Here is a 144,179-nt window from a genome sequence, read left to right as displayed (position 1 = left end):
TTTCCAACACCCTCATGATGAAGCCTAGGCTCCATCATGAGGGGCGTCTTTTCCAAAAGAGGGCTATGGGGCTGGCACCCCATGGCAATATTGTAAGGATTTTGAAAAAATTTAAACCCACAAAACCCATTGGGCACGTTGGGTGGCAGCCAAGGGCGCCCCTCGTAAAATTCCAAAGTTGTATGGTTTTTTTTATGATGGCATTTTTGAACGTTTTATAAAACCCTTTTGAAAGACCAACATGCATTGGTTGTTGGGGGCGTGGAGCTCCCAAACCCTCCATCTTGGAGGGATTAAATCCCAACCATCCAACCTTTTTCAAACATCTATAAAAGCTTTATAAAAAAAATGGGCCCCCCTTGTTTGGGCGATTTTTCCTTCTCTCTCTCTCTCTCCAAATTTCCTCTCTTCTCTCAAGCTCCCTCACTCCAGCCGTGGGCTTTTCCTTGGCGTGGAATAGCTGCAGCACTTCAATATCTTCCATCTCCTTCTTCAATACTAGCTAAGGTGAAGACTCACCTTGTTTCGTTTGGGATTTCGGTATGAAAAGGAAACCGGTGGAGCTTTGCATCTTTGCATGCAAGTCCAATGGTGGATTAGCTCTAAAATTTGTAGTTGAAATCTTGAATCATCATGAATTTGCATTATCATTTTGCAGCATGCATTTGCAATTGTTTTTCCTTTTGATTTCCTTTTGATTTCCTTTTGATTTCCTTTCAATGTCATTTCAATTTTAATCATCTTCTATGCTTATTTGCTGTTTACCTTTTCAAAAAAAAATTATTGTTACGTTTTCTTTCCGGTTGTATTCATGGAGTGTTCACAGCTATAGCAACCTCTCTGGGCGTGCTGGACCGAGCTGGGCTCGTTCAGCCTACACCCAATTTGTTGGGCATGCTCATGGAGTGCTGGAACGCCGGTTGGTGCGTTCCAGCCATTAGCATTCTTTTGTTTTCTTCTGGTGTTTTCTTCATGTGGTGTTGGGCTCAAACCAGTCCCAACACGTTGGGACTGGTATTGCAGCCACGACTTTGGGATTGGGTCACGTCGTGACCATCCCTGCTTGAGCGTGGAACCTTGGCCATTCCAGCAACAAGGTAATGGTTGCTTTGTTTTTTTTATATATTTTATTTTCAATCTTCTTGGTTTTTCTTAGGTCGGTTCACCCGGTTGGCGCGCCAGGGCAGCGAGTGGTCTAACCGACCATGTGAGCCCCGTTGTTCGGTGCCAAACCCCTTTTGGGTTGGCTGCTCGACCATCCCTGAGCTCTTGCTCATGCTGCTGGGAAGAGCACCAGACTTGGTCCGTGGACCAGACTTCTCCTTTTAGCCGACCCGCCTTTCTTCGTTTTGAGTTGGCGCCACACAGGTGGTCTGTGCATGCGCTTAGTGTTTAGGCACCCAGCATTCCTTTCTTTTTCGTTATTGTTTTCCTTCGGCTAGTCCCTTCGGTTCAGGTCTGAACCGAGGTTCAGACCTGATGGGTTGATAGCCTGGGTGTGGCACAAGGTGCCAGACCTACCTACCCTTTTTGTGGGAGCCGGATGGAACCTCGTGGTGCCGAGCACCTAGGCCCCTCTTCTTTCGGCCATTTTTGGTTGCATGCAGGTCTGAACCATGGCTCTGACATATGTATGTGTTAGAAACCAGGCTGGCATATGGTGCCAGACATGGTTTTGTTTTAGGACGAGTCGGGTGCCAGCCGCATGGTGTTGGGCACCCGGGTCGTGCGAGTTAACCCCTTGTGGGTCCGGATCTAAACCAAATGGTTCAGACCTATTGTTGGCTGACCGCAGCCCAGTCTTATAGACCAGACCGACTGGGTCCAGCTCCTTGTGCTCAACTCTCAGACTTAGCCATGATTGCTCTTGTCAGTGCTTTGACTCAGCCCCCAACTGAATCTTTATGATAGTCGGACCAGAACCCTTTATGTAGTATGGCAGCGTGGTCTGAAGGACCAGACCTATGTCCTAGTTGGAACCTGTTGGCAGCAAGTGTGCGGATCCCCGTGTGGGTGCCCTTGCAGCCTCGTAATGCCACTCATGTGGCTGTCGACACTTCTCTATAATAATCCAGCCCGCACCTATTTCAAGCCAAATCCTATTAGGTTCAAACTAGATTTTTTGTCTCGCCCCGCACCTTCCGTTAATCGGTTAGGTTTTTGGCATGAGTGCATGCCTTGGGCTGCAATAAGTTCGCTATATATATATATATATATATATATATATATATATATATATATATATATATATATATATATATATATAGGTAGATATATATACATAAATACATACATATATATATATATATATATTTTAATGTCAATATGTATACATTTACGTGTAACATACGTATAAGTAGGTGGAACCTCGAGTATGTTGTAACATGGATGTGTATATATATATATATATATATTATAAACACTTAAGTGATTATTTTGGTGTAACCGAATGGACTCGCGACACTCCGGTGTCCTGTCCAAGTAATTTCTTTAGATGATGTTACACTCCGAACTAGGTAGGAACTCCATAGTGTTTTCCTACATTCGGTTTGGCAAGCGGTTTGTTTTGGGTCCGCGGTCGCGGCACCCCGAACCATGGTAATGCTAATGTAATCCCCATTAGATGGGTTACTTCATAATCACCTTCAACACATATGTGTGTCGTATTGAATAAGGGAAACCCTTATGTTTTGGTTTACGTTCAATGGACCAGAACGGTATGCTTTGGTCCTTTTGGTAAGTTCACAAGCTTAGAGACTTCGTTACTTAACATTACAAGTGTTGTTAAATATCTTCGTTTCGGGTCCGCAGGTGTAGCACCCCACACCATGGAAATAGCTAATGTTATTCCCATAAGACGGAATATCCTGGTTTTTGCTACAAACACATAAGTGTGTTGAACCACATGTAACGATCTTTTGTGTCGCAATTGCATCTTCACTGCAAGAGCGACGATCCACCTTGGAATAGCCAATGTTATTCCCATTAGACAAGATGTTGGTTAAATTTATTTCCGAACCCTTGACAATGCGAATGTAAATCCCATACATATAGAAATATTGTTAAATGCAAATCTTGACACTGAAGAATGCGAAGTAACACTTTTGACTGCGAGAACTATTGTAATTGCCTCTAATGTTTATACTTGTGCAAATTAGAAACATGTAATACCGTTACACTTTACACTTGGCACAATCTGACACTGTTACTGAGTAGTGCGTACCCTGAGGAGGTACATCGCTTGAGGCATTGGTAAGCGCACCATGTGCACTTACTTCAATAAAATGAAAAGATAGAAGATTGAACACCATAGGGTATGAATAAACAAAAATGACTTGTTGTGGGCTCAGTTGGAGTCCTTGGGCAGTGGCCCTTGTGTTGTGTATGGACCCTTGTGTGATATTCCCTAAACAGAAATAAACAATATGGTGTTGTGACTGCTTTCACGAGCAGTGTGCTCCGTTTGCCGCATGAGGCTAAGCACGTGAATGAGCAGGCCAAGTCCTTGTTTTGCGTACCCCGCAGGGACCACGAGGCAAATTCCTCGTTGTGATGTATGAATGAACATGAGCCTAAGAAAGATAAACCTGCTTCGCCCCATTCACAAAACGGTTCACCTTGGGAGAGGGTGGATGGTACAACCCTGAGTGACTTGTCGTTACTATGACACGTGTTTTGACAGGAGCTGTAGCGTCCTTTGGCCTCTAGTCACTTAGAGTCAGGGAGGTCGTGGTTGCCTTTTTAGGGCCTCACTACTGCAATAGTATGGATTGCAATTCTTGCCTATGCGAGTGTTTTCTCCTAGTCGTGTACTGCTCTAATGAGGTTGACTTGGTTTGTAGCTTCCCCGGTTACAACACTATACTTTGAATAACAGACGTCGGGTGCATGTCTCACAGAATGCGAGGTTTCCTTCGCGTACCCGAAGGACTAATCAGAAGAACTTAAGAACTAACCAAACAGTTGACTTACAGTAGATGTTGCTTTACTTGTGCTGTAGTCTTTACTTCAGTTGTTACTTAGTTACTCTACTTGCTGCTCAGTACACTTTACAGTTCAGTTTACTGCTTTAGCTACTTGTTTCCTGTTACTATAGCTTGTTGACTAGTACTTGTCACTTTGCACTTACCTGACACAGGCACTTACACTTGTCAGTTCTGTTACTGCCTGTCCTTTTGATATATGTATATGTTGTGGTTGTTTCTTCACCACCTCGCAAGAGGACTGACTCCATTTTATGGGGATGTAGGTGACGAACAGGTATAGTGTGGATGCAATGATACACAGTGGAGGCTCGAAGGACCCACACACTTGACCTGCAGTTCCTGTACCTGGTGGTTTTTGAGTTTTTGGGTGTTGTTGGGGATGTGTTCCCTGTTTTGTACCTTTTATACTTATATTTTGTAAACTCTTTAAAACTGTTGGGGTGTTTCCCCTTTTTACTTCGTAGTTACACTTTTGTACACACATTTGGTTGCACTGTTTCACTTGTTGCACTTACCTGTGGTGGCCGCCCAGACTCGCGGCTTTGTTGTTTTTCCCACACCTGCTTTCCGCTGGTTATCTACTTAAACCTTTCAAAAAAAAATTCACTGAAAATTTCAAGTTTTTCCAAGGTCGGGGTTTGGGGCGCCACAGTGGTTGGTATCAAAGCAGAGTTTTAAGTGTGTGGTCAGAGCTTCACCATGCATTATCCATCGCACTGTAAGTAAAAGTTAAGTCTCTTTACTTCCTTTGTTTCCTGCCTTTCAGATAGTTGTGTTTGTGGTTCTGTGTATGTGATAGATGTCGACGAATCCGAGCTATGGTAAGATTTTGGAGGCTCTCCAAAACTTGACTCGAGGCGAAGAGGCCCTGAGTGGAGTTGTTCGACATTTGGCACATAACGTGCTTATGTTGGCACCTCCATGTGCAAGGTGTTTAGAAGATCACGTGGGATAGATCTGTCCTCGTGAGTTGGTTGAGTGCCCCTACTGTAGTCTTCATGGGCATGTCGAAGAGGAATGCCAGACGAAGCAGAGGGATGAGCTCTGAAAGGGCAATGCGGAAGACATCGAGGATGTTTCTTCGGTCTCTGGACCATTGGTCGTAGAAGTGGATAGCCAAGACAGAGAAAGGCGTGGAGCGATTGATTCTCCCCAATATTCTCGTGATTCCTATCCATATGTTGTTTCTTCGGAGTACGTGCCACCAATTCTGAGGGAAGTCTAGGAGATCTTTGACACGCCGCTGAGGAATGTTGTTTCTCCTCCACGTGTTAGGCCGAGGCGCTATGGTAGTCGGAAGGACTACAGGGACTTCTACACCAGCAAGTCGTGAAATTGTTATATGATGATTGAAGTTAGAAACACTGAGTCAGTGTTTGGGTTTTTATTTTGTCGTGCTTAAGTTGTTGGTAGTGCTTGTTTAACCCTATCTTGATGAAGGGTACTTCTGTAATATTGTAGCTTCTTATTAATAAAATGGAAATTTTCCTATCTTTGTGTATTTGTCGATTGTTTACGTATAGATTTTTGCGTATTTAGATGGCATGGCGCTCCAGGTGTGATGACCTTATGGAGACTCTAAACAACCTTACAGAGGTTGTAGGACGACAAGCGGAGACCATGAGGAACATGGGCGAGCATATCCAACAGGCCGCCTAGGGACAGGGAGCACCTGCCCAAGTTCTTGTTGCAGCAGTCCCATATAAGCAATTCATGAGCTTGAACCCTCCCTCGTTTGATGGGAAATCTTCGCCTGAAGCAGCTGAAGATTGGATCAGAGAAATAGAACGTATCTTTCGTGTGTTACAAGTTGGTGATGATCAAAAAGTAGATTTTGAGACATATCGTCTCAAGAAGGACGCGGAAAGGTGATGGGCGACCACCTGGGAGATAAAATTTGATAACCAACCAGTGGATTGGGAGCAGTTTGTAGAAGCATTCTACATAGCCTACTTTCCAGCTCACGAGAGGAGCCAGAAAATGCAGGAGTTTCTTGACCTCCAACAGGGTGGTTCTTCTCTCTCTGAATATGTCACACGTTTTTGCAGCTTGGAGAGGTTTTGTTCGAACTTATACACGACAGAAAAGGAGCGAGCACTTAAATTTGCTTGAGGTCTGAAGCCAGTCTTACGGATGAAGGTGTATACACGTACACCTATGACGGTAGATGAGGCTTTAGAGACGGCCTCCTTGCTTGAGTATGACTGGACCGAATCGCAGAAGACTCTTGTACCACATTAGCAGCAGCAGAATCCTGGCCAAAAGAGTTGGCCAAGGAAGAGACATTTCCAGAGGAACCAGGGTGGAAGGAAGTTCCATCCTCAATCAAAAAAACAGCGTAACAATAACAACAACAACAATCGCCAGATTCAGTACCAAAACCGTAGATCTCAGTATCAGCAACGCCAGCAACCGCAGTAGAAGCAGCTTATCGCAGCTAGTTGTCCGAAATGTACTACTGACCATCCAGGGCGACCTTGCCCGCGAGACACAGGTGGATGCTTATATTGTTGAAAGATGGGTCATTATATCCGAGATTGCAGAAAGAAATAGGCGGACGACCAGCGCAGGAACACGTCGAGTACTTCCCAGCCAGCGCAGCAGAGGGAGCCAACGACGCAGCAGTAGCAACCGCAGTCATATCCACCGAAGCCAGCGAACTAGAAAGTCATTGCCGGTCGAGCATACGCGGCAACGGTTGAACAAGTGACCAAGGCGGAGTTGGTCCAAGGTACGATCTCAATAGCCGGACATGAAGCATTTACTTTGTTTGATTATGGTGCTACTCATTCGTTTATAGCATTTAGATTTGCTCGTACTTTACCTTTGGCAGTCGAGTCTTTGAATTTCTCGTTGGAGGTTCGCACTCCAACTGGGGAGCAGTCTTTTTGTGACTCATATATTTCGAACATCGAGGTGTCAGTGGCAAGGCAGAACCTGTCAGCTGACGTTATCTTGTTAGACATGACTGAGTACAATGTTATTTTGGGCATGGATTGGCTTTTTGAGTACCATGCTCAAGTCTTTTGTCGGGAAGGCAAGGTCGTTCTTTTTCGGCCTCATCGTCCTGTTTTAGAGATCAAGCTTCCTCGACCTCTGCGCGATAGCCGCATGATTTCTTCTTTCAAGGCTCAGAAGTACCTGCGGAACGGGGGTACTGCTTTCTTAGTCAATATTGCTCCAGTTGAAACCGAGATGGTGTTGATCGATGACTTGGACGTGGTCCGAGATTTTGCCGATGTATTTTCGGAGGAGCTACCTGGGTTACCTCCGAGGTGAGAGATCGAATTCGGTATCGAGTTGATGCTTGGAACCACACTGATTTCCAAGGCACCATACCGTATGACTCCAGCAGAGCTTGAAGAATTGAAGCGACAGTTGAAAGAACTTCTCGATCAGGGTTTTATTCGACCTAGTGCTTCATCGTGGGGAGCACCAGTGTTGTTCGTACGGAAGAAGGATGGATCCCTGAGGTTGTGCATCGATTATCGGATGCTCAACCAAGCGACAATTAAGAACAAGTATTCGTTACCGATGATCAAAGATCTTTTCGATCAGCTGCAGAAGGCGAAGGTTTTCTCGAAGATTGATCTCAGATCGGGTTACCATCAGCTTCGTATCCGAGAGGATGATATCGCAAAGACGGCTTTCAGGATGAGATATGGGTCATACGAGTTCGTGGTGATGCCTTTTGACCTCACGAATGCTCTAGCAGCATTCATGGATTTAATGAACCGGATCTTTCGTCCATTTGTGGACTCGTTCGTGATAGTGTTTATCGACAATATCTTGGTCTATTTGGAAAATCTAGAGCAGCATCAAGAGCATTTGCGAATTGTTTTGAGTACTTTTCGTGAGCATCAGTTGTTTCCCAAGTTCTCTAAGTGTGAGTTTTGGCTCGAGCGCATCATGTTTCTTGGGCATGTGATATCGAAGGACGAAGTATCCGTCGATCCAACCAAAGTTGAAGCAGTTCTGGGCTGGAAGCAGCCTCAAAATGTGTCTGAGATTCATAGTTTTTTTGGATTGGCCGGTTATTATCGATGCTTTATCCAAGACTTTTCGAGGATCGCATTACCTTTGATGAAGTTGTTACGTAAAAGTGTTAAGTTCGTGTGGAACAGTGACTATGAGGACAGTTTTCAGATCCTGAAGTTAAAGTTGACAACCTCGTCGGTGTTAGCTTTGCCCTCTGGCAGAGATGGCTTTGTGGTGTACACAGACGCCTCTGGTACTGGTTTAGGTTGCGTGCTTATGCAGCATGGCCGAGTGATTGCCTACGCCTCCAGACAGTTGAAGACTCATGAGCAGAATTATCCGACGCACGATTTAGAGTTGGCAGCAGTCATTTTTGTATTAAAATTGTGGCAACATTACCTATATGGGGAATCGTTCGAGGTCTTCTCAGACCACAAGAGCCTCAAGTATTTGTTCTCTCAGAAGGAGCTGAATATGAGGCAGCGACGATGGCTTGAGTTCATCAAGGACTACGATTTCATGTTGTCTTATCATCCTGGTAAGGCGAACGTTGTGGCAGATGCGCTTAGCCGCAAAGCGAGTGGTGTTCTGGCTAGTCTTGTGTGGATCCAGAAGCTTATTGAAGATTTCGTAGCCTGAAAACCTTTTTTTGTTGGTGGTGGTTCGATCAGATTGTCTGGTTTGACCATTCGATCCGAGTTTTTGCCAAAGATCGTAGAGGCTTAGAAGCTTGACGACCAGTATGGCAAGTTTCTAGCATTGGCGGAGCAAGCAGACTCTTCTTTTAGAGTATCTTATGATGGCAGCGTTCGTATAAGCGCTCGCCTTTGGGTACCGAGTAACCCTGAGCTGAAGAGAGAAATTCTTGACAAAGCTCATATGTCAAGATACACGATTCATACTGGAGGAACAAATATGTTCAAGGACTTACAACGAAAGTATTGGTGGAATGGCATAAAGCGTGAGATAGCGGCTTACGTTGCAAGGTGCTTGACTTATCAGCAAGTTAAAGCGGAACACCAGTGTCCCAGTGGTACCTTGCAGAGGATTGAGATTCCTCAATGAAAGTGGGAGAATGTTACGACGGATTTCATGATAGGTTTGCCACTGACTAGGCATAAACACGATGCGATATGGGTAGTCGTGGACAGACTCACCAAGTCTGCCCATTTCTTGTCGATCAGGATCAGTCAGTCTCTTGAGAGTTTAGCTGACTTGTACATTAGAGAGATCGTTCGACTCCATGGTGTGCCGAGATCTATCATTTTTTATCATGATCCCTGGTTCACTTCGCGATTGTGGGGTCAGTTGCAATCTGCTTTAGGGACGAAGTTGAAGTTTAGTACAGTCTTTCATCCTTAGACAGATGGACAGTCCGAGCGAACGATTCAAACGTTAGAAGATATGTTGCGAGCTTGTATGCTTGATTGGAAGGGTGAATGGGATTCACACCTATGTTTGGTAGAGTTCGCATATAACAACAGTTACCAGGCTAGTATTGGGATGGCCCTGTACGAAGTGTTGTATGGGAGACCTTGTCGATCGCCATCTTATTGGGACAACATCAGCGATAGATCGAGCAAATCGTTGATTGTTCTTCAGCACTACACGCAGCAAGTGCAGAAGATTCATGAATGTTTGAAGGCAGCACAAGATAGATAGAAGAGTTACGCTGATAAGAGACGTTGCGAATTGTCTTTTGATGTTGGAGATATGGTTTTTGTCAGAGTTTCGCCGACTAAGAGCGTGTTTCGTTTTGGAAAGAAAGGGAAGTTGAGTCTGAGGTATGTTGGACCATTTGAGATTGTGGCGAAGATTGGTGAAGTGGTTTATCATGTCGAGTTGCCTCCACAATATGCTCACATTCACAATGTTTTCCACGTGTCGATGCTCAGGAAGTACATTCTTGACCCATCGCATGCCATTCGTTATGAAGATGTGGACGTGTAGGAAGATTTGACCTTGTCAGAAAGGCCTATCGAGATTGTTGATCGACGAGATCAAGTTTTGCGTACCAAGACTATCCCGTTAGTTAAGGTACATTGGCAGCACCATGGCATTGAAGAATGCACATGGGAACCAGAAGCGAGCATAAGAGAGACTTATCCGGAACTTTTTGTAACCTCCTAAGGGTGATTTCGCGGATGAAATCCTTTTTAAGGAGGGAAGGATTTAAGGTCCACGATTCTAATTTTTGATGTATATTGTGTAATTATGTGGAAATCGATGAATTTTCATGTTTTGGCAAGTTCTGAAGATTTGTTTATTTTGAGAATCGGGTAAAATCGCGTAATTTTATGTAAAAAGAGTGATTTCGGGAAATCCAGAATGAATCAACCTCCAAAACTTTTAGGGTAAGTTTGGAATAGGGTTGTAGTGATACACCCCGAATTTGAGACCCGGACAACAAAAAAACCTCGTCAATGCATGTGATTTACGAGTTTTGATTTAATATTGGACCCGAATCTTAAAACGCTTAATTCTAGCAAACGGAAGGTGATTTCCTCAAGTGGCATTAACCATTCTATGTTAATTAGGGTTATTAAGAGAACTAAATAATTTGTTGGAATTAAATTATTATTTTAATGCATTAAATAGGCATCATTTTAAGATATATGCAATATGCAGTTTTTGGATTTTGATCCAGAGCATCTAGTGGATCCAAAACCCATGGATGACCCTATAGTGGACGTCCATGTCCTTGGTTGACCATCTGGATGGCAATTTTGAAAATATCTTGCATGGATTTAAAGTAAAGGTCTTCATTGGCCATGCATCTTTCCAACACCCTCATGATGAAGCCTAGGCTCCATCATGAGGGGAGTCTTTTCCAAAAGAGGGCTATGGGGCTGGCGCCCCATAGAATTATTGTAAGGATTTTGAAAAAATTTAAACCCCCAAAACCCATTGAGCACGTTGGGTGGCAGCCAAGGGCGCCCCTTGTAAAATTCCAAAGTTGTATGGTTTTTTTTTATGATGGCATTTTTGAAAGTTTTATAAAACTCTTTTGAAAGACCAACATGCATTGGTTGTTGGGGGACGTGGAGCTCTCCAACCCTCCATCTTGGATGGATTAAATCCCAACCGTCCAACCTTTTTCAAACAACTATAAAAGCTTTACAAAAAAAATGGGCCCCCCTTGTTTGGGCGACTTTTCCTTCTCTCTCTCTCTCCAAACTTCCTCTCTTCTCTCAAGCTCCCTCACTCGAGCCGTGGGCTTCTCCTTGGCGTGGAATAGCTGCAGCACTTCAATATCTTCCATCTCCTTCTTCAATACTAGCTAAGGTGAAGACTCACCTTGTTTCGTTTGGGATTTCGGTATGAAAAGGAAATCGGTGGAGCTTTGCATCTTTGCATGCAAGTCCAACGGTGGATTAGCTCTAAAATTTGTAGTTGAAATCTTAAATCATCATGAATTTGCATTATCATTTTGCAGCATGCATTTGCAATTGTTTTCTCTTTTGATTTCCTTTCAATGTCATTTCAGTTTTAATCATCTTCTATGCTTATTTGTTGTTTACCTTTTCAAAAAAAATTTGTTGTTACGTTTTCTTTTCGGCTGTATTCATGGAGTGTTCACAGCTATAGCAACCTCTCTGGGCGTGTTGGACCGAGCTGGGCTTGTCCAGCCTACACCCAGTTCGTTGGGCATGCTCATGGAGTGCTGGAACGCCGGTTGGTGTGTTCCAGCCATTAGCATTCTTTTGTTTTCTTCTGGTGTTTTCTTCATGTGGTGTTGGGCTCAAACCAGTCCCAACACGTTGGGATTGGTATTGCAGCCACGACCTTGGGCTTGGGTCACGTCGTGACCATCCCTGATTGAGCATGGAACCTTGGTCATTCCAGCAACAAGATAATGGTTGCTTTGTTTTTTTTTTATATTTTATTTTCGACCTTCTTGGTTTTTCTTAGGTCGGTTCACCCGGTTGGCGCGCCAGGGCACCGAGTGGTCTAACCGACCATGTGAGCCCTGTTGTTTGGTGCCAAACCCCTTTTGGGTTGGCTGCTCGACCCTCTCTAAGCTCTTGCTCATGCTGCTGGGAAGAGCACCAGACTTGGTCCGTGGACCAGACTTCCCCTTTTAGCCGACCCGCCTTTCTTCATTTTGAGCTGGCGCCACACGGGTGGCCTGTGCATGCGCTTAGTGTTTAGGCACCCAGCATTCCTTCCTTTTTCGTTATTGTTTTCCTTCGGCTAGTCCCTTCGGTTCAGGTGTGAACTGAGGTTCAGACCTGATGGGTTGACAGCCTGGGCGTGGCACAAGGTGCCAGCTCTACCTACCCTTTTTGTGGGAGCCGGATGGAGCCTCATGGTGCCGAGCACCCAAGCCCCTCTTCTTTCGGCCATTTTCGGTTGCATGCAGGTCTGAACCATGGTTCAGACCTGTGTATGTGTTAGAAACCAGGCTGGCACAAGGCGCCAACCATGGTTTTGTTTTAGGATGAGTCGGGTGCCAGCCGCGTGGTGCTGGGCACCCGGGCCGTGCGAGCTGACCCCTTGTGGGTCCGGGTCTGAACCAAATGGTTCAAACCTATTGTTGGCTAACTGCAGCCCGGTCTTATAGACCAGACCGACTGGGTCCAGCTCCTTGTGCTCAACTCGCAGACTTAGCCACGACTGCTCTTGTCGGTGGCTTGACTCAGCCCCCAACCAAATCTTTATGATAGTCTGGTCCGAACCAAGTGTCAGACCAGAACCCTTTATGTAGTGTGGCAGCGTGGTCTGAAGCACCAGACCTATGTCCTAGTTGAAACCTGTTGGCAGCAAGTGTGCGGATCCCCGTGTGGGCACCCTTGCAGCTCCATAATGCTACTCATGTGGTTGTCGACACTTCTCTATAATAATCCAGCCCGTACCTATTTCAAGTCAAACCCTATTAGGTTCCAACTAGATTTTTGATCTCGCCCCGCACCTTCCGTTAATCGGTTAGGTTTTTGGCATGAGTGCATGACTTGGGCTGCAATAAGTTCGCTATATATATATATATATATATATATATATATATATATATATATATATATATATATATATATATATATATATATATATATATATATATATATATATATATATATATATATATATATATATATATATATACATAGGTAGATAAATATACATAAATACATATATATATATATATATATTAATGCAAATATGTATACATTTACGTGTAACATACGTATAAGTAGGTGGAACCTCGAGTAAGTTGTAACATGGATGTGTGTATATAATATATATATGTATATATATATATATATACATATATATATATTATAAACACTTAAGTGATTATTTTGGTGTAACCGAATGGACTCGCGACACTCCGGTGTCCTGTCCAAGTAATTTCTTTAGATGATCTTACACACCGAACTAGGTAGGAACTCCATAGTGTTGTCCTACATTCAGTTTGGCAAGCAACTTGTTTTGGGTCCGCGGTTGTGGCACCCCGAACCGTGGTAATGCTAATGTAATCCCCATTAGATGGGTTACTTCAGAATCACCTTCAACACATATGTGTGTCGTATTGAATAAGGGAAACCCTTATGTTTTGGTTTACGTTCAACAGACCAAAACGGTATGCTTTGGTCGTATTGGTAAGTTCACAAGCTTAGAGACTTCGTTACTTAACATTACAAGTGTTGTTTAAATATCTTCGTTTCGGGTCCGCAGGCGTGGCACCCCACACCGTGGAAATAGCTAATGTTATTCCCATAAGACGGAATATCCCGGTTTTTGTTATAAACACATAAGTGTGTTGAACCACGTGTAACGATCTTTTGTGTCGCAATTGCATCTTCACTACAAGAGCGACGATCCACCTTGGAACAGCCAATGTTATTCCCATTAGACGAGATATTTGTTAAATTTATTTCTGAACCCTTGACAATGCGAATGTAATTCCCATACATATAGAAATATTGTTAAATGCAAATCTTGACACTGAAGAATGCGAAGTAACACTTTTGACTGTGAGAACTATTGTAATTGCCTCTAATGTTTATGCTTGTGCAAATTAGAAACATGTAATACCCTTGCACTTTGCACTTGGCACATCCTGACACTGTTACTGAGTAGTGTGTACCCTGAGGAGGTACATCGCTTGAGGCATTGGTAAGCACACCGCGTGCACTTACTTCAATAAAATTAAAAGATAGAAGATTGAACACCATAGGGTATGAATAAACAAAAATGACTTGTTGTGGGCTCAGTTGAAGTCCTTGGGCAGTGGCCCTTGTGTTATGTATGGACCCTTGTGTGATATAGCCTAAACAGAAATAAACAATATGGTGTTGTGACTGCTTTCACGAGCAGTGTGCTCCGTTGGCTGCGTGAGGCTGAGCACGTGAATGGGCAGGCCAAGTCCTCATTTTACGTACCCCGCGGAGACCACGAGGCAAATTCCTTGTTGTGAGGTATGAATGAACATGAGCCTAAGAAAGATAAACCTGCTTCGCCCCATTCACAAAATGATTCACCTTGAGAGAGGGTGGATGGTACAACCCTGAGTGACTTGTCATTACTACGACACGTGTTTTGACAGGAGATGTAGCGTCATTTGGCCTCCAGTCACTCAGAGTCAGGGAGGTCGAGGTTGCCTTTTTAGGGCCTCACTACTGCAGTAGTATGGATTGTAATCCTTGCCTATGCGAGTGTTTTCTCCTAGCCGTGTGTTGCTCGCATGAGGTTGACTCGGTCTGTAGCTTCTCCGGTTATGACACTATACTTTGAATAACAGACGTCGGGTGCATGTCTCGCAGAATGCGAGGTTTCCTTCGCGTACCTGAAGGAGTAATTAGAAGAACTTAAGAACTAACCAAACAGTTGACTTACAGTAGATGTTGCTTTACTTGTGTTGTAGTCTTTACTTCAGTTGTTACTTAGTTACTCTACTTGCTGCTCAGTACACTTTACAGTTCAGTTTACTGCTTTAGCTACTTGTTTCCTGTTACTACAGCTTGTTGACTAGTACTTGTCACTTTGCACTTACCTGACACAGGCACTTACACATGTTAGTTCTGTTACTGCCTGTCCTTTTGATATATGTATATGTTGTGGTTGTTTCTTCACCACCTCGCAAGAGGACTGACCTCGTTTTATGGGGATGTAGGTGACGAACAGGTATAGTGCGGATGCGATGATATGCAGTGGAGGCTCGGAGGACCCATACACTTGACCTGCAGTTCCTATACCTGGTGATTTTTTAGTTTTTGGGTGTTGTTGGGGATGTGTTTCATGTTTTGTACCTTTTATACTTATATTTTGTAAACTCTTTAAAACTGTTGGGGTGTTTCCCCTTTTTACTTCGTAGTTACACTTTTGTACACACCTTTGGTTACACTGTTTCACTTGTTGCACTTTCCTGTGGTGGCCGCCTAGACTCGCGGCTTTGTTGTTTTTCCCACACCTACTTTTCGTTGGTTTTTTACTTAAACCTTTCAAAAAAAATCACTGAAAAATTCAAGTTTTTCCAAGGTCGGGGTTTGGGGCGCCACACCTGAAGGGTTGGTAGCCATGCTTCATCAGAAGATCAAACACTTTCTTGGTCTTTGAAAACTAATGGAACAAATGATGATCTTTGAGAGAAGCGCAATTGAGGCGCCCTCCCAGCTTAAAGAAATGAGGTCCCTGCCACTGAACCATTGCTACCACATTCTCTGTAGGTTGGACCTCCTTTAGTTTCAGCATATTCAGACTGTCACTCAGATTGATTTCATCAATTTCCCGAATGCTTGGTATATCTGCTGTGAAAGTAGGACGAGGAATCATGGGTTGTGGGAGTCTTTTTTCCGGATCTTCTTCCAAAACCGTGGTGATCATGCCTCCCTTTGACCACTTTATGCATTGGTTAAGGGTAGAGGGAACAACATTGGCATTATGAATCCAAGTGCGCCCCAAAAGAAGATTATACGTGGGTGGCACATTCACCACGTGGAACAACACAGTGTGCACTGAATAATTGATGAATTTCATGGAAGACCTTCCTCTTGGTTGTCTGCCCATGATTGTCAAAGTCGTAGATTGTTATCGGATCTAGGATATACTCTTCTTCCTTAAGGCCCACAGTCTTGGTTGTCATCTCTGGGCAGATGTTGAGGTTGTTGCCTCCATCTACGAGCACATGTGGGACAGTCATGCCCCTGGTTCGCACCACTATGTAAAAAGCATTATTGTGAAATGTATGAGGTTTTGGCAAATCCTCATCTGAAAAAGTTATTGGTGCATTGGTCATAGCCTGGTTGACTATCTGCATCATATCTTGTGGAGTCGTGCTCGGCTTGACTTTGATCTTTCATAGCAGATCATCTAGCACTTGTTGATGTTCAAAAGAAGCATGGGCTAAATCCAGGATGGAAATGTTTGATAGAGCTGTGATTGGTTTCTGAACTGATTCCGTTGTTTCACCCTTCTTTAAAAGAACCTTGATGAAACGCTTTGGAAACCTGGGAGTCTGCTTGGCAACCTCTGTCGTCGCTTTTGTTGGCTCACTGACTGGTTTCATTTTGCTAAGGACTGAAATGATGTCCACCCTCTTGGTGGAAGACTGTGCTTGGTGTAGCACTAGGACCCGATGTTGATCCTGAATGTCCTGGCTGAAACATGGTTGAATATTGTTCTGAAAGAAAGTTGCTTGTTCTGAAATGACTAAAGTTGAATGTTTTGGGAAAGGCTTGGACAAAATCTCAGGTTGCTCTTCGTCCTCATCCTCGATCAATAGATTTTTGTCGATATAATCCTGGATGATATTCTTAAGGACAAAATAGTGTTATGTGTCATGTCCTACAGTTCGGTGGAATTTACAGAATTTCTCCTTCTACTTACCCATAACAACTGGAGTATCAGCCACCTTAGGGAGTTTAACCATCCCTTTGGAAAACATATATTCGAGGATATCCTCTCGAGATTGTTCTAGAGCAGTGAACTCTCTGTCATAACTCCAACAGTCGTGCTTGGGTTTCATTTAATATTTTTTTTTAGGCTGTGGCACTGGCTGAACAGGCTGCAGCTTGACAAATTTTTCCTTTTGAGCTGCAGAGTTCATTTTTTCAACCTTAGAGCTTCCTGAGCCCTTGTTGCGGTTCTTCTTGTTTTTCTTGCCGCTTGCACTGCTGCTACTGCCTTAAATGTCAGTGGAATAGGTGAAATGTGCTTTCTTCCTCTGCTCAAGGTTACCTCGAACAAAAAGCTAACCTTCATAAAGGTCATTGTCTAATCCTGTTTCGAGTCATTCGGCTCTCTCAATCAACTTGATGAAGGATTGAGGATGATTTGCAAGGCATGCTCCTCTGGAATGGGAACCTTCATCTTGTTATAGGTGCTTCTCTACCTGTAGATGAACTCTCCTGCTCTCTCGTTCTCATTTTGTTTCAGATTATACAAATGGTTGAGAGTGGGCGAGGCTTCAACATTGAACATAAAGCGCTCGATGGATAGGTTCACTACCTTATCGAACCTTCGTAGTTCGATAGGGTTGATGTGGTCTGCATACCACCTTGTTGCAGTTTCCTTCAGACTGCAAGGGAAGCAAATGAACAGGCCCCTATTGTTTTTTCTGAAGTGACTGCACTCTGCATAGAACGTGGCTAGATGGGCTTTAGAATTGCCTGTTCCATCAAACTTGAGGAACTTGCAAGGGAGATTCTCCAGGTTATCATCTTCGTCTAGGTCATCGTAGAAATCTTCGCCTGAATAGGTTTGCTTGCCTTGCTCTTGGCCTGAATGTCCATGACTGCGCGGGTTACTTCCCTCAACTGCTCGTGCATCGATTCCTCTGTCGAGATCTCATACTTGGGCTTGTTCACAGATTCAGGCTCTTCAACAACTATTTTCATGAACTGTCGCAGAGGATTCTGGTTGAACATAAATTGTTCTTCCACTTCTGACTCTTCTTCCGCTGATTCTGTGTCCTCAGAAGTAGTGTTTGGCGGGATCTTCTTTCTGACAAATTTGATTAGCTTTCTCACAACCTTCTTTTTCAGTTTGCTCTTAGGAACTGCCTTTTTCAGACTGGCCTCGACTTGCTCCGACATTATCCTGGCCATCATCTTCTGAAACAGACCATACATAGCGGGATCAATATGATCTCACTTGTTCTGACCCTGTCCTCTAACTGATTTAGGAGAGTTCATTCCTTCCACCTCACTGTCGTTGTGATGAGGAACTGTTTCCTTTCAAGTCCTTGTCTGAACCATTCTGACAATGTTAATGCTTTCTGCAGAATAAGAGAATGGTTAGAGTTAGGAAGAAACTTTTAAAACAAAATTTTGAGAAAAGAATGGAAGATGTGGTAGACAATTAAAAGGATTATCCCATTACCAAGGATTGGGTCGTCACAAGATTTGTGACAATTGCATCATCATTCTCATGACAACTAAAGAATGTGTCTTGTTACCTAGGCGAGGTCGTCAACTATGATAAAAGATACTGAAGAAGAACGAGGAAGATTTTTAAAAGAATGTCCCATTGTCGGGGATAAGGTCGCTGTGATCATCGCAAATTTTTTTCTCTCTTGTTGGTTTCTCTCTCTTCCTTCTCTTTTCCTTTTCTAACCTCTATTTTCCTCTTTTTTGAAAGGAGTAAAATAAAAGAAAGAAAAGAAAGAGAGAAGAGAAAAGAAAGAAAGAAAGAGAGATGGTGAACTCTTTTGCGCGGTCTCACTTGACCTTGATTTGAAAATATTTAGAAAATTACTCGCCTCCGTTTTTGAAAATTTGTGGGAAAATGGAGAGACGGGATTCGCTCGTCGGTACGAGGTTCGACCGTTCCTGGCGCCTTTACCAGAGGTAATCGAACCAAGGATCGAATCTATGCTTTTTTGCTTTGCCTAAATATAATCTAAGAATTTATTCTAACTCTAAATGCACAAGGAATCATGCTTGTGCAATGCAAGGATGTATGCTCTTCTTGAAAGATGTTTTGAAAATTTTCCAAGTTATCTGAGATGAACTTAGTAAGAGGGTGAAGAAATGATTGAATTTAACTCAGAACTTGAGATAGATCAGAGAAGTTCTAAGTCTTTGGAAGAATAAGTCTTAACTTTGAGAAAAAATGATTTGAAGCTTTGAAATGAAGTTCCAAAGTCGGAAATGGACTTTGAATTTTCAACTTGAATTTAGAAAAGAAAATGAATACTTGAGATGGAATTGAATTTAGATTTTGAAGTTTGAAATTTAGAATGGATTTGAGAAATCCAGATGATGTAGAAATTAATTTAAGAAATCCAGATATGATCTGTAAGTGGATTTGGATTTGAAATATGGAAATGAAATAGAATTGAAAGTTGGACTTGAAGATAGAACCTGATTTGAAATCTGGATTTTCAAGATGGAATTCGAATCCAAAGTCTGGATCTTTGAATCTAAAATCTGAATTGGATCCGGTATTTGAAATGGATTTTGGATTTGAGATCTAAGATGAAATTGAATTCTGGATCCTAAAATAGGTTTTGGATCTGAAGTCTGAGATACAAAGTGGAATTGGATTCTGGATCTTAAAATGGATTTGGATCTGAAGTCTGAGATCCAAAGTGGAATCGGATTCTGGACCCTAAAATGGATTTGGATCTGAAGTCTGAGATCCAAGGTGAAGTTGGATTCTGAATCCTAACATGGAATTGGATCTGTATTCTGAGATCCAATGTAGAATTGGGTTCTGGATCCTAGAATGAATTTGGATATGAAGTCTGAGATCTGATATGAATGTTGAATCCTGAATCCTAAAAGGTATTTGGAGTTTGTTAAATTTAGAAGATGAATCAAGAATTTCCAAGTTTTGAATTGAACTTGAAAAATGAGATTTTGAATTTGAATATACAGATGAATTTCAAAGTCGAATTGGACTTTGAATTTGGGGCTTGAATTCGAATTTTAGAGAATGAATCAAGAATCTCAAAGTTAAATTGAACTTTGAGTTGGATTGGAGTTTTGAATGAATTTGGAATTTCAAAGTCAAATTTTGAATTTTGAAATCTGATTTGAATTTGAATATAAAATGAATTTGAAATCTCGAAGTTAAATTGAACTTTGAGATTGAAAAATAGAATTTTGAAGGATGAATCAGATTTGATAAGGATTGAAGATAGATTGAGGGAGATATTTACATCACTTGGATTTTGGAAAAGAAATTGGAAAATATGATGCTATTCTATCTTAAATGATGAATGAATTTGAAGAATTTGAATTTGGATTTTTTAAAAAGCTATTCCATTCTTTAGATGAATTAAAATAAGATTGAAGATATAATACATCCTTGACTATGGTCATTGAATGTATTATATAACAATCTGTATTTAAATTCAAGAGAAGAATGAAATACATTTGGTGCTTTTATAGAATTTAAAATGAAATGAACTCTCAATATACCCTGACTATGGCCATTGGTATATATTTTGAGTTAATTTTAAGTTAAATTTTGATAAAAGAAGAAAATATTTAAGGAAAATATGATGATTTTGAAAAAGGATCCAGTGTGGATCCAGTGTTATTTTATAGAAGATAAAAACACTAAGTCTTGTCTGCATCCTGACTATGGCCATTGATGTGGATCATCAACTTAGGATCAATTACCTCTTACGAAATGGTGCACGTGCCATTCGTGTTTCACCATTGTGAGAATTTAAGAAATAAAGGCAAAAATGCATGAAAATAAGCAATTCCTGACATTTACAATGCTCATTCATTCTATCTAAAATAGGAAATATAAATTCTTATTATAATCTAGCTATTACAATATTGCTTTTAAATTGAAATCCCTAAGCTAAGAAAGGTAAACAAGCTTTTGACATAATTCCTGCAAAACCAATTTAGTAAGATACGAGTATATAAAGAGATGAAAAAAAATGTCATATTACAAATGTAAGCACCTATATAATATCCTTAGACTATTTAGAGAGATGAAAACTAGAATGTGCATGAATTTTCCGTGTAAGAAAGTGATATATAATATCTTGAACAAAATGTGAACCCAGCTGGGCTCATTTAAAATGTCATGCTTCATACAGGAAAAGAGTTGGGCAATGAAGGTAAGCTAGACCTATGGGTTAATGTGATTAATGCGTTATGAAGAAGGGTGTTGTGGAGGGAGGTCATGAAGATGGACAATGAAATGAGTATAAGGAGTACAGGAGAAGCATAAGTGATAGCTTATGCTATGAAGAGGTGAACAGGGGATGATGTTTTGAGAAATGGATGTTAAATGGATGAGTGCAAGGAGGGGCGACTGAAGTGATGGGGATAATGCAGGTGGAAATGCACAGGTGGTGAACAGTGAGTAGGTAGAGGTCCTGGTTAAAAAAAATCACTAGTAAAGGTACTATGTGAGGTAGCAGTGGACTGAGGAAGTAGGTGGATGAGTCTGCCTTTGGCTTGCAACAGTAACAGAAAATGATGTTTGTGTTTAGTAGAGCTGGAAACATGAGGCGGCTAGTGATAATATGCTGTTGTGACTGGTGAAGCCATCGGTGCCACTGTGCGTAAATGGGGACTAAGCTGAATGAAATGGGGTCGGAGATGTGTTGGCAATAATGTTATGAAGAATGGGTTGTGGCTGGAGGTGTGAGTGATACACAGGACAAGGAGCACAGTGGGGTTGTGAAAGATTTTACCAGGTGGATATATGTAAACAAGATATCTGGGAGATGCAACAAGGGATAATAGAGAAAGAAATTGAACAGGGTGTTTGACAGATAAAGCTTAGTGCAAGAGGGTAGCTGATGATGGATACTTCAGCAGAAGATAATTTCCTGTAAGATGGTGACGGCGGCTGGTAGGCATTTCAGTGAGGAATGGCCAGAAGGGTATCGGGAAGCGACTCGAGATGAAAACTTGGATAGCTGCATGTGGAGTATGGCAATAGATAGGGCGTGGATATATTACAAATTAAAAAAATGTGTATATGACGAGATGAATGCAATAGTGAGGTAGTGGCATTTGGGTTGAGGTGTTGTGGTGACAATATGCTAAATGTGAGGAAATGGAAGTGCAGGTAATGGGCCAAACATAGTGAATGGCGTGTTATGTGATGAAATGCAAAAGCATGAAAGTGTGACAACAGTGAAGAAGGTGTAGAGACAATGTGCAGGTGATGATGCTGGATGGTAGTGGGTGTGCAGAGGGGCATCAATCCATCCCTCGTAATTATGCTATCCTCCATCTTTCAATGCTCCAGAGCGTAGCATCATAAAAAAAAAGCTCCAGGAATGTGGCAACTTAGAGTCATGATGTGCACCATACACATTAACTATTAAAATATATGAATTTCACTTGTAAAGAAATATACAGAGGGCGACAGTTATACCCAAGATCAAGGAGTATCTGGACTGCTTTTTTTTTTTTACTTGAAGATCCACTGTTCATTTCTGGAAGCACTCCTGCCACGGTAATCTAGATGAATCCACCTGCTGTGAATCCCTGCTCAGGTGCGAACAACAACAATGTCCGGGACCAAAAAGGTTATTCCAACTAAGGTCATGTAGAATGATAAAGCCATTGATCAGAAGCAAATAGAAAGGATTGGTCATATTCATAGACTGAGAAAGGAGAATAGAATACAGGTACTCAAGATTTTGATCTAGTTTCTGAGAATTCATCGAGTCATTATACAAATTAACAGCAACAAAATATGGCATCCCAACGCCACCATGACAACATGTTTCAGTAAACTCAGGCACCAAACTGGATAATGAATTTCTACTCACATTAAAGCAAGCCATATACTAGTTGGGATCTGTTCATGCAAGTTGTTCGAACTTAGATCAACCAATGAAAGATTCTTACACTTGCTCAATCCACTGAGTATGATTCCATTAATGTAATTAAGACCAAATTGAGGAGTTGGAATTCACGCAAATCCCTCCAGTAGTGAGACAATCCTCCATTGAGATTGGCTCTAAGCCAGTAGTAAGCAACATCAAGTGTGGATCAACACCAGGATGACTACAGTAAGTACAAAGAAATATCGTTGGATTGTGTCTTGACAAGCAAATTGGCAAAAAGGATTCAGACGTCCTGAATGATTCAAAGATAACACAAAATTATAAAGTAAAAGCATATCATCTGGATAAAGGGACGCTTTCTGGCTCCTATAAGGCTTCATGACCCTGTGTGTGTACATAACGTCAAACATCTCATCAACCAACTTCTCCAGATTATCATCAAATGTGTTAATACATTTATTTCTCATCACATGGCTTTGGTGGGTTCAACCCTTCTAAGATAAAAACCAACCCAATTAGTCAATCAGATAGAGATCTGATGGATCTAAAGTGAACAAATACATTGGCTCCAACATGGGGACTCAGATCTAACCATCTTCTACTTTGATTATTGAAGATTTCATGTGGGAGGGAGGCGTCCCAGCAAATGCCACCCTTCTTTCAGCATCACTTTTCCCAACCTGATGTGGATCACTTTGACGTGTGGCATGGACTTCAAGCAACTGGATCATCATTCCATTGGGCAACTCCAGGCCTTATTATTGTTGGACAAACTGAAATCACCATATAAAACATGCCTTTGGGTAAGGCACCAAGAATCAATGATTACCCTATCAAATTCTTCTGATTAGCATGAGAGTTTTGCCAACTTGATCTCCTACGAGCTCTCATCCTTAGCAATGGGTCTGGATACTCAACAATCTTAAGTAGCGGTTCATAATGCAAATTAGCATATGACGTAACTGGGTCTTTTGTAAGGGAGAAGCTTACTCTAGCTAAGAACAACTCTAGATGATGAGGCCCTTACAACAAATTAAACAGGTGAAACTCATAATGAATCAGAGACATCCAAATTCTGTAACCGGATATGATAAACAGGGGATACAACACACGTACGTGATATAGTATCTCTAAATATACTATCCCTGAATTAATGCAGATGAAATGCTACTGCAGGATGAAGAACAGATGATGATGCTCAGGTCTGATAACACGACCAATAATGCCAATGATGATCTTAAATAGAGTACATAAAAATAACATGAACAAAAAATAAATTGAAAAGAATTCAGAAATGAATTACAAAAGAAGAAAGAAAAAGTTGTTGGAATATGAATATTCCATTGATGTTGCACATGTGTAGATCGATTTTGCTATAAGCAAGTCGATACTACAATGGGTGCATTAAGGGGTGATGAACAAGAAAAACCAAAGAAATCAGAAATAATAGAGAGAAAAGGGGGTCTTACCGTAGCTTTGCTAGAGCTCTGGAGGAAGGAGATGAGAAGCACTTCTTCTGAATGTTGCTGCTACAAAATGAAGCTTCTTCGCAGAGTGAAAAAGATAGAGAAAGAAGGAAAGGGGATAACTCTTACCTTGGCTTGTGGAGTCAACCTCTTCTAGACGGTTTGGGAAGAAGAACAGAAGAGAAGAAGAAGCAGAAGAAAACCAAAGAAGAGGGGAAAAGGAGGAAAAAAGATCAAGAGGAGAATGCGTGATCATGCGCGGATGAGGAGGTGAAGGCGGATCAGAGGCAAATGGAGGGGTGAAGAGCGATCAAAGAGAGGGCTATGAAAACCGGCCCTGAGGAGAGACCCCTGCGTGCCTTTTTAAGGAGGGAAAAGAGGTCTTCAGAAGAGAAGGCCGTTAGGCATCGATGGTGGATGCAGGGTCAGGATGATTGAAGGGCGATGGAGGATCGAGAGTGGAAGAGAGAGGATCTGGAAGGTGCACGGGAGGATGGCCGTTGCCATTTTCTCCAATTTGCAAAGAGAGGGCTCCTTTTCAGAACTTTCCTAAAAAATGGTTTTTGTTTTCAAAAAGAGGTTTCAAGAGAGGGGTTTTTTTTAAAAAGTTTAAAAAGGAGGGTAGATTACATAGTTTCTGAAATTTTTGGATTTTTGATTTTCTTATTTTTTTGTTCTTTTCTTAAATATATATTTTTTTGTACTTTTTGAAGACAAAATTCTAGAAACTAAGGATTTTTTACTACTTTTTTACAAAATTTCAAAAAATATTTACAAAAGCAGAGCTTTTCTGAAAAGTCAGGTTTATTTTGGGGAAATTTCTTCAGAAGAATGGGTTTGGACCCAAGTTTTGAGAAAATGTTTGAGTTTTTGAAACTCGAATCGAGAAATACAACGTGATGGATCCAAACGGATATTGGATGGATTATCCGAGCTATTTAAAAACTATTTTTGGTACTTTATGTAATTTTAATTTTAGAATTTGAACAATGAGACTCAGATTTGGATCTGGACAATGGATCCAGATCCGAAATCAATTTAAACATATAAAATGAATTTAATTTCAGTAAAGCTTGAGAAATGAACTAGAATTTAGATTAAAAATGACTCATTTGCTCAAAGATGAATTTAGGGTCAAAGAAGGGAATATTTAAAAGATTTTGAAAAATTTGGGGTGTTCATAGTCGCCACAAGCATCGCAGCTATTTATGCTTATAAAAATAATATTTGGCCCCAAAAAATGCTTTTCAGTAGAACAAAAAGTAAATTTATTGATAATAGATTCAGAGACAAAGAGAGGGTGGACAAACAATTTGCCACCACTCTTGATATTCAATATATACATTGGGTCCAGAAAATACAGAATGAGAAATGAAAGAGTCACAAGTGTATTTGGTTACGTGGTATGCCCCAGACCACTGATCCGACCGCAGTTTAAATTCTGACATGTTACCTGTCGAGAAGCGAATGTTGGCATGAACCTGTCGTTGCGAAAACTGTCTGAGACACCTCTCTGACTAATAATCGACAAAAAAATGGGCAAAGCAATCTGTAGCGCTTACTACGAGCATAAGTGTAGCGAGGAACTAATTCTCGCCTCTCAAAGTAATTCCAAATAATATCCTCCTGATGCAGACTCTCGATCAAAGCTCGACACTGAATGACAGACTTTGGCTTGTTACTGTTGAACCTGAAGGAACTGGCCTTTGATGGCATATGTCGTAGAAACCAAGACTGTAGGGCGTAAGTGCATCCTTCTACCAGAATGGTCTCTCCAAGGGCGAAGTGAGCTAAGCCTCAGTAGAGAAAGGCTAAGACGGCCATGAAAACTGAAAGTTGACGAATCTGTTTGTTTCCCCATCTTTGAAAGAGCTGGACAATTCTGACATTGACAAAGTTCTGACCATCCTGGAAGAACGTTAATCCCACTGTGCATAGGATCATGGCATGCTGAATTTTGTCTTTAGCTGCTTGAGACAAAGTGTCAACCTCCTCGTAAGCTCGATACTTGCGATAGAGTCCAAACAGGTCAATGAATTGATTTCCACTGATCCCGGCGAGAGGCCAAGATCTGCTCCTTGTCGCTCTGGCTAATGCTTCTCGAACATCTACCCCCTTGATGTTGATCAAGAACTATTGCTCGACAAGATCATCTGGCTAACCAGCTGGCTCTGGCAATCCCATGATGTCATTGAATTCGTCCATCAGTAGAGTCATCTCTTCCTATGGAAACCAAAATGTGCAGGTACGCGGATTTCACTGCTCTGTCATAGCCTAAATCAGACTTCTGTTGATGGTCTGCTTGCCCTGCTGATGCCATCTCCAATCCACAATCATCCAAGTGGTCTGGGAACATACGCAAGAAGGTGGCGAACCAAGAATAATACCACCGAGGGAAGAAGGAATGAGTCTGGATAACCCGATGATATGGGGATCCATCCCTTATCTGATAGAAGACATGATCTTTGGGAAAGACAACTTTGAGAGAATTGGACGCCATCAAAATAATACTGGGGCAAAGAAGAGTGAGGAGAATCAGATAGAATGTAGGACTTATGGATAGACTCTTGAAGAAATGAGAATGGATAAAAACCTGGAAATTTTGAAAGATCGAGGGAATTTAGAAAAAAAAGGATTTTCAGTGTTTTAAAGAAAATTTGATTTAAAAAGAGAAAAAAGAATGCAGATAGAGAAAATATACACCTGGGTTTTGAAAATAAAGAGGAAATTTTGAATAATATACCCAGGGTTTTAGAGAATATAAGGTAATATAAGAAACATCACAGAATTATAGTTGTACAAACAAGGATGCACAAACAGCACTCCCTAAAGCTGACTCTAAATGCAATATTTGAAATGGCTTGTAGGACCTTAATCCTAACTTTATGGTTCAGATCATCTAATTTCAATCAAGGTATGCCAATATACTCAAGCCGAAGCTCGAAGTACGTAGCATAGAAAATATCTCTCCGGTTCTAAGGTAATGGCTTCCCAACATCCTTGAGCACCTACCGATATACTTCGGACTATGGCATTTAAGTACCTGGTAGGGGGGCGCTAACCCAAATAAGTGGTACAGTTGTAAGGCTCTCTCCCGAACTATGGTTCAGTGAGACAACCCATCAACATGAAGACCAGGACAATATAGGTAGGGATGTTTTTTAAAACATGTTCAACATGCAGTAAATCATATAGCTCTAATGCAAGTCCTAAAGAGATAAAATTTAAATGAAAAGAAGCATACACTTTCATACATTACTTGCATTCAATCCCTAGAATTGAGGAGAATTGTATTTCAGACCTAAGTCTAAGTGAGCATGCATAAATCTCCTCAATATGGTCCTACCAAACCATACTTAGATCTTATATGCATTATGTCAGCTAGGACAGAGTCTAGGCTCCTAAGGTTTGCATGGAAATGAAGCTAACATTTGTAGAATAAAGATTTAGATAATATTAAAGCAAAGCAAAAGGCAAAAATTCGACCGGACGGAGACGAGTTCCATCACGGTCGCCAATTCCTGTGATCATTGCAAAAATTTTCCTCTTGTATTCTTCTTTTCCTTCTCTTTTCCTTTTTAGCCTCTATTTCCTTTTTGAAGGGAAATAAAAGATAGAAAAGAAAAGAGAATGAAAAAAAGAAAGAAGAGAGAGAGGAACTCTTTTGCAAAGGTCTCACTTGACCTTGATTTTAAAATATTTTGAAATTACTCGCCTTCGTTTTGAAAATTTGCGGGAAAATAGAGAGAAAGGATTCGCTCATCGGTACGAGGTTCGACCATTCCTGGCACCTTTACCAGGGGTAATCGAACCAAGGATCAAACTTATGCCTTTTGTTTTGCCTAAATATTGTCTAAGAATTTATTCTAAGTCTAAAATGCACAAAGAATCATGCTTGTGCAATGCAAATGCATAAATGTATGCTTTTGAGAAAATAGTTTAGAAATTTGGGATTTTCCAAGTGATTCTGAAATAAATTTGATAATGGAGTGAAGAAATGATTTAAAGGTTTGAAATTGGTTTGAAAAAGTTAGATTTTGAATCTAACTCAGAATTTTAAAATAGATCTGGAAGAAGACTTGAAGTTCCAAGCCTTGGAATAATCAGAGTTTAAAAAATGGATTTTTGATTTGAAGAAATGAGGAGAAAAGGAGATTTTTGGAACTTGAGATAGAATTTTGAAAAAAAATGGAGTTTTCAAAGTAAAAAATGGACTTTGAATTTGAATGGATTGATTCTAAAAAAGGACTTCTTAATTTCAGAACCTAAAAGAGGAATTGAATTTGGATTCAGACTTAAGAAATGGATTTGAAAATGGTTTTTGAAAGTAGGAATTGGAAATGGAACTGGATTTGAAATCTAGAATCCTAGATGGAATTTGATTCGAAATCTAGAATCCTAGATGGAGTTGGATTCAAAGTCTGGAATCCAATATGGATCTGAATCCGAAATCTGGAATCCTAAATGGAATTGGATCCGAAGTCTGGAATCCAAGATGGAGTTGAATTTGAAATCTAGAATCCTAAATGGAACCGGATCCAAAGTCTAGAATCCAAGATGGGATTGGATTTGAAAATCTGAATCTAAGGTGGAATTGGTTTCTAAATCTAAAATCCAAGATGGAATTGGATTTTAAAAATCCAAATGGGACTTTGAGGATGGATCTGGATTTTAAAAATCCAGATTTGAATTTAAAAGTAGGCTTTAAACTTAAGAAAAATCAAATTTTGAGATTTAGAATCAATCTCAAAACCTTGATTTTGAATTTGAGACTCAAGACTCAATCTTTAGATGGAACTTTGGAGATTTTGAAAAATAAAGAATAAATTTGATGTTAAACTTGAATTTAAAAATCAGAAGATGAATCTGGGAATTTCAAAGTTAAATTGAACTTTGAAATTTGATCTGAGATGTTAAATTGAATTTGAAATTAAATCCTAAAAATGAATTTGGAATTTTAAAGTCGAATTGAACTTTAAAATTTGATTTGAATTGGAAATTGAATTTTGAAGATAAAAAATGAATTTGAAATTTCAAAGTCAAATTGGACTTTGAAATTGAAGTTTTGAAGTTTTGAAATAAGATAGAATTTGAGAATAGAAAGAAGAATTTGAATTTATAAGAATTGAAGATTGATTTGAGAAGTGAAAAAGATATTTGAAGAATTATCACTTTGGATTTTGAAATAATATGAAAAGAACTTTGAAAATATGATGTAATTCTATCCTAAATGATGAATGAATTAAAAAGAAATTTGAAAAATGAATTTGAAAAGAATATTTCATTCTTTAAATGAATTGAAATAAGATTAAAGATATAATACATTTCTAACTATGGTCATAAAATGTATAATATAATAATCATATTTAAATTCAAATGAAGAATAAAACATATTTTGGTGACTTTATAGAGTTTAAAATGAAATTAACTTTCAATATATCCTGACTATGACCATTGATATATATTTTGAGTTAATTTTAAGTTAAACTTTGATAAAGGAAGAAAATATTTAGAAAAATAAGATAATTTTTTAAAAAGATTCAGTGTGGATCCAGTATTATTCCATAAAAGATGAAATCTTAAGTTTTGTCCACACCTGAACTATGGCCATTGATGCAAATTGTCAACTGAGGGTTTAATCACCTTTTATTAGAATGGTGCATGTGCCATTCATGTTTCCATTTATGAATTTTTGAAATAAAAGAGAGAATTGACATGAAACAAATATTTCTAAAAGATATGCATGCTCATACATTCTAATCTAATGCTTAAAATGTAAATTTCTCATTAATACCTAGCTATTATATTATTGAAACTGAATTTGAGAATATCAAAGTCTCTTAAGAAAAGAAATCTGGATTTTTCATTCATTTTGTATTTTGTAGACGGCCTGGAAGAGGAGGGGGGGAGAAGCCTTCCCATCGCTCTGTGGTGGGGATTTTGTTTTTTACAGGATATTGCAACTGTTCTTCTAATATCCTTAGCACCCTGTGATTCTGCCGAGATTTCAAAGGGATGGGTTTCCTTCAGGCCAACGTAGAGGAAGCCCTTGCAGAGAGGGATTTTTCTTCAGTTCTTACAGGAGGAGCCTCAGAGAGAAGAAGGTGGATTCATGAAAGGGGAAGGTGATGAAAATAATGGATGATCTTTCCCTTCTTTGTTGCTTTGTTTATATAGAGAGGGAAGAAGAATCGAGAAAGGGGAGGTTAGGGAAAGGTTGTTAGGAATCGACGGGGGGAGGGGGGGGGATGAGAGAAGCTGACCGAAGGGTGAGAAAGGGAGAAGATGATCGAAAGGTGGAACCATCGCCTCCATCGCCCCTCTTGCGATTTTTCTCGCAACGGATGGCTGTTGGGGTCTTTCAAGGGAGGTCCAACTTTTTCAGAAATTTTCAAAACAACGGTTCGCTTTCTTAAATTTTTCCAAAAACGTGGTTTTAGCTAAAGAAATGCTTTCAAAATGGAGGGTTTATGAACTATTTTTTATGTTTTTTGATGTATTTTTTTTCTTTTCTTAGTAGTTTCTATATTTTTTTGTATTTTTTTTGAAATAAAATTTTAAAACTATGGGAAGATAAAGGATTTAAACCTATTTTTTGTATTTTTGAGAAATATTTGCAAAAAGAGGGGTTTTCTGAGGATTCAGGGTGAAATTTGGAAAATTTCTACAGAAAATAGTTTTTTAAAGAAATATTCGAGTTTTGTAGCTCGAATTGAGAAATACAGAGCAGTGGATCCAAATGGATACCAAATGGACTGTTTGAGCCTTTTAAGAATTTATTTTTAATATTTTTGGTATTTTTGTAATTTTAATTTGAAAATTGGATAATATGGCTCAGAATTGGATTTTGATAATGGATTCGGATCCAAAATCGAGTCAGATATATAAAATGGATTTAATTCCAGTAAAATCTGAGGAATAAACTGGAATTCAGATTGAAACTAACTCAATTTATTTAGAAAATGGGGCCAAGGGCAAAAAGGAAATATTTATAAAATTTTTAAAAAAATTGGGGTATTCACATTATGCTATATATTTTAATTTTTTTGAATAGCTATTCAGTCGTATCCCCCAAGAGCAGAGTCAGAGGCTGTGAAAAGTAACAACATTCTCTAAGAGAAATCTACATGGGGGCATGGAATCTATCACAACGATGATCATGATCACTCACTTCTGTAGAAATAATTTATGAACATGCTTGCCTAGGATATAAGAAGCAATTCTGGTCTCCCCTAAAGTCTTTGGGTTGGGGGACCGTCGAGGCATTTCCCCTCAGCATAAAAAGAATTAGGCTCACAGAGTTTATATCGCCTACCCTCTCTAAGGTAGACCAAACCAGTCTTTCTGGTTCAGCATACCGTGATAAAGGCATGCCCAAAAATATATCACATGGTTATCTTTATTAATTAGGTCATAGGTAAATACAATTACCATTTAGGCTAGTGCATTGCCATCTCACTGTTCTCTTTCTGGAACCATAATTTATTATTTTATCAAGCACTCCAAGTATCCATATAGCCCTGTGGGATTTATATCATCCTGCATGCATTTCATAAATATTGTATCTCAAAACATAACATGCATTCTCATAACAAAGAATCATATGAACATGCTTATCAATTTATTCATGCAGTATCATATAATGTCAATATTCAGAATAAACATGCATCAATTTCACAATTATAAATCAAATTGAGAACCACAATTCTAACATCACTGTCAATTTTGTTAAGTCTTGTGGCTAGAGTAACCCAAACCTGCATAACTGAAATATGTTGCTAATACACAATAAAATCAACATGCCCTTTCACATACTTTGCACTTACAAACATGCTCATAATCAGTTTATCACGAAAACAAACATAATTAAACTGTCATAAATGAATTTATTCATAAATCTTAATTTTCATTCGTGTAGGAGTCTTTTTCTCAAAAACAAGGCATCCATACACCATAATCATATCAATCAAACTCACCTTTATCTCTATCATAAATATTTATATCAGATCTAATATGATGCAAAACTGAATTTATGAAAAGTTTAGGAAAAACATCATAACATAATTAAAGCCATAAACCTGACTTTCCGGATAAGAGCTCCTATAAACCCTCATCGAGAAAATCAACCTGACTCCAATTAATATCTTGACTTTTCAGAACTCAAATCATATAAGACCTAATTAAAATATCCATAATAACTTATAAATAACAGAACCCACTACAAATAACCCATAACAAAAAATACACAAGTTGTTTACCCTGATTCAAGCCCGCATAAGCCCAAACTGGAAAGGCTTACAGATTTTTAATCACATTCAAGTGTAACAATGCTTAAACAAGGTGAATACACATAACTTAATTCAATTTATGTTGTACAAAACCTGTAAACCTCATATCTCAACAATATATGAATTTGGAAGAATCGAAATCCAAGAGAAAACTCAAAACCTTAAATTGATTTCTAAGAAATCTGGATCGTGATTCTCTCAACCACAACTCGTTAAATCATTATTAAGTCAATCATAAATTTAGATATTAAACTAACCAAACATGATGAACTTGATCATATAAACAAAGGTACTCACTTTTGAAAACAAACAAAATAGTCGATTTATAAGATAATCCAGATTTAGTCATATCTTTTAATTGTAACTTGCATAAATTACTATTCAAATCATTTCAAAATGTTTAGCTCTTTATTTATGATTCAATAGGGTTTATAAATATTTATAATATGGAATATAAATCAAAAAAATATTAAAACCACAAGATCCAAACATGTTACTGTTTAATCACAATCATAAGTCATTAAGGAAAATCCGGATCCCTAATGACCCATTTTTATATAATTTGTCAGGAATAACATATCACATATAAAATCATGATATTTTTACCATGGCTGCTTGTTCTGTCAAAAACACAACCCAATAAACTGGTCTAAAAAATAATAAATACAGAAATAATTAAAAAACTTTTCCAAAACCCTGTTCTGATAGAGTTTCAATCTTAAATCTGCAAAATGCAATATTTTCATAAGATTAATATATTTCTTGGAATTTATATAAAATATTTTTGACCAAACCCTTTTTACACGATTTGTTATTATATGTTATCTTCATCAAAATTTTTTATAAAATATTTGGAGTCATTTTTCTTGGGTGTTTATGTTTTTTATCAGAAATAAGTTGAAACAATCCTCTAATCAGAGCAAAAAACTGGAGCTCTATTAAAACGAATGTTTCTTCCTCAATATGAATCCAAAACAAGTAAAACAAGATTCTAAATTCAAGATCAATATGCATGAATCATCCTAGTGATTTTATTTTAATTTTTCTAATTATTATTAAAAGAGATATCAATTTATTTTCAAAACTGGTCGAGAATAACATATCAGTCATCATAGATTTAGGTTTCTCAAAAAATATTTTTGTAAAGACTCTTCTTGAGACCATAAAACCTTTGAAATCTCGTTATTTTAGATTTAATCAAATCTAATATAGATTAACTCATGAATAACACCATCAATAATCAAGTTATGATTGAATCTAATACGAACCAATGAAGAAACACTATTTAGGCATGTTTCTCAAAATCATTTTTATAAAAAACTCATGATTCATCTTCTTCGAATCTAAATAATGATTTCTTAAAAAAAAACATGTATAATAAATCCAAACATGTAACTATGCTGCTGAAAAATAAAATAACTCACATATGCATGCTTAATGTATGTAAAAAGCATTTACTACATAAATCTTACATGAAAATCGATAGATCTCTAAGGCAAAAAAGAGAAATCAAGCAATCCGATCTCTACACCACCACAACCACCGAAGTATGTGTAGGTTTAATGGTTGTACAAACTACTTCAGATCTCTTAGACATTTTAGGAGAAGATAGAAAGCAAAAAGAGAAAAAAAAGAGAGCGAGAGAGAGATTTTTGTGAAAAAAGTGAGAGGGGCATGTGAGAGGGGGTATATATATCTCTTCTCCACAGACCAAACCTGACTAAGGAAGGACTCTCCCTCTCCAAAATCATGTGGAGGGGGAGAGGAGTCCTTTCTAGAAAAAAATCTAACTTGTAGACTCTCATCTCTTTAATTATTTGAATTTTTAATTTTTTTATTTAAGTATGATTATTAGGTTTGACTATTCAACAACAAACTCTTAAAATTCTAACTAATATAGGCTCTTCTAGAGGTGTGGGATGTTCCATCCTCTTAAAACTCTTAATTATTATTTTAAATACATTTTATAATTAAAAATCTTAATTATCACCTTTGTATCTTTATTTAATTTATTGGTCTGAATTTAAAACTAGATGATATTTTATTTCATATGGACTCTTGGATCCAAATAGGGGTCTATATAGGATGTCACCTATGAGGGTCCAATCCATAACCACTAGATCCAATTAATATTTTAAATTGAATCCAATCCAAACAATACCATAGATCCACATCGGATCCAAATAGGGATTTTAGTTCCAGAATTGAAGTTTAAGGTCCAAAATCACCCAAACTCAAATAGTCTTCACACCTTAGTCTTTTTCGCTTATTCTTAAAATATTATTGATAATTTGAGACAGAGGTTCATAATTAATCAAAATTAAAAAAATCAAGAACTAACAATTATAGACATAAATGCATTAATAACTCATCATTATTTATTTTAATTATAAAAAAAATCTCAGGTTTTACAATAAATCCAAGACTTCTCCCATTCTAACAATCACAATCACCTCTCAAGCTCATACACATACACTCTCACGAGTTCTCTTCCCTTGATCTCTCTATCTCTCTCAAGCTCCTTAGAAGCCCTTGAGCTCTTGCTTGCTCACTCTCTCTATCTAATAAATTTAGGCATTGACTTAGTCAAGAGTCTGCATTAGTTAAGTTTAGAATTTAGCTGGTTCAAGTGAAACATTTATTCAATGTGGTCACTGTCAAGTTGTTGGTCTTACCAAGTGTACTACGCAAGCCAACCTTCGTGAGTAGGTGAAAACTCGGTTGTATCGTGAGAGTGAAATTTCACGAATACCCATTACAATAAGTACAATTGCTTGAAAGATAACACGTCCAATGCATACCTCTGCCCCTACCTAGGTCAAGCTCAATTGCCATACCCACTAAGTAAATTTTGTGACAGTGTTTATCTTGAAAAATAAATATACAGGGAGAATTTTATCTTCAACAATCAAACACGTGTAGGAAGGAAAATGAATTGGATATGAATTAGGTTGTGCTTGACTAAATGTTACTAGAAACACTATACAACGATGGAAATTGTTTTTTTTTTTTTGTGAAATGGCATTTGAAAGCAGAAAATGCTCATTTTTGAATCATTTTGAAAATGCCTAAAATTTTATAAAAGAAATGATTCCAATTTTATGGGAAACTCTCATATTTGAAAACAAGTTCTCATTTTCGAAAAACATGTTTTTCTTTTATGGGATACAAATCTCATTAAGTTTTTTTTTCTGTTTAAACATTTTCCATGCATTTATCAATTGTTTCCTGGTTCATTTTTCAATTTTGTTTCTTGGTCATTTCTCGTTTCTAGTTTTGCTAGGGTTGCAAATGGGTCAAATTCAGGAAGCCAATTTTGCAAAATTTGGCTGTCCTGGATCCGAACTGATCTAACTTCCCTAAGTATTTAAGATCCGAAATCCGATAAGTTTGCATCCCTAAGTTTTACTTGCAGCTAAAAAGCCTTGTATCTATCTTCGTTTTTCAAGATGTTTCTCATTTCTGTTTGCCTTCTGGGCAACCGTGGCTTGACCTAATTCAATATCTTATTTGGAAGTGATTGTGGGTATGGATAGTATCTAGATCTCACGTAAAATTACATATTTGGATCTCATGAATCTTCATGGTACTGGAGAATTGAATCCGTTGGTAATATCATTTGACGTGTAAAAATGATATGATAGGCCAAATTAATCTTCCTCCTCGACCCAAATTTATTTATTTATTTATTTTTATAGTCCAAAAAAAAACTGCTCCATCACCGATCACACATTGGCTGGCCTCTGTTTAGTAAAACCCTTGAGGTTTATAACCCAGGAGAGTACACCCAACTTTGATCCTGTGGCAAGGGACGCCACCCATCAGTTTTGAACATGTGACGTCTCTTAAACTTGACATTCACAACTCACCCCTAACATATGATCAGAGCCCTTGTGGGCGTTGCCTGTTTCCAACCCAGGTCAGATTAGAACCCTACCGTATTCGATTGAAGTTGACCCAAGCTTAGGTGTATGCAACCCATATCTAGGGCTGCAAAAGGATCTATATTCGAATGTCCTATTCAACAATTTTTTCTGGATACGGATTCTTTAAGTAAAATAGGAATGCGGATTCAGATATATTCAATCAAATCACTTTTGGATTTAGGTTGGATTCAGATCGTCATTTTAATTTGGATCTAAACGAGATTCAAACCAAAATTCGACCAGGATGTAGTTTTTACATGTAAAAATAGCATGTTTTATTCTATTTTTTCCGTATCCAGTAATACCACATGTATTTCTAATTTGGATTCAACATAACCTCTTAGGATCGGTCAGGATTCACCCCTAACCCGACCCGTTTTCACCCTACCGGTCCAATTCTATGAGTCGGATCAGTTCATACTAGGGTTCAAACTCCGACCCATTTATATATATATATATATATATATATATATATATATATATAGAGAGAGAGAGAGAGAGAGAGAGAGAGAGGAAATGGGGGAGGTGTGGTGGGGAGAAAGCCTGAACATCTACAAGGCGAGCAGGAGCATCAAGAGGAGTGACAACTCCCTCTACAACGCCCTCCGCTCCATCTACGAGGACTCCCTCTTCGTCCGCGAGATCTCCGGGCTGTGGGCCGATCTCCCCCTCCTCGCCAACCTCCGCTGCGGCCTCTGGTACGCCCCCAACTTTCACTCCACCTGCTACTTCAAATCCACCGACGGCCACAACAACAATTGGTCCTTCAGCACAGCCCGCCTCAATCTTCACGTCGCCCGCCTCGCCGGTCAGATTCTTCTTTCACCCTTCTCCATTCTCCTTTCCTATCTGATCTGCATATTTGGTTTCTTTTATTAACATTATTTATTCAGCTACTTCTCTTGGGAATTTAGTGTAAATTTGGGGATTCATTGGAGTTTCTTTTGGCATTGGGAGAGAGAGAAGTTGTAGAGAGAGTTTTTTCTAGTGCATTATGGTGGAATTTTTTGGTTTTTGTGAGAGTTTGGTATGATGGTTTTGATGGAGTTGGATTTTTAGCTTCTTCCAATTGATGTTCAAGTGAATTTATGTACATATGGACATAGAAAGGCTTGTTAGTAGGAGCATTGGTATTGAGACACATCAGAAGATTTGAAATAGGCATGCTTCTGAGTTTGGGGAATGGTTGGGGATCATGATTCTGAGTGATAAATAGTTATTTTGGCATATGAGACCGTGGGCTTATACTTGCCCAACAATGTGTTGGTTGCTGGTGGACCCCAGTGTCTCTGAGCGAGCTCACTGGTGACTAGAGTGCATATAATCGTTAAGTTTGTTGATTTTGGCTGTTTGTTCTGAATTGCTTTGCCTGATAGTTAGTACTGTTGAATTCAAGACCTACTTGAATCTAGGTTTGCAAAAGGTTCAGATATATGATGGTGATTTTGCGAATTTTGGCTGTCCCCAATCCGAACCAAACCGACTCCCTAGTGTATTTTCTAATCCAAAATCCATGCCGTTTGCAACCCTACTTGAAATGCGCATTGATACCACAATTGAGGTATGATAATCTAAGACCTTATAAGGTTTGGATCTGATTGAAATGTAAGTAAAAAATATTGAGAGTAATGAATGAAATCAAACACACAAAGATACATAAGGTTTACATAGTTCGACAAGTAATATACATTCATGTGAAGAAATATAGATGATTTTATTATAAGAGAAGGCAAGATAAAAGATTTTACATTAGAAGAATGGATCCAACACTTAGTGGCAACACCTCCTTCTAAGCACTTAGAGATTAACATTTAAAGACGTAATTTTTTTAAGATTGAACACCACTTACTCCTTAAGCAATTAAAGAGATCCTATACATCATATATGCAAATGTTACCCAAGCAAACTCCTGAATGAGGTCACACTCTCAAATACACACAACCGAAGTAATAAACTCAAAGGTCTCATTGATAAAGTATTTATATTCTCATTCTCCCTTTATTAGGCTACCATTAGTGGGTGGGTGAAGGGTGACTACCAACGTCTTAGTGGACTGATGAAAGTTAATTATCAATTGAATAGTGAGTTAGTAAAGATTGCATGCTAAATATGTGATCCTCGAGCCAAAAAATTGTGACATTCAAGTTACTACAAACAATTAGTGAAAAATTGAAAAGGATCTTAGTAATAGCTCAATTACTGTGTTGGCTCTTTATGTTGACGTCATGTTGATCAATGCCAAAGATACTTCTAAAATTATTTCTTGTTAAGTTTTGAATTCGAAATGAAGGATCTTGGTGTTGCAAAGATGATCCTTGAAATGAAAATCAAAAGGGATGCAAAACTGGGCGAGTTATGACTCTCACAAAGTAAGCACATAAATAAAGTACTTGAGAGATTCAACATGAGCGGTGGAAAAACGAGAAGCACATCTCTTGAGCAACATATGAAGTTAAGCAAACATCAATGTCCTAAGGATGCTGAAGAAAGGGAATGCATGGAGAAAATTCCCAATGATAGTGTAGGTTGCTTAATGTATGCGATAATATGCACAATGCCCAAATATTGCACATGCAATACATGTTATAAGTAGATATATGGAAAATCCTAGAAAGGCTCTGAGACGTAATTAAATGGATCATGCATTATTTGAGAGGTATTTCTAACAAAGGATTGTTGTTTCAAAAGAATGAGGGTGGAGATGGATTAATAGTTATATAGATTCCGATTTTGTTGGTGATTTCTGACAGGTTATTTATTCACACTTGGAAGTGGACTTATAAGTTGAAAACACATACTACAAGATGTTATTCCTTTATCCACCACCAAGACAAAATATATGGCAACAATTGAAGCCACAAAAGTAGTCTAGTTGAAGGGTTTGGTGAGTGAATTCTGTGTTTTCTCAAGAAAAGGTGATGGTATATTGTGACAACAAGAGTGCTATTGAATTTAACACATAACCAGGTCTATCATCCAAAATCCAAGTACAAGTTCATTGAGGAAGGACAAACTGAGTTGGTGAAAATTCCTTCCAAAGACAACTGTGTAGATATGATGATGGTCAATTGCTACTGAAAAGTTTTGTCACTGCCAGAACTTTATTAATCTCACAAGTTAGATATTTGTTGACCCTCAAAAGAGGGGACAAATTTGTTCAATAATTGTAGACATTCAAACCAAGGTAAAAATTGTTCATTAGTAGCTTAAATATCACAAATTTTGGCTTAAGATTATATGTTTAACATGCAATTTTTACCAACTCACTATTGGGTTGGTAACCAACTTTCACCAACCCACTATGGGGTTGGTAGTCACCATTCACTCATCCATCCAGGACGTGTTGGTGAAGGGAGAATGAGTTTATGAATACCTCATTGAGGAAACCTTGATATTATCACTATCAATTGTGTGTATTTGAGGGAGTAAACTCATTTGAAAGTTTACTTGGGTAACCTTTGCACATATGAGATGTAAGATCTTATTAGTTGCTTAAGGGATGAGTGTGTGAGAAAAGTTTAATATTAAAGGGGTTACATCTTTTAAGTGCTTGGAGGGTGGTGTCGCCGCCAAGTGTTGGGTCTATTCTTCTAATGTAAGATATTGTATCTTATCTGCTCTCACAATTAAATCATCTCTGGTTTTTCCCATGAACATATGTTATTTGCCAAATACCATAAACCTTGTGTATCTTATTGTGCAAATAATTTTATCTATTGCTTTTAAAATTCTTTACTTGACATCTCGATTGAATCCAAACTTTATAAGGTCTTGGATTGTGGACTTGTCATAACACAAATAATGTTATTAGTGTGCGCTTCAAGCAGGTCTCGTTTCAACAAGTAATTCATTGCGGTTTATTGCTGGTAACTCAAGTAGTTACAGGTTGAACCACTTGATTTGAACGTGATAGGGTACCAAAGTTTACGTTCTTATTCTACCACACACATTCATGGACACACACATACACACACATGGCACACACACACTCCCAGATGCAGACACATGTGCACATATGTGTTAAAATGTAAATTGTATGTAATTTGTAACATATATATAATAATATTATTATTATACATATTTTTTCTTTATTATTTTTAGATTCTTTTTAGTATCTAGTTCAATAGGAACTAGATTATTTTTTCAGTCAAATTCTCAGTTGGAACTTGACTGAGTTGTAGCCGTTGGACTCTAGTCCAACTGCTATAATAAGAGTCCAACGACTCTTTTTGGGAGAGCTCAAAATGAGCTCTCCTCTCTTCCTCTTCTTTGTATAAATAGGGGTGAACCCCTTTAATGGATGTATCAATGCTTCTTAAGTATTTTGGTTATAAATAAAGATTTATTATTTGATTTTGTGTTCTTTTATTTATACCCTTTTATGAGTTTTGTTTGATGTGTCTTTAATATATACTATTTTGGTAGATTCAAGTGCTTTTGTGGAAGACCACCATTTCATTACATGGTATCAGAGCCGTGGAGATCTTAGATCTTGAAGAACTTCTGCCTCGCTTTCTGTGCCTTGCAAAAGGTGTTTTATTACCTTGTTCGTGGCTCAAGAAGACTCTTTTGAAGAAAGGAGACAATTGAAGAAATTTTTGCTAAAAAAATTTATATTATTTCTTATTCATCCTCTCTCTTATACTCTTTTCTCTTCTTTTCTCTTTCTCTTCTCTCATCTATTCTTTTCTCACCCTTGTAAAGATGGATGGCAATGATAAGATCACCATCATACCCATGAAACTAAATGATACTAATTATGTAATGTGGGCTTCGATTATGAAGCACCACATTTGGGAAAAAGGGTTATAGGGTATAGTGGATGGTTTCGATTCATAACCTAAACTATCTCTCACTAAAATAGAGGATGATAAAGAAGTTCCTCTAACGGAAGGGGAGAAGAGCAAGGCTTTAGACACTTATGAAAAGAAATGAAAAGAGTGGATGATAGGGCATGTAAAAATTATGTCATGACTAATTAATAACGTAAACATTAAGAAATACTCTAGTCTTGCTAAGTTTGAGCATGCCAATAAGGCTTGGGAATACCTTAAAAATATGTATTTCCTTAAAGATATTGCACATGTGTGCAATTTACAAGACAAAGTTCGAACAATGACTCAAAAAGATAAAACCATTCTGGAATATTACAATGAGTTGTCCGAACTTTGGGAAGAGTTTGCTCTTCTTGAGCCCAAATGGCATTGTGCCGAAGATATCGAGCTTCGCCAAAAGCAACTCGATATGAAACATTTCTATCAATTTGTGAATGGTTTGAGGCCGGAGTTTGAATCCACCAAGTTGGCCCTTTTACATCGTGAAAAAGTTTCTTCTATTGTCGAAACTATCGAAAAACTCATTATTGGAGGAAAATAGACTTAGAAAAAACAATTCAAAAGTTGATGATGACTCAATTCTAGCTGTGTCTAGATCGAAAAATCATACACGCACTTACAAACCGGCTCATTTTGGTAGACAGAATGGTGACTTTGACAAAAGAAAAGTCATTTGTCATTATTGTCATGAACCGGGGCACTATATGTAAAATCTCGTGTTTTCAGACCTTAGTCGCTTCATGAAAACTGTGAAATTTGGCTAAGTCTGGTTAGAAAATCGTTTGAGGCTCGAGTTTAGACCAAGGTCTTAGAGTTTGGGTTTGACCAAAGTCTCATCATCAGGGTCTAGGCAAGCCAATCGAAGTGTGGTAAAGAGTTTTAAATTCAACCTTTAAATTCAAGCGAAATTCAAGCGAAGTTCGGGTTATTTTCGGGCGAAATTCGGAATTTGATATTCATGAAATATATCGTTGGATGCGTCTTAAAATTCTGAGTGCAATGATATTTTACTTCTTCAAATCCGAGTCCTGGTTGGCCCAGAATTCACGTTTTTCTAAAATTTTAGCAGTTTGTTGGAACGGATCCGAAATTGGATCGGATTGAATCCAAGGTATAGGATCCAAATTTTTATGGATTTGGGTCCTAGTTAGGTCCTCCAAAAATCTAGAATGAATATAAGTCTTAATCCAAATCTTGTATGAGTATAGGTTTGGATCTTGGATCTTGGATCCGGATCCGATCCAAAATCCAAGCTTAACATTTTTATGACTTTAAATTCAGCTGGGAGCTTTAAATTGGGGTTATTATTATATAAAAAGTCTCCAGGGTCAACATGACCAATTTTGGGAACTTTTGAATACCTATTAATAAGTAAATTCAAAAAAATATATTTATTAAATTAATGATTTTTATTAATTCCGGGAATAGAGTTAAGAGGGTTTAGGGTTAGCCCTCTTCCCTAATTAAAAAGGGTATTGAGGATTCCATACCTTTTAGGATTAGGAGGTCAAATAGTCAACCAAATGTTAATTAGTGAAGGAGTCTAGAATTTGGAAACTCCCTAATGTGGGAGACCAATATCTGGAAACTCACTAAAGAGTTTCCAGCTTTATATAGGAGAAGGAAGGGGGGGGGGGGGGCGGCAGCCCTTTCCCTTTCTTTTGGCTGGAGAAAAAAAAACAGGAAGAAGAGAGAGAGAGAGAGAGAGAGAGAGAGAGAGAGAGAGAGAGAGAGAAGGAGGTAGAAGAGGAGGTTGGAAACAACGGAGCTCAGCCACACGCCCTCCACAACCTCTATTCTCCTTTGTTTTCCAAAAAGGTACGGGTACTTCTTGAAACGAATGAGAAATAGGGTAAAGATTGGATTTTCCATGCTTCTTTTGATGGAAATCCATAGGGGAACAATGGACCCTCGATTTCCACCGTTATCCCGTCTCGTATAGGCTGTATTTTTGTTGTTTCAGAAAATATATATATATATATATATATATATATATATATATATATATATATATATATATATATGATATACTAGGGTGCAGATGTTGCAAAATAGGTGTTTTGCTGTTTGTTTTTGACAGCATGCACATGTCCAATCTGGACTTGTGTACATGTATTGGACCCAGCCGACAGGGTCGGTTGGGCTGGGTATCTTTTAAAAAAAAAAAGAAAATTTCAGTTTCTTCCAAATAAGTGGGGCTGCTGTTGTTGACAGCATACACAGGTCCAAACTGGACCTCTGTACATGCTGTTGGACTCAGCCGACAGGGTCGGATGGGGCAGGTGTGTGTTCTAAAAAAAAAAAAATCCAGTTTTTGTGGGGTGGATTTTGCTGTCACCTTTGACAGCCTACACAGGTCCAAACTGGACCTGTGTGTATGCTTTTGGACCCAGCCGACAGGGTCGGCTGGGCTGGGTGTTCTTCCCCTTTTCAAAAAAAAAAAACACATGATATTTTTAACAGGAAGTTGTGCGTAAATAAATTTTTTTTTATGCTGTTGATTGTTGACAGCATACACAGGCCCACACTGGGCCTGTGTATATGCTGTTAAGCCCAGCCAACAAGGTCGGCTGGGCTGGGCAGGGTTGTAACAAAAACATTTATAAAAAAAAAAAATCAGTTTTCTTGTAACAGGTATGCTGTTCTTTTTGACAGCATACACAGGCCTAAACTGGGCCTGTGCACATGCTGGTGGGCCCAGCCGACAGGGTCGGCTGGGCTGGGCTGGGAATTGCCCTTTCAAAAAATAAATAAATATAATAAATAAATAAAACAACTAAAACTTTGAAATCTGTTTTTAGTGAAGTATCGGCTGTTGGTTTGGCTGGCTGGCAGCCAGCCGAGTGGCTCTCGGCTGACTGTCAGCTGCTGGCCGACCCGACAGGCCCAGCCAAGTGCTTGGCTGGGTGTGTGATTGGCTGTGGCAGGGCTAGGGCAGGCCTAGTCGACCCCGTCAGTAGGTGCTGGCCTGGTCTTGGCCTTGAGAAAATTCTTTTGTTATACTTTATACAGAAATTTTTTCTGTATAGGAGGGGCTTCCTGGCAGCATACACAGGCCCAAAATGGGCCTGTGAATACCCTGTCAGACCCAGCCGACCGGGTCGGCTGGGCTGCGCTGTTAGATACATAATTTTTCTCATGTGGGTATTGTAGCATGCTAGTGACATAAGTGTGTTAAATTATGAAAACATGGCTGGTTGCGATTAGTAAAGTTAGGATTTTTAAATCTCTTACTGCATGTTAAACCTTGGGAATAAGTCATGTACCTGAAATTTTAATTTCCACATATGTTAGGCGTTGATGTGGTGCATATGTGTGTTGGAGCATGTTTACACATTACTCCATGACAAAGTTGTTTGAGTGCTTACTTATTTATGGACTTGACATGTGTGGTTGCATATACATAAACACATGAATGCTCTTTTGTTCATCTCATTACAATTCATGATTAGAACCATATGTGGTGATAATTGCATAAAGATGCATGCATGCGCATACCATGCATATGCACAGAAAAATGGGGTATAACATGGGTTGTGTAATTTGCATATGGGAATGTCATATTTCATGTTTATTGTCAATGAGTTAATTTGGTACGTATATGACTATCCCTTGCAGGCATGTTAATACCACTGCATACATATGATTATGATTCTTGCATCAGTGCTTCGGTGATCATGATGAATCATCGAGGGTTTGGTAAACCCGAGTTGTGGAATTGTTTTCCCTCATTCATTTCAATGCATTGCAAAGATCATGCTTTATTAATATTTCAGCTTTATTGCACTGTTCTATATGTTTCCACAGGCCGGAGTCCTGTGATAGCTCTCGCGAGGTAGATGCGAGCTTTTATCTTTCTTTTTGCATATGATGTTGCAAAACTTAAGAAATTAATTAAAAAGTAATAACAAAGCACAGTGTAATATACCTTCTGGGATCACCCATCTGGAGAATGAGGATCTTAGAAATCCGGTCCTGGGGAGACTGTGAGGATACAAAACTCCGTGTGCGTAATTTTGGTCCCCTGAACCCGATATTGAGGTTCCTTCTCCTGACCACGGTTTTAGGGAGAGTCCGCCACTTTACCCGGGAGTGGTGTGTTTGACACAACTGTTGTTTTTTGGTACCAAGGAAGTGGCACTTGTGGGCGTGGGGTGTCCCTTGTGTCCCCGACATTAGATGTGGAGGTCTAATGTTCCGAAGGTGATTCGGTCGAGGGCTAAGTTGGAACCCAGTAATAAAATATAAATTGTGTGCTAAGCTATCCTGGGAACCTAACTTAACCTCGGGGTTTGTACCCGTTTGGTGTATCCGCGGGCAACGGTAATTAAAAAGAGAAACTTAAAGTTGTATGCATTTAATAGGCATGCATAAGGAAACAAAAGACTTAAATGGAAGATAATAAAATGATTCATGCATTGCATAAAAGACATGCATTTTTTCTGTTATGCATTAGATCATGCATACTTTACTGGTTTCCTTACTCAGTACATGAGGGTAAGTGTTGAATGTTTAATTCTTGTTGCATGCTGAAATTTTAGTAGATGCTACTGCTTTACTGTCCTTGCATGCTTAGCATTTATGATTGTTGCATGAATAAATTCTCAAATGCTATAAACTGTCCTGTATGTATTTCCCTTAATTGTTGCATGATATCTCATCTTGACTCTTTATCTCACTTGTTTCATTAAGAAGTAGTTGTGCTCAGGATTTCGATTCTGACACCCTACTTCATTGGTTTTTCGCAGGAACAGGTGATCAGTGAAGTCGACAACTACTGCGAGGGCGCGAGAATCACAACGAGTTTTGACAGTCTTCTTTGTGGACAGAGTGGCTCTTTATTTTGGTTTTTCAGTCTAGTGTTCTTGTTATTTGCTTATTGTCATCAGTGGTTACTTGAGACATACACTTTATTTTTGAGATTAGTTTTTAATTCATGAATAAAGGTAATTGTTAGTTTATGGATGTCAATTGCAAGTTCTTTTGTGGTTTATGGCTATCTAGTTGGAATTGGAACTGTGAGGACCCCGGGTCTCTGGGAAGTTTTCCGCACTATTTAGAAAAAAAAAAAAAAATTTTCCGCATTTTCAAAGGGGATGAGTTGGGGTCGTTACACTATAGGCCTCAATGTCCAAAGTTAAAAAGAAGAGAAGAAAAAAGAGTTGCATCCATTGAATTGTAATCAAAAGATTAAGATGCACCTGTATCTATAGCTCTATTGATGAAAATCCTTCAACCTCTTCTCAAAGGGGCATCCTCCTCAACTGGAGCGACTGTTGCATCTTTCTTTGATTCAGGTAACTTCCCTTGGCTTAGTGCTTCTTTTCACATGACCTCAAATGTCAATAATCTATCCGAATGTCTTAAAAATAACTCAAGTGTGTCAAAGGTTTTTACAGATGATGGTACATCTCTTGAAATAAAATGAGTAGAATGCTTTGAAAATTCTCAAAAATTCAATAATTTTTTTTATCACAGAAGTTAGATATATCCTATGTCACATGGGTGCGGGTGCGACACGAGTGCGTCACAATTTTAAAATTTTTGGACACGGGGACTCGGCAAAAAAAAAAAAAAAAAATATATATATATATATATAATTTATTTTATTTTTAAAATGCCACAGCTGACAGTACAGTCTGTTTGTCTGTGCACAGACTTTGACTGTGCACAGTCACAGACTGTGCACAGACTGTGACTGTGCACACTGCACAGACTGTGCACAGTCACAGTCACGCAGCACAGTCACAGTTTGTGCTGTGCCTTTTTTTATATATATATATATATTTTAAATAAAAAATATAAAAAATTGGTTTTTTAGGGACATTTTTGGACTCGGTCAAAGTTGACCGAGTCCAAAATGTGGACGGACTCGGCCTGGACTCGTTGACCGAGTCCGACTCGGCGTTGACCGAGTCCGAAGCCGCACCCGAGTCCGCACCCGTGTCGGGGCGTGTCGACTCGGGTGCGGCACCTCCTTAACCGAGTCCGTGTGACATAGGATATATCCCTAAACTAAATTCGAATATTTTATTTGTTTATCAAATATCTGACTATGGGTGTTATATCTTTTTCTCTTCTCATGGTTGTTGGGTACATGATCGCCATTTAGGGAAGCTGATTGGGTGAAGGCCATAGAGAAGGAGGAGTATAATATGGAATTTTTGGAATTGCTCAAGAATGCATTTTGCTATAATGTTCAGAAATTAGAATTAGATTTATGGCACAAAAGACTTGGCCATCCTCACATGTCTAAAATTCAACATTTTCCAAGGTTGGGAAAATTTTGTAATTCTAAAAGTTTTTCTTATAAAGACTGCATTCTTGGCAAAATGAAAAGATTACCGTTTCATAGTAGAACTTTTGTCTCTTCTAGACTACTGAGTTAATACATTCGGATGTTTGGGGACCTGCACCAGTTATTTCTAAAGGTGGTTATACATATTATGTCATTTTTGTTGATGACTTTTCTAGACATACTTGGATTTATTTTCTTAAACATAAATTTAAAGTTTTTGCTCACTTTCAAATATTTCATAAAATGATTAAAAATAAATTTCAAAATGATATTTTCATCTTTCGCACTGATTCAAGGGGAGAATTTATATCCAAAGAATTCAAACACTATCTTAATTTACACGGCATTACACATCACATATTGTGTCCGCACACTTCACAACAGAATGGCCTAGCCGAACGAAAACATCGGCACATTATGAAAACTACTAGGATCTTGCTAATTGCAAATCAAGTTCCAAAAGGATTTTGGACTGAGGTTGCCCTAACTGCTACCTATCTCCTTAATCGAATGCCATCTTCCTCATTAAAGAATATAACTCAAATTAAAAAACTTGTCAATTTGTCTCCTGACTATCATAGACTAAGAGTCTTTGGATGCAAATGTTTATTGTTCACCAACAAAAATGACAAACTCTCTTTTCGTGGAATCGCATGTGTCTTTTTAGGATATGCCGATAATAAAAAAGGCTATAGGTGTTTTGATTTGGCGGACAAATAAGATGCCTAATGAGTGGAGGAAGAGTACTTTGGTGCCTCTATATAAGAATAAGGATAAGATTGCACAAACTATCATGGTATAAAACTCATGAGTCATACTATGAAACTTTGGAAGATGGTGATTGAGTCTAGCTTGAGGAAGGTTGTCATGATATCGGAGAATCAATTTGGTTTTATGCTTGGAAGATCAACTACGAAAGCTATACATCTTCTTAGACAACTTATTGAGAGAAATGGAGAGAGGAACAAAGATTTGCATATGGTTTTTATTGATTTGGAGAAGGCATACGATAGAGTACCTAGGGACGTTCTCTGGTGGACAATGATGAAGAAAGGTGTTTCTCTCAAGTACATTAGTATAATTAAAGATATGTATGGAGTAGTAACCAATGTCCGCACTTGTGGAGGGGTGACAACCAATTTTCCTATAACGGTTGGGTTACATCAAGGATCTGCTTTAAGCCCTTTCCTATTTGCTATAGTGATGGATGAGCTTATGAGATCAATTCAAGAAAATGTGTCGTGGTGTATGTTGTTTGCTGATGATATTGTTTTGATTGATGAGTCTAGAGCTGGGGTTAATGCTAAGTTAGAATTATGGAGACAGACATTGGAAGCAAGATGTTTTAAGTTGAGTAAGAGTAAGACAAATTATATGGAATGTCGGTTTAGTAAGCAACAAAGTAGTGATGGGAGTGTAGTGAAGCTTGGTGAGCAAGAAATACCGGTGGATGATTGTCTCAAATATTTGGGATCTATCATTCAAAAGTATGGAGAAATTGATGGAGATGTAAATCATAGGATAAAGGTTGGGTGGATGAAATGGAAAAGTGCAACTGGAGTGTTGTGCGATCGTAGAATGCCATTGCGGTTGAAGGAAAAGTTTTATAGGACGACTATTAGGCCCACTTTACTATATGGTACAGAATGTTGGGCTGCCAAGAGACATCATATTAAAAAAATGAGTGTAGCTGAGATGCGTATGCTTAGATGGATGTGTGAAAATACAATAAAAGATATGATTCAGAATGAGGAGATACGTAAGAAGGTAGGCGTTGCACCCATTGAAAATAAGATGAGAGAGAATCGTTTACGGTGGTTTGGACATATTCGGCGAAGGCCTAATGATGCTCCAATTAGAAGGATGGAGAAATGGGAAAATATATTAGTTAAAAGAGGTCGGGGTAGGCCTAGGAAGACATGGATGGAGATGATAGGAAAGGATATGAATGCTTTGAAACTCACCGAGGACATGGCATTGGATAGAAATGATTGGAGGAGAAGGATTCATGTGGAAGACCTAGAATGATTTTCTTTTTTGGTTCATATTGCCGACCCCAATTGTTTTGTGATGAAGGCGTAGTTGTTTGTATAGGTGTTTTGATTTTCAAAATAGACAATTGTATGTGTCAAAAAATGCATCTTTTCTAGAAAAAGAAAGCTTCTTTGAATTTAAAAAACCAAAGAATGTCATTGGATATTCCTTTTTAATTGATCTAACTTCAAAATCTAATGAATAGGATTGTGAATATGACTTTGACAATGATTAAAGTCCTATAGATATTGAACATAATGTTGATAATGGAGCGCAAACCCATAGGGATGTTAGTCTACAATATTCAAGACGTAGAGAACAAAATCTTCCATGTGCCTTAGAAAAATATTCCGAAGTTCCACCAAGAAGGACGTCTAGAATTTCTAGACCTCTTGATAAATTTGTGTCTTACGAATCTTTTTCATCCACATATAAGGCAACAATTGCATTGATTCAATCATATGTTGAACCATCGTTCTATTCTCATGTAGAATAGATAGATGCTATGAGAACAGAACTAGATGCATTAGAAAAGGCTAACACTTGGACCATTCTGTGAAATTGTCTATGAAGAGACAATACGCATACAAGCATAAACACTTTATAAAAGAAGTGCACGAAAGCACTCTCACAACACTTGAACAAAATACGCAAAAAGCGTAAAAATAATAAACATGCAACAATGCATGTATTTTATAAAAGAAGCAAATGCTTGAGACTCTCAAGCTTGTTTTACAACAAGGGGGAACACCCCTATTTATACAAGAGCAAAGGGGTGCACAAGGGGGCTCCCCAAAGGAGTCGTTGGGGAGTCCCCAACGGTCACAATTGTGACCGTTGGGGGCCCCCCAACGACTCTATTGGGGGGACCCCCAATGCACCCTTTTAAAAGGTAAAAAAATAAAAATAAAAATTAAATAAAGAATTACAAAAAATAAAAGAAGAAATACAACATATTCCAAATGGAATATGCGCAAAATGTAAAATGACAGAAATACCCTTTTTGGGTGAAAGAGAAAAAGGATAAAATATATAAATATATATACTTATATATAGAGATACGTATATATATGATATATGTATACGTATCTCTATATATATAAGTATATATATTTATACTTACAATAATGTTTTTGAGTATACATTTTAACACCCCCCCTCAAACTTACGGTGTGATAACCGCAAGTTTGTCAAGAAAGAAATGAAATCTGGGCGAACAAAGAGCTTTCGTGAAGAAGTCCGCAAATTGATACTCCGACGTCACGTATGGTAAATCAATGACCTTCTGCAAGTATTCTTCCCTGACATAATGGCAGTCCATCTCTATATGCTTTGTTTGCTCGTGAAAGGTGTGATTTTTGACAATATAGATTGCACTTTTATTGTCACAGCACAACTTTGTTGGTTCTCTGATAAACACTCCCATATCTTCCAAAAGGCGTCGAATCCATACAATTTCCATGGTAGTGGATGCCATGGCTCTATATTCGGCTTCGGTGGATGACAGAGAGACCTTCTGTTGCTTTTTACATCGCCATGAGATCAAGGACTCACCTAAGAAAACACAAAAGCCAGTGGTGGAGTGACGGTTACTAGGGTCACCTCCCCAATCTGAGTCAGTATAAGCAAGTAATTTTAATTCAGAGGAAGAGGATATAAATACTCCCTTGTTTATTGTTCCCTTCAGATATCTGATGATACGAAGGACAACACTCATATGAACGGTTGTAGGAGCGTGCTGAAACTGGCTCAGTATGTGTATAGCATGAGACAAATCAGGTCGAGTAATGCTAAGGTACATTAAAGGCCCTACCAGCTGCCTATAAGGAGTAGGATCAGTTAGAGGAACTCCGTCGTCAATCTTCATTTTTGATTCCACGACTTCAGGAGTCTCGCATACTTTGTCATCAGAAATCTCTGATCTGTCAATAATCTCACAAGCAAGTTTAGACTGAGATAGAAAATAACCACGTTGGGAATAGGCAACCTCAATTCCAAGAAAATATGTCAGAAAACCCAAGTCTGACATCTCAAATTTTGAAGTCAAGACGGACTTAATGCCCTTGACTCCTTGAACATCATCACCTGTAATTAGCATGTCATCAACATAGAGTAATAAAATCACAATTCCTGCGTTAGATTTTCTAGTAAATAGAGCAGTATCAGTATAACATGAGAAAAAACCATTTTCCATCATTACACTTGTAAACTTGTCATACCAAGCTTTGGGGGCCTGTTTTAAGCCATAGAGGGCCTTGCAAAGGCGAAGGACTTTGTCTTGAGGAATCTTCATGCCTGGTGGGGCATCCATGTATACTTCTTCGTTAAGATCACCATTTAAAAAAACATTTTTCACATCCATTTGAAAAATGTTTCAATTTTTAATAGATGCAATAGTAATAAGACATCTAACTGTAACCATTCGAGCTACGGGAGCAAAGGTTTCTTCATAATCAATTCCATATTCTTGTCCATATCCTTTTGCGACTAAGCGAGCTTTGCACCTTTCCAAAGATCCGTCGCTCTTAGTCTTGACCTTAAAGACCCATCGACAACCTATAATTTTCTTTTCTATGGGTAGAGTTTGGAAATCCCAAGTTTCAGCCTTTTTAAGAGCATTAAGTTCATTTTGCATAGCTTCTTGCCATTCTATACATTTTTTAGCTTCTTCAAAATTTCTTGGTTCAAAATAAGAATGAATGGCATTAAGACAAGCCCTATATCGGGGTGAAAAGGAATCAAAAGAGACAAAACAAGTTGGAGGTCTCCTATTCCTCTCAGATCTTCGGTGATCGAGAGCAGGAACAAGTTCACTATATTGATCAATAACACTTCTAAAGGTGTCTTGGTTTCTACGTGAGTAGGTTATTGGATCACTTGAAATTCTGTTTTCTTGTTCATTGAGTGAGTTATGTTATTCAACATCACCATTAATTTCTTCATCATGGTTTGATGATACATCATCATCACTAGATATATCATCATTACTAGACAATAAGTCAAAAAGGAAGGAGTAATCAAAATTTTCTTGTTGAGAAACATTTTTTTCAAATCTACTTTCATTTTCCAAAAAAGTTACATTTCTAGAGACATATAACTTATCATCTCGAAGATCATAACAACGAAACCCTTTTTGAGTTTCGGAATATCCAAGAAAGGCGCAGGGGATAGCTTTGGGAGAGAGCTTGTCATTTTTATCTGTAAGTATAAAACACTTACACCAAAAAACTCGTAACCTATTATAATCAGGTTCAAGCTTATATAAAATCTCAAAAGGGGATATTTTCCCTAATATCCTAGATGGTAAGCGATTTATCAGATAAACAAAAGCAAAAGCTGCTTCAACCCAAAAATTTTTAGGAATGTTTTGCGAAATAAGAAGGGTTCTAGTGGTTTCAATGATGTGCCTATGTTTTCTTTCCGCCAACCCATTCTGTTGAGGGGTTTTAGGACAAGATCTTTGGTGAATAATTCCGTGATCCTCAAGATATACTTTAAATTGGTTGGAGAGATATTCTCCTCCAGAATCACTTCTAAAAATCTTTATATTACTGTTGAATTGATTCTTGATCATTGAATGAAAGGTTTTAAAACATATAAAAACTTCATGTTTGAACTTAAGAAAATAGATCCATGAATATCTGGAGAAATCATCCACAAAAATGACATAATAAGAAAAGCCTCCTTTTGAGACAACAGGTGAGGGTCCTCAAACATCGAAATGAACAATTTCGAAGGTTTTAGATGAGAACATAGTTCTTTGCTCAAAAGGTAAACTTTGCATTTTTTCGAGAATACAATCATTACAAGAAAATGAACTTTTACATAGGTCCTTTGCAAAATGTAAATAAGATAACTTGGTGATATTAAGATGACCAAGTCTTTTGTGCCACATATTTATATCGTTGTTTCGGGCAACATTACAAAAAGATTTTGGAACTTGAAGAGATTTCATATAGTATAAGTCTCCTTTTCTAAAGCCTTCCCCAATCAATTTCCCGGACCGGCGATCCTGTATTAAACATTTATCACAAAAAAATTTAATATCGCAACCATGGTCCGAGAGTTGAGAAACAAAGAAGAGGTTTAAGTTTAGTTTAGGTATGAATCTAATTTTTGAAATGCAAAAATCTTGAGTTTTAAAATTACCTATTCCTTTAATTTCAAGGGAGGTTCCATCCGCAGTGGAAACAAATGATGAAGAAACATTTTTTGAATAGTCGGAAAGCGAAAACATGTTTGGGGACATATGAAAAGATGCACCTGAATCCAAAAGCCAAGTGACCTTACCTGGAAAGGAAGAAGTAGATACAGTGTCACCGGAGGTAGCTCCCTTGAGGAGAGGTTGAAGGGCTTCCACTATTTGATTTAAAGAGAGCGACCCACTTGATGATGCCTCTTCTTTTTGTGGTACACCGGTGGTAGCCATGGCGAGAAGCTTCTTCCATTTGGGACATATGGGCTTGATATGCCCCGGTTCTTTACAAAAATGACAAATAATCTTGCTATAGTCTCTCTTTCCTCTTTGTCCACCATCACCTCCTTGATTTTGTGATTTGAAATAAGGAGGACGATAGGTCTTTACATTATTTCCGGGTCTTGATACGACATTGACCTCATTGCTTTCTTCATAATTACAAGGAACCACAAGAACATTTGATCCTTGTTTACATAAACTCATATGAGTCTCCTCACCACTTAATTTGGTGAGAACATCTTCAAATTCCGGTCTTAACCCATTCAAAAAATTGAAGAACCGATCTTCTTCAAGTTGCTTGTGACGGAGTTCAATTGCCTCTCCACTCCATTTTGGTTCAAGCATGGAAAGCTCATCCCAAATGGAGGAAAGATCGGCAAAATATTCCCTAATAGACATTTCACCTTGAGTAAGGGAGAGGGCCTTCTTTTGAAGGTAATACTTATGGGATAGATCTCTTGATGTATACATTTTCTCGAGATAATGCCAAGCTTCCGATGCTCTTTTGAATTTGACAATGTTGGCATTAATCTTTGTTTCTACGAATGCGAAGATCCAAGAAAGAATCTTGAAGTTCTTCATTTCCCATTCGTCGTGCTTCTTGGAGTATTCTTCAAGAGCTTTGATCCTTTCCTCTCCCTCAAGAATCTTGATTTCACTTCCGTCTATTACGGTTATTTTGGGTTCCGGTTTTGGAATTGTGCCTTGCACATAACCCCACAATCCTTTACCTTTTATGTGAGCCTCCATGTTCCCGGCCCAAATATGATAGTTGAACCCATTTAACTTGAAGCCAAGGGCGAAGTGAGACTCTTTTTCACCCATTAAGGAGTAAAGAAAAGGAGAAAAAGGGCGTACCAACACAATGCTTCAACTTCTAGCTTGCACAAGATCCTTCTAAAGTATTTGAGAAGCAAGATCCACCACTTCAACTTCTAAGGATCCGAAGGCACGGTTTTCGAGGCACTCGAAAAAAAGAGAATCCCACGATTCTTAATCACCAACCGAGCTCTGATACCATGTGAAATTGTCTATGAAGAGACAATACGCATACAAGCATAAACACTTTATAAAAGAAGTGCACGAAAGCACTCTCACAACACGTGAACAAAATACGCAAAAAACGTAAAAATAATAAACATGCAACAATGCATGTATTTTATAAAAGAAACAAAGGCTTGAGACTCTCAAGCTTGTTTTACAAGGGGGAACACTCCTATTTATACAAGAGCAAAGGGGTGCACAAGGGGGCTCCCCAAAGGAGTCGTTGGGGAGCCCCCAACGGTCACAATTGTGACCGTTGGGGGCCCCCCAACGACTCTATTAGGGGGACCCCCAATGCACCCTTTTAAAAGATAAAAAAAGAAAAATTAAAATTAAATAAAAAATTACAAAAAATAAAAGAAGAAATACAACATATTCCAAATGGAATATGCGCAAAATGTAAAATGACAGAAATACCCTTTTTGGGTGAAAGAGAAAAAGGATAAAATATATAAATATATGTACTTATATATAGAGATACGTATACATATAATGTATGTATACATATCTCTATGTATATAAGTATATATATTTATACTTACAATAATGTTTTTGAGTATACATTTTAACACATTCAAGATGTTCCACTAGGTAAAAAACCTATAGGATGTTGATGGGTTTACAAAGTCAAAACCAAAAGTGATAAAACTCTGGAAGGGCATAAGGCACGTCTTGTGGCAAATGGGTATGCCCAAGAGTATGGTATCAATTATGAGGAAACCTTTGCTCCTGTGGCTCGTATGACTACTGTCAGAACTTTAATAGCTTTGACCTCCATTAGAAAATGACCTATATTTCAAATGGATGTCAAAAATGTTTTTCTAAATGGGAACCTTACTGAAAAAGTATACATGGAAACCCCGACTGCTATTAGTATCTCTAAGGGTAAAGCTTTTCATCTGAAAAAAGCTCTTTATGGTCTTAAACATGCACTAAAAGCCTGGTATGACAGATTTAGTCATGTTATGCTTGATATTGGTTTTTAATCTTGTTTGACTAACACTTTTTTGTTTATTAAGAAATCACATTATTATTCTACTCCTCTATGTGGATGATATGATCATCACTGGAAGCGACAGACAGAGATTTGCAAATATCAAAACTCTTCTTAAAACTCATTTTGAAATGACTGACTTAGGTTTATTAAGATATTTTTTAGGCATTGAAGTTGCTTATTCTCTTCTTGGGTATTTGATATCTCAATCTAAATTTGCTTTTGATATTGTTTCTATGTATGAAATTACAGATGATAAGAAAGTTTATGCTCTAGAAGTTGTCAATGTTAAAATGAGTATCGATGATAGAGAACTTCTTGATGATCCTACTCCTTACAGACAGCTCATCAGAGCACTTTCTTATCTTTTCATTACTAGGCCAGATATAGACATGTTGTTCACACAACTAGTCAGTTTCAGCATGCTCCCACCTCTCTGCATATGTGAGCAGTTTTACGTATTATTAGATATTAAAAGTCCTTTCTTTCGTGAGGATTCTTTTTGTCTGCTTCATCGTCATTAAATTTAATTGCATATATTGATGTTGACTGGGGAGGTGATCCCAATAATAGGCACTCAACCACTGTTTTTTGTGTGTTCTTAGGTGGATCCTTAATTTTGTGGAGATGAAAGACAACAAAAGGTCTCTCTTTCTTCCACCGAAGCTGAATATAGAGCCATGACAACCACCACTATGGAAGTTGTTTGGCTCAAACGATTGCTAGCGGATATGGGAGCTGAAGCGACACAAGCTTAAAAAATGTGCTGTGACAACAAAAGTGTGATCTACATTGTAAACAACCAGACATTCTACGAGCGCACCAAATACATCGAGATGGACTGTCACTATGTCAGAGAGGAATACTTACATAGAACCATTAATCTGCCATATGTTACATAAGAATATCAATTAACAAACTTTTTCATCAAGCCTCTCGCTGCTCCCAGATTTCACTTCCTCTTAGATAAACTTTCGCTCATTTTACCATAAGTTTGAGGGGGAGTGCTAAAATGCAAATTGTATGTAATCTGTAAAAAACACACATACACACATATATATATAATATAATATAATATAATATTATTATTATATATATTTTTTCTTTATTATTTTTAGATTCTTTTTAGTATCTAGTTCAATAAGAACTAGATTATTTTTCCAGTCAAGTTCCTAGTTGAAACTTGACTGAGTTGTAGGGCTATAATAAGAGCCGTTGGACTAGAGTCCAATGACTCTTTTTGGGAGAGCTTAGGGTGAACCCCTTCAATGTATGTATTAATGCTTCTTAAGTATTTTGGTTATAAATAAAGATTTATTATTTTATTTTGTGTTCTTTCATTTATACCCTTTTCTGGGTTTTGTTTGATGTGTCTTTAATAGACACTCTTTTGGTGGATTCTAGTGCTTTTGTGGAAGACCACCATTTCATTACAATATGCATGCATATAAAAAGGGGAATTGTCCAATGAAGGATGGTACAAAAATCTAAAATATACAATCAATATGATTGTCATAGATATTATTTGCTAAATTGGAACTTTCATATGGGCTTAGTTGTCAAAGGCATTGCCTAGGCGACCTAGGCGCAGCCCCACTGCCTGGGCGACTAGGTTTGGGCAGTGGGGCCCCATATTGCCGCCTAGGTTTTTTTTTTTTTAAGTTTTCTTTTAAAGATTTTTTTTGAAGACATCATTTATTTTCTTCTTCGAGGAGGAGAAGAAGAAGAAGAAGAAAGAAAAGACATGTTATTTGTCTATTGCTTGTATTATGTCTATTGTTGAGAAAAATAAGAAGAATAAAAAGAAGATATATTATTTGTCATTTTGTCTATTGTTTGTATTATGTCTATTGTTGAGAAGAAGAATAATACATTATTTGTCTATTGTTTGTATTATGTCTATTGCTATTGTTATTTTTTTTGTATACATGATTTTATTTTTTTGTATTGTTCATTTACATTGTTAGTTGTATGATTTGTTTATTCAATTGTTAATTTATTCTTAACTTGTTTGAGGAGGTTAAGGTTATGTAATATAGTTGTTTTCCAGTGTTCAATGACATTATTTGTCTATTGCTTATTATTGATTGATTTTATGTTTCTTATTATGTTTTTATTTTTATTTTTATTTTGATTACTGCCTAGTCCTTTTTAGGGGCTCACGACCTAGGTTCCGCCTAGTGCCTATAACAACTAAGCATATGGGTTTAACTTTTTTGTTTTTGTTTTTGAGAAACATGTTTGAATCAAGTTGTTTCAATACAAAAACTCTGCATTGTGGGCCATTGATTTTTAATGTTGTAAAGGGAACATTTCTAAATATCAAAATATCCATAATCTAAAACAAATTATTTACTAAATAAATTATATAGATTAAATATGTGGGTTTTGATCTATTAAACACTTAATAGATGGAGAAGGATAGCTGCCAGCTCATCGTTGGTTGTAGACTTTACACCTTCCTTGGTTTGGATGGTCCTCTCTCTCTCTCTCTCTCTCTCTCTCTATATATATATATATATATATATATATATATATATATATATAGTAACCAGTAACAGTGGATGAGCAAATTGTCCACTGTTGGGTCAGGTGCGTGCTTGCTGCTGATGGTCCTTGACCGCCGCTAATTCTTTTTTTTTTTTGCACACAATCAAAGAACGAACATCCTGTCCACTGTTATGGGCAATATATATATAGAAAAGTGGTAGCTGCCTACCATGAGCAGACAGCCTTTTCGAGTTGTTTTTTTCAAATCTTACCCAGCAGATGTGTTCAGCATGGTCGTTTTGCTAGGAAACAACACTTGGATAATGGTTTTCAATAAGAAACATGATTTTTTAAGTGTTAATGTTTATGTAAATCTTAGTCCGTTGGTTTTTAGCCCTTATAAAAACCTAAGAATCCGATAATCCAAGAGTCAATTCCTATAAAATCAAGCATGTCTGTAGGCTAAAAAAGTGGTAGGCAGCTACCACCTACTCTCTCTCTCTCTATATATATATATATGTATCTATTTATGTATATATGGAGAATAACTTCGTGCTTACAGTATCAACTGTAATGGAATTAAAAGAACTCTCACACATCACACAAGAAGCAAAATACAACCCAAGAATGGGTTCAATCACACAAAGCCACTAAGGGCCAAGAGAACACACATAAAAATTAAATTATATTGAGAGAGGAATGCATAAAACATGCATAGCCTCAAGAGGGACAAGATGTCCCTATTTATACACATCAAGAAAGGCATTAAGGGCCCATAGAGCCATAAGAGCCCCAACGACTTTATCGTCACAAAGACCATAATGCCCGTGCTAAAATTAAAAAAATACAAAAAAATAAAAGGAAAAAGACTGTTCTGTCCCTAATCGATAGACCATATTTATTACATGAGTGAAATTACCCAAATACGCCTAGATGGTATTTCCTATTACAATGTAGAAAAGTATGCATATATATAGAGCTGGAAGAGCCCCAACGACTTTATCGTCACAAAGACTATAATGCCCGTGCTAAAAGTAAAAAAAATACAAAAAAATAAAAGGAAAAGGCTGTTCTGTCCCTATTGGACAGACCATATTTATTACATGAGTGAAATTACCAAAATACGCCTAGATGGTATTTCCTATTACAATATATATACCCCCTCAAACTCATAGTGTCACAACCGAGAGTTTGCCAAGAAGGAAGTGAAATTTTGGAGACGAAAACGCTTTGGTGAAGTTCACCAATTGATACTCTCATTGTACATATGACAAAGTAATGGTCTTCCTTAAAAGTTCTTCTCTAACATAGTGATAATCCATTTCAATATGTTTGGTTCACTCATGGAATATGTGATTGCCTCTAATGTAGACTGCGATTTTGTTTTCACAACACAATCTTAAAGGTTCCATTATATGAACACCAAAGTCTTTTAGCAATTGTCTGAAGTACACCAACTCGGAAGTTGTAGTGGCCATGACACAATATTCGGCTTCTATATACAATAGTGATACCTTTTGTTGTTTTTTGCACTTTCATGATATTAAGGAGTCACCTACAAAAACACAAAACTTGGTGGTTGAATGTCTTTCGTTCACATCTCCTTTCTAACCAGAGTATGAATATGCAATAACTTCTAATTTGAAAGAAGATGACAAAATAAACATGATTAATAGTATTTTTAATATATCTAACTATAGTCACATATATCACTGATATTTTGAAAATATCGTGATATTATCGGCAATTTCAAGGTTGCTAATAATATCAGGATATATCGCGATATTTTTAAAATATTGGCAAATAGAAAATATTGCGATAATATCATGATATTTTTGCGATATTTTCTGAGTGTTTTTTATTATTTAAGTTTGCAATTCCTATTTTTTTGTTTCTTTTATATTTTAAAATCTTTAAAACATGTTTATTTATATTTTTGAAAGAAAAATAATATAAAACTTATTATTTTCTTGGGTTTTTTATTGTTATTTATATTTTTTCAATTTTTAAACTCCCAAGATTTTTTGAGATATTTCTGAGATTTATCAACTTTTGAAGATCTTTCCAGAAATACCCTCGCCGACGAATTACCTTTAACAATACAGGTGACTATATCTAACAATACTTATTACAACACTCATGTGTACTGCAGTGGAGGAATGCTGAAATTGACTAGCAAAATAAATAGCATGTGCAATATTGGGATGAGTAATGGAAAGATAGGTTAGAGATCTAATCATTTGTCTGTATGGAGTTGGATCTTTTAGAAGTTCTCTATCATCTTTTTTAATCTTTGCATTGATGACCTCTGGTGTATCAATTTGCTTTTCATTAGTAAGTCTCAATCTTTCTTTTTTCTCGACTGCATATTCTAAGAAAATAACGAAGAAAACCAAGACCTATTATATCAAAGTTTGCCTTGAGGACATCTTTGATATTACTAACTCTCAGTTTATCATCTCGTGATAATCGTGTCATTCACATGGAGAAGTAGAATTACTATACCTGCATAATAAGACTTAACAAACAAGGTAGGGTCTGTGTAGCAAGATTTTAAAACTAGTTGAATTATCACATGTCAAAGTTCGATTCTCCAAGAGACTCGACTATGCAGATCCAAGCATAGAGAATCAGGCAGGGCTCATAAGCGGAAGGCGTGCGTGTGAGAGGCAGCACCCGGGTGGACAGGGCTGCAGGGACAACGACGTGCTGGGTGTGGTGCAATCGCAGCCAAGGTTTGAAAACTCGCTGGGTCAACTCGTTGACTCTGCCCAAATCACCCAGTTATTGGGTCAACCCAGGTGACAGGCTCTTTCTGAGCATAAACTTGCCTTAACTCGTCCAAGACTCAGTTGACTTGGGTGAGTCACGAGTCACTAAAAGCTCGAGTGAGTTGTGCAATGGCCGACTTATAATTCTTTGAAAACAAAAACAACCTTTTTTACAGGATCTTTTTAGTTTTTTGGTTTTAAAATTTGGGAACAGAACACCCGACATTAGGTTTCCTATAACCCTGTTTCTTTCCTTCCCCCTTTGTTTCTTCCCAGAGTCTACACTCGGCAGTCCCACTCCCATCGGTGGCAGCGAGGAGCCGACGACACTCGATAGTTTGCGTCGCGATTTTGGTGCACAACGGTGACTGGTGAGTTGCTCTCTCTCTCTCTGCATTTTGGCTAGCTAGGAGGACCGATGAATGGTTGTGGATAAGGGTTTTGTGGGGCAGATAAAGAGGGAAGGCTATTGAACTCCTAGTCTGATTTCAATGATTACAAAACTCTCCAAAGGACTAATGGTTGAATCTAAAGTGTGCAAGAATTTAAAATTGCTTACAATGCGCTATTAAAGATAATTTTTTAGTTATAGGAATCCCTCAAAAAGTGGTAAAAAATTACTTAATTAAATGAAGACTTTTGGAAGAACATACATGCTAATATTGCAGAAAAATGAATCCTTGAAAAGCTTCAGAATCGATCTGCAAAACATCAATGAAAAGGCATAGAACAATCAACCCTTGGAAAGAAGAGTCGACCACTGAAGAAGATGAATATCAATTACTAAAGCAGAACAGTCGACCCTGAGTAAGAAGCGTTGACTCTTGAAAGAGCTGAACATCATTCACCGAAATAGGATCAGTCGATCCCATGGGAACCTATTTATGTTTAAAATGCTTTAGACAGTCGACCATTATAAAGAAGACTCGACCCTCTGGTAACCAAATGCTCTAAACAGTTGAGTTTCGTAAAGAACAATTGACTCTCAGTCAACCGAATGCATAAACATTGACTGAGCAACTATGAGTCGACCCTTAGAATTTATAGTCGATTGTCGGGGTGAAAATAGTCGACTCCGTCAAAGAAGAGTCAACTCCTTTGGTTTTTCGCAATTAACAAAATTGAAATGTAAAGAAGATGAGTTGACCCTCGGGTAGAAGAGTCGACCCTTGGGGATACCGAATCCACCCTTGGGTGTTCAGAGTCGACTCCTGCATTCAATAAATGGATCCCAACGGTAATAAAGATGTTGGAAGTTGTACTTTCAATACCCATCACCTCCCCAACGGATGTAAATCTTCTCATAGTATAAAATCAAGATGGTGGACCACTATAGAGCAGTTGAAATCAAGCACATCCTCAAGAACATTAAGATTCAAAGCTCTCAAGTGTTCAAAAGCTCTCCAACAACGATTTCATTGATTTCTTTCTCTTGTGTTGGAATCTCTTAGGGCTTTTCTGTTTTGGGTTTCACTCACCCATATTCTCATTGTGTTGAGATTGCAATTTCCGTAGAGTGATTTTTTTAATCACATTTGTATCGGTAGCTCTTGGGTTGAGCTACGGTGAGCCGAGAGAGCTCACATTAGGTTTCACAAGTGGTGTGAACCTTGTGTATTGGTTACTAGCACCGTGAAGCTAGTGGTTTAGTGGAGCAAGGGCACTGCCAAGAGGACGTAGGCCAGAGTTGGGCCATGAAATGAAATGGGGATCTTCGAAACACGAGCTTAGATTCACAAGGGCAAGTGTCAAGAATGACACTAAAGCATAACCCTTAAAAAGGGTATATCTGGAAACAAAATAAAAATAAAAATGCATTCTTTATTGATATGAAAAACCAATTGCTTAAGAAGCATTGAAATTAAAATACAAGAGGGGCTGCACCCCTTTATATACACAGCTGAAAGAGGACTCAATAGAGCTGTTGGGCTGTGTTAGTCCAACAACTGTATTGCTAGTCAAGTTTGGACAGGACTTGACTAGCAACAGTAATTCTAGTTCAAACTGAACTAGATGACATAAAGATAAAAAATAAAAATAAAGGAAAAAAATTACAGAAAAGAAAGAAATGAAAAAAAATATATATAATAAGCGGACTTGATGTATTTGATAATACGCATGACTGCTCCCATATAAACAGAAGTAGGAGCATGTTGAAATTGACTTGCTGTGTGAACAACATGTGCTATATCTGGTCTGATAATGGATAGATAGGAAGTGCCCCGACAAGCTGTCTGTAAGGAGTAGGGTCTGCAAGAAGTTCTCCATCATCAATCTTCATTTTAACATTAACAACTTTTGTAGTGTCAACTTTCTTATCATCAGTAATACCAGACCTGAAAACAATATCAAAAGCAAATTTAGTCTGAGATAATAGATATCTTCTAGGAGAATAAACAACCTCAATACCTAAAAAATATCTCAACAAGCTCAAATCAGTCATTTCAAAATAAGATTTAAGAAGTGTTTTGATTGTTTCAACTCCCTGTTTATCGCTTCTAGTGATGATCATATCATCCACATAGAGAAGAAGCACAATGATCCCTGCATCAGAATTCTTAATAAACAAAGCGGTGTCAGTTAAACAAAATTGAAAACCAATATCAATCATAACACAACTAAACCTATCATACCAAGCTTTTGGTGCTTGTTTAAGTCCATAAAGAGCTTTTTATAAGCGAAAGACTTTACCCTTAGCAATACTTAGACCAGGAGGGGGTTCCATGTATACTTCTTCAACTAGCTTTCCATTTAAAAAACCATTTTTGACATTCATTTGAAAAATAGACCATTTTTTGATAGAAGCTAAGGCAATTAAGGTTCAGACAATTGTCATTACGAGCCACCGGAGCAAAGGTTTCTTCATAATCAATCCCATATTCTTGGGCATAACCTTTGGCTACTAAACGAGCTTTATATCTTTCAAGAGTACCATCACTCTTGGTTTTAATTTTATAAACCCATCGACATCCTATAGTTTTCTTCCCTAGAGGAAGATCTTGAATATTCCATGTAGAAGCCTTTTCAAGTGCATCTAATTCAACTTTCATGACTTCTATCCATTTGATATCATTTTTTGCTTGAAAATATGTGGATGGTTTTTCATATGAGTGAATTAATGCAATAACTGCCCTATATGTGGGTGAGAAAGACTCATATGATACAAACTTTCTTAGAGGCCTCGAGACTCGGGATGATTGTCTAGTTGGAATGTTAAAATATTTTTTAAGTGCACATGGAGGATTAGACTCTTGTCACCTGGAATATTGAATACTAGTATCTCTATGAACTTCTTCATTTTCAACATTAAGATCAATAATTCTTTGATTATCATCAAAATTACAGTCAAGGTCATATTCATCAGATGTTGATGTTAGATCTAGCAAAAAGGAGTACTCAATGACGCCTTTTAATTTTCTAAAATCAAAGAAGCTCTCCTTTTCAAGAAAGGAAACATTTCTAGACACATATAGTCTATTATTTTTGAAGTCAAAACATCTATAACCTTTCTGTTTTTCAGCATATCCTAAAAAGGTACAGGGAATCGCACGAGGGGAAAGTTTATCATTTTTGTCAGTAAATATGAAACATTTGCACCCAAATATTCTTAGTCTAGAGTAGTCTGCAGAAATGTTCATAAGTTTTTCAATGGGAGTGATATTTTGTAACGAAGAAGATGACATCCTATTAATCAGATAGGTGACAATTAAGGCAGCTTCTGCCCAAAAGTCTTTCGGGACTTGATTTGCTATTAATAAAGTCCTAGTGGTTTCTATAATATGGCGATGTTTTCGTTCTGCCAGTCCATTTTGTTGAGGTGTATAAGGACAAGATCTTTGATGTGTGATGCCATGCAATTTAAGATAATTTTGAATGGATAAAAACTCTCCTCCTGAATCTGTGCGAAAAATAGTAATATCATTTTGAAACTTGTTTTTAACCATATTATGAAAAATTTGAAAGTATGAAAATACTTCAGACTTATGTTTGAGAAAGTAAATCCACGTATGTCGGGAGAAATCATCGACAAAAATAATATTGTAAAATAATCCTCTTTTAGAAATTACTGGTGCAGGACCCCAAACATCCGAGTGTATCAATTCAAGTGGTCTTGAAGAGACAAAGGTTCTGTTCTGAAATGGTAATCTTTTTATTTTGCCGAGAATACAATCTTTACAATCAAATGATTCAGAGTTACAAAATTTTCCTAGATTTGAAAAATGTTGGATTTTGGCTATATGTGGGTGACCAAGTCTCTTATGCCACGGTTCTAACTCTATTTTTTGAATATTATAACAAAAAGCTTTCTTTGGCATTTCCAAAAAATCCATGTAATAGAGTCCTCCTTCTCTATGGCCTTCCCCAATCAGCTTTCCTGACTGACGATCCTGTACTCAACAACCATGAGAAGAAAATGAAATATTACACCCATAATCAGAAATTTGAGATACAAATAAAAGATTTAAATTTAATTTGGGAACATGTCTAATTTCTGAAATAGAAAATTTCTTTGTTTTATAAATTTTTTTCAAAATTTCCTATTCCTTCTATTTCAAGAGAAGTCCCATCAGCAGTAAAGACCTTTGACACACTTGTTTTATTTTTAACACATTTCGATAGACTTTGATTATTTGGGGTCATATGAAAAGATGCACCAGAGTCAAGGAGCAAAAAAATTTTACCTGGATCAGAAAAAGATGAGGCTGCTGCGCCGGTTGAAGCTTCAAATGAGGAAGAGGCACCTTTGATGAGAGGCTGAAGAATCTTCATTAGTTGGGCCAGGGAAACTAGTGCATCCTGATCTTTAGGCTCCGATCCAGCAATTGCAGCTCTTTTTTCTCTCAGCTCTTTAAGTTTGGGACATTGTGGCCTGTAGTGTCTCGGTTCATGATAGTGATGACAAATAACTTTCTTCTTATCATAGTCACCATTTTGTCGGTTAAAGTGAGGAGGCGTATATGATTGAACATGATTCCCTGGTCTAGACACGGCTAAAACGGAATCATCTTCAATTTTTGAAGAACCTTTCTGGAGACGATTTTCTTCCATTGTTAACTCTTCAATAGTTTCAATAATAGAACAAATTTTTCCCCAGTGAAGTAGGGCCGATTTAGTGGTTTCAAATTTCGGCTTTAATCCAGTGATAAACTGGTAAAAATGTTCAGCATCGAGTTGTTTCTGACGAAGCTCGATGTCTTCGATATAATGCCACTTTGGTTCTAAAAGGAAAAGTTCTTCCCAAAGTTTGGACAACTTATTGTAATATTCACGAATAATTTTGTCTCCTTGTGTCATCATTCAAATTTTTTCTTGGAGGTTGCACACGTGTGCAATATCTTTAAGGGAATACATATTCTTAAGGTATTTCCATGCCTTATCGGCATGATCAAATTTGGCAAGACTTGAGCATTTTTTAATTTCAACGCTATTGATAAGCCATGACATTATCTTCGCATGAGATATTCTCCATTCTTTCCATTTCTTCTCGTATGAGGCAATAGCTTTGATTTTCTCTTCTTCCGATAGAGGGACCTCTTTATCTCCCTCTTTTTTAGTAAGAGATAGCTTAGGTTCCGAATCAAAACCATCCACAATCCCCCATAGGCCTTTTCCTCATATATGGTGCTTCATGATTGAAGCCCATGTTCGTATCGCTTAGTTTCATAGTCATGATGGTGACTTTATCATTGTCATCCATCGATTACAAGGAGAGAAAGAACAGGGATAAAAGAGAAACAAGAAGGAAAATGAAAAAGAAAGAAGAAAAAACAATACAACAAGATGTGAAATCTTCCCCAATGAAGTGATAAAACACTTCTCTTCAAGTGGCGAACACTTTTGCAAACGAGCATGGAAACCGAGACAACTTTTCCTCACGATTTAGTACTTCCGCGGCTATGATACCATGAAATGAAATGGGGATCTTCAAAACACGAGCTTAGATTCACAAGGGAAAGTGTCAAGAATGACACTAAAGCATAACCCTTAAAAATGGTATAACTGGAAACAAAATAAAAATAAAAATAAAAATAAAAATAAAAATAAAAATGTATTCTTTATTGATATGAAAAACCAATTGCTTAAGAAGCATTAGAATCAAAATACAAGAGGGGCTGCACCCCTTTATATACACAACTGAAAGAGGACTCAATAGAGCTGTTGGACACAGTCCAACAGCTCTATTGCTAGTCAAGTTTGGACAGGACTTGACTAGCAACTGCCATTCTAGTTCAAACTGAACTAGATAACATAAAGACAAAAAATAAAAATAAACGAAAAAAATTACAGAAAAGAAAGAAATGAAATATATATATATATATATATATATATACAGTTTTACATTTTAACAGGCCAAACCTCTATAAATCTTGGATCTTGCTTGCTTATTCTCTTTGCTCTCGCATTGCTTCTTTTGATTTATAGCTTTTTATTTGTGTGAAAACAAAAAGTTTTTAAAATCCAATTCACCCCCTCTTGGGTGTTTCGCCATACCGGGACTCAACAATTGGTATCAGAACCTTGCTTCTAAATTAATAACTTCATCGTTTGAAGAAGATCCATATGGCAAACATTGTAGGAACTCCTCTTGATGAAGGAGCCTCATTCATTCAACGTCCTAGATTCGATGGATCGAACTACAATTATTGAAAAATTAGAATGAGTATTTTCTTTCAATTCATTAATTATGAGGTATGGAAGATTGTGGTGAATGGTTCATACAAACCAACTGAAGTGGATGAATCTAAGTGGATTGAAGCCGATTTCAAGAAGCTAACCCTTAATGCTAAAGCTACAAATTTATTGTTTTGTGCTCTTGATGCTAATGAATTTAATTGTCTGTCAATTTACGGTACCGCTAAGAAGATATGGGACAAGCTTGAGGTAACTCACGAATGTACCTCTCAAGTAAATCAATTCAAAGTAAACATGTTGTTGCATGATTACGAACTCTTCAAGATGAAGCCCGAAAAGTCCGTAACCAAGATGTTCACGAGGTTTACCAATATAATCAACAGATTAAAAGCTCTAGGCAAAGAATACTTAAGCCTGGAGTTGGTGAGCAAGGTACTTTGGTATCTTTCCAAAATGTGGAGCTTGAAAGTTACAACAATCGAGGAAGCCAAGGACGTCAACAAGCTGTCTTTGGATGAGCTCATGGATTCTCTTTTGATACATGAAATCTCATTGAAGAGAGAGGATAAGGAAGTTGAAGTAAAGAAGAAAAAAACACTTGCACTATAGACAAAAACATCAACTGTTTTTTATTCAAGTAGCGATGAAGAGAAAACGAGTGAAGAAAAAGAATTTGCCTTGATGTCAAGGAAGTTTAAAAAATTCATTAGATATCCAAAAAAAGGACAAGGGAATGGTAGGAGATTGTCAAAGAAAACATCTCCTCGTAAAGAACAATCAAAGGATGAAATAATTTGTTTTAAATGTAAGAAACCATGACATTCAAATAGATTGTACTATGTTGAAGAAGAACCATCAAAGCAAGGAGAAAAGAAAGAAAAAAAGGTAATGATGGTTACTTGGAGTGATGAAGACAAGTCTGCATCTAGACATCTGTGTGGGAATTCACATTTCTTTTCAGACCTACAAAATATTACTGTTCATCGAGGAGTCTCATTAACTGATGGGAGTTTCTCACCAGTTGTTGGTCAGGGAAATATTTCTATATCCTCTTCCTTGCAGTTGAAAAATGTTCTTCATGCTCCCTCATTCCCTCAAAGTTTACTCTCTGTTAGTTGTCTTACCAAGGAACTAAACTGTAGAGTGATATTTGACCCGATGGGTTGTCATTTTCAGGATTTGCTGACGGGGAAGAAGATTGGTGGAGGCTATGAAGAAAATGGAGTCTACTACCTACATCATCCAGTGGGCAATGTTTATGCTGCAGTAGAACACTCATCCAGTCCTGTTCAGTGGCATCGTCGTCTTGGTCATCCTTCATTGTCAAAGCTTCGTTATATCTTCCCTAAAATTCCGTCTACTACATCATTTTAGTGTGATGCATGTCAGTTGGGCAAGCATCATCGGAGTTTGTTCCCTTCTAGTCAGAGTCAGTCCAGTCGTAAGGTTTTTGAACTTCTTCATGCAGATGTATGGGGTCCTAGTAAGATTCCTACCAGGACTCAGTGTTGATATTATCTTTTTATTGTTGATGATTTTTCCAAGTTGTCCTGGGTGTTTCTAATAAAAGAAAGATCTGAAGTTCCAAGTATCATCAAATCCTTAATTCTTGAAATAAAAACTCAGTTTGAATCTGTTGTCAAGATTGTTCGCACTGATAATGCTCTTGAGTTCAAAACAAAAGCCTTGTTGCAATTTTATCAAGACCATGACATTCAACCCCAAACTACTTCTGCCTATTCCTCTCAACAAAATGGTGTAGCTGAGCGAAAACATAGGCACCTCCTTGATGTCGCACGTACCCTTATGATTCAATCCAATGTTCCTACGTTATATTGGGGCGATGCGGTTATCACTGCTTGTTATCTGATCAACCGCATGCCTTCATCTTCCGTGGGAGATCAAATTCCGCTACATAACCTAAATCCTAATGCCCCACTCTTCTCTTTTTCACCTAAAATATTTGGGTGCGTTTGTTTTGTGCACAAACTTGGACTTGATTGTGATAAATTAGCTGCTCAAGCTACAAAATTCATGTTTATAGGTTATCCAAAAAATCAAAAGGGGTGTCGATGTTATGATCCAATTTCTCGGCGAGAGTATGTCAGTGCGGATGCATCTTTCTTGGAATCAATTCCATATTATTCTAGTATTGCTTCTCAGATGCAAGTTGATCTAGCTGATTTTTTTCCACTACCTGTACCTCCTTTTCCTTTGGAATATGTGCCCTCATTACCGAACCAAACTTTATCCTCACGGTTTCATAATTCTCCATTGGTATATGTGCGTAGAGCTCCACCTCCTCCAGTGCCTTCATCTTCTTCTTCTCCTGAGGTACGTACTACTGACAACAGTGACCTTCATGATGATGATAACAAGCCAATCACTCTACGGAAGGGGACACGACAATGTACCTTATATCCCATATCTCATTTTGTGTCCGATGCCAGAATTGGAACTCAGATGAAAGTATTTATTTCAGCCTTATCTGCTGAAACTATTCCTCTAAGCTATCAACCGGCAACGCTCGATAACAGGTGGAAGCAGGCTATGCAAGAAGAAATGGATGCCTTATTGTCGCAACATACATGAGATCTAGTTGGTTCTCCTGTGGATGTTGACATTGTTGGATGCAAATGGGTATATACAATAAAGTACAAATTATATGATTCTACTGAAAGATACAAGGCCAGATTAGTAGCTAAAGGGTATACTCAGACTTATGGTATTGATTTCTTTGAAACCTTTTCTCCTGTCGCACGGATGGGTACCATTCGTCTTGTTCTCTCCGTAGTTCACCATGGATGGAGTTTGTGTCAACTAGATGTGAAAAATGCATTTCTATATAGGGATCTGTCTGAGACAGTATACATGCAACAACTTCCTGGTTTCGAGGTTGAGGGGGAGTGTCAGAAGGTGTGTAGATTAAGAAAGGCGATATATGGTTTGAAACAAACTCCGCGTGCATCGTTTCAAAAATTGTTTGAAGTGATGTCAATTTTTGACTTTAATAGGTCGGCGACAGACTATACATTATTTATTAAGAAAACTAACTCATGTATAGTTGTTATGGTGGTATATGTGGATGACATCATTCTTACAGAAGATGATATGAAAGATATTGAAGCTACAAAGGCTCATCTTCAAAAATATTTTGTTACAAAAGATCTTGGTTCACTTAGATATTTTCTGGGTATAGAATTTGCCAGGAGCCGTGAAGGGATGGTTTTGTCTCAACGGAAGTATGTTCTTGACTTATTAAAAGAGACTGGAATGTTGGGAGCTAAACCAACAAATATTCCCATGGACCATAAAGCTCAATTGTTTGAAGAAGGGTCAAAACCTGTTGATAGCAAAAGTTATCGCTCACTGGTAGGGAAGCTACTATATATAACTGTGACCAGACCTGATATTGCTTTAGCAGTAAGCAAGGTTAGCCAATTTATGGACAAACCAGCTGAGGTACACTGGAATGCAACAATAATGATTCTCAGGCACTTAAAATCTTTTCCTGGAAAAGGGTTATTATTTAAGAGAGGTGAAACCCTGGAAATAATGGCTTACTCTGATGCTGACTATGCAGGATTTGTAGTGGATAAAAAATCTATCACAGGATTTTGTGTGTTTATGGGAGATAACCTAATTTCATGGAGAAGTAAGAAGCAAAGTGTGCTTGCTAGGTCGAGTGCAGAATCAGAATATAGGGCTATGGCCCAAACAACTGCTGAATTAATGTGGGTTCGAACCGTACTAAATGATCTTCAGGTGAAGGTTTCATCTCCTATGACAATGATGTGTGATAACAAGGCAGCCACATATATAACGAACAATCCAGTCTTTCATGAGAGGACAAAACATATTGAGGTTGATTGCCACTACGTAAGAGATATGGTTCAAGCTGGTCATATCACTACCAAATATCTAAAGTTGGAGGATCAAGATATGTTTACAAAACCTCTTGCTAGACCAAATTTCTCAAAATGTTGTGACAAGCTAAGCATGATTGATATCTATGCTCCAACTTGAGGGGGAGTGTTAGGATTAATTGTCATATTGAGGTTTTAAGGTTTTCTTAAAAGTAGGTTATTTGATATTTCATAAATAAGGAGGGACTTGTATGTAATTTTTTATATTGGCTTCTCTCTATTTAACTTAGAGGAGATTAGCCCTAATTGAGATTAACGAGTTCTCTCCTTTCTCAGCCGACTTCTCTCTTTTCTCTCTCTCTGCCTCGGTTTTGGTGCACCTTATTTCAGTTTCCACATATATTACACTGTTCTTAATTATTATATCTTATTAAAAGCCAATTATTGAGGTTTGCAATTCAGTATGCAAAAGTAAAGGCAAAAGCTCGCATTCACCCTTGCGAGAACCCTTACAGGACTCCAGCCCGTGAGGACGACAAGAACAATGCAGTAGTGTGCAGGACCAACCAGTGTGGTTTAAGCTTTAAGCGATGCCATTAAATATATATGAAAAGCAACCAAGCCCACGACCCTCCAGGCCGATGATGGTTCGTTTAGGCCATCGATGCATCACATGCCAAAAACCGAAGCAGTAACAAAAGTCTCATATTCCATATGCACATACACACATGCAAAGCATGCAAATAGATCGTAAGCATGCGATTTCTAAATGTATATGCATCTTTGCTGTGTAATCTTGCATCAACATACATGTATTTGTGCCAAAGCATATCCCTTGAATGTGTGTGCACGTGACTATATATAAGCCCATCAATTGCACATGTTTATGTTAAATAAAACATCAATGATTTGGCAGATGCATGACAACGCATTTTACATGTTTAATTGCGTAACCACAACAATGCTCATTACAATAAAAGTCTGCATATATTGAAATTCACATTTTCTCCTGTCAAAACACATAATTCAGCATATATTTGAGCTGCTGGTCGGGTATGTCAACTGCGGATCGGACAACCTGCTGGCCAGCTAGCCCAAACGGTCCAGATTACATGTGCATACATGGTTCTAATACAAAATTTTTAAGTCATGGGCCAGTATTAGACTATATATATATATTCGTCATGCAACTCAGCCTATGCCCAGCCGATCACTCGGCTGGGCTCACCTGGCACCCAGGCTCGGCTGGGTTTGATAGCATATGCACAGGCCCGATCCGGGCCTGTGTATGCTGTCACGACCAAACAACATAGAAAAAAATTATTTATTTTAATTTTTTTTTTGTATTACCTGCAACACAGGCCAGCACCCAGCCGGCTGGGTCGGCTGGGCCTGCCTGGCTTTGCCCACGCTCGGCCAACACCCAGCCGACTGGGTGCTGGACCTGCCGAGTTCTACCAGCTGCTGGCAGTCAGCCGAGTGCCACTCGGCTGGCTGCCAGCCAGCCAGCCAACAGCAGATCACAACATTTTTTTTTAATATATAATACATATTCTTTTGAAAACAAAATCATGCCCAGCCGATCACTTGGTTGGGCCTACAGCCAAGGGCCACAGTCTGACAGGCCAGCCGCCGGCACCTTCATGCCATCGGTTGTCATACATATTTTTTTTTTGAAAAACAATGGAAAACACAAAAAAAATACATCTATCAAATAGTAGAATCATAGATCCACTATTCCGCCATGGATATCCACTATTCCGCCATGGATTTCCATAAAAAACATGCATGAAATCCACCTCCACCCTATTTCTCAATCGGTTCACAAAGAAGTACCCGTACCTTTGATGAAAAGCACGAAGAGAATGGTGGAAGGAGCTTTGGCTGAGCAACAATGGCCTCCAAACCCTCTTCTTCCTCCCTTCTTTTCTCTCTCTCTCTTTTCTCTCTTTTCCTTTCTTTCTCTTTCCTCTTCTTTTTTTTCTCTCTTAATAGACGAGGGAGAGGGGGTGCCTGTAAGAAATGGTAGGTTCCTTAGCACATGCACAAGACCAAGCACAGGAAGATGAGAGGATACGTAAGAGCTGCAGAATCCTTCACTGGAGGCTGCAATATTGACATTCCATTAAGTATAGTGTTACAATTACTAGGGTACGAGAATACCCATTACACAATAATGTAATTTACAATATGCCATTAATATAATAAATGAACATGTGCTTAAATCTGAAATTAGATACACTTGAATTGAGTTTGGATCTGATCCAAACCCAGTACGTTAATAATGTCTTCTTTTCATCCTCCCTCAAGTTGTACATGGTTTTGAACCATGAACAACTTGCCTTTCAACATCCAGAATCTGTCCTTGATAAGCCCTTTGGTAAACAAGTCAGCAACTTGATCAGTAGTTCGAACAAATCTTGGTTCAATTTCCTTCTCTTCGACTTTCTGTCTTACAAAATGTTGATCAATTTCAATATGCTTGACACGACTGTGTTAGATAGGATTGAATGACATGTTGATGACACTTTGATTATCACATACGAGAATACATTTAGATATTGATTCTCCTACTTCTGTCAACATATGTCTGATCCATTTACTTTAGTTGTAGCAACGATCATTGATCTATATTCTGCTTCAGTACTCGATCTCGCAATAGCCCTTTGTTTCTTACTGCACCAAGAGACAAGATTTAAGCCAACGAAAACACAATATCCTGAGACTGTAAACATCCCAAATTTTCATTCACCTCTCCAACATTTCCACCAAGCATCATCATCCAACCTCTGAAATCGCCGAAGGGCAAAATGGTCATTTTCTGAACCCGGACCTCGCAGAAAGTCCAAATTGCATCTACAACTCTCAAAATTTCTCTATTTTAGCTCAGATGTTCAAAATTTTATTCCTGACAGGAGACAAGAATCTCCAAGTCCTGGTTCAAGATTATATTTCATAAGACATGACATTGCATATCATTCCATGAGCATTTCATATCACTGCACTGCACAGCATGTCATTTCGAGGTCCAGAACTCTTGATTTCAAAATTTTCAATCCAGATTAGGATTTCAACTATTTTTAAAATCAATTTCAAAACCCTGGGTCTTCAAAATTATCAATTCTTCCCATTTTACCCCCAAGACTCTGAATTTCAAAATATTTTATCAGGAAAACAATCTGGATAATTTTCAATAAATTTCATCTTAGATTTTGCCCTTTTGTCAAACAATTTCAAATATCTTCCTTTTACAAAATTGCCCTACAGGGGCCAACTCTTTTCAAAAATTCTGTTTTGCCAATTAGTCCAGATTTTATGAAAATTCCAAAAAGCGGTTTTACTGTCTTGTCCCTTATTTTAATAAAGAAGCAATGTGGGGCCCACACTGAGGTAGTGTCACATAGGCTTTTCTTTTGAAAAACCTGAATTTTGAAAAACCCAAAAATATAGGAGCCTTGTCCCTAGAGGTGGCGCCACATGTCATTTTCTATCTCTTTCCATTTCTTTGCCAAGTGTCAGTGTGGGGCCTCTCTAAGATGGCGCCGCCGCATGTCCACCATTTTCACCCTGTTCCATGTGTCATTTCCAAGTCACCATGAGACGCCAAGTGTCATGTGTTGTCCTGTTTAGAAAAAGTAAGGCTTGTCTCCTCTGAGGTGGCACCATTTGAAGTGTGTCTCAAGCAAATGACACATGTCAATCTCTCATTTCCTCAGAAAAAGCAAATGACACATGTCATTCTCTGCTCTTTTCAGAAAAAGCAAATGACACATGTCATCCTCTACTCTTCTCAGAAAAAGCAAGGGACACTTGTCTCTCTCTGCTTTCCTCAGAAAAAGCAAGTGACACATGTCATTTTCTGCCTCCTTCAGAAAAAGCAACAATTCAAATATTCAAGCTCCAGACTGAAGTGGTCCAAATCCTGAAGTCTCCTCCCTAAATTCATTTTTTGAGATGGTGCCATGTGTCCCTTTCCCTCCTTTTCCTCCCTCTTGCCACATGTCACTGTAGGATCTCCCTGAGGTGGCACCACATGGCCACCCTCCATCCTTCCAGAGCCAACCCAATTTAAAATTCAAATGCCTCCTGAGGTGGTGCCATCTAGAGAGCCTCCTCCAGCTCATGACACATGTCAATGTGGAGCCACCCTGAGGTGGTGCCAAATGTCAGTCTCTCCTTTCCTCTAGAAAAAGCAGAAATTTAAATTTCAAAGTCTCTCTGAGGTGGAACCATCTGAATCCTCTGCCTTTCCTTCTGACACATGTCAATGTGGATGCTCTGAGATGGCGCCACATGTCAGTCTCTCCTCCTTCCAGAATAAAGCAGAATTTGAATTTCAAACTCCAAGACAACACCCTCTGAGATGGCGCCACATGGAGGGCTCAGATTAAGCCTCTTTGAATTTCAAAATTTTCCAAAAATTTCAATAAATACAAGGCCCCACACCCAGCTTAGAGAGATCCCTGTTTGAGAACTGAACTTCATAATTCCATTTTTTTTCTTCGTTTCCTCTGGATTCACGCCCCTCTGAAGCCCATTATCAAGGTAGCCGCTCATTTCGGGAGTTCTAAAACTGCAGGAGAACACAAGGTAAGCCCCTATTCCAATCAATTTTATCATGATTTGATTCGTGTTGTCGTTTGAAGAAAGAGCTCATTCGAGGGATGAATCGAGCTATTCTCATAAAATGACATATATATCAAAAACAATTGTTTTTAATGCTTTCTTGATTAGATTTCATGCATTCATCATGTTCAGGCATTAAAAATAGGTTAGATTTATGTTTTATTTTAGTTAAATATCATGTTCCATGAATTTATTTAATATCTCATGCATTCAGCTTCATTTATGTAACTCTATGTTTTTGTCAGTCAGTCCACACGTCATTTCATACATTTATTTTTCTTTAAAAATGCTAAAAAAATCATGGTATGCGCCCTTAGGTGTCCCTAGAAATATGTTAAAAATTCAGAATGATTTGAATTTGTTTACTGTGGTAAACGTTCAAAATAGTAGGTCGAGTTTTGTTACCCGAGATATGTTTTAAAAAGTTATCTCCGACTTGTAAAATCGCGATCTCTCTCATATGAGGTCCGATTTTCGATCAAAAAAATGTCCTGAATGCGGGCTGATGTCTAGTATTTAATATGATTTTATCAGATTTGTCTGAATTTTTTTTATGTCTAAAAAAATTCGAGAGTTTGGGACACGTGTCAGAGCCTGATTTGGGTATCTGAGATTTTGGATCGACTTAAGTCGATGGGTTCTCTTTGGGTATTGCTTTAAATCCGAATCTGTAAAAAGTAAATGTCATGTTCAGGATGTCCTCTGTTTGCATCTGAAATTTTATGATTTTTAGAATAGTATTAGTATCTGTTTCGGATTTTGTTTGTCAGTCTCCGGTTTTGTCATATTCGTCTGCTCTATTGATTTAGGTATGAAAAGTCGTATTTTTGTCTCTGTTTCTGTTGATCAAATGCCAAAATCATAAAAATTAAAGTTGTTTCTATGCGTGTCATTAGTTTCTCAGTTAAATATCAGAAATTTCTATGGTAGGATGCTATTTTTTATGCAATTTTACATCAGATTGGGTTGATTTCGCTCTTGTCAAAACCAAATGCTCGTTACCGAACTCACCGTAGTTCAAATCCCGAGGCTGTAAAAGACAAAATTGCTTATTTTTATGTCATTTAGCAGTATGCAAAATCTCAGAGGTTTCTATGGTGGAATTCTTGTATTACTGCATTAAGTGTTGCATTTGGCTCGGGTCCGTAGGCGAAATCCGCCCTTTTTATGATTTTCTTTAAATGTTAGTATCTAAACCATGTCATTTCGTGAGTTTTAGCATTCTAGGTTGTTTATCAGAATAGGTAGATGCTTCATACCGAATTTGGTGTGATTTAGAATTCATTTGAGGCTCGGTTTAGCCATATCATCAAAACAGGGTCCTGCGGGACCCTGATCCAAGCGAAATTCATTATTTTGGATGAATTGCAAAATGTCAAATTCTGATTTTACTGTCCTAAGGTGTTTAGCAGCATGTCATCATGTCACATCATGCATTTCATCATCATTTGGTCCAATTCAAATTTCAAAATCTCAATTTTACCAAAATTTCCTTCAAAAAACCCTGATTTTAAAGGTATAACTTCAATATTAGGGGTATTTGGGTCATTTTGACCACAATTTCGAATTTCAAACTATTTCTTACTGAATTCCTTGCATTTACGTCATTTTAAATATCAAGAAAGCATGAAAATAGGGTTTATATCCAACTAAGTCCAATAATTTCAGAATATTATTGGAAAATGTTGAAAAAACCCACATATTTGAGCTAACCCCATTTCTAGTTTGGCAACAATTTTCTTTTCTTTCATTTATTTAGTGATGTAATAATGTAAATTTTGGAATAAGAGATTTAATTTTCTGCTTAGACTAGGATGCATATCATATAGTTTGAATTCATGCAATATCCTGTTTAAGTGATTCATGCATTCTATTCCAAAAAGCACTATGGATGTACACGAATGGCACGTGCACCAACTCTTAGGGAGTTAATGAACTCGGTGGAGTTCATATTTACGGCCCTAGTCAGAATATGGACGAGACCCAGATCCATCATCTCTCTACCAGTCACATTGAGCCTACACTCTTAGGCTATCTTAAAATGCACATCATATTTCCAATTTTGCAAAGTATTGTGAATTAAATCAAATAAACTCTGAACATGTTCATGGCCACAGTCAGAATATGTGAAGGATTTATTTTGACTTAATACACATTTTTCCAACAAATTTCTCAGAAAATCTTTTCAAAGTGCATTCATACATTCATATCATTTGCATCATGAAATTATCTGATTTTCCCATGATTTTCTCAAGAAATTTTCATTTCAAGAAAATCGATTTCTCAAGAAACTCTGTGAATTTTTCAAAATCGGTTTTCTCAAGTCAAGTTTTTCCACAATTTTCCATGGAAAATGTTATTTTCTCAAGAATTTCAAAAGAAGTCTCTCACCTTTCTCAAAGATCAAAATCGATTTCCAAGTGTTTCAAGGCTAAGATTCTCAGGATTTCAGTTTCCCGAGTTTCAATTCTCCCTCTTCAAAGAATTTTCCAATGAATCTGAACCATTTTCCAAAAAAAGCTTTCAAAAACTTGAAGCTTTTCCTGACAAGCATTTTCCCTTCAAATGTTTACCCTTTTCTCAAGAATTCTTTCCATTTTCTCAGGATTTTTATCCATTCATGATTTTCCCACACCTTTATGAACTTTTTCGTGATTTTAAAACCCCTTTCATCTGAGTTTCCTGAGAAATTGACTTTCCCTGAGAAATATCTTTCAACTCCAAATGTTTTCTGAGCATACATCATGTTTTTCCAACTTACATTTTCCAAAATCTCATAGCACATGCCTAAATTCTCTATGCATTTAGGATAGAACACGATTTTGATGATTTAATTAAGTCAAGCACAATTTTGGTCCTTGGTTCGATTACCCCTGTTAAAGGCGGCAAGAACGGTCGAACCTCGTACCGATAGGTCGAGTCCCATCCCATGGATTTTCCCGCTATTTTAAAAAACGGAGGCGAGTATTTCAAAAATCCGGTCAAGTTTGAATCGCGAAAAGCAATTTTCCTCTTTCTCTTCCGCAAGGAAAGGGAAGACGGAAAATTTTTGCGACCACAACAGAGACTGATCTACGCTCATCTGGATATCCTGCCCAGTCTGTAACTGTGTATACAAGAAGTTCATGCATGTGGCGTTCCTTCATACTCTTCTTGTACACAAGACCATCCCCAATAGTTCCCTTCAAATATCGAAGAATGCGTTTAACAACTTCCATATGCCCAATGCGCGGTTCATGCATGAACTGAGATACCTGATTAACTGAATAGACAATATCAGGACGAGTAAAGGTGAGATATTGAAGCATCCCTACTATGCTGCGATATTCTGTAGGATTCTCATACAAATCTCCATTTTGGGAACTGAGTTTCTGATGAAGTACACCGAGCGTGCTTAGAGGCTTGCAATCTTTCATACCTGCCTTGCTGAGAACATCAATAGTGTACTTATGTTGAGTAAGTGTCATGCCTTCAACAGTTCTGTCAACTTCTACTCCAAGGAAATATCGCAGTTGACCAAGGTCCTTCATCTTAAACCTGTGATTCAGGAGTTCTTTGACCTGCTCAATATGTTCATTAGAGTTACCTGTAATGATTATGTCATCAACATATATCAATAGCAAGGTAACTGTGTCTTTACATTTGAATATGAAAAGAGAATGATCAAGAAGAGACCCACTAAAACCATATTTCTCTATTTCAAGAGAAAAACTATCAAACCAAGATCGGGAGACTTGCTTTAAACCATATATAGCTCTATTTAATCTACACACATATTCTTTGGAGTTCCCTTCTTCATACCCCGTGGGTTGCTCCATGTACACTTCCTCCTTCAGAGTTCCATGTAGGAATGCATTTTTTACGTCCAGCTGATTGATAATTCACTGGTGCTCAATAGCCAATGATAATATAATTCGAATAGTGCCCATTTCCGCATCAGGACTGAAGGTCTCGTCATAGTCTTGTCCTTGCTTCTGCGTGAATCCCTTGGCAACCAGTCTAGCCTTATATCGTTCAATAGTACCATCCAGCTTATATTTTATTTTATACACCCACTTGGATCCAACCACATTTTGATCATGTGGTCTGGGAACAATCTCCCAAGTGACACATTCATGAAGAGCCTCTATTTCTTCATTCATAGCTTCAATCCATCGCTTAGAATTTGCTGCTTGATAAAATGTTGTGGGCTGATCTTCCTTACCTAAAGAGGTTAAGAAGAGTTGGAAATCTATAGTGAAGTTCTCATAACTTACCCATCTGTCAATAGGATGTCGGGGTCGAGTGGATCTTCTGGGAACAGAGGTAGAAGAATTCATCTCCTGATCAGAATTGGAGATGGTCCCCTTCTCATGTCGAGAGTAAACAATACCTTTATACCTTCTGGGAGGCAAGGATAGATCTGAGAGGACACTTTCCTGAGTCCTTTGGAGAGCATCAGACATGTTTCCCTCATCTCTTTGATTACATTCTGAAGGACAAACATCATTAACACTAGAAAAGAGATCAGAGTGTAACCAGGGGTGATAAACTTCAATTTCAGGAAGAGTGTTAACATTGTGGTCAAAATTCAATTCATCAAATACAACATTCCTGGATACTTTGATACGCTTGCTCACGGGATCATAACATCTGTACCCTTTATAATCATCAACATACCCCACAAATCTGCACTTTAAGGCCTTATCTTGAAACTTGTGTCGCATTGAACTGTCAACATGAACATAACATACACACCCGAATATTCGCAAATCATGATAATTTGGATGAACACCATGTAGAGAAAAGTAGGGTGATTTGTTTATGATATGAACAGTTGAATGAAAAGCCTCTGCCCATAAGGTAATTGGAAGGTTACTATCATGCATTATGCTCATTGCACTCTCGACAATATGGTGATGCTTGCGTTCAACAATCCCATTTTGTTGAGGTGTATGAGGGCAAGACACTTGTCTACGTATTCCATTTGTCTGGAGAAAATTAATAAAGTCATTTGAGGAGAATTCACCCCCTCCATCACATTGAAAACAAAGAATATTATCAGAAAATTGATTTTGAACAAAGAAATGAAAGTTCTGAAATAACTTGAATGTTTCAGATTTACATTTCATAAAGAAAATCCATGTATACCGAGAATAGCTATCAACAAAAATAAGATAATATCTGACGGCAGACATAGAGGGAACCGGACCCCAAACATCCGAACAAATGATTTCAAATGGTCTTGAAGCTCTTTTATTAATAGAATGAAATGGAAGAACATGACTCTTACATTGCAGACAACTTGAACATTTTTTATCATTGACATTTAAACTTAGACTTGACTTGGGAAGAAGACTGCTTGAAACAAGCTTTTGAATGAAACGACTATTACATTGACCCAGACGACCATGCCAAAGATTCGACTTATTACACTCAGAAAGACAAAACATTCTTAGGAAGGGCTGAAGAAGATGATGATGTGAGCTTCAAGGTGGAAGGATTCTCTTGGAACACATACATATTCCCTTGGCAATCCTTCAGCGAACGTTTCCCTCGTGTGAAGGTCCTTGACACAAACAGAAAAGGGAGTAAACTCAACTAGAGCATTGATGTCATCTACAAGCTTAGAGACAGAAACAATATTTTTCTTGATATTCGGAGCATAAATGACATTTGAAAGAGCAAGAGAAGTAAACATAGGAATGACAGAGTTTCCAATGTGAGAAGTATGATGGTGAGACCCATCTCCAGTGACTATACTATTTCTACCAGCATAAGGAACATGAGTTAGGAGCTTACCAGCATCACCAGTGACATGAGTGGCTGCACCAAAATCGACATACCAAGTGCCCTGATCATTTTGTTTTAAATTCAATTCAGCTAGAGCAGATAGTAACAACTCCTTGACTTCACTATTGTTCTTCAATTTATCTGACCCCTTTCTTGTCTCTGGTTGTTTGCCTCTATTTTGAGGATTAAACCAGCAATTAGCTTTGATATGTCCCCTTTTATTGCATAAAAAATAGGTGGGTATAGATCTTTGCCTCTGTCCGTTAGGAGGAATATTGGGTGTAGGTAATATTCTACGACTTCCTTGTTCATTTCTTTCTTGTTTCCCTCTTTCTCGAAAATCATACCTACCACGTCCTCGTTCATAGGCAACTCCTGTGGCAAGGACATCGTGTGCCCCAACTTGATCATGAGTATCTTCAGAAAATCTCTTCAAGGTCATCTCATATTGTAAAAGTTTGGCACGAAGGTCTTCAAATGTAGGTAAATCTGGCAAACACAATAAAGAAGTAACCATCATATGATAATTCGACCCTAGCCCGCTCAAAGTTTGCTGCACCATATCTCTGTCACTAACTGCGCATCCCATGATGGCCAACTGATCTGTAATGGTCTTCATTTTGTTCAAGTATTCCATGATGGTCATGGAGTCCTTCCTCAGCATTTGAAACTCTTTCTTCAAAAATAATACTCTAGCCTGAGAAACTTAAGAATATGTCTGAACCAATCAATGCCATAATTGCATTGCAGAATAATCATCTGGAATTGCCACAAGCACCTCCTGTGACAGGGTGGAAGTGATATAGGCAACCAAAGCTTGATCTCGCTTCATTCAGGATATATATTTTGGATTTCTGACAAAAGTAATGGAAGCGTCACCCTCTCCAGCCTTGCCATCTTGTGATATGAACTCTGGAGGAACAGAAACAGAGCCATCTAGATGTCCAGAAAGATCCTGACTTCTTATAAATGGGATGATTTGTCTTTTCCAGATGAGAAAATTGGAGTTATTTAGTTTTTCAGATACAAGTTGACTAAGAAAGTTGGAAGAGAGGCCAAATTGAGAAGAAGAAAGGGAATCCATAGGTGATTGAAGGCTGAGCAAGACTCAGAAATAAAAGAAGTCAGCAACAATACTGGAGTAGAACCGAAGAAGTCAGAACAAAAAATCAGAACTCGGAACTCGTTTTTTTTTTACGGGTAGCAGACCCAAGACAAAACCAGAGTTATGCAATAAACTGATCTGTAAAGATCAGTCAATGAAATGCAAAGAGATGAATATGATTTTTGGAGGTAACGTTATTCTAAAATGTAAAGAAAAAGAATCTGATATTTTACTCAGATATGATATTTTACTTAGTTCTGAAGAAAATATCAGATTAGGAACAACTTATGAAATCACACAAAGATTTGCTCATGCGTGACCAAAAGAAATCACGTGCGTGACCAAATGAAATCACGTGAAACAGTGTGAGAAGGAGAAAGATTAGATGCAAATAGTTGGGAGATGCAGATTTTTAGAATAAGATCAGTAGATTTCAGAAATAGGGATGCAGATTTCAGAAATACGTTGACTGGAGAGAATCAATAGACTTCAAGAATAAGAAAAGAAATATCTTGGATGAAGACGTTGGAGAGAGGATCAATGACTCTGATACCATGTAAGAAATGGTGGGTTCCTTGGTACATGCACAAGACCAAGCATAGGAAGAGGAGAGGATACGTAAGAGCTGCAGAATCCTTCACTGGAGGTTGCAGTATTGACATTCCATTAAGTATATAGTGTTACAATTACTAGGGTACGAGAATACCCATTACACAACAATGTAATTTACAATATGCCATTAATATAATAAATGAACATGTGCTTAAATCTGAAATTAGATACACTTGAATTGGGTTTGGATCTGATCCAAACCCAGTACATGAATAATGTCTTCTTTTCAGTGCCGCCCTCCTATTTCCAGCAAATACTCTCTAGAGAGAGTTCCCAAATGTGGGACTCTCTCTATGGGAGTTTTCCAACTTTTTCAAAACTCCTCCATGTTGACTTTTTTTGGCTTTTTCATTCTTTTTGGAAACCTCTAACCTTCTTTTTAGTCAAGCAAGAGGCTTAACCCTAATCCTCCTTAACCTCTATCCCGAAATTAATTAAAAATAATAAATTAAATAAAATTTTTTTTTTTAAATTTATTAATTCTTAAGTATTTAAAAGCTTCCAAAATTGGTCATATTGACTAGGAAGACTTTTTATATGAAAATAACTTCAATTTAAAGCCCCTAACTGAATTTAAAGTTATAATTTTGTTGGACATGGATTTGGATTTGGATCCAGATCCAAGATCCAAATCTAACTCCACAAATCCAAATGGATTTCGGATAGAACCAAAACCAGATTAATATGGGTCTAGGTAAGAGTCCAGATCCATATTAATTTGGGTCAAACCCATCGGATCCGATCCGATCCAAATTCAGTTTCGAGATCCAAACTGCTCCTTTTTTTTGTAAAAACACGATTTTTGGGCCAACCGTAACTCAAAACGTGGAAAATAAAGTACCGTTATGCTCAAAATTTCGACACATCTAATGACATACGACAAGCATATAAAATTCTGAATTTCGTTCAAAATTATCTCAAATTTCGCTCGAATTTAAAAGTCGAATTTAAAACTCTTTACTACGTTTTGATTGGCTCACCTCGACCTTGTCGACGAAACCTAGGTCAAGCCCAAACTCAAAGACATTGGTATAAAAATCGAGTCCCAAACGATTTTTCTACCAGGCTTAGCCAAATTTTGAAAATCTCATAAATTGACTAAGGTCCAAAAGTACGCGATCTTACATCCTCTGACATGACGGTGAATTTTATAGAGTTATATCGGTTTGTTTTGATGGTCTACCATACCCATGAACAACATGCAAATTCTGATATTATACATTTCTTGATTTTAGATAGTATCTTGACTTGTGAAAATATGTTTATAAAATTATGTGCTTGATTGTGATATGAGATGTTAATTATGTATATGTTAATGTGGAATTTGTCATGAATATGCTGTATGTATGCATATTAATAGGCATGATGACATATGAGACTGCATATTAAACATGAGAATTAAGCATGATAATTAGACCAAATGGTATGCATGATCATGCAAGTGTTATTCTATGAAATTTATGGTTTATGCTAAATTAAAATGAGTTTCATGCGTCATAGAGTGTGATATGTGGCGTGTGTTATGTTATAAGTCATGTAAAGTATGGATACATGGAGCTCGAATACGAGTCAGGTTCGGTAAAACCCGTGAGGTGCTTGTAGTACCTGGTTTGGCTTTGATAAACATGCTCATATACACACACTCTAACTGGACTCTTGGGTACTCCTTAATGTGAGTACATACCTTGAGATACTCTTGAGTATTCTTTATGTGAGTATGTACCTTGAGATACTCTTGGGTGCTCCTTAAGTTGAGTATGTACCTTGAGTTGGGTTTAAATGAGCTATGTTAGGACACCTCAGTGGCCGTAGAAGGTGTGGGTTCTTGCCTTGTGAGGCCATAGTTTGTGGAGCTGCCGATAGTAGAGCTTGGGGCTGTTGAGCCTGGTGCTGAGTGCACCCAGTGTTGTAATTGAACCCAATATAAATAACACACCTAATAGCTCATTTGTTCCAGTGGCCTACCTTGGAGAGGGTAGAAGGTATATTCGCCGATTGACATGTTTTGAGTGTATTAATACCTCTTGGGCTCTAAGTCGTCGGTGTAGAGGGTTGAGGCTGTCAATTTATCCTAAGTAGACAGTCAGGCTTTGCAGAGTATAAATCGATTCCCTGGACCACTGTAAGTTTCTTTCTCGTTTAAAGACCGCTTCAACGAATGTTTGGCCTGACTCTTTAAATCGATGGGTTAATTAAAATACATAGCATAATAAACCCCCATCCGATTGCTGAGTTAGGATTAGGTCTTTAGTGTGTACCCTTCAAGAAAGAAAGAAAAACAATGTATTATATTAGGTTCACCGGTGGTTAAATAATTCATTGAATATTGGCATAAATTTCTATACATGTCATATGCAATTTCTAGTTTCTGCATATGTTAGCATACATGAATCATTTTGATTATTATATTAATGACTAATGATTATGCAGGTACGTTACTTCATGGTAAAATTGAATTATTATGAAATCTTGCATGGTTAAATTATTATTGTTGTGATCGTTAACTGTGCTTAATTTATATGCTATGACTTACTATCATCTAGTTGCATTGGGAAAGATGTATGTTTTTATGAATTTATATTCTTTTCATGCTTATGTGTAAGGTGTTTTCTTATTGGGGTTATGGCTAACGCTCCTACATCTTAATATTTCAGGTAACAAATAAGCTAGAGGGTGATGACAGGAGGCTCAGGGTGGTGTCAAGAGGGTCACATTCTTTTAGGCTTGTTGGAGAAACTGAATGAATTTATTTACTTTATTATTTTTTTGTCCTATAAACTCTGATATTTGAAAGATTCATATTTGATTTATTGTAATTTAATTAATGATTTGATTCAATTATTCTAGTCTTTCAAGTGTATGTTGGTAATTATAACCCGCCCAAGGTTTGAATTGAATAAAAAAAAAGAGTTTTCGCTGTGTTCTTAAAAATTGTGCAAAGAGATTTTAAAAAAAATTCTCTAAAATTTCCGGTTTCAAAAATTGGGGCTTTACAGGTTCTATATAGACTTTCTAAGATTATCATTAAGAAAATGATTTTTAACATCTATTTGAAAGATAGGCTATTTTCTAATAGATGCTATAGCAATGAGAGTTCTAACCATAGTCATTCTAGCTATTGAGACAAAGGTTTTCTCATAATTTATTTCATGTTCTTGAATATAACCTTTACCCATCAGCCTAACTTTATATCTTTTTAATATTCCATCACTTTTTGTTTTAATTTTGATGACTCATCTACACCTTATGGTTTTCTTTCCTATAGGTAATTGAATTTCTTAAGTTTTTGCCCTTTTTTAGAGCCTCTAGTTCACTATTGATAGCTTTAATCTATTCTTAATGATTCTTAGGCTCATTATAAGAAGATGGTTCTATGCAAGGTTGTAAGTATCGTACCGTTACGTGTGTTGGTCAGGCCCAAAGTGACACCATATCGTAATTTTTTAATAAAATTTTTTTAAAAAATCTCAAAAAATCTAAAAAAATTAGCAAAAATTCTAAAAAAGTCATATCACATAAAATAATGCTGAATTGCACAAAATACAACCATAAAATCATATATGAAGGCAACTACATAATTTAGAATTTAAATTAATAACAAACCATGCAACTAATAACTGACAATGTAAATAAAAGACAACTATATAATTTAAATTTTAAACACAATTAAAGCCTTAACTAACAATATTAAATTCACATCCAAGTCATACTAAAATGACATAAGTCATAACTAAACTACTAAGAGGTCAAGATAACTAAAAATATTACATTTAACCAACGTCTTATATGCCAAACTTCATCTCTAAAGTTCTAAACTATAAAGATTCTAAAACTAAACTATCTTCTAGAGCTTATTTGCCAAACATTAGAACAATATTTTCTTAATGTTGCATCCAACTACTGCCCGATGATCTTTTTATCTTCGGCAATTTTTTTGACCATTGGGTCATTATCATCATCTTCAAAATTTGGAACAATGGTTGGAAGTCCTTCATCTTTGCAATTTTGCAAAATTCTTCTTTGAATTTCTTCTAATTTCGCAATAACATCAACACGAAAAGTAGTAGAAATAGATAAAGAATCACATGGATGTACATTTTGATGTTAACATGCAATATGTTGCTTAAATCTATGCAGTCCACTTCTAATAATAGCATCACAAAACATACATCTCAAATTCATTGGTAACCCTAGTCGTGGTACATCATCAATGCTTCTGCAGTATTGCCATACAAGATCATCTCTATGACATGAATGTGAAAAGTCTGAAGACGACATTGAAGGATCTAAAATAAAACATAACCAATTAAAAAATTGAATAAGAAGCACCAGACAAACCTTTCCCCAAAACACAATAAGAAGCAAAGAATATAAATTTTGTACCTTAACCCACTTCCTTAAGTGAAAAAATGGTAGAAATGCACTCTTGATAAAATCCCAAAAGCCCTCTTTCTTGCGCACGAATCGGCCCCCAAATCGATCTCACGGAACTTAGCGTGCGAGGGTTCCATTTTAACGGACTCTAAACATATAGAGAATTCAACCCTCAAGAGGCCTTTTAAACCCAAAATATAAAAGACAACTTTCGGCCCTTTCTAAATGTGCCGATATTGTATTGTACATACACACTGTATCACACAATACTACACGATACATAGGTGTATCATACGATACACCTGATATAGGTACAATACGCACTCGTATCGTGATACGAGCATATATCGTATCGCAAAATAAAAAAGTAGCGATATGTATCGTACCATATCGTATGATATTGTACGATACATACAACCATAGTTCTACGTATGAATAGATGGTCATAAGACATGCTCTATACTTAGGTTCAAAGGATAAAAATCCACTAGGTGATTTAGAAATCCTCATGGATCTTCTAACACTAGATTGGTCTCTGACTTGATTTTGGGAGTACTTTTCTAAAGCATATGGAGCATCATCTTTGGTACGAGTATAGACTTGTATTTGATTGTGTTGTTCAACTATATCCTCTTGAATATCATTGTTATGCTCATTCACATCATGAGTGTCATCATTGTCACTCTCATGTACATCATGAATATCAATATTAGCATTCTCTTGTATATCACTATCAAGATTATCGCGCTTATTAACTAAATCAAATAGGAAATAGTACTCATAATACTTATTAAACTCAATTTTATCAAATCCATTTTCTTTTTCAAGAAAAGTAACATTTCTTGAAACATAAAGTTTGTCCTTCTCAATCTCATAACTAGGGATGGCAGTGGACCGAGGAAAAATGGGGATCCGTCTGAACTCGCCTCATTTGGGGCAGGAATAGAGGATATGAAAAGGTGAATGTGTAAAAATGTCTTCAAAGAGACAACATACATAAGAACACTAAGTTCTTAATGAGAAACACATGCACAAAGGCACAATAAGAACACTTGGAACAAATGTGCACAAAGGCACAACACATTCAAGAGAACCCAAATGCACAAAGGCATAAAAAATATGAATCTTTATTGAAGAAGTAAGAGAGCTTTGACTCAAAGCTTCAGAATTACAAAGGGGGAAGACACCTATTTATAAAGCCAAAAAGGAGACCTTAGAGGGGCTCCATATTGTAGAAAGAAGCACCGAACCCTAGGTAGAGAGAGAGGGAGAGAGAGAGAGAAGAGAGAGAGAGAGAGAGGGAGAGACTGTTAAAATGTAAAACTGTACATATATGTATATATAATAATATTATATTATTATATATATATATATAAATACATTTTTAATTTCTTTCTTTTCTGTATTTTTTTTCCTTTATTTTTATTTTTTGTCTTTATGTCATCTAGTTCAGTTTGAACTAGAATGACTGTTGCTAGTCAAGTCCTGTCCAGACTTGACTAGCAATAGAGCTGTTGGACTGACACAGTCCAACAGCTCTTAATAGAGCTGTTGGACTGACACATTCCAACAGCTCTAAATAGAGCTGTTGGACTGTGCCCAACAGCTCTATTGAGTCCTCTTTCAGCTGTGTATATAAAGGGGTGCAGCCCCTCTTGTATTTTTCTCCAATGCTTCTTAAGCAATTGGTTTTTCATATCAATAAAGAATACATTTTTATTTTTATTTTGTTTCCAGTTATACCCTTTTTAAGGGTTATGCTTTAGTGTCATTCTTGACACTTGCTCTTGTTAATCAAAGCTCGTGTTTCGAAGATCCCCATTTCATTTCAGAGACAGCTACACAGAATAAAACACGTTAACTCTTTTTGTTAGGGCTTCTCTCTATATTAAATAGAGAGAGGCTAAAAAGGAATAATTACATCTAAGCCCATTATGAAAACAAAATTTCAAATAGCCTCTAATATAAAAAGACTTAACTTAAAACCACCTATTCTCAACACTCCCCCTCAAGCTGGAGCATAGATATCAATCATGCTCAGCTTGTCACAACATTTTGAGAAATTTGGTCTAGCAAGAGGTTTTGTAAACGTATCTGCAACTTGGTCTTCAGACTTTAGATATTTGGTAGTGATATGACCAGCTTGAACCATATCTCTTACATAGTGGCAATCAACCTCAATGTGCTTTGTTCTCTCATGAAATACATGATTGTTCGCTATATATGTTGTCGCTTTGTTATCGCACATCATGGTCATGGGAGAGGAAAACTTCACCTGAAGATCATTAAGAACAGTACGAACCCACATCAATTCAACAGCTATTTGGGCCATAGCCCGATATTCTGATTCTGCAATTGACCTAGAAACCACATTTTGTTTCTTACTTCTCCAAGAAATCAAGTTGTCTCCCAGAAACACACAGAATCTTGTGGTAGATTTTCTATCCACTACAAATCCTGCATAGTCAGCATCAGAATAGGCCACTATCTCCAGAGTTCCACTTTTCTTGAACAATAACCCCTTTCCAGGAGAAGATTTTATATATTTGAGAATCATAATAGCTGCATTACAGTGTACCTCAGTTGGTTTGTCCATAAACCGGCTAACTTTGCTTATTGCTAAAGCAATATTCGGCCTGGTCACAGTTACATACAGTAGCTTCCCTACTAGGGAGCGATAGCTCTTGCTATCAACTGGTTTTGACCCTTCTTCAACCAACTGAACTTTATGGTCCATGGGAATATTTGCTGGTTTAGCTCCCAACATTCCCGTTTCCTTTAATAAGTCAAGAACATACTTCCGTTGAGACAAAACCATCCCTTCACGGCTCCTGGCAACTTCTATACCCAGAAAATACCTAAGTGAACCAAGGTCTTTTGTAACAAAGTGTTTTTGAAGATGAGCCTTTGTGGCTTCAATAGCTTTCACATCATCTCCTGTAAGAATGATGTCATCCACGTATACCACCATAACAACTATGCCAGAGCTAGTTTTCTTTATAAATAGTGTTTGATCTGCTGCTGACCTATTAAAGCCAAAGCATGACATCACTTCAAAAACTTTTGAAACCATGCGCGAGGACTCTGCTTCAAGCCATAAATCGCCTTTTTCAATCTACACACCTTCTAACACTCCCCCTCAACCTCGAAACCAGGAGGTTGGTGCATGTAAACGGTCTCAGATAGATCCCCATATAAAAAGGCATTTTTCACATCTAACTGACACAAGCTCCAACCATGCTGAACAACTACTGAGAGAACAAGACGAATGGTACCCATCCATGCAACAAGAGAAAAAGTTTCAAAGAACTCAATACCATATGTCTGAGTATACCCTTTCGCTACTAATCTGGCCTTGTACCTTTCAATATAACCATCAGATTTGTACTTTATTGTATATACCCATTTACATCCAACAATGTCAGCATCTGCTGGGGAATCAACTAGATCCCATGTATGCTGAGATACTAAAGCATCCATTTCTTCTTGCATAGCCAGCTTCCAGCGATTATCAAGCTCTGTCTGTTGATAGTTCAGAGGAATAGTTTCAGCAGATAAGGCTGAAATAAAAGACTTCATCTGATTTCCAATTCTAGCGTCGGAGACAAAATGAGATATGTGATATAAGGTACATTGTCGTGTCCCCTTTCGTAGAGCAATAGGCCTGTTATCATCATCATGAAGATCACTATTGTCAGTAAAACTTACTTCAGGAGAAGAAGAAGATGAAGGCTCTTGCGGAGGTGGAGCTCTACGCACATATACCAATGGAGGATTATTAAATCTGGAAGGGGATGAAGTTTGGTTCGGTAATGAGGGCACAAATTTCAAAGGAAAAGGAGGTATAGGTAATGGAAAAGACTCAGCTGGATCAATCTGCAGCGGGGAACCGATACTGGAGTAATATGGAGTGGATTCCAAGAAAGATACATCCGCACTAACATACTCTCGGCGAGAAATAGGATCATAACATCGATATCCCTTTTGATTTTTGGGATAACCTATAAATATGCATTTTGTAGCTTGAGCAACTAATTTATCACGGTCAGGGCCATGTTTGTGTACAAAATAAACACATCCAAATATTTTTGGCGAGAAAGAGAAGAGTGGGGCATTAGGTTTCAGGATATGTAATGGAATTTGATCACCCATGGAAGATGAAGGCATGCAGTTGATCAGATAACAAGCAGTGGTAATCGCATCACCCCAGTATAACGCAAGAACATTAGATTGAATCATAATGGTCCGGGCAACATCAAGCAGGTGCCAATGTTTTCGTTCAGTCACCCCATTTTGTTGAGATGAATAGGCACAAGAAGTTTGAGGTTGAATGCCATGATCTTGGTAAAATTGTAACAGAGCTTTTGATTTAAACTCAAGAGCATTATCAGTGCGAACAATCTTGACAATAGATTCAAACTGAGTTTTTATTTCAAGAATTAAGGATTTGATAATACTTGAAACTTCAGATCGTTTCTTTATTAAAAACACTCATGACAACTTAGAGAAATCATCAACAATAACAAGATAGTAACGACACTGAGTCCTAGTAGGAACTAGGACCCCATACATCTGCATGAAGAAGTTCAAATACTTTATTACTAGACTGACTCTGACTCGAAGGGAACGAACTTCGATGATGCTTTCCCAACTGGCATGCTTCACACTGAAATGATGTGGTGAAAGGAATTTGAGGAAAGACCGAACAAAGCTTTGACAATGAAGGATGACCAAGACGACAATGCCACTGAACAAGACTGAAAGAGTGTTCCACTGCAGCATGAACATTACCCATTGGATGATGTAGGTAGTAAACTCCATTTTCTTCATAGCCTCCACCAATCTTCTTCCCCGTCAGCAAATCTTGAAAATGACAACCCATCGGATCAAATATTACTCTACAATTTTGTTCTCTTATAAGGCAACTAACATAGAGTAAACTTTGAGGAAAGTTTGGAGCATGAAGAACATTTTGCAACTGTAATGAGTTGGATATAGAAATATTTCTCTGACCAACAACCGGGGAGGAACTCCCATCGGCTAATGAGACTCCTCGATGAGCATTAATATCCTTTATATATGAAAAAACAAGTGAATTTCCACACAAATGCACCAGAGTCAATAATCCACTTACTGTCAGTCGGATGAAGATGATTTCCAGTTGAATAGGCAACACCAGCTACAGGAGGGGTGAAACTCAAAGGACGAAGAGCTATCAACTCATCATATTCAGCACGACTGAGGGTGATACTACTGTCACTTGCAGAGATATTATCCTGTACACTTGTTGCCTCGATAATAGTAACATTTGCTTTAGGAGCATATGACTTTGATGAAGAAGAGGTTGGCCGACCATGCTTATCCCAGCAACGATCTTCTAAATGTCCAGATTTTCCACAGAATGTACATTGAAGCTTTCCTCTGCCTTCCATACCACGTCCACGACCTCGTCCTCTGATATTCTGAATATTTCCACGCCAATAACCAGATGAGACAATAAGAGCAGATGACTGAGTCACAGGCTGAGATTGTGGAAGAGAGATCGCAAGTCTACTCAGACGATTGTATGCATTAGCAAGAGTAGGAACATCTGATCCAGTCAACATTTGAACTTTTGCAACAGAAAATTCTGAAGAGAGACCTGTAAGAAAGCGAGCAATCATGGTTTGTTCTTGATGATCCTTCTGCTTCGAGCAACAAAGAGGCCTGTGAGCATTAAGTCTTTCAAACACAACTTTGACAGAGGCATAGTATTGGGCTAAGGTCTGATCTCCCTGCTGCAAATTATATATCTCCTGTTCGACTTGCAGGATACGACTCACATTCGTTTCTTGTGAGTATGTATCACGAAGATTGTCCCACATCAGTTTGGCTGTATTATAGTAGATCATTCCATCTGCAATATGGGGTTCGACACTATTCATTATCTTCATCCCAAGTAACATATTTTCTCATTTTTTCAGTGGGTTCATCTTCCAACAAAATATGTTTTCGATGATGTCCAGATACCGACATCATAAACGTTCTGGACCACCTGACATAGTTGGTTTCATTCAACCTTACAGAAGAGCCGTACGAAAAAGGATTGGCAAATGCTTTATATTCTCTAATATGTTCCAATTTGGAATCACATTTCGAATTTTCAGCAATACTGAAGATATATTTCTGTTTCAGCAAAGATAAAAATCTGGACAAACTTCAATCAACACAGGAAATAGCGTGTGTTATACTCACACATCAACCGATACGACAACCAGCAGCTGTTCACAAAAAAAAAAAACCACGACAGTAGGGAACAACAGGCCACAAGAAGAATATTTTCCCAGCACAACAGGGAATCAAGCCTGCAATTTCCATGACAGTAGTGGACATCAGCCCACACACATGAATACTAGTTTTTTAAAATTATTTTTTTCAGCACAACAGGGAATCACGACCAACATAAATCTGCATACGCAAAAACTGAATCATAACAGAGGCTGCTCCCACAACAACAATCTTTTGCTTCACGAAGTCACTTAGTGGCTTGCCCTGTGCTCTCACAACTCCCAGCAAACCAGCTAATGCAACACCAATAGTCAGTCATATCTCAGTCAAGAGCAACAGCACAACCAGTGCAATTTCTGTTTCTCCCAAATAACAGGAAGTCACGAAAACAGAAGATACCAAAAACCACAACAAGGAGAGTGGCCCAAAACATTAGGATATCACGACAATAAAAAAACTCGACAACAAAACAGTGCAGGAAATCACGGCAGAGATAAAACTCGGCACGAATCACGACAAGGAATCACAACAGGGAATCACGACATCACAACAGGAAATCAGGGCAGGAAATCACGGCAGGGATAAAACTCGGCAACAGGGAATCACGAAAAAAAAAGTTGAGGAGCTACCAGACCAGCAGCACGCATCCTGCTTCCTTAGATCTGATGACAGATCTCCAGATCTGTCATCAGATCTTACACAAAAAACTAACCAGCTGACCTTATTAGCAAAAGCTTTTCGTTCACGCTCCCATGATAGTTTGATCACGTTCCCACGATCGATGGCTCTGATACCATGTAGAAAGAAGCACCGAACCCTAGGTAAAGAGAGAGAGAGAGAGAGAGAGAGAGAGACGACTGCACAGAATAAAACACGTTAACTCTTTTTGTTAGGGCTTCTCTCTATATTAAATAGAGAGAGGCTAAAAAAGAATAATTACATCTAAGCCCATTATGAAAACAAAATTTCAAATAGCCTCTAATATAAAAAGACTTAACTTAAAACCACCTATTCTCAACACATATATTGGAGATTTGGGCCCCCCAAGGCTAGAAAAAGGAAAAATAAAAAATAAAAAAGAAAAAAAGAAAAGAAAAAAGAAAAAAGAAAAAAGAAAAAAGAAAAAAGAAAAAAGAAAAAAGAAAAAAGAAAAAAGAAAAAAGAAAAGAAAAGAAAGAATAGAAATAAATAAATAAAGAAAAATACAATCATATTCCAAGGGGAATATGCATAGAATGTAAAGATGACAGTTTTACCCTTAAAGGGTATTTCAAATATTATATATATATTGGAATGCATTTTAACATCCCCCCTCAAACTTACTTTGTGATGGCCAAAAGTTTGCTGAGAAGAAAATTGAATCTAGGAGGACAAAGCGCCTTAGTTAAGTCCGTCAGTTGGTATTCTGATGTCACATAAGGTAGATCAATGACATTGTTTAGATATTCTTCTCTAATATAGTGGTAGTCCATCTCGATATACTTCGTGCACTCATGAAAAATGTGATTCTTTACAATATATATTGCACTTTTGTTGTCACAATATAGCTTGGTGGACCCTTGAACACGAACTCCCATATCTTTTAATAATTGCCGAATCCAAACAATTTTCATGGTTGTAGTTGCTATGGCTCGATACTCAGCCTCCATAGAAGATAGAGATACCTTCTGTTGTTTCTTACATCTCTATGAAACCAAAGATTCACCTAAAAAAATACAAAAACCAGTAGTGCAGTGACGGTTATTTGGGTCATCTCCCCAATCAGAGTCAATATAGGCAATTAAATTTAACTCAAAAGAGGAAGATAAAAATATTCCCTTATTTATGGACCCTTTCACATATATGATAATTCGAAGAACAACACTCATATGAACTGATGTAGGTGCATGTTGAAATTGGCTTGTAATATGCACTGCATGAGAGATATCTGGTTTGGTGATGCTAAGATACATCAATGAACCATCCAGTTGCCTGTAAGGAGTAGGATTTTCTAAAGGAATCCCATCATCAATCTTCATCTTTGTTCTCACTACTTCAGGAGTTTCACAAGTTTTGTCATCTGAAATACCTGACCTGTCAATGACTTGACTTCACAGGCAAGCTTAGTTTGGGATAAAAACTAACCTCTGTAAGAATAGACAACTTCAATGCTAAAAAAATATGTCAGAAAACCTAAGTCTGACATTTCAAATTTTTCAGTTAGAGTAGACTTAATACTCTTGATTCCTACTGCATCATTTCCTGTAATCAACATATCATCAACATATAATAATAAAATTACAATACCTGTTTAAGAGTTCTTGACAAATAAAGCAGTGTCAGTGTAGCAAGAGACAAAATCATTTTCTACCATTATGTTGGTAAATCGATCATACCAGGCGTTGGGAGCTTGTTTCAAGCCATAAAGAGCTTTTCGTAGGTGAAACACTTTATCTTTAGGAATCTCCATACCTGAAGGAACATCCATATATACTTTTTCGTTAAGGTCACCATTCAGAAAAATATTTTTGACATCCATTTGATAAATGTTTCATTTTTTAATTGAAGCAATGATATTGAGACATCTAACGGTAACCATACGTGTAACGGGGGCAAATGTCTCATCATAGTCTATTCCATATTCTTAACTATATCCTTTGTCAACTAAGTGTGCTTTGTATCTTTCAAGAGATCCATCACTCTTGATCTTGACTTTGAAAACCTACCTACACCCTATAGTTTTTTTACCCTTAGGAAGATTTTGAAATTCCCATGTCTTAGGTTTCTTAAGAGCTCTAAGTTAACTATCCATAGCTTGTCTCCGTTCACTTATTGCTTTATTCCCTTTTTGTTAATTTTTCAATTTATTTAGAAAACACCTGGTTAGCCTGTTTTTTGTGCCATATACTGTTATACTATGATTGGCCATTTGTTGTATCTTAATTTTGGTCTCTGATTGTGTGACCAACAATTTTCCCTTCAAATAGATTATTTCATCTTTCTTTAGTTTTCTTGTATTCGTCAAGTATGTACATTCTAGAATTAGTATTATTGTGTAGGTAAAATGGCTATGGATGACTGCAGGGGAGAAGGGTGGATGCATCATTATAGATTCTACCCGCAAGGGGAAGAGGTTCCCTGATAGCATGTCAAAGACAATACCTATATGGGCATGTGTCATGAATAGGGCAATTAACAAAACTGTCTTGTCACTCTCCAAGGATGGTCCAAAACATGAACAGGTATGTATAGCCAAAAAAGTTGTAAACCAAGCATTTTACTTGCGATTCTCTTTTATCTAGCTCAAGATGTTTTTTTATCATCTGCACAGTAATTGATACCTACCATCTTGCTTGTAGGAATTGAAATCATGTTCAGTGAGAACCTCTGATATCAGAACAGTCTCACAAGAGTGGGATTGTTCTTTGCATCTTCCTTTATGGGTTTCTGAAACTGAGAAAGCAACCATTGAGAAATACCTGGATGAATGGACCACACAGTTGGAAGCCACTGGTGCGGATCTTACATCTCTTGCATTGTCCTTGAGAAAACCTTTACGGCCACTGTGGATTTCACAGAAGACTATTATATGGTTAAATGAAGTACCAGACCATGATTCGTGGGATTTCACTCCTATCATCCTAGTTTCTGCTTCTAGTTCAAATAACCACAGTCAGCAAAGAACTGCATCTGAGTTCAGTTGGCATTATATATCAGGAGCAGGAGATGATGAAGAAAGCTGGGCAAAGGGTCTTACGCCAAGTCTATTCTGGAAGAATGCTTTTGACCTTATAAGTTCTGGGCCTGCTTTGTGCAATAAAAAAGTGTCAGATATTGTTGAAAAGAATAGAGTCTATCATGCACAAAGGCGAGAGCATGCTGTTCAAATAAAGCTGAAGTCATTCAAAACTTCAGCTAGTAACAATGATTTCTCTGATGAATTCGGTCTATCATCTTCTCCATTGACGAATTATGAACATTCAGATTCCGAAGCACCTAGAAGATATCTTGGTGAAAAATTGAGTATATATTGGATAGGTTCAAGCAATCTTGCAATTGGAACCACACAACATGGTATGTTAATTAGAATTGATTATCATTGTCTAAAGCAGACATTTATATTATGATGAATGTTTTCTTTGTTTCAGTCTCTTCAAGATTGCTTGCAGTTGGATTGACACAGCATGGTATGTTAATTATAAGTGATTAACGTTTATATATATATATATATATATATATATATCTATATATCTATATCTCTCTCTCTCTCTCTATATATATATATATATTGATGTAATAGGCATTGCTCAACAGGGCTGTTCACTAGGGAAAGTTTAGTCTTTTTCCTGTATTTATTTTTTGTTTCTTTGTTTTTGTCATTTATATTTTATGTAAGGGCACTATGGTCAAAATGACCATAGAGTTGTTGAGATAGCTCCCAACGACTCTTGGGAGCTCCCCAAGGCTACCTCCTCTTGTATATATAGGGGTCCCCCCCACCCTCCCCTCTTTGTTTCTATGCTTTTCTAAGCATTTTCATACTCAATAACAAATATATTTTTACTTGTCATTTAGGCTCTTTGTAACCCTTGTACGCACTTGTGTGCTTTTTAGCCTTTGGCATTTGTATTGTACCTTGGAGGACTTGTATTTGTGTGTGTGCACATTGTTTTTGCTTACTTTATTACAGTATCATGGTCTCTAAGGACGGATGTTTTCTTTGTTTCAGCCTCTTCTAATGTGGTTGGCATTAGTGTGGTTCATATGCATAATTCTAGTGACGGATGAACCTTCCTTTGCATGGACATTTCATAGTTAATTGTTTCAACCAAGGTTGTATCGTATCGTTACCCGTATCGGTCGGGCCTAAAGTAACTGATGTGGACTCGATGAACACCGATCCATGATCCAAACAGATCTTAACACGTGCAGAATCTTTTCATGAAGATGAGTCCGAACAGGACTCGGAGAAATAGATTTGTTTTGGACCTGTGCGCTATGTTTCGACAGAGGCGGTCCAAAGGGAAGTTGTGCGCGGCTCACACGCCTTTCCAATGAATTCGAAATCACTGGATTTGGATCAGAGGTATCCGTTCCACGGACTCGGGACTGGGATGGACAAACAAGTCTATGACAGACTTCCGGACTCCGCGGGCAGTCTGTTTGAAGGGGTTTTCGACCCTTCAGACAGTGGAGTTTGCAGAAGCCACCAACAGAGAAAACGTAGGTCAGATCCAGATCTTTTCAACGAGCTAAAATTTGGATTTTTTTGATTTTTTTACAAGTCTCTACGAATTTTTGAACTCTCGAAACAGTAGGTGATGTTTGATGTAAAATATAATCTATGATTAGTAGCATGCATTCACGTCAACACGACTTTCAGGATTATAAACGTACGAATAAGATGAAACTCAGAATAGAAACTAGGTTTAATAGTATGTCAACTATCTAATTCAAGTCTCAGATTCATAAATCATGTAGGGAATATCATGAAATCTGGAAAGCTTAAAATCGAAATCAAGCGATTAATACATGCCTTAAATTAATAACTTTCAAGAGTAGCAGAAAAAAAAATGGGATTTTTTTTTGAGACACCTAAATGAGGATTTAGTCACAACTTTGATCACGAAAGGTTTAGAGCTATGTTTTAGCTTTCCACATAATCAAACAAATCGATTTTTCATGGAGGGAATCTCAAAATAACTGAAAAACATGAAACACCACCAGGTGTGTTCTGTAACAGACAGGGAACAGTTGAATCCTGTATGTCCGAAACCTTCTCAGTATTTTTCAAGGGTACAGTAGGCTGATTCACACAGTGGCCTCAACTACAAAGTTGTAGATTATTGTCTTAGCTTTCCGGGAAGCTAAAGAACGTCAGAAACCGACCAGTATCGAGGCCGATACGATCGTTTCTTCAGAGTCATCCCTGACAATTCAGAACATGCTATCTTGTTTCTTAATAGAGAACGAGTTACGAACTTTCACAATAATTTGAGAAATACTTTGAGCAGCACAGTCAATCCATAACATAAAATGTGTTTAGTCATTCAATAGAAAAACAACTTCAGCTTGTGCAATTATTTGAGACCATGACTTTGGTTTATCATTAATTAAAGTTCACAACAAGTTTCCTAAAGACTGATTAACAACTTCAGTTTGACCGTCGGTCTGAGGATGATGCACAATGCTAAACTGTAGATTGGTTCCTAACTTCTTCCATAATTGTCACAAAAAATGTCCTACAAATTTAACGTCTTTATCCGAAGTGATAGTTTTCGGAATGCCATGCAATTTGTAAATTTCCTTGAAAAACAAATCCACAATATGAGATGCATCCATGATTTTTCTACACAGAATAAATCAGGTCATTTTTATGTATCGATCAACGACCACAAAGATAGAATCAAGACCATGAGAGATCTTAGGTAACCCTAAAACGAAATCCATGGTTATATCTTGCCACAGTTTCTCAGGAATAGGCAAAGACAAATATAATCCCGCATTTGTGACATTTCCTTTCGCAATACGACACATGTGACATTTTTCCATGAATCTATTCACATCCTTTCGCATGTGAGGCCAGAAATATGTTGAAGACACCAAATGCATTGTCTTGTCTCAACCAAAATGTCCCTCATTATGTATCTCAGAAATCAAACACTGTCTGAGGGAACAGTCTGGGATACAAAGCAAATTGCCTTTAAATAAAAATCCATCAACCAAGGAGAAATCGTCATGAGGATGACTATTCACTTCATTAATAATTTTCGAGAAATAACTATCCGACTCATATAATGATGTGAATTCCTCAAAACCCCAAACGGATAATTTCATGGTAGACAGAAGAATGTTTTTTCTGCTTAAAGCATCATCAACCACATTATCCTTTTCAGCCTTGTGTTTCAGAACGAATGTGAACTCTTGCAGATATTCTACCCATTTGGCTCTACGAACGTTTAATTTATGCTGGCCATTGATGTATTTGAGAGCCTCATAGTTGAAAAAGGTGTTTTAGGTGTATGGGTCCAAACCCGACCCACAACTACCTCCTGTATATACGTTTTGTTTTGCTATTTTTTGATTCGGGTCTGGATATTACAATGGATCCAGACCCATACTGTACATTCAAGTATTAATATACGTTTTAGGTCACGATTTCTGAAGAACAGAATTCATGACAGCCGCAACTCTCTTAGCTCTTCTTCATCTCTATCTCTCTCTCTCTTTTCTCAATACAGGTATTCTAACATGGTATCAGAGCAGAGATCCATCTGAGGGCTGAAGAAGGTTTTCGACAGGTGCGACGATCGAAGATTTGAGGTTTTTCGTTCCTCCCCTTCTACTTTTCTTCCTTTCTCCTTCTTTCCATTTTTATTTCTGTTCTCTCTCTGAAATTTTCTGTGCACCCGACCCATATCTCACATGGGCTTGAGATTCACGTGGCTCATTTCTTCCTTCTTCTTGAAATTTTTTGTACACCTGACCCACATCTCACGTGGGCTTGATCTCTTCGTGGTAATCTGAGATTCACGTAAACCCTATTTACGTGAATTCAGACCCTGCAAAAAGGGCAGATTCTTTTTCATGTGAATCGCTGAAATCGATTCACGTGAAACACCAAATCGATACCTATTTCAGATCCGCCTTTGTTTGGTATCACTTGATTTGTTTTCTTTGTCTGATTTTCTCTTTTGTATCTGTTTTGCATATCCAGATATACCAGTTTTTGTTGTACGTTCTTCTTCCCTGACTCTCATTTTCTACATTTACCTGAAAACGTATCTAACGTGTGAAATTTTCTTTTCATCACGTCAATCTAAAATTTTTCAAGAGTGTAAAGAAAAGTTCAATGTTCAACCTCAATATTTTCTGAATCTGACAGCCTGCGGTCTCCTGTTTATTTAAAAAAAAAAGGAGACTGAGCACTTCATGAACACTCTTGTTGAATTTTATTTCTCTTGTTGAATTTTATTTCTCAATGGATCCTTATTCTTCTCAATTGAATCTTTCTTCAAGCTTTCTCAATCAACTCATTTATGAAAAGTTGAATACCTCAAATTTCTTGATTTGGAAGAGACAAATCATTCCTTTTATAAGGAGCCAAGGTCTCTTAGGTCACCTGGATGGAACCACTCCAGTCCCACCAGAATTTGACCCGAGAGAAGAAAAAGATGATAAAGGGGCGAGTTCGATCGTGTATGTCAAAAATTCAGAATTTCTCAACTAAGAAAAGAAAGATCAATCAGTTGTTGCATACATCACATCTACCCTATCTCAAGAGGTCCTTGTTGCCATCCCTGACAATTGTACAACATTGCAACTCTGGGAGCGACTGGTTCAGACGTATTCACAGGTTTCACAAGCGATGATGGTTTTTCTTAAAAGAGAATTTTAGTTGCTAAGAAAAGATTCCATGACCATCATGGAATACTTGAACAAGATAAAGATTATCACAGACCAACTTACAGTTATAGGATGTGCGGTAAGTGACAGTGACATGGTGTAACAAACTCTGAGTGGATTGGGATCCGACTACAATATGATAGTTACTTCACTATTGTGTCTCCCTGTCCTTCCTACTTTTAATGAACTACGAGCTAAATTGATTCAATATAAAATGACTTTGAAGGGTTTCTCTGAAGAAACTCACATTCACACAAATTCTCAAGAAGTTTTTGCCACATGAGTGACTTATGGTAGAGGACGAGGAGGACAAGGGCAAAGTGGACACGGAGGACGTGGTCTGCTTCTCACTCCCAATATGTTAACTCATGCGCAAGGACAAAGATCCATCACCACTTGCTTCTTTTGTAACAAAAGGGGGCATATCAAGGCGAATTGTTGGCATAATCCAGAAAATAAAGGAAAGGGTTCACAGACAGAAACCAAAAGAAAGTTGACAAATATCAGAGACAGTGGAGAGATTAAAGATCTGCTGATATCTGCTTTGTCAGAGTTAAAATTGAAGCAGAGTGATGAAGGCACTTGGTTTGTCGACTCAGGGGCAACAACTCATGTGACAGGCGATGCAGATTAACTTTCTAACCCTATTCCTTATTTTGGAAAAAGTAAGATTGTCACTGGAGATAGATCCCACCATCCTGTTTCTCATGTTGGAAAAACTGTTATTCCCATGCCATATTCCACTTTTAAACTTTTTGTTGTTCTTCACGCTCCCGACATCAAGAAAAATATTGTCTCTGTTTCCAAACTTATTGATGATAATAATGCTTCAGTTGAATTCACTCTTCTCTATGCAGGTCAAGGACCTATGCACGAGGAAAACATTCGCTGAAGGAAAGAGACGAGGCAATATGTATGCTTTTGAAAAAGCTCCATGTCATTTCGTCTGCCCTGTTCATCTAGATTCGAAGTCTTCATTAGAGTCATGTTCATCCCCTTCTGCCAATGTTTTTAGTATTTCTGAATGTAATAAGCCTTTCTTATGACATAGTCGATTATGACATTGTGGGAGTCATTTTATTGAGAAACTTGTCTCTAATAATCTCATTCCAAAAGAAAGTCTCAATGGGGATGAGAGAAGGCAGAAGTGTCCTAGTTGTCTTTCATGCAAAAGTCATGTATTGCCTTTTCATTCCATTAATAAGAGAGCTTCAAAACCTTTTGAGATAATTTGTTCCGATGTATGTGGACCTGCCCCAATTGTTTCTGAATCTGGAAGCAGATACTACTTAATCTATGTTGATAGCTATTCTCGATACACTTGGATATATTTCATAAAAAATAAGTCGGAAGTCTTTTTTTTGTTTCAAAATTTTCTTTCCTTGGTTAAAAAACAATTTTCTGAGTCCATTCAATTTTTTCAATGTGATGGAGGTGGGAGTTCTCATCTCGTGACTTTATTTCTTTTCTTCAAAATAACGGAATAGGAAGAAGGGTGTCCTGTCCACACACGCCACAACAAAATGGGATTGCTGAGCGAAAACATAGGCATATCGTTGAAAGTGCCATGAGTATGTTTTATGACAGTAACCTTCCCATCAACCTATGGACAGAAGCCTTTCATTCTGCCGTTCATGTGATACATAGACTGCGTGTCTTCGGATGTGTTTGTTATGTGCACATTGATAAGTCCTTGAGAAACAAGTTTCAGGACAAGGCTCAGAAGTGTAGGTTTGTGGGATACGCAGATGACTACAAAGTATATAGGTGTTATGATCCAACCAACAAGCGCATCAGAATCTCAAGGAACATTGTCTTTGATGAAAAAAAATTTTGATCATGGTACCAACACAACGAATTGTTCCCCAACACAACTGAAGTCTACTATCCTTAGCTGAGTTCAGAACTTTTTGCTAGTTCCAATGAAGCATGTTCTTCATATTGTGTACAACAAGAAGATGAGATATTTGAGAACACTGTTACATCGGGGTCACAGAATGAGGAGGAAGCACTACCATTCGTACCGGGCAGATACAAAGGCATTTCTTATTCTATACAGAGACCGAGAGTATCAAATCATCCAGATCATGTTTCAGTCACCGATCCTATTCCCTCTCATACTCTTGAAGTCAGAAAATTAAATCGCATACGACATCCCATTGACAGGTGGGTCAGCTATAACAACTTTTCCTTCGATTTTCAGCTCTTTTTAACTGCACTCAATAAGGAAGATGAGCCCATTATGTACTATCAGGCAACCACTTCTACCAAGTGGATAGAAGCCATGAATGATGAAAAGCAGGCATTGCATGAATGTGAAACCTGGGAAGTTGTTCCCAGACCACCAGACAAAAATGTTGTCGGATGCAAATGGGTCTACAAAATAAAGTTTAAGCCAAATAGAACCATTGAACGATACAAGGCAAGACTTGTGGCAAAAGGATTCACCCAAGAAGCAGGGCAAGACTATGATGAGACCTTCAGTCCCATGGTGAGAATGAGAACAATTCGAATTACTCTTTCCCTGGCTGTTGAACATGGATGGAAGCTGAGTCAGCTTGACGTGAAAAATGCATTCTTACATGGGGATTTGAAGGAGAAAGTCTATATGGAACAACCCCCTGGATATCAAGAACAAAATTGCAAAACACATGTGTGCAAGCTAAAGAGAGCTATTTATGGTCTAAAGCAAGCATCTCGCTCTTGTGATTCAAAAACATGGATTTGCTCGTTTCGTATTGGACCACTCACTATTTATTTTTAGAAGTCAGAATGTGACCACTCTACTATTAATTTATGTTGATGATATTGTCATCACAGGGAACTCTGAAGCTCACATCCAAGAAGTAAAAGATTTACTAGGTCAGAGGTTCAAGATGAAAGACCTTGGTGCCCTGCGCTATTTTCTTGGTGTAGAAGTTGATAACCAGGCTCATGGCTTGACGCTCACTCAACACAAGTATACCGTGGATGTTCTCAGCAAGGCAGGCATGAAAGACTGCAAGCCTCTAGGAACTCCAAGTGTGCTTCACTAAAAACTCAGTGCTCATGATGAAGATCTGTGTGACGACCCCACCAGGTATCGCAGCCTAATAGGAATGTTGCAGTATCTCACATTCACTCGACCTGATATTGTTTATTCAGTCAATCAAGTGTCTCAGTTTATGCATGCACCACGTACTGGATATATGGAAGCGGTTAAGAGGATACTTAGATATATGAAAGGAACCGTTTGGAACAGATTGATATATTCACCACAGTCGTTAGGCAAGAATGAGCACGAACTTACTGTATACTGTGATGCAGACTGGGCAGGGGATCCCGATGAATGAAGATCTACATCAGGATATTGTGTTTTTATTGGAAGAAATTTAGTCTCTTGGAGCAGTAGAAAACAAAAGGTTGTTGCTAGATCAAGCATTGAAGCTGAGTATAGATCCATGGCTTCAGCTACTGCCGAAGTCACATGGGTCAGACATCTCCTAACTGAAGTAGGAGAAATGATTGCTCGCTCTACCTTGCTGTGTGACAATCAAAGTGCTCTCAACATGTCATTCAATCCAGTTCACCACAGTCGTGCTAAGCATATTGAGATTAACCAACATTTTATAAGACAAAAAGTTGAAGAAAAAGAGATTGAGCCTGAGTTTGTCAACACTGAAAGACAAGTTGCAGACATATTTACAAAGGGCTTGACAAAAGATCGTTTTTGGATGCTTAAAGACAAGTTGTTCATGGTTCAAAACCATGATCAACTTGAGGGGGGGATGAAAAAGGTGTTTTAGGTGTATGGGTCCAAACCCAACCCACAACCACCTCCTGTATGTACGTTTTGTTTTGTTATTTTTTGATTCGGGTCTGGATATTACAATGAATCCAGACCCATGCTATACATTCAAGTATTAATATACGTTTTAGGTCACAATTTCTGAAGAACAAAAATCGTGACAGCCGCAACTCTCTTAGCTCTTCTTCATCTCTCTCTCTCTCTCTCTCTCTCTTCTCAATACAGGTATTCTAACAATGGTCAGTATGGAGAATAAATTCTCGATGCACCAAATAATGCCTCCAGTGCATTAATGCTCTTACGATAGCATAGAATTCCTTATCGTAGGTGCTATATTCCAATTTGGCTTCATTTAGCTTCTCACTAAAGTAAGCAATAGACTTACCTTCCTGACTCAACACAACACCTATACCTACTCCAGATGCGTCACACGACAATTCAAAAGCAAGTTCGAAATTGGGTAAGACTAACACAGACGCTGAACAAAGATAGGATTTCAAACACTGAAATGATTGTTGAGCTTCTGGATTCCATTGAAAGGTCTTTCCTTTGATACAATAGGTCAACATAGCAACTATACTACTAAAATGCGGAATGAACCTCCTATAGAAGGAAACTAACCCATGAAAACTACGAACGACAGTAATAGAGTTTGGCACAGGCCAATCTTGAATTGATTCGACCTTTGAAAGGTCAACAAATACCATATAACTGAGGAACAAAACTTCAGTGGCCCAGAAGACACACTTATCTATAGATGCATAAAATTGCTCCCTTTTGAGGATCTCAAATACTAAACGTAAGTGTTCTATATGCTTAGGTTCGGCTCGACTATATATGAGAATGTCATCAAAATAAACGATCAGGAATTTGTCGATGTAAGGTCAGAAAATTTGATTCATGATTCTCATGAAGGTAGATGGAGCATTGGATAGGCCAAATGGCATTACAAGCCATTCATAGAGACCATCACGAGTTTTGAATGCAGTTTTCCATTCATCGCCAGGCCTAACTCGTACTTGATGATATCCGCTACGCAGATCTAACTTGGAGAATATTTTTGAACCAGTTAGCTGGTCCAACAAGCCATCCAATCTAGGAATAGGGAACCTATACTTATGGTTATTTTATTGATAGCTCGGCTATCAATGCACATCCGCCACGTTCCATTCTTCTTAGGCACAAGAAGAGCAAGAACCGCACATGGACTAAGACTTTAACGAATGTGACCCTTAGTCAATAATTCTTCAACCTGTCTATAAAGTTCTTCATACTCTATAAGACTCATGCGATAATGCGGGGCATAGGGCAATACCGCTCCAGGATGTAAATCAATATGATGTTGGACTTCCCGGAGAGGGGTAATCCATTTGGTAATTCATCGGGAAAGACTTCACGAAACTCCTCTAATAGGGGTGTGATTGTAGGATCCATGGTGTCAGACTTTGACTCAACAACAACAAACAACAGCAACTACGCCTTCATCCCAAAACAATTGGGGTCAGCGATATGAACCAAAAAAGAAATTCATTTTGGGTCTTCCACATGAATCCTTTTCCTCCAATCATTTCTATCCAATGCCATGTCCTCGGTGAGGTTCAAAGCATTCATATCCTTTCCTATCATCTCCATCCAAGTCTTCCTAGGCCTACCCCGACCTCTTTTAACTAATATATTTTCCCATTTCTCCAACCTTCTAACTGGAGCATCATTAGGCCTTCGCCGAATATGTCCAAACCATCGTAAACGATTCTCTCGCATCTTATTTTCAATGGGTGCAACACCTACCTTCTTACGTATCTCCTTGTTCCGAATCTTATCTTTTATTGTATTTCCACACATCCATCTAAGCATCCGCATGTCAGCTACACTCATTTTTTGAATATGATGTCTCTTGGCAGCCCAACATTCCGTACCATATAGTAAAGCGGGTCTAATAGTCGTCCTATAAAACTTTCCCTTCAACCGCAATGGCATTCTATGATCGCACAACACTCTAGTTGCACTTTTCCATTTCATCCACCCAACCTTTATCCTATGATTTACATCTCCATCAATTTCTCTATACTTTTGAATGATGGATCCCAAATATTTGAAATAATCATTCACCGGTATTTCTTGCTCACCAAGCTTCACTACACTCCCATCACTACTTCGTTGCTTACTAAACCGACATTCCATATATTCAGTCTTACTCTTACTCAACTTAAAACCTCTAGCTTCCAATGTCTGTCTCCATAATTCTAACTTAGCATTAACCCCAACTCTAGACTCATCAATCAAAACAATATCATCAGCAAACAACATACACCATGATACATTTTCTTGAATTGATCTCGTAAGCTCATCCATCACTATCGCAAATAGGAAAGGGCTTAAAGCAGATCCTTGATGTAACCCAATCGTTATCGGAAAATTGGTTGTCACCCCTCCACAAGTGCGGACATTGGTTACTACTCCTTTATACATATCTTTAATTATACTAATGTACTTGAGAGAAACATCTTTCTTCATCATTGTCCACCAGAGAACGTCCCTAGGTACTCTATCGTATGCCTTCTCTAAATCAATAAAAACCATATGCAAATCTTTGTTCCTCTCTTTATATCTTTCCATAAGTTGTCTAAGAAGATGTATAGCTTCCATAATTGATCTTCCAGGCATAAAACCAAATTGATTCTCCGATATCATGACAACCTTCCTCAACCTAGACTCAATCACCCTCTCCCAAAGTTTCATAGTATGACTCATGAGTTTTATACCACGATAGTTTGTGCAATCTTGTATATCACCCTTATTCTTATATAAAGGCACCAAAGTACTCTTCCTCCACTCATTAGGCATCTTATTTGTTCGCCAAATCAAGTTAAAAAGATTTGTCAACCATTCTAAACCTTTCTCTCCCAAGCATTTCCAAGCCTCGATAGGTATACCATCTGGGCCAACTGCCCTTCTTGATTTCATTTTCTTCAAAGCCTCTGCAATTTCTTTTTTTTTAATCTTACGCATGAAGTCACGATTTATCTCATGAAACAGAATGGAGAAGTCTCCAAGATCTTGAGCATGACTATCATCAAATAGCTTATCAAAATAATCTTTCCATCTCTCCTTAATCTCCTCATCTTTGACTAAAACCCTTTGCGTTTCATCTTTGATACATCTAACCATATCCAAATCCCTCGATTTCCTATCTTTCATCTTTGCAAGCCTATAAATATCCTTCTCGCCTTCTTTGGTATCCAACTTGTCATAAACCTCCTTATATACCTTAGCCCTCGCGTTTCAAACTACTTTTTTAGCTTCCTTCTTTGCTATCATATACTTCTTTAAATTCTCATTATCACGACTCTTACTTAGATTTCTATAAACTCTCTTTTAACCTTAATAGCTAATTTGACATCCTCGTTCCACCATGATGTATCCTTACCTAGTGGTGCACCGCCTTTAGACTCACCCAATACCTCCTTAGCCACTTTTCTCATGCCACCCGCTATCTTATTCCACATTGATTCTAAATCCTCCTCGAAACACCAATCAGCTTCCTTAACTACCTGCTCTACAAACATTCCTTGTTTAGCTCCTTTCAGTGCCCAACACTTAATTCTAGGATCTATCCTATGTCTATCCCTTTTGCGGTATTGTCTAATTCTAAGATCTAAAATTAAGACTCTATGTTGTGTAGCTACACTTTCTCCCGGTATAACCTTACAATCGATGCAACAACTCCTATCTCTCTTTCTAAGTAGGAAAAAATCTATCTGATTCGTATTAACCCCACTTTTAAATGTTACTAGGTGAGACTCCCTCTTCCTAAACCAAGTGTTTGCTAAGATCATATCATAGGACAAACAAAAATCTAAAATCCTTTCTTCACTTTCATTTCTTTCTCCTATACCATAGCCTCCATGGATACTCTAAAATCCATCCCTACTAATGCCTACATGTCCATTAAGGTCACCGCCGATGAAAAGCTTTTCTCCATAAGATATCCGTTGTACTACTCCATCTAAATCAGAGTTACCGGAAGCGCCTAGGCAAAAGGGGAAGCGCGCTTCCCCGAAGCGCTCTTCGAAAGCACGAAACGTCGCGCTTCCGAAGCGTGAGGGGAAGCGTCCCCCTTTTTTGGGAAGTGCGCTTCCCTTTTATGGGAAGCGCGTCCCCCTTTTATGGGAAACACGCTTCCCATAAATGGGAAGCGCGCTTCCCCCACGTTTCCCCCACGCTTCCCCATTTTTTTTTGCTTCCCCTCGCTTCCGGTTCGCTTCCTAGGTCGTTTCCGAGACGGTTCAGAATTTTCTTCTAAGTGGTCCCACGCTTCCCCGCTTCCTAAATTTTTGAAAGTGCCTCGCTTCCCGCTCCCGCTTCCCGTATCGCTTCCCGCTCCCGCTTCCTCGACTGGTAACTCTGATCTAAATCTTCCCAAAATTGATGCTTAATGGAATCATCTAAACCTACATGAGGTGCATAAACACTAATAATATTAATAATATCCGTACCTAATACTAATTTAATAAGTAAAATCCTATCACCCTTCCTACGGACCTCAATTACATTATCTATAAACTCACGACTCATAACAATCCCTATTCCATTCATATTTCTATTTATTCTTTATACCAAATCTTATATCCCCAAGGTTCTATCACTTTTGCCTTCTCACCTCCTACCCATTTGGTCTCTTGTAGACATAAAATATCAATCTTTCTCCTACACATAACATCTACTTACTCTACCAACTTACCAATTAAAGACCCTATGCTCTAAGTGGATAACCTAATTTTATGGTCATGGACTAACTTTTTTACCCCTACCCATCCAACAAAGTGAGGGAACCCTTGCCTATTTGACACCACACTTGGGCGCCGGTGTGACACGTCGCTTCCGGGCGACGACCTAGCAACCCTTGCCCATTTATCACTGCCTCCGGGCCTAGAGAGTACAACGCGTCGCTCAATAGGGAACAACAACAACAACTACGCCTTCATCCCAAAACAATTGGGGTCAGCGATATGAACAAAAAAAGAAATTCATTTTGGGTCTTCCACATGAATCCTTTTCCTCCAATCATTTCTATCCAACGCCATGTCCTCGGTGAGGTTCAAAGCATTCATATCCTTTCCTATCATCTCCATCCAAGTCTTCCTAGGCCTACCCCGACCTCTTTTAACTAATATATTTTCCCATTTCTCCAACCTTCTAACTGGAGCATCATTAGGCCTTCGCCGAATATGTCCAAACCACCGTAAACGATTCTCTCGCATCTTATTTTCAATGGGTGCAACACCTACCTTCTTACGTATCTCTTCGTTCCGAATCTTATCTTTTATTGTATTTCCACACATCCATCTAAGCATCCGCATCTCAGCTACACTCATTTTTTGAATATGATGTCTCTTGGCAGCCCAACATTCCGTACCATATAGTAAAGCGGGTCTAATAGTTGTCCTATAAAACTTTCCCTACAACCGCAATGGCATTCTACGATCGCACAGCACTCCAGTAGCACTTTTCCATTTCATCCACCCAACCTTTATCCTATGATTTACATCTCCATCAATAGGGAACGCCCAACGAAATTCTCATATTGGTTCATTTTCATAGGGTATGACTAAGTTTTTATGCTGGCTGTCACAGGCCTACCACAACCCTCCTCCTTTATCCGGGCTTGGGACCAGCAGTGTATAACTAAACAGTTATACACAGGCGGAGTTAGACTCACCACGCGATAAATTAGAATCAGTTGAGAACATGAAATAACACATGCTAGATTGACTCAATGCCTCTTGGAGCTTATGTCTAGCAATAAAAGTACTCAAAAGCTTAACTTTCGAAGGAGCAGGTTTAAATGAAGTGGGGTGAGAAATTTGGGTGGTAGGAGTACGAGATGATGAAGCAGATGAAGATGACGAAGACAAAGGTGGTAAATCTCTGGATGGCTTCAAATGAATCTTCTGTCCTTTGAATGTGAATGAGTATAAGTTAGATCGATTATTATGGATAACAGAACGATCATACTGCCACGACCTTCCGAGAATGATATGACTCGCATCCATGGAGAACATCACACCAGACTTGATCGAAATAAATGTTTCAAATGAAGAATTTGACCAAGCATTGCCGGTCGACACGGACGTCAACGCTCTTTTGGAGCCAAGACATCTGATAGGGACGGGGATGAGTCTTACAACTCAAACCTAACTTGGTCATGGTTTCGACCGTAATCACGTTCTCACAGCAACCAGAGTCTATGATGAATCAACATACTTTCCCATTGATGATATAAGCAGAATCAAAGATGTGAGTTCTTAGGCATCGATCATTCGTTTCTTCTCGCGGGGCTAAACAAATCCGCCTAGTGATGAGTGTTTCGCCTCTATCAGGCAGCAACACTTCCTCATCCACAAATTCCTCTTTTGGTTCTTCTTCAAAAGATTCAATTTTCGGATCATAAATATGATCGAACTCGGGATCGAATTGAGCATCCTCTTCCTCACGAGTTCCATCAACGAATAAGGCTTTGCCAAAACATTCTGTGGACTTATGACCGAGTTTTCCACAAGTATAGCACTTGATGGGGGTACTCGATGTAAAACCCGCAAAAGAAAAAAAAAAAATTTATCGGACTCGGGCCGGGTCGGGTCTAGACCCGACCCGGGCCCGTCATCTTTAGGGTTTCATAACCCGACGCAGGAGAGGTTTTGTTTAAAACAAAACCCCCCTGTGCGCCGCACCCCCCCCCACCGCGCATTCGACCCGATAAGGGAAACCCATCGGGGTTTCCCCTTTTGTCGCCCCTCCTCGAGCTCTTTAAGAGCGTTGCGGGAGGGGAGGATCGATGCCCCACCCCCCTTCTCGTTCCCTGCAGGCGACAACCTCGCCGGAAACCCCGATCGACGCCCCCTCCTTCCCTGTGCACGCCGCCGACTGCCAGCCACCTCGCCTCCTCTCCTTCCAGGTACGCCACTCCACCTTCTCCTTCTCCCCCTCCCATCTCCCTCTCTGTCACCTCGCCAGGACGCCGGCAGGCGGCGCACGGCCCCTGCCGCGCCCTCCCACCTTCCTCCTTGCCCATTGGAGACCCGACAGGGGGCCTACAGGGCCCCTGCCGTCCCCTTCTCTCTTTTGGGGTGCGCCGGAGTGTCGGCAGCGGCCAATGGCCCCTGCGACACCCCCTCGCCCCGATCTCTCACCTCTCTGTCTCTCTCATCTCGCCGGAAGGCACGACAGGAGGCCGGTGGCTCCTGCCGTGCCCTCCCTCTTCACCTCCCTCTTTTTCCCCCTTCTTAGGGGTTCGCAGGGAGGCCGACAGGCTGCGCACGACCCTTGCCGCGCCCTGCGTACCCATCGGAGGCCGACAGGGGGCCTACGGGGCCCCTGTCTACTCCTTCTCTTCCCTGTGAGAGATTGGGCGACCGACAGGAGGTCGGTCGTCCCCCTGTCTCCCGACCCCTCTTCTTTTAAAACCCAGCAGGGGCCGATGGCCCCTGCCATTTCTTTTCAAGCCCGACAGGGGCCTTTGGCCCCTGTCACCCTCCCCTCTGCCATGATCTGCGAAGGGGTCGGCAGGAGGCTGATGGCTCCTGCCGCCCCGATCCCTCTCTCGTGGGCAGGGGCTAGCCCCCTGCCCCTTTGGTGCTGACAGCAGGGGCTGCCTCCCCTGCTATTTTGCTGCCATCGGCAGGGGCTCGACCCCTGTCGATTCGCCACCGTCGACAGGGGCTCAACCCTTGTCGATTCGCTGCCGTCGGCAGGGGCGCGACCCCTGCCGCTTCGTTGCTATCGGCAGGGGCTGCCCCCCCTGTCGATTCGCTGTTGTTGGCAGGGGCTTTTCCCCCTGCCGCTCCGCTGCTGTCGGCAGGGGCTCGCCCCCTGCCGCCTTAGTGCCGTCGGCAAGGCCTCGTCCCCTGTCGCCTAATTCTACCCTTGCCCCGTTGCACCATTAATTATATTAACATAATTGAATATTTTTCACACTCTTGCAGATTTACACAACAGGTCCCGATCGTGCTCCGCAGCTCAACCCTCGTATTATCCTCACGCGTAGGCGTACGCAGCTGCACAACATCCCAAGGTAGGGTAAAGTCGCACAAAGGGCAATTGAGGAACATATTTAAGTTGAAATAATTAAAATGCCCATGCTAGATATGCTTAGATTTATATTGCTTTTGCGTTGCATATTTTCTTGTCTGCATATTTATGAGTCGATGTATGATTTTACTCTTTGAGTATTAATTTGCGTATTTGCTTATGTGGTTGAAGGTGTTTCGTACTTTTTGCAATACTTATGCCCTTAATTGCTTGCCTATATGCTTGCCTGTTCATTCCTATGGGTCGATGTACAATTTCATTCTTCGATCATTATTTTGCATAAGTTGATTATGAGTTGTGGTGTAGTTTCGTATTTCTTGAAATACATATGCCCTTGTTTGCTTGCATCCATTTTTGCCTGCACGTTTCCTTTGAGTGAGGTACGACTTTGTGTCTCGTGTATTACTCATGACCTTATGTGTTTGCCTGTCTAAGTGGTCAAAGTATGGTTTGACACCTCGTGTGTTACTTATATGTTTTTCGCTTGATGTGCGGCATCGCAAGTCGAGAGTTGCTTGTCGTCATGTTATAACTTGCATATGCTCACATTTATGGTAAATATGTACTTACATAAATGAAGTCTTGTGCCTATCCTGATTCAGTTGTTTTCAAAACACTAGAGGTTGTACTTGCGCATTGCAGTTCTTTAAAAGAGAGTTTCCTCCTGCGAACCCAGTGCTCTTCAAATGACACAGCTCTTGCAAAGTTAAGTTTTAATCCTCGCAGGATGTCGAAGTTGCATTTGAGTCCTCCCAAGTCCGCACACTTGGGAGAAATATTTTATAACCCCGATTCGAGTTGCGACCCAATTCGAATAACCCCGATCAAGGGTATAAGCATATGAATGAGTGGGGTTCTGTTGAAGGACCCATTCTGTATTTATCAATCTAGTGTCACATGTCGATACTAAGATAAATTTTGGATGTAAGATTGATAGTGTTGTGCCTTGCGTGAATGACTTAATGTGGCATTATGGCTTTTAAGGATGAATCGTGCCAAATGAGCACTCTTATATTCTTTGGATCGTTATGAAGTTGTGTGTTGGGTGTTCCTTTTGAGAAGCCCACACACCTTCCTTGTTCAGTATAGCGTACTTTTAGACATGCATAACATGTTAAGTACTTTGTTGATCGGACGAGAGATCCGAGATAACCTTGCATCATTGAAATATGAAAAATGTTGTTGAAGTGAATTCAAGACTTATCTTGCCAGGCTGTGTTGTATTAATTCTTTTGCAGATAATATCTGTTGGGGTTTCTTTTGTGAAACCATATCCCTTTCATCGTAGTCGTACTTATGACATGTACGACCGTACTTTTTGACAAGTACGTCTTCTTACGTTGCGATGATTGGATGAGTAGGTTGTGGCAACCTCGATGAGTGCAAATAACAAAATGTTGTGATCACCTAAATAAGTGATGTTTTCGCCTTCATCGGCAAGATACTCGAGTTGGTCGAAAGACCAGAGTATGTAGAATGAGTCTTCAGTTAACTACCCCTGATGTACTCATTCGAATCGCTGACTCCTGTCAGGAGAGAGGACAGGAAGGTACAAAACTTCGATGGACAGGCCATTAATGGCAGTTACGAGCAAAAGACTCGGCTTCCCCAGTCATCGGAGTTAGGGGAATGAAACTACCATAATTATCCTAGGTGGTAGCTCTCTATGTTTGGGATGCATCCATTGTTTATGTTGCTTTCAGGATTTCTCTCTTGGTCACCGACCGTCCCCTTAGGTGCGGACTCAGTCAGCTATCCGGGTTATCATAAAATACATAGCATAATAAACCCCCGGATCAGTCTAGGCTGTTTCTAGAGTCGTGCCTTGTGCGTACCCGCTTGACCAGTTAATATCGAAACATAATTTAAATCCGATCACACAATGTGTTCAATCATGCACGTGTGAAAGTTATAGTGTACAACAGGTTCAATACTTATGGAATTGTGTGTGTGGTTGATGAAACATTGTATTTTGCTAGTTAACTTTCTTGTGCAGTGCTTTGCTTGTAATAGTTAGCCTACTTGTGCCAATAAAATGCTTGTAATAATTTTAGCATTGTGCTCATGATCGTTGCTATGTGAATTTGTTGAAATTAAATTGCTATATAATTGCCTATCTACTTGACATATTAAATTATTCTGCTTAATTATTGTCCTGTCTGTGCACCTACCAGTTTTTAGTGAAACTGACCCATTTTATGGGCAGGTTTTGGATAGGTAATACAGTCTGCGATGACACGATGGCGTGATGAGGTCAAGATAGAGTTCTTTCCCTGACGTTTCGCTCCTGAGGACATGTTGGTAAATTTGGTATAAAGTGTGTTTCAAAATTTCTCTTTTATTAAACCGTGAGTTAATAAAACTGTTTTAGTAAGCTTCTTCTTGGTTTCAACAAATGAATTCTCAATTATTGAAACTCTGTTTCTAAACCATTTGATTTCAATGGTTGTGCGGGATTTGACAAAAGGAAAGTTTACGCTGGAATGTGCTAAAGATCCATTGACTTGTGGTTTTAAAAATATCATTTTCCGCTGAAGTATTATTTAAACTCTGATTATTGTATGATTTCAAATGTTTCTAAACTTTTCTAAAAAAGTTACAAGTCCTGGATTTTTGGGGCGTTACACTCGAGCTAGAGGTTCTCACCTGATTTCCTATCGAGCCATTCTGGTTCGTAACCTTAGGTAGGTTTGACGCATTAGGGTGATGGTAGGGTGGGATAACTTTCGCAGTGGAGACCGCTGGGACCTGCGCTGCTGGTCTAGTCACAGGACCAGGCCTAGCTAAGGTCTTCCTCTGGGTAGACCTTTCCCATTGGCGTGCCTTTTGATGTGCCTCAGACACAGTCCAACACTCTACAAAATTCAATATATCTTGTAATTGGAAGTTCAATCCTCCAATATACTTCGATACGAGCTCTTTGTCACTCTCACGAATATCGTTCTGTGTAACAAGATTATGGAATTCTTCTGTGTATTAGTCCACCGATTTGGTTCCTTATTTCAGACTTTGATATTTTTAATATAGTTCACGATGATAGTTTAATGACAGGAATTGAACACGGAGTTTCTGCTCCATGTGCTCCCAATGCTCAATCGGGGCACGACCCTGATGCCTGCGCGTTTGCTTTAGCTGACGCCACCAGGCTACAACTCGACCCTTCAATTTGAGGGATATTAATCCCACACGACGATCCTTTGGGACTTCCTTAAATTTAAGGATTTCTCGAACTTCGCTAATCTAATCTAAGAATTCTTCGGGAGTTTCAGTCCCCTTGAATTCTGGGATATCAAATCGTAAGTCGGAATCCCAATGGGATCTTCTCGGCTGTAGGTTATCTCTTCTCTCCGGACTTCGTCGGTGTGACTCAAAGTCATCATCAGAATCATACGATTGAGTCTCACAAGCTCCTTGAGAACTGCGTGGACTTCGCTCAGTTCGTCGATCTTGAACTTTAGCATTTTCAGCCATCTGGCGAGTTAATTCTTCAACTCGGCGATTAGCCTCGACGAGTTGTCTTTGTAAATCTCGCACCTCATATCGATGATCACGATCATCGTTTTCTCTATTAAAGTTATTTTGACCTCGACCGCCCATTCGACCCACCATGGTGAATGGTACCTAACAAAAATTCTGACCTCCCACAACACTGGGAATCATGTCGAATTAAGAAATCTGGCAAACTTGCTTTGATACCAAAATGATGAGGACTCGGTGAACATCGATCCAAGATCCAAACAAATCTTAACATGCGCGGAAGCTTTTCACGAAGATGAGTTCGAACAGGACTCGAGAAAATAGATTTGTTTTGGACTTGTGCGCTATGTTTCGACAGAGGTGGTCCAAAGGGAAGTTGTGCGCGACTCACACGCCTTTCCAACGAATCCGAAATCACTGGATTCAGATCAGAGGTGTCCATTCCACGAACTCGGGACTGGGATGGACAGACAAGTCTATGACAGACTTCCGGACTCCGCGCGCAGTCTGTTTGAAGGGGTTTTCGATCCTTCAGACAGTGGAGTTTGCAGAAGCCACCAACAAAGAAAACGTAGGTCAGATTCAGATCTTTTCAACGAGCTAAAATTTGGATTTTTCTAAGTTTTCTACAAGTCTACGAATTTTTTAACTCTCGAAACAGTAGGTGATGTTTGATGTAAAATATAATCTATGATTAGTAGCATGCATTCACGTCAACACGACTTTTAGGATTATAAACGTACGAATCAGGTGAAACTCAGAATAGAAACTAGGTTTAATGGTATGTCAACAATCTAATTCAAGTCTCAGATTCATAAATCATGTAGGAAATATCATGAAATCTGGAAAGCTTAAAATCGAAATCAAGCGATTAATACATGCATTAAATTAATAACTTTCAAGAGTAGCATAAAAAAATTGGGATTTTTTTTTGAGACACCTAAATGAGGATTCAGCCACAACTTTGAACACGAAAGTTTTAGAGCTATGTTATTCCAGAAAATCAAACAAATTGATTTTTCATGGAGGGAATCTCAAAATAACCAAAAAACACAGAACACCACCAGGTGTGTTATGTAACAGATAGGGAACAATTGAATCCTGTCTGTCTGGAATCTTATCAGTATTTTTCAAGGGTACAGTAGGCTGATTCACACAATGGCCTCAACTACAAAGTTGTAGATTATCGTCTTAGCTTTCTGGGAAGCTAAAGAACGCCAGAAACCGACCAGTATCGAGGTCGATACGATCGTTTCTTCGGAGTCGTCTCAGACAACTCAGAACAGGCTATCTCGTTTCTTAATAGAAAACGACTTTCACAATAATTTGGGAAATACTTTGAGCAGCACAATCAATTCGTAACATAAAATACGTCTACTCATTCAATAGAAAAACAACAAATAGCCTACTGCAACTTACAAGCAATATTGTATGAGAGAAACAAAACACATATGAGGAAATAACAAAAATGCAAGAACAAGTGAACTAGCGAATGTGATATCCGGATGAAGATAGCAATGGATGTCGCTGGGAAGCAGCCAACATCAAATGAAGATTCTCAACAGCAGATTGAACAACCACTTTGAGGGCCAGCAACCTCGAATCTCAAACTTTCACAACGTCAAGGTTGATCTTCTCAAGATCACCTTCCACACCAAAGTGAACTTCAAATCTTCTCTCAATCAAAGATGTTTTTCTCCCTAGAATCAGCCAAACCAGCAAATAATTTTCAAATGGAGAAGCAGCCCCCCTCCACCTTGGTCGACCTCCACACTTAAGGAGCTTGGAGCTTGGGGAAGAGCCACCATAAAGATGGTATGGCCTTCTCAAGCCTTGCTCCAAAAAAACGAGTTTTGAATGGCTATTTTTGGCCAAGGGCCATTAAGGGACCAACAACCATATTGACTTGGACCGGTCAAGGCTGAGATTTGAATTAGGTCCAAAATGGTCCACTCCAAATGGCACCAACTATGGCTCCATTGAAATGGATCGAGATCCGGATCCAGATCGTGCAACGAATTGGATCTTGCACAAAAATGCATTAGAAAAATGCAATTGCGAAAAATAAAAACTATCCGTGTTCCCCATACACCCTCTAGTGCCACAAAAGAATCCTACAGGGCACCAGAACTATCCGGATCTTAAAAATAAATAAAAAAAGATTACATGAAATAAAGACTGTAAGCAAAATATCCATAAAATGTGATTTCATGAAGATGCAATGGAATCGAAGCAACAAGCGAAGGAGCATGGCGAGCATCGACTAAACTGCAGATCCACTAGGACAAGGGATGTCCTGCACGCTTGTGGATTGCCTCGGGTAGCGATGCCCGGATCGGGTTTGGAGAGTTGGATTGGGATCCAACTTCGCTTCTGAACTCTGAATCTCTGGATGCTCTGCATCAATAACATTGTATCGTATTGTAAACATATCATAAATTTTTAATAAAAAATCAAGAAAATTTAAAAAAAACAACAAAAATGCTAAAAAATTATATTACATGAAACAATGATGAATTGTACAAAATACCACCATAAAATCATATATGAAGCATTTATGTCTCTATGAGCCACATAAGACATCATCAAACATGAACTAATATAGATTCATAGATAATATTGCATGCATATCTCACAAGAACAATGCAAAGTATTAAATATCTTGCAATTAAGAACAAGCCATAAAACTCATACTTTCATATTACATAAGCAAAAATATTATGGCAATAGTTGCACTTGATTTTTAATTGGTTTCCATTCATTACTTGAGTACACCATTGTCATGCCGGATCATTTTACACCATCTTTGTTGGAGGAGTGTGGAGCCTGATTTCTACCTTGATACGGTACGATATAGCACGATACAGGGGTGTGTCGTATGATACACCCGATACGGTACGATACACACTCATCTCGCGATACGAGTGCGTATCGTATCACAAAACCCAAAAGTAACAATACGTACTGTATCCTATGATACAATACGATATTTATAACACTAGTTTCAATAGTTTAAATGTATAAAAGAATTAGATGACCATGAAGCAATATGTCTCAATCTATGTCACCTGAGTATGGTTACATGTACGGAGGGTACGACAAGACAATTTAAAAAAATGAGGGTAGGGGGACACAACTATATATATATATATATATATATATATATATATATATATATATATAAGGTTTGGGTCTTGGTCATATATGGATCCATATTAAGGTATATATTAAAAATTAAAAAAAGGTTTGTATGTGTAATTTTTTAAAAAAAGAGGGGGAAATGAAAATGTAAAAAACAAAGCCTATCTGTGTAATTTTCAAAAAGGGGAGGAGGGGGAATGAAATGCAATTTTATATAAAAGGAAAGGGGTACCTCGTAACCCCTTTCCCATCATCTCTCTTTCTTTCTCTCCAACTTGGAGAAGAAGATGATGAATATGAAGAAGAAGGTGGAGCTCTCTCTCTGGGTACGAAGAAGGAGAGGATTGTTTAGTATCTGGTGATAGGAGCTCTAGCGATGAGTGAAGGTACGTCTCTCTCTCTCTCTCAAAAACCTAAAAAAGATTTTTTTTTCTTTTTTTTGGGTCAGTTGATGTTGGCACTTGGCTAAAATGAGCTCTCTCTCTCCTCCTTCTGCCAAGGGTGGGAAGGGGGAGGTAAAAAAAGCAAAAAAAAGCAAAAAATGAGTGGGGGTTTTGGGTTGGGTCTTAGTTGGACCCCACCCAACCCACAGGGCCACATACCCATGCCGCACCCAGTACCCGTACACGTGTCGGGCCATGTCGACAAGGGTACGTGGCCTGTTTTGCCATGTCACGATAACATAGGTCTCAATACAAGCTCGGCCTGCCCCTGATTGCCAGATCTGCTAGTTTGGAGACTAACTTGGACACAAATTGTTAAAGCCTATTTTGGGCTATGATAAAGCTCAAAAGCATTGGAGGGTTCTAGTTTAAAATAAACCAGAGAACACATAAAATAGTCCTAAAAATCTATGTTCATCATTATTCGTTTGCTTGCTCTTGGGGCTACATTTTAAGGTCTTAAATGTTTTAGTTATGAAAAAACAAATAAAAAGAACCCATATATATATATATATATATATTTGCTACAATCGATTGTAGGTGCAATCGATCTAGCAAATGGGGCAGAACCCTCTTGTTTGTTTTTTCTTCTCATATCTAACACCATAGATGTGATCTACATGTTTTGTTTAGTGGAAACAGACTCTTGGATCGCCAGGATTTTTTGGCCATCAAAAAATCAATTACTATTAAGGCATCAATTTTTTTTCAACTCATAAAAACATATTTTTCCGTCAAAAAAACATGATCCAATAGTCGATTCCTACTAAATAGAGCATGTTGAACACATCTGTGAGGTTAGATTATGTCAAAACAATTCGCATCGTGGGATTCAAACTAGATCGTAGGTACAATCGATTGTACCAAATATAAATCTATATATATGGAAGGGGACTGTCCAACCAAAGGAAGGTCCAAACGACCGATGACGATCAGACGACTCCCCTCCTCCAATGTTTGAGTGTTTCATCAACCCAACCTTATGTACTTGTTTTTTATAATGTATTTAGTAAGAAATATGCTTTATATAAAGACTTTGACATCTAAGCATGTTTTTCAAAATGTAAAAAATCAAGGACTCATAATACATTTAAAACTTTATAATACAAAGTATTGTGGGCCGTTGACTTTTAGCATTTTCAAAAACACATCTAAATATCGAAAATTCATAATCAGACATGTCACTTACTAAATAAACGATAACAATCCAATATGTAAAGTCCGATCGATGAAAACTCGATCGTTAGAGAAGGAACACCATCGATCATCATCGGTCATAGATTTTGGACCTTCCTTTGGTTGGACAATCCCCCTTCTCTCTCTATATATGTGTGTGTGTGTGTATCTTTCAGACCATTTATCTATCAGACCATCCCATACTCTTTTAAAAACATACTTTCATGTGTTTTTTGTTTAATAAACCCATAAATGTGATCTCTATGCTTTAATTAGTAGAAAACACTTATAGGTTTAAATGTTTTTCATGTTTAGATGTGTTTTTAGCTCAACAAAAAACTTGATTAACTAAAGCCATGTTTGGATCTAGTTTTATTTATTGTTTACAATTATAAATTTAAGTACATTTTATAAAGAAGAATCTTTCCTTTACTTTTATTTAAGTGAATATTTGGATCATCACTATTTAAATTATAAATAAAGAAGAAAAGAAGATTAGTGAATAGGGGTGATGATGGTGACAGTAGACGGTGATGGCAATTGTAATGGTAGTGGTGGTGTTGGTGATAATGATGGTGGTGGTGGTGATGGTGTTAACGTTGGTAATGATAAAGGTGGCGGTTGTGGTGATGGATGGTGGTGGTGGTAATAGTGATGGTGGTGGTGGTAATGGTGGAGAAGTGGTGGTAGTGATGATGGTGGAGACATGGTGATAGTGGTGATGGGGATGATCAAAGTGTCATGGAAGAAAATAAGTACTAAAAAAAACAGGCCTCCCCTACTTTTGAAAAAGGGGTGAAATTTATAAAAAGTCATTAAAAAAAGTAAAAAGAATTCACACACCAAAACTTGTTCTATAAAATAAGCATAAATGGCAAGGAGCAATTTATAAAGTGATCCAAACATGGGGTAAAAATGAAGAATTCTTTCTAAATTAATTCGATCCAAAGCATGTTTTTTGGTGATTAAGTAATGCTAAACACATCTATCAGTTAGGATTAAGCAAAAAAAGCATTGAAGTACATTTTTTTAAAGCGGTCTGGGAGAGAAATGATCTGGAAGATACAGATTACTCTCTCTCTCTCTCTCTCTCTCTATATATATATATATATATATATATATATATATATATATATCAAGGCGAAGTGATCTCTGAAGTGAGATATGGAGAACCTACTAGATTATGGGCTATGTCACAGGGATTCGGCTAGCAGGGTGCCGCACCCGCGTCGACGCGACTCGACACGGATGCGGCACCGGGTGTGGTCAACCCGATCCTGGGTGCGTTGACCGCACCCAGGATCATTTTGGTCCATTTTTTTTTTAATTTTATTTTTTTCAAAAAATTTGCCCTGTGAAATGGGCTGCGGAATTTAAAAAAAAAAATTCTGCTGACAGCTGCTTGCTCCTGCTGCTCTTGTTTTATAAAGGGGCACTTTTAAAACCATCCGGATCCTTCTTTTTCGTAAAGGATTTTCTCTCTCCATAATAAATGATAATGATGGTGGTAGCCTTGCTGGCTATTAGTATTCACTGTTCTCCTGACGAGATGTAGCCTTGTGTAGAATAAAAACTATTAGTATCTCGGTGCTCCAGCTGTAGCCTTGTGTAGACCTCTCTTTTTCACATGTCAAATCCAATAAATTTCTTTTAGCTGTCATCTCTGTGCAGCTGTTTCTGTATATAAAACGAAATTTGAAAAATCCTATGGCGTGGCAGTGGAGTCGTAGGCCTCATGAAGACTCTCTCTCCAACAATCCTTGCTCTTATATTTTTTTTCGTGAAGACCAGGGAGTTTCAGACATGATTGAATCATGACAATCAACAGAACGCAACAGGCTGGGATTGCCAATCCTTTCGTTTCATCAATTTTGTCCTGTTGCCTCAAAGTACACAACAAGCAGAACGTGGGTAACGAGTCTTCAAACAAACACACACACACCAGCAAAAAAAATTGGACTCCCGACTCGCGCCGGGGGAACCCCGGGACCCCCTTTTATATATATATATATATTTACATTTTTTCCCCTGCCACACCCCCGCACCCGGGTTTTTTGGAAGTGTCGAATCCCCGCACCCGCACCCGCACCCGCACCCATGTGACATAGATTATGGGTAAAGTTATTTTATTGAAAACAAACTGCTTCTCTTTGGGATTCTTCAATTTTGGTTCATTTCCATGTGATGTATCCATGATGTGGGCACTTGAATATACTGTTAATAGAAACCACATATTAGCTTTAATTACATATTTCTAATCTTGTTGTTGTATATGCTCATGCTTTACTTGCATCTCATGTTAGTGGTTGATGCTAGTGTTGACAATGCTAATGTCATCAACTTATGGAACATGTGCTTATGCTTGATTCAATGCATGACAAAATCTCCTTGAAGGTTTAGCTATGCAGGAGAGACAACCCATTATGATTAAAAGATGTACACTTTCTTAGATTTGCTTAATTCACTTTTGGGATGGCTTCCATACTAATTGGATTAATTAGTACTTGCATATTTGCCCATGCAGGTGCAGATGTGGTTGAGGGGATAGATGCTATAGTCAATTGTGATTCAGAAGTATCTGCATCTTCAAGTTCAGATAGTTACTTGCACCTATCTATAGTTGTATGTATGATTGTAGAAATAAAACAGCTTGTTTTATGCATTGGCTAGTATCTCTGTCACATGGACACGCCATTTTGGTGGTGTCCCTGGTGACACGAGTGGGGACACAGTCAGACACATGGACACAGACACTGACATGTACGACCTATATTTTAATAGTATTTTATTAATTTTTAATGTTTTAAGGTTTTGTTTCAAAAAAATAGTTTTTTATTGATTAAAAAATTAAAATATTTTGTGTTTTCGTGTCCTATTTTCCAACTAATATTCTATCTTTCACGTCAAACCCGCGTCACATGTCCTCGTGCCCACGTGTCTTTGTGACATTGGTTAGTATTTCCTGCTTACTGGAATTAGTTGATGTTCTTTTAATGTATGAAGTTGTATATACAGACTTCAAAGTTGGATCGGTTTTCCTTGCTGAAAAATCTTCCATCAGCAGTTCACTTTGCCAGCAGTAAATTGTGTAGAGGGAAGACTGTACTTGTTTGCTGTAGTACTGGTAAGATCTTGTCTGTGTCCATTTTCATATTGGCTTTGGTCAGCTACATTTAAAAACTAACACTACTGCATTCAGGTGAAGATATAAGTGTATGTGTGAGCCTTGCTATACTGACATCCTTATTCGATGACAGAGGTAATTCAATGCTTTGTTAGCAGTTGAATTTTTGCTTTATTCTCATTTCATAGTGGTGCTACAAATATTTCATGTATTCCCGTTAGTGTGATTCGAGTGTTCCACTACTTGTCCTTGACTTGTACTCCTAACTGCATTCTTCTTGTGTGTGACATCCAAGCTGTAATCATTTTATGCTTGTGCAGCACTCATGAAATATCAATTTCCAAGCAAGCTGATCTGGCCCTTTAATAGAATGTCATGAAATTGTCGATGTTTCACTATAAGCATGCACCTTAACAACCCTTTTCAAGTAAAATTAGAATTCAGTAAAAAGGGTGTCTTCCATCTGAACCCAGTATATATTGGACACAATTCTAAAGTACCCAGTATATTATCAACTTAGATTTGAAATAATTCTTAACACACAAAATGCTCAAGCAACATTTAATTGCCATCATCACCATCATCATCATTACCATGTGCTTATTCCCTTGTCTTTGTATAAGTGGCTTTCAATTGAAATACAATCTCTCATTTAGGAATCAACGAAATGATGCCAATTCAAATACTGTAATTTTTGAAATAAGGGAGATATTGAGAGAGGTCAAGAATTCTAGCTACTTATATTCCTGGAACAACTTTGATTCAGTGGTGCCTTTGGGCAAGTATGTTGATTCATAAACACTGTTCTGTCTGCCATGTATTCCATGTAGAATCCAATTACCTATTTTCTGGGGAATTAACACTTGAAAACTAGTGAATTTTTTGCTCTCATCGTGTTCTTAAATGCATTTTTCTGTTGCAAGGTATGTTCCATATTTATATCAGACTTAAAAACACCATGCTTTATCTCCTCTTATGCCTCCTTTGTATTGCTAACAAATGATTCATACTGCTATTTATACGACTGATTGAGTAGTTTATGTAACTCTCTTAGTGCAATTCTTTTCTTTAAATGTTAGGAAACTTTGATGGTGGAAAAACCTTTAGGAATACTTGTATTACGAAATGGGAGCTGCGTCGACGGCTTGTCTTCATCTGCAAATATGCTTTAAATTCTCATCCATCAAGAGGAAATCTGAGGCTGGTGTATAATTTCTTGAGCAGAGAGGAAACACCCTCTCTTACCGATATAGATAGTAATGGTGCTTAGGATTGAACCAAACCCATGATTTATTGTATGTCTCTTTGATTTACTCTGTCATGGAAGTTTGAATGAAGTCAGCTTCTTGGAGCATGTCTTGTAATCAAGAAAGTAAGCTATCAAATAAACCAAGGGGGCCCAAGTGACAGGTCCCATTGTAGCTGCAAATGCATTCTAAGGAAAGAATCATACTTTATGGAGAGAATCACTATAGAAACTAAAGATAGTGAAAAGGTTAAAGAAACCAGTTCTACAGAAATGATGGGAGGTACTGCTCACTTTTCAGTAGTTTGAATTTTGAAATATTCATAGTTGAAAATTGGAGTTACAGCAAGTAAATTTAGATATCCATTTAATCCATCTATTGAGCTTCAAAATTGGCTGGATTTCTTGATTTAACAGCTTACTGTTTTCTTTAATCCATGTTATGATTGATGGTTTACATTATTATTTATAAAATTGCCAATCATTGAATGGATCATGATGTCAGTCATTATCATGACATATGTTCAATGATATAGTTCATTTGATACTTTCTGATGGGATGCTTCATTATCTGAAGACTGCATCTTTTGTACTGTTTCCAAATGACAAAAACAAACCCATGTTTTCAACATTGACGTTTTAAGACCTATCTTTTGAAGTAATAAACAAATAGGGGCCGGCCCGATGGGCCTGAGTTATTTATTATTTTTTTAATAATATATATTTTTTTAAATTAACTATTACATAGTATCTTGGATAACTATTACTATTTACCTAATTAGTTGCATGAGAACTTTCTATTTGTTAATTATTATTATTTACCTAATTATTGCACTAATTAAGAATTAGGCTTTTGTGTCGTATCATAGAAATAAAGGAAAATAAATGGGTTTGGGCCGGGCTAGGCCGGACCGGACTTGGCCCACTTGGCCCATTGGGCGAATGAGCCGGGACATGGGCTTTATATATGTTAGTACTGGTAAACGGCCTGGTCGGCCCAGTCCATTAGCGAGCTGGGCAGGGCCCGATACCCACCTCTATAGGTGGGTTTGTGATGAGCCCTATTTGGCAAATTTGCAATTTTAAGCATCGTAGAAAGGCAAAGAGAGTATTGGATTTCATATAATTTAGACAATCACTTTATGTTCAGCACTGCTGCATGTTGGGCATGTAGCAATGCTGCATGTTCACCACCTTGCTAGCTAGGTCACACGGATATGGATACGACACCACACTCACATGAGTTCAAGATGCCAATTCGTAACATTTTCTGAAATAAGATGCGAGGATGTGGATTTTTGTAATAACTTCATGATGTTTTAAAACATATATAAAATTCATTTCTATTGAAATATATTAAAATTTATTAAAAACTACTAAAAAAATAAGATAATATCCTTACATGTCTGATCATGTCATGCCGATGGCATCCCCCTGTACATGGGACCTAAACGGCATGTCCCTACACATAGTTTTGAAGTTCTACTGATAACCATGAAACATTCTAGCTTCAAGTTGGTGTTTACTTGGCTCATTAAAAATTTCAAATATGCTTTTAGCTTTTTCCAAAAAAGAACTTAATGTTTTTATTTTTATAAAAATTTATCTGAGAGTTGCTGTATAATAATCAGATGCACTTCAAGTTTGTTTTCATCAATTTTGCTGTTAACTGTCAACAGAATAACAGTTTGACACTTTGCAGAATTTTCATCGCTCTCCTTTTTGCGAGAATACTTGTCTGAACGAGGTTATAAAATAAGCTAGGACTCAACCTAGCCTACTACCGTTGAAAGCTCCTCTTGAAACCTTGATTGCAACGTCTTTAAATTTTTGGTCATTGCAAAGATAAGCTCACCATGAAAGTGATGATCATAGTTACATAAAGTTTCTTTTTTTAAAAGGCAAGTTACATAAAGCTTCTTGGAACATTGGAATCTTGCTTCCGGAGAAACTCGCTTCAAAAGCATGAAATCACATGCTTATCCATGCATTCCAAAAATTTATGATTGATTTGCCTTTAAAAAATGGAAAGCTTGCTTCGCCCAATATGAATATCAATTTATAAATGCCTTTTCCATGTCAAAAGAATGCATTTTCTTTCTTGAAATTTATGGCTTCTATAATAAATATACTTGTAATAAAAATGCTTAAAATATGTTTTAAGCTGATGCAGATCGGGTTGATGCCACCCAGGAGAAGGATGACACCATGATGTCATTCCCAGCTCTCTCTCTCTCTCTCTTTTCCTTGAGTCATCCAACGTGAAGATGCTAGAGGAATCTAGAAGACCTAGAAGTTGATAATGCTAATAAAGACTTAGTTTAATTTTTGTAGCTCTAAAAGTAGAAAATGCTAAGGTCTAGTTTAATTTTGGGAGGGTTGCTTATAGGTCTTGAAAGATAAAGGGGTTGTTGTAGGTCATCAATATGGGTGTAATATAAAAGCATGTAATCCCCCCTATTTGGGGTATATAATTGAAGTGAATCAAGTTTCTTCATCTAAGCTCTCTCTCTCTCTTTCTTATATATATATATATATATATATATATCGTGCTCCCTCTCTCTGTTTCTCTCACTCCTATATTTTCTAGGATCTCTATAGTCTTAGAGCACCTACTAGATATCCATACATATTGGTCCTAAGCCTAGAAAACACCTAGCACCAAGTCTAGTTAGGAATTACCCAAACCTGGCAAAGTTTTGTTGTTAACAACAAAATTTTGTCAAGACTTGCACAATCTGTATCTTCCAATCCATGTGGAATCTAGAGCTGAAATTTAAACCAGTAGACTCTTCCACGTGTCTTCTATCTACTCCTAAAATCTCATGATTTTCTGATCACCCAATAAGGAGGAACTAATTTTCTATTCAACCATGTCAGAGTTAAATCACATATCAGAACTAGTAAACCCTTTAAACCTGACGTCACTTCTAGAGCTTATATCTCTCCAACCCCACAGAGTTTAGAACTGAATTTTGATCAGGATCTAGTCCCACGTGTCTAGAATCTACTTTTAAAATTTCATATTTTTCTTTGGAGTTTGGAAAAACTAGATTTTCTTTTTTTATATGTTAGAATCCAACAAAATCTGTCTTTACCAGACCTACCTACCCAAGTCCATTAAGCCTAAGCCACCTAACCCGAGCCTGAGCGTATCAATTGGTATTAGATCAAACCTTATGCCACCCAAGAAACCTCAAAACCAAACCCAATATTCCCCACCACTCACACCTGAAATGGATTAGAACTTTAAATGGTTCATTGCAGACTCCAACACCAAGTTCTGTGCCATTGAAGAACACACGATGGTACTCGAAGCGTCAACTAAATCACCAAAATTTTGCATCATATCTAGAGAAGCTTACAAAACTTTCGGTAGTAGTTTGATGTGGTCCCAATTTTTGCAGACTTATCTCCCGATCCAAACGATGCAGACCAAGTGTCAGGTGAGCCTGATCTAGCTCCTAGGATCCAAAAATTGCAAATGGATCCCATGTTGGCCGAATCAGATATGCTATCCATGCTCCAGTTGATGTAAGACGCCTCAACCAAGTGGAACCCTTGCTAAGTGTCGCTATATTATTCAACCACCTCAGTCATGCGCTACCTCAACAATCACCTCATCCAAGTGGGACCCCCCTCATCAAAGCCAAGTGGGACCCACATGGGGCATCCCCTCTAGAAGCCTCTTTTGGCTAAGTGGGTCCCACCTAAATGGTGTCACCTAAGAGGCCTTCATGGCCCTTTAAAATAGTGTGACCTGACATCCTTTATAGCCTTAGAGCCCAAGATTCTCTTAGAATTAGTGACTCACATTTGTGATTTATTTAAGTACATAGAGTAGTGAAAATTTTATTTTAATTGCTTTTAATTTTTGTAATTATGTAGGAGCTCTCCTGTAAAATGGGCTCACCTAGTGTAGATGAGATATAAAAGAAATGAAATATAATTCCTTTTTTTTTTCTCTCTCTCTAGGTGTGTCCCACTCTTTCTCCTTCACCTTTCTCTTGGGCCCGAAGCCTTTTTCACCTTTTTCCTTGGCCCTCGTATGCTTAATGCTTCTCTGCCACGAGCCACTCTTGACCTTTTCTAGGTCGACCAACCTTAGACTAGGCTGCAGCCAAGTCCTTAGTACATGTGGTGTATTCAAGCAACCGGTAGACTTGCTCCCTCCTTGGCATGTGTTGATCTATAGTGTTCCAACCTTTGCTCAGATATGTCCTGCATCTAGCCTAACACTAGTGAGTCAGCCCAACCTTGTCTCAAGTTCAGATTCACCTTAGGTCACTTCCCAATTTGTTAAAGCCAACACTTAGCCCAGATTCAACCCTGTTGTAAATTATAGAACTTGACCCGACTTGTAGACCTCATATCTCCCTGCCCTGAACTCATTTAGGGTTGAGATTTGAATTATAGATCACCTAACATGTCCCAAGCCTACCCACAAAATTCCACACTTTTGAAATTCCACTAGAGGGGGGGTGAATAGTGAAATATGATAATGATCGATAAAATAAAAATAATTAAGCAATAAGGCACAATACATAAAACACAGAAGTTATACTGGTTCGGTCAGTATCCAGACCTACATCAAGTCCCCAAGCAAACCACTTGAGATTTCCACTATAACATCCGAGTCACCGGATAAATATTACAACACCCTCTTCCCAAGAGGTCTTCTTCTCTCAACAGAGAAGGGACACACCCTCTTCCCAAGAGGTCTTCTTCTCTCAACAGAGAAGGGCAACACCCTCTTTCACAGAGGTCTACTTCTTTAAACAAAGAAGGAATACAGTGAATAACAGAGTTACAATACTTCCTATAAAACCTTCAGAATGATATGAATGCACGAATGAAGGATTCTCAGAATGATCTGTTTGTCACTCAGAGGATACTCTTTGTCAAAGAGCTGGACTTGACTTTTTCTCTTCTTTCTTTTTCTTTTTCTCTTTCTTTTTCAAGGCTCTCTTTTCAAATCACGAATAGAAATTTTTTTTCTTTGTAAGCTCACACGTCTATTCCATTCCATTGTTTGAATAGTTTATTTGAGTGTGTTTATATAGCTTATAAAAAGTAGTCGTTACATTTTGGAATTGTAACTTTTTGAAATGTGAAATGTTATGTCATTTCAAAAACATCTTTTAGAGAAGTTCGAGAATGCCTTTTTCCATAAAGGTGAAATAGATGGTACACTAGTCGTAATATTTTAGGTAATACATATTTTATGTAAAAAGTCTATTTCTTACAATAGTACATTGAACGTTGGGTTGTAATTTTGTCTTTATTCTAATTAATGATTTGAGGTACATTAGTACTTCTTTACTTTAAATGAGTGTAAGTACTATGAGTGCTTTGAGATATTTATTTGTACATAGTCATGTCAAGTGTTTTCTTTATTTTGTGTTTTTCAAAGTCTCCAGAGAGAATAAGGACCAAAGGAAGGTCGACATTCTTTGAGAAGGATATTAACAAGGATTTGTTACAGAAGGCATTTAATGCTTTGTAGAGAGAATGATGACTTCAAGTAAGTCGACATTCTATGGTTATGAAAAAAGGTAACTAGAGTTCTTTCAAAAACATATTTTATTTGTTTTTCTTATGTGTAGCTGATTTATGTTTTTGTCTTCTTCTTATATTAAGAAACATTTCATTAAAGAAGGTAACTAAAGTCTTTTCAAAAACATATTATATTTGTTTTCTCCATGTAGTCGATGTTATGTTTTTGTCTTTTTCCTACATTCCTTTTTTTCATGTTGTCTTGTATATAGTATAAGGTACAATTATTATATGACAAAATATCTTTTTCATGAAAGGTTGTAAGAAGGTACAATTATTAGTTTTCAAAAAGGATCTTTTTGAAACTATCGTATACTTTTATGATATAGTGTTTATGAATGAGTATGTAATATGCAATATGCAAGTTCCTGAAGGTTCTGTTACATATGACTCTAAAGAAGAAAAAAGTCTTCATCTTGAGGTAGCCGATCTCTTCATTTGAACTTTAGGAAAGCATGGCTCATCAAGCTTTTTCTTCAAGGAGTATGATTGCACCATAGTTGTACTTGAACATGAAGTCTCCATCCTTATTGGGTGAGATATCCTTGCATCAAATACTCGTTAGATTTATGGCAAAACATATTCAGTCATAATATAACATTATTTCAAGAGAACATATTATCATATCATATAAAATCAAATGAGACAGTGTATCATATTATGTGACATCAAAACCGAATTTCTCAACATTCTCCCCCTTTTTGATGATGACAAAATATGCTCCCCCTGTCAAAAAGACATTATGCATAGAAATAATAATATGATAAAAAAGTTTGAAATAATGTTTAAAGAGAATATTTCTCCAATAATGGAGACAGGTTTTCTCCCCCTTTGTCATGGACAAAAAGGAGGGATCAGAGTAAGAAAAAAAATTATTACAGACCGAAAGTATTTAAAAGTTATTACAGATAAAAAATGAGTTTATCTCGAAGGTGGAGAAGGTGAATGTGGTCGGTTGGCACGATTCCGCTTGCGAGTCTGCTGCAACAGGGCTTGATTACGAAGGATTCGATCTTGAGTTTGCTCGATATCCATCATAGCAGAAAAGTAATTGAAGGAGGATATTGGATCTGCTTCATCAGAGCCGGGCATGTGCAGGGACCTTAGATTGAAGGTGGTACCATCGAGGACTTGAGAGGGACGGAGGATGACTTCGTTGTGAAGTGGTACTTGGAAGTATTTGAGAATGGGAGTTATGAAACACCCAAAAAGAAGATGCTCGAATTTCTGATAACGAATAAAGAGGTCAAAAAGAATGGATGACCAATTTATTGGAAGAGAAGAAAAGATTGCGTAGATAAGAAGAGAGATTTTTCGAGGAACTAATCCCTGGCGGAGAAGCTTGGGATAGATGTTGTGGAGAAGAATCTGGGCAAGTAGCTGAGCATGAGGTTGGAGATTCCTCATGTGCCACGGAAGTTGGTAGCAATTGGTGCAGAGAAGTATTTTTCTAAGTACCGATGGTTCGATTGGTACTATGGTGTTGAGGTCGGTACCGGTGCAAGGTAGGTTTAGAATTCTACCTAGGTCGGAAGCATCGAAAATCATCAGCTGTTCTCGAACTTTGCTGGTGATTGAGGTTTGTTCATGATCAGTAGAGAAGTTGGTATAAAACAATCAGACTAGTTCGGGATAATAGGCAGCTGGGGATGAAGATCCTATGAGAGGTTTGAGTTCAGGGAGATAGGTGTCTAAGTCAAAGAGCATGAAGTCGTCAAAGTTGATCAATTTACCTTCATGAATGGGGCGAGAGCAGAGTAAGTTGTAGTTGTGAAACAAATCAGGATACCTTAGATCTGCGGAGGTGATCACATTGGTAGAGGAGGAAGCCATTATCGAATGTCTTGAAAATAAAGCACTAGGAGAGAAAGGAGCTTGAACCAAGAGAAAGTTTGTATAAGGATAGAAAAGTTCGAATGGAATGGTAATAGATGAACCAATTGATTAAATAGAAAGAAGAAAATAATTGTTGATATGAAATGAATGACATTGGAAGTGAGTAATTTTTAGATTTTAGTCAAATAAGGAAATCCGTGAGTAGTAAGTTAAGAGACTTGTGAATGACAAATCAAATCAATGTTTGAGGATAGTGTATTATATTAGATTGAGGAGGACATAGTTATTGAGATATATAGATTTTACTATGGGTGAGTTTATCGACTAGTGAGAGAAGCCATTAATAGAGTATGTGGTGTCATGTTGAACCAAAAAAAGAGTGATTGATCTTGAAAATAATGGCCTAATAAAACAAGCAACTTTTTACTCTATGTGGAGGGATTCTAAATTCGTGAATGGAGAGTTAAGGACATAAAAAGATGATGTGGATATGTAGAGAAGAGAGAAAGGTGATAAAGGACAACATTTACTTGATTTAGATATGACATAAAGTAGAGTTAGAATAAATAAAGGTTTGCTTGGAGACAAGACTTTAATGATTCTCGATTTTAGTGAGATATACAATAAGAGAGAGGCAAGGTCACGGATGAAAAGAAAAGTCATGATTGCTTATTTAATATAGAAATAGTTTTTATGGAAATAGGTCATAGGGTGATCATGTGATGTGTACTTTGAAAGATATGACATTTTAAAGAAAAGAGTGCCTTAAAAAAATGTTTCATGATTAATGTGTTTTCATATTTGTAATTTTTATGAGTATACGTAGATATGAGGACACATTTTGACTTTGACTAGTGGTAAGAGAGATGATGAGACAAAAAGGAGAAAGAGTCAAAAGTATATAAGAATTGATAAATGATAGATTAAAAATAAGAATAGACATGGAGGAGTCAGATTCAAAAATCTATAATAAAAAATGTATTCGAGAGATGAAATGAGGAGACAAAGAAATATTTATGAGTAAAGAGTAATAATTGTGAGTTGTCATAGAGAGAAATGAGATGACATATATGGATTTTTGTGTAGGATAAAGAAGTAATAAAAAAACATGATTGATGAAAACATAATGTTATGATTGATATGAATTATTGTTTATATTCTTAAAGAAGCTCGATTTGAGAAAGTTCATAGTTATTAGAGAATAAGGTTAAGTTTTAAACAAGAATTGACAAGAATGGAGGCTCAATTTGTATATGAGAGAGATGATAATAGATAGTTTGTCGGGCTATGATATAACAAATGATATAGTAAAAACAATTTACGTGAGAATATAGCAACTAGATCTTTTAGAAAAAGGTAAAAGGACCAAAAAGAGTCATTCGATTCTAACTAATGAAAAGTATGAGTTCTCATAAACTAAGTAGAGCGGTGAAACAATTTATCGTAAGAAAAGTTTTCATAAAAGGACAAAAATAATAAAGGAGTTGAGTGATGTGAACATTGTTATGATAGCTTTTAATATAATTAGTCTTTTTATGAGAGAAAGGAGATAGGACAAGGAGTCATAATGGATGTGTACTTGAAAGATGACAAGTTGAAAGACATAAAGAATGTGTCTTATAAGAATATGAAGAGCACGTGAATATGAAAACTTAGTTTGACTAACAAAAATCGATAAGAAGGAAAGCTATTTAAGATTTAAACAAAACTTATAAGAGGTATTATAATAAGTGTGATTAATTTATAAGTCACTTAGTTTGCATATTCCTAGTTCTTTTCTAATTCGTGTGAAGTCTTCATGTTTTAATGGTTTAGTGAATATGTCTGCTAACTGTTGATTAATGGGTATGAATTCTAGTTTAATTATGTTGTTTAAGACTTGTTCTCTTAAGAAGTGGTGTCTTATTTGAATGTGCTTAGTTTGTGAGTGTAAAATAGGATTCTTAGATAGGTTTATAACACTCGTATTATCACAGAAAATAGTTGTATTTTCAAAATTTAAACCAAAATCTTTTAAAGTTTGTTTCATCCAGATGACTTGTGTACAGGCTAGGCTAGCAGCAATGTATTCGGCTTCAGTAGTTGATAAGGATACACAATTTTGTTTCTTACTGAACCATGATACTAGTGAGTGCCCTAGCATGTGACATGTTCCACTTGTGCTTTTTCTGTCAGATTTACTTCCAGCAAAGTCAGCATCGCTGTATGAGATTAGATCAAATGTAGAGGATTTTGAATAGAATAATCCAAAATCAACTGTCTTTTAAATATCTCATTATTCTTTTTACAGCTTTAAGATGTGATTCTTTTGGATTTGACTGAAATCTAGCACACAAGCAAACACTAAACATTATATCTAGACGGCTAGCAGTTAAATAAATAAGTGATCCTATCATACCTCGGTATACCTTTGTATCAACAGACTTACCATCTTCATCTTTGTCCAACACAGTAGTAGTGCTCATAGGAGTAGATTTTGAAGCAGTTGAGTTCATGTTGAACCTCTTCAGAAGTTCACGAGCATACTTAGATTGATTGATGAAAACTCCATCCTTGGTTTGCTTAATATGCAGTCCAAGAAAGTAGGTGAGTTCTCCCATCATACTCATTTCGAATTCCTTCTGCATGGACTTAGAAAAATCTTCACAGAGAGTACTGTTAGAAGATCCAAAGATGATGTCGTCGACATAAATTTGAACAATTAGGGTATGATTATTCACTACTTTGACAAAGTGTAGAATTTGCTTTGCCAACAGAAAAACCAGTTTTTAATAAAAAGGTTTTAAGTCTTTCGTACCAAGCACGAGGTGCTTGTTTTAAACCATATAAAGCACGTTTGAGTTTAAAAACATGATCTGGGTATTGTTCATTTTCAAATCCTGGAGGTTATTTTACATAAACTTCTTCATTTATAAAACCATTTAAGAAAGCACTTTTAACATCCATTTGATATAATTTGAAATCCATATAGCTTGCATATACTAAAAGCATTCTAATAGATTCAAGTCTAGCAACAGGAGCAAATGTTTCATCAAAATCAATACCTTCCTCCTGGTTGTATCCTTGAGCTACTAGTCTGGCCTTGTTTCTTATAACATTACCTGTTTCGTCTAGCTTGTTTCTGAAGATCCATCTTGTCCCAATGATTGGATGATCCTTTAGTCTAGGTACAAGATCCCAAACGTCATTTCTTTGGAATTGATTCAGTTCTTCAGTCATGGCTAGCATCCAGAACTCATCAATGATGGCTTCATCAATCTTCTTTGGTTCAAGTTGAGAAATGAATGCCATGTTTGCAATCCGTTCTAGCTGAGCTCTAGTTTGAACCCCCTTTGTTAGTTCTCCCAAAATCTGCTTTTGAGGATGATCTTTGATATCGACAAAGGTTCTTTGATGATCATCTTCATTAGACTTAGCTGTGTTATCTAAAAATAAATCTGTACTTTCAACATCATCATCATTAGTTTGTATATGAACAGATTGATCAATAGATTCACAAAAACTAACATGCATAGATTCTTCAATAGTATTATGACTCTTATTGAAAACTCTGTATGCTTTACTATGACTTGAATATCCTAAGAATATGCCTTCAACAGATTTAGCATCAAACTTATCCAGGCTATCTTTTGTGTTTAGGATAAAGCATTCACATCCAAAGACTTTGAAATAGTCTATTCTTGGAGTTCTGTCATAGAATAGTTCATAGGGAGTTTTATTTAATAAGGGTCTAATGAGAACTCTATTTGTTATGTAGCATGCAGTATTAACAACTTCTGCCCAAAAAGATTTTGCAAGATTATTGTGTTGGAGCATAGTCCTGACAGATTCCTGAAGGGTTCTATTCTTTCTTTCTACTACACCATTTTGAGGTGCAACTCTAGGAAAGGCAAAGTTATGAGAAATACCATGCAAGTTAAAAAAAATTTCAAAGAGTTCATTTTCAAATTCTCCTCCATGGTCACTACGGATTTTAACAATAGAACAAGATTTTTCGTTTTGTAATTTTTTATATAAGATTTCAAACTGACAAAACATGTCACTTTTGTTTTTCAAAAATATTACCCAAGTAAATCTTGAGTAATCATCTACAATGACAAAAGCATATCTGTTATGATTAAGGCTAGCTACCCTAGAAGGACCAAAAAGGTCCAGGTGGAGAAGCTCTAAAGGTCTTTTACTTGAAATGACATTTTTTGATTTGAAAGAAGATTTTGACAATTTTCCTAATTGACATGCATCACAAAAATAATCCTTTTTAAAAGATATGTTGGGTAACCCACGTACTAACTTATCTTTAGCTAGTTTAGACATGTATTTAGAATTGACATGACCCATTCTCATGTGTCATAGATGTTGAGTGTCATTATTAGCTATGAGGCAATGTTCTGTGATGTTTTCTAGGTATAGTTCATATATATTATTCTTTCTTATACCTTTTAAGATGATGTTTTCATTGGTGTCAGCTATGAGGCATGCATCATGATTAAAGCTAACATTATAACCTGTGTCACACATTTGACTGATACTTAGTAGGTTATGTTTTAAGCCTTTAACAAGGAGAACGTCTTTGATAAGAGGTTTATCTATGTTGCCAATATTTCCAATACCAATTATCAAACCTTTGTTGTTATCTCCAAAGGTGACGGTTCCTCCTTCTTTATGATGAAGAACAACAAAAAGGTCTGGATGTCCTGTCATGTGCTTTGAACATCCACTATCTAGTATCCATCTGTTCTTCTTTTTTGGAGCCTGCAAAACATTAAGTAAATCTCCTTTTTGGTACCCAATCGGGTCCTTTTTTGTTAGACTTTGGAACCCATATCCATTTGGATTTGGGTTTGTCTATATCTTTAGGGGAGTTAGAAAGATTATCATTATAATACTCCTTATTTGGTTCAGATGAACTTTTCACAAACGTGGTCTTTTGATTCATACAAGAAGATTTTTTGAAATGAGAATAGTCAATACCATTCTTGTAAAAAGAGACCTTCTGAGAGGATAAGAGTTTATCCAAGTTCTCTTTACCTTTAGTAAACATGAAAACCGTTTTCATGAGGTTCTCAGTTTTACTTTTTACCTCTGAAATTTCTACTTGCATATTTTTAGTTTTGGAGTTAGTAGAAGAAATTTCAGATGTAAGCATAAGATTTTTCTTTTTCAACTCAGAATTTTCACTGCTGAGTTTTTCATTCTTTTGGGAAAACTTTAAATTTTCAGATTTTAAAACTTTGTTTTTGAAACTCAATTTTCTAGATTCTTCAAATAGTTCTTGAAAAGCATCTAGAAGTTCTTCAAAGGAAAAATCAGAGATTTCACTTACCGAACTTTCGTTTGCCATGAAGCACATATTTGCAGTTTCAGCTTCATCATCACTTGACTCTTCACTAGTGGATGGTTCTGAATCATCCCATTGAGCATGCAGAGCCTTTTTCTTGAAGAACCTCTTCTTTGGTTTCTCAGTTTTGGACTTTCTTTTGAGAAGGGGACAATCACGTTTTAAGTGGCCTGACTTATTACACTGAAAGCACATGGGATCTTCTTTAAGATCTTTTCTTTCCTTGTGCCTGTTTGGAAGCCGGTTCCTTCTCATGAAGCGCTGAAATTTTCTGGTAAGTAGCGCAATTTCTGATTCTTTATCCGAGTCTTCATCCTCAGATAGGGCTGGGAAAGCTAGAGTTTTCTTTACTGGTTGCTCTTCTTCCCTTCTTTCTTTCATGTGGACTTCATAGGCCATAAGATTGCCTATTAAGTCGTCCAATGTAAGCTTAGATAAATCTTGAGCTTCTTCAATAGCAGTAGTCTTTTTCTCCCAATCAGTTGTGAGAGATCTCAAGATTTTCTTCACCTTTTCAGTCTGGGAATATGTTACACCCATAGATTTCAGATCATTGGTGATATTGGTGAATCTGGTAAACATCTCTGTGATGGGTTCATCTTTGTTCATTTTGAACAACTCATATTTTCTAACTAGAGATGAGATTTTGGCTTCTTTTACTTTGTTGGTTCCTTCATGAATAACCTCCAAAGAATGCCAAATGTCATATGCAGATTCACATATAGATATTCTGTTGAATTCATTCTGATCAATGGCACAATATAAGGCATTCATAGCCTTTGCATTTAGGTTTGTCATTTTCTTTTCTTCATCAGACCATAAGTTATAGTCTGCGGATGGAGATGTGTATGGATGCTCAACAATTTTCCATACAGCAAAGTTTATGGATTTGAGAAAGATAGCCATTCTGCACTTCCAATATCCATAGTTGGAGCCATTGAAGAAAGGAGGACGAGATGCGTGTTGACCTTCAATATCACGAGCATAAGAGGTAGATGCCATTTGTGCTGGAAGACTTGTTACGTTGAAACCAGCAAACCTGCTCTGATACCAAATGAAATTCCACTAGAGGGGGAGTGAATAGTGAAATATGATAATGATCGATAAAATAAAAATAATTAAGCAATAAGGCACAACACATAAAACACAGAAGTTATACTGGTTCGGTCAGTATCCAGACCTACATCCAGTCCCCAAGCAAACCACTTGAGATTTCCACTATAACATCCGAGTCACCGAATAAATAGTACAACACCCTCTTCCCAAGAGGTCTTCTTCTCTCAACAGAGAAGGGGCACACCCTCTTCCCAAGAGGTCTTCTTCTCTCAACAGAGAAGGGCAACACCCTCTTTCACAGAGGTCTACTTCTTTAAACAAAGAAGGAATACAGTGAATAACAGAGTTACAATACTTCTTATAGAACCTTCAGAATGATATGAATGCACGAATGAAAGATTCTCAGAATGATCTGTTTGTCATTCAGAGGATACTCTTTGTCAAAGAGCTGGACTTGACTTTTTCTCTTTTCTTTCTTTTTCTTTTTCTCTTTCTTTTTCAAGGCTCTCTTTTCAAATCACGAATAAAATTATTTTTCTTTGTAAGCTCACACGTCTATTCCATTCCATTGTTTGAATAGTTTATTTGAGTGTGTTTATATAGCTTATAAAAAGTAGTCGTTACATTTTGGAATTGTAACTTTTTGAAATGTGAAATGTTATGTCATTTCAAAAACATCTTTTAGAGAAGTTCGAGAATGCCTTTTTCCATAAAGGTGAAATAGAGGGTACATTAGTCGTTGTAATATTTTAGGTAATACATATTTTATGTAAAAAGTCTATTTCTTACAATAGTACATTGAACGTTGGGTTGTAGTTTTGTCTTTATTCTAATTAATGATTTGAGGTACATTAGTACTTCTTTACTTTAAATGAGTGTAAGTACTATGAGTGCTTTGAGATATTTATTTGTACATAGTCATGTCAAGTGTTTTCTTTATGTTGTGTTTTTCAAAGTCTCCAGAGAGAATAAGGACCAAAGGAAGGTCGACATTCTTTGAGAAGGATATTAACAAGGATTTGTTACAGAAGGCATTTAATGCTTTGTAGAGAGAATGATGACTTCAAGTAAGTCGACATTCTATGGTTATGAAAAAAGGTAACTAGAGTTCTTTCAAAAACATATTTTATTTGTTTTTCTTATGTGTAGCCGATTTATGTTTTTGTCTTCTTCTTATATTAAGAAACATTTCATTAAAGAAGGTAACTAAAGTCTTTTCAAAAACATATTATATTTGTTTTCTCCATGTAGTCGATGTTATGTTTTTGTCTTTTTCCTACATTCCTTTTTTTCATGTTGTCTTGTATATAGTATAAGGTACAATTATTATATGACAAAATATCTTTTTCATGAAAGGTTGTAAGAAGGTACAATTATTAGTTTTCAAAAAGGAGCTTTTTTAAACTATCGTATACTTTTATGATATAGTGTTTATGAATGAGTATGTAATATGCAATATGCAAGTTCCTGAAGGTTCTGTTACATATGACTCTAAAGAAGAAAAAAGTCTTCATCTTGAGGTAGCCGATCTCTTCATTTGAACTTTAGGAAAGCATGGCTCATCAAGCTTTTTCTTCAAGGAGTATGATTGCACCATAGTTGTACTTGAACATGAAGTCTCTATCCTTATTGGGTGAGATATCCTTGCATCAAATACTCGTTAGATTTATGGCAAAACATATTCAGTCATAATATAACATTATTTCAAGAGAACATATTATCATATCATATAAAATCAAATGAGACAGTGTATCATATTATGTGACATCAAAACCGAATTTCTCAACAACTTTTACCAAACTCTGGTAGAGATATTATTTTTCCACTGAGGCCTAAAACCTAGTCTAGTCTAGTCCTGCCCCCTATTCTTGAGCCCATTTATCCCCAACTTGAATAAGTTTGACTCTAAAATTTGTACAGAGTTTTTCCATAACTGTCTAGAAGCCCCACCTTAAAAACCACCCATTTCTGTTTAGCCAATTAGGAAGAAGTATCTTTTTTTCCTAAAACTTGTCAGACCCAAACATATCCTGTTTTGAACCTGACCCTGTTTTGACCTACCTTACCTAACCTAGACCTAGGATCAAACTTAGACTTACCCCGGGCCTACTGAAATGTAACACAATTTGTGTTTGCCACAAGGACTAGAGGTTCCCACCATGAAGAACGAAAAGACGATCAACAAGAAGAAGACTCGAACGATGAGGCATAAGAATCCATCCTTGGACTGCCCTCACAAGGAGGTTATAGACCGGCTAGAGTGCAACAAGCTAGTGTTCTCCTTCCACAATTGCGTTCGGTAACGATCTTCTTTCCTGTTTTCTCAAGAAAAACCCTCAAGATTAGATGTATAAGGCTAAGCAATATTTTCTTAGCCAAAATGTTCTCCTCAAGAGTAGGTTAGGATGTGCCATAATTCACTTAGATCGTTTTGTTGACGCAAACAATGCCATGGAAGACCAACATGGTTCAAATTTGAATGAGAAGTACTATAGAGATTTAGATCATCTCCCTATGCTAATCATAGTGTAGAGATGCAAAATATCAAATAAAAAGAGTCAATCCAAGAATATCAAGCGAAATTAAAGGACTTATGCACCATGTGTGGAGATTGATCTAAAACCACTTTAATAGGAACCTTTATCAATGGACTTGATGATGACCTAAGGGTTAAAATTATGTCCATGAATCTACAAACCTTAGAAGAGTGTTTTATGAAAGCTAGGATGATTGAGAAAAGAAACAAAAAGTTGTCTTTCACAAAGAAACTGAATCGCCCTCGAAGGATATGGCACCCTAAAACTGGTCTAAGACTTTAAAACCAAGCCAACATTTGGTTTTAATGTTAAGTTTGAGTCTATCAGCAAGTTCTAAATGATGGATAGAAGAAGCAAGAGTCTCCACTATAATTGTGATGAGAAATAGACCCCAAGCCACAAATGCAAAATGTTGAAATGTACATTATGTATGA

The 144,179-nt window shown here is 37.8% G+C and overlaps 1 protein-coding gene across 2 annotated transcripts; it reads left to right on the top strand.

Annotated features, from left to right (window-relative positions):
- The first annotated feature begins 36,845 nt into the window (after positions 1-36,845).
- Positions 36,846-127,814, top strand: LOC149828734 (initiator tRNA phosphoribosyl transferase family protein). Of its 2 annotated transcripts, XM_090017701.1 has the most exons (8): positions 36,846-37,165; positions 97,619-97,776; positions 97,894-98,608; positions 98,683-98,721; positions 125,577-125,674; positions 126,068-126,176; positions 126,252-126,311; positions 127,256-127,814. In XM_090017701.1, the coding sequence occupies exons 1-8, from the start codon at positions 36,874-36,876 to the stop codon at positions 127,444-127,446; spliced, it is 1,662 nt and encodes a 553-aa protein (XP_089873827.1). In that variant the 5' UTR covers positions 36,846-36,873; the 3' UTR covers positions 127,447-127,814. The 2 variants fall into 2 exon arrangements, with proteins under 2 accessions (XP_089873827.1, XP_089873828.1); XM_090017702.1 differs by lacking the exon at positions 98,683-98,721 and having other exon boundaries at positions 36,850-37,165.
- The last annotated feature ends 16,365 nt before the right edge of the window (positions 127,815-144,179 follow it).

The sequence above is a fragment of the Nuphar pumila genome, chromosome 9 (genome assembly GCF_984573655.1).
Source record: "Nuphar pumila chromosome 9, dmNupPumi1.hap1.1, whole genome shotgun sequence".
In the NCBI taxonomy this organism is placed as follows: Eukaryota; Viridiplantae; Streptophyta; class Magnoliopsida; order Nymphaeales; family Nymphaeaceae; genus Nuphar; species Nuphar pumila.
Note: the sequence above shows the minus strand (reverse complement) of the source record. Positions and strands in the feature narration are given on the sequence as shown.

Coding starts and splice junctions, on each gene's coding strand:
- LOC149828734 (XM_090017701.1), top strand. CDS start 36,874: ATGGGGGAGGTGTGGTGGGGAGAAAGCCTGAACATCTACAAGGCGAGC. Junction 37,166..97,618: donor TCACGTCGCCCGCCTCGCCG/GTCAGATTCTTC, acceptor GGATGACTGCAG/GGGAGAAGGGTGGATGCATC. Junction 125,675..126,067: donor ACTTGCACCTATCTATAGTT/GTATGTATGATT, acceptor TTGTATATACAG/ACTTCAAAGTTGGATCGGTT.